Below are 144,179 nucleotides of genomic sequence, written 5' to 3'. Positions count from 1 at the left end.
TGGCGACTGGCAGTGTCTGGGCAGGTGTGTGTATCTTTGTGTGCTAGTGGCTTTAATCATCATCAAATAGAGCTGTGTGTATAGGTAATTAAGGTGGTGCCAAATCGACTCTCACTCACATGCACGAGTCAGGAACTCTCAACAACACCTCAGAGTTGCATCCCTTAGCAAGTGCTGCGGGCAGCTTTATTTCAGCTCTGCTGCAAGTTTTGACACAGTGGAACTTCCTCTCAAAGTCCATTACTCAGTGTCTGATATTCTTGTAAGCTCTAGATTACTTTTCCTCCCCACAAGCTGACCATAATACCAGGCTTGTGGAGCCAATGCGGCCTGCAGGGTTTGGTCTGTAACCACTCAGTGAGCACAAGGATCATGATTCCTGTTCGTACATCAAGGACAGCCGGCCCAACCCCACACACACATTTACACACCGCACCCTTCAACTCCTTCAGCATAGCCATGGTTTATAGCTACTAGGTCAATATACAGTATATACACAGTATTAGCTTTTCTTTCACCATTTATAGCGTAGCATTTCATACAAACATGAGTAACATGACAGACATTTCCATCACATGTGAAAAGGAATGTTGGGCTGCAATTATAATTAGTTATTAGTTAGTTTTTTTCATTTGCAACGGATCTCTTGATTAACAGAGTTTGTAGTTTAGTCTGTAAAATGTGAAAAAAACCCTTCTGTCACCAGGGAATGTTTGGTATTTTTGCCTGGTCAAGGTTTTTCTCAGCACTATTTGTATTCAATCTCCCATTGCGCCACTGATAATGCTGCTGATAACTGGTATAAGTGGGTAATTCCCATGTTGTTTAATCTCTGTTCTTCCCAGAAATGTCTTCTTTTTTTTTATTGTTCACTGTTCTGTCTCTCCTGTTCAGTCATTGGTCTTCGCTGTTTGGCACTTCACACACCACTACAGGGGATAGCTGTTTGGCAGGCATTTATGCGTGCATGTGTGAGTGCGTGTGTGTGTGTGTGTGTGTGTGTGTGTGTGTGTGTGTTCTGAGGTTTGGAATGATTTACACTGCCCCACACTCAATTAATTCCGGTATGACAGCACAAACTTGCCTGTGTGTACACATGTTGGTTTGAGGTATTAGGCTGACAGAGGCGCACAGATAGAACAGTGTTGACTTACTAATAGATGGAGGTCTCTCTCTCTCTTTTTTTTTTACAGACACACACACACACACACACACACACACACACACACACACACACACACACACACACACACACACACACACACACACACACACACACACACACACACACACACGTCATAATCATGTTTATTTTTCATATTGGGTCCATTTATTTGATCTAATGCCAATCTGTGCTCCAACTTAAACACCAGGACACAAGAAATCTCTGAATGTTGCATGACCCCAATGTACCAGAGTCGGCTAGTAGCAAACCATCCTAAATGTATCCATTATCAGTTTGTGTTTATAATAGTATGCAATGTAGACGTGAGAAACTTCTTTTAAACACTATATTCGTTATTTAAGGGGAAACAAAAAATGACTTGTAACCAAGCATTTAAAGGGGACATATTGTACTTATTTTCAGGTTTATAAATGTATTTTGGGTTTCAAAAGTCACATTATTTTCCTCATCCTGTGTCTGAATATAGCTAAACTGTATATAAAGATGGACCATCCATCTCCACTTCCTACCACTGTACATTAGTGAATCCAAAGTACCTCAGATACGGGCGCCACAGCAGTGTTTTGTCGATAATTAAGCCCAACCAGCAAGTGAGTCAATCACAGCTGTCAAACTTACGCATACATCAACATACATCAGTGTGATAAAAGCTACCTAAAAAGACAGAAACTATCTCTGGGAAAAATTGTGTCATATTCCATTCGTTAACATGGAGGGGGTGGGGGGTACTGCAACCATCCACCAGGGGCCGACTGGGATGTTTTGGCTTCACTTTCAGGGAGCTGTCAAACCATCCATCTTTTCATATTAAATTCACCCTCTATCTGAAACGCTTCGTTTTAGCGTCTGTCTCTTTCCTGGGATTGAATCTTTTTCAGCGTCAGACAAAAAAAAGTGAAACATGGCACATCTTGAGCTCTTCAAACAGCTTCACTGGTGCGATCAGATGAGGTGTTTCAGCCGAGGAGGCAAATATGGCTCTAAATCCAGAACACCCTTGATGGCTGCGCAAAAAGGTTTTCCAGGAGAGTGTCCAACAATATCAAAACAATCTCCAGACTGGATTTCCTCTTTGGCACTTAAACGCCACTGGAGAATGAGAATCTGGGTTGCATATGAGAAAATGAAGCACTGTAGGATGAAGACTCTAATCGGGAGACACTGCTCTGAAAAATGAGTCTGTCAGTTTAGAAAATTGTCCATAGACAAAAAGTCAGCAGGGGCCTCGAAAAAGCAATACATAACAGAAAAGCCAAGGATGCATTCATCATGCGTCCACATCTCCTGCCAACGCTATAGGCTCATAATTGTATGACGGTACATATCCAGTCATTCTGTCTCTCTTTAAAACCTCGAAGGTAATCTTCTCAAGAACTGCTTCGTGTCCTCCCCTCCTCAACCAGAACATTTTCCTTTATATATAAAAAAGAACATTTCCCTCCTCTCCTCACTGACATGCTGAAACAAAATCAACCTTTTTACCCTGACTCTCATTTGTTAAGCTAAAAAAAAATCTTGTACCGAACTTCACCATGAAGGGCACAAACACCTCTAATTGGGTTAAATGGTCTTGTACTTCTATAGCGCCTTTCTAGTCTTCTGACTACTCAAGACATTCCCACAGACATTCACACTGATGGCAGTGGACATCTACATACCATCTAATCTAACCATCCACACCACATACACAAACCCATGGGCAACATGGGGAGCAATTTGGGGTTCAGGGTCTTGCCCAAGGACACTTCGACATGTGGACCGGGGGATCTGGTGATCAAACCGTCGATCCCTCGAATGGAAGATGACCCACTCAACCACTGATCCACAGCCGCCCGCTGTGTTGACTTGTGGAAAGTACTCTTACTGGCTTTCTTGATGAAAGTTAAATAAGAAGATTGGTAGCACTCTCATGTCTGTATGATTATTATGAAGCTACAGCCAGCAGCTAGCCTGGCTCTATCCAATGGTAACAAATCTGCCTACCAGCACCTATTAAGCTCAATTACTAACTACTTAGCCTATATCTCATTTGGTAGTTTTATGGATGTATTGGGTAGATGCTAGGCCATAGCTTATCGACCGAATGAGTCACTGAAAAAAACTGGCATACCATGTAAGTGTAAGTGGCTAGCTAGCTGAAGGGTTACAGTTAGTGTTAGCTTGAAAGACAGGGTTTGCTTTGGTTTCTTATAAAGGTGGGTCAGATCATAATGAATTATACAGTAGATTATTTGCTTATAATTTATTCACTAAAACGTTGCATTGCAACAGTGTTCAGTGGGTTGACGCTTGCGCAGTGTATGCCTAACTATACTGTTTGTGGACTCTCTGCTGGTTGCCTAGCGAAGGATGACGACAAGACTCCACATTTTTATAAAGCAAACAAATAGTGTTCAAAGTGTACTTCCCAAATGTTAAACTATTTCTCTAAACTAATTATATGAATTCTACTGCATAAAATTTACTGTGGATAGTCGCATTTACTTTATGAAATATAGAGAGACAAAATACCCTGTTTTGCCTCCATAAAAGCATAGAATCAATGTTGCGTCCCATGGCAGGCAGTCGTCAATCCAAGCATACCGATCATCTCAGCTACTGCCTGACTTGACTCTCCCATGTGCTTCAAATGGCTGACCAATTAACAGCAGCTTAACTTCTGGGTCCAAACAACCCCCCCCCCCAAAAAAAAAAAAAAAAAAAAGAAAAAGAAAAGAAAACTGCAGACGTACAAACGCATTTCCTGGGCACCCAGTAGGCTACCCCACACAGACAAGGACACTCGCACAGATACATACTCATTAACAAAGGCTTAGCATTGCAGAGTGTATACCCCCAGCAAAGTGTAGCATAGTCTGGCTGACTGGCCTCCCACAGAGGGGGAATACACCTCAGTCACCTGATCCTCGGCTGCTCTCTCATCCTGGATCAGCAAACCACACAGCAGCTTGTCATTCAATTACAGAGACGAGGCCGGTATGAAAACAATACAAGGCCGAGCACTATCAGGAGTTACTTTAAAATATTCAAAATATAAAGATTTTGACTTCAAGGTACAGGTCAAATTGAAGTAATTGAAGTATCATGCTTTCTCCAGGTTTTAAGACTCAGATGATCAGAGCCTACTGCTCTCACTGCAACATCTTTACAGATCTCTCCCACCACTAGGTGCCACCACTGGCTTAAAACAGATCCCACTGCACTGAAAAGAAAAGTACATCATATGAATCATATTTAGTGTTTAATTTAATCAGTAATTTCTTTAAACTCTTCAAATATATTTTTAAACAATTTCAGAAAAAAGTCTCAGTACTGAAATCACATTGAAAAAATCTGGGTTAATACTCAAACGTTTTACACTGGTTTAAAAAGTATATTTAACTGTGAAGTATGATTAGATATGAAAAAATGCATTCTTTGGTCAGCTGCTCTGTTTGGCTGAAGTGATGTGGCTTCACTTTGTAATGTTTCTGCGGATTTTGGGCTGTGGTCTGTCAACACTGATGTGATATTTCTGCATGAAAAGACTGAGTGAGCTGGTGAAGACAAGACAGAAAAAGGACTAGACAAACCAAGAGGGACCACCTGAGTGACAAGCAACAGCTGAGTCCACACATCTGGAAACCAAAATGCAACCCTCTATTAAGTGCGTCTTTACGCACACACACTTTCCAAACTAAAATTCCCCAGCAGACTGAGCCACAGTTTCACTTTTTTCTCTCTCTCTCTCCTTCAGGGAAACTGTGTCACACAGAGCCTCAGCTATTTTCTTCTCGCTTTGGTGCGTCTGTCCATGAAGTAATGGAGACACAAATCATTTCCATCCCTTAATCTCGCTGGTACATGATAATTTCCAACACTCTCCAAAGTTGACTTGCACATGTTGTTTATGATCTACTGAAAACTCCTACATTCACACGCAACTATGTGCACTTACACAACAATGCTACGACACTTAGATAAGACATTATTGTTCAAATAACATAGTTCCGAGCCAAAAAAACTTGACACTCACCTCAGAAGAAACAGCCTGGCCCGGGATCGAGTGCGAATATTTCCGTTTATCAGAATAAAAGTCACGGCTCTGGAGGCATCCGGGCTGACTGCAAATCGACAGATACAACTCAGTGCCGTTTCGAGTCCAGAATCAGCTCAATGGATGTACTCTTTCAGTGCATGGTCGTGGAAAGAGAGGGAGAGAGAGAAGAGACGCTCACCAAGGGTTGAGCGCTGCGCTGCTCTGCTCTGGCACCAAGTTAAAGCGTCGAGAAATGACATTAGCGCTGCTCTGCGCCTATTGGCTCAAACATGAAGCTCCCCCCTTCCTCCACACACACACACACACACACAAACACACACACACACACACACACACACACACACACACACACACACACACACACACACACACACACACACACACACACACATACACACACACTTTCCTCTACCTCCATCTTACAAGCACACAGCATAGCCTACTGTAAACATCCATGACTTTATGGATATGTTTTGGAAGCAAAAGCAAATCCATATGATCTATTTTTTTTTATAAAGGTAAGAGATTGCCATTTGAATCTGTTTAATAAATAAAGTATAAGCACGATAAGGTCATTTGTAAACTCATTAGTGACTACCATAGAGACACTGCAAGGTTTACAAGGAATACTTGATTTGATGGACTGTATCCACGAGTCACTAGAACATTAAAAACACATTTCGACTATTACATGAGATTTATGATATGCTCACATGCTCATATGCATGCACCGAAAGAATCTTGAAACTCAAAACCGACACTTTGTCATGATGTGTAGACCACCGTGCAGTATGTTACACCAAGCCATGCCCGACATATGAAACCATGTATGTCCAGCATTTCAGCAATCCAGAAGCGGCTTCATTTACCTGAAGCCTGCTGCTTTCTTGGAAAGTGAGTGACAAACTGTTTTTTTAGTCCATCAGTGTTTAGCTCTTGAGGATGCTAAACCACTCTGTTCTCCAGAAGTTAGTGTAGGAAGTTGTTGCGATTGGCAACTCTCGTGGGAGTGTGTGAAAGTGAGTCAAGACAGCACTGAATGGTCTGCAAATCCTTGCCTTGGGCAGGTAAAGGTTAAAAACATGCTTTCACTGTTGTTCACAGTCTCACAAATTGTTTTGTGTCATCACTCTCTGTTCCCCTGTTCCGCTGGGACTTCTGCCAAACACCATCTGAACACACTGCTCACACTGCCATGACACAGACCTGAATCAAAAAGAGTAAAGTATCCCTTTTAAAAAGAACACCTCATATGGACAATGTCAACACCTTGAGAGGATCAAGAGCTAGATTTTGAAACCAAAGCAAAATAAATGCAAACAAGTTTTTTTTCAATAGAGGCTCAAAACCGACAGCATTGATGAAACCTATAATAAAGCTAAGTAACTGAGAAGAAAGAATCACCACAAGCCCCCACCACAGAGACTTCCTGGTTGATCCAATAAGGAAGTGCCAAAAATTGCAGTTCACTGAGTGGCAACTAGGGGCAGGTTTCATAATAGAGCAGTTTCTCATTGACCCCCATGTTTTCACAGCATAATTAAACCTATTTAAGGCCTGATACAATAAACCTTCTTGTCTGTATGTTTAAGACATATCTCCATGACAACACTCAGGGGGGTGATTGTTTTTGTACCAAGCTAGGTTTTATTTCATTGTAGGTTAAAGTTTATGAATAATTAGGGGCGCAGACTCTTGAGTGACAGCTTGCCGCCCAGATGGACGTATCTCCCTCCCCCCAATGTCACATCTATGCCCTTTTTTGGTAAGAGGAAGTGAGGCGGAGGCAAAGTCTGACAAAGATGGTGACTCCTGTAGACGAATATGATTGGATCAAGTTGAGAGAACAGACCTCGACGTAGAGGCTACGTCCATTTTTTAAACAGACTATGGTTTCCCTGCAACATAAACGAAAGGGGTCAAGAGAACAAAAAAAAGCTTTACCTTGTGCCACAGTATATAGTATAGTATTATAGTATATAGTAGTATACCAGAACAAAGAAACAGGTACAGGTACAGTAAATGAAGACTACCCAATGGCCAAGCATTATAAACAGCACCATGGATGTAAGCTGGACTCACTTAAAGCTGTAGAGACCACAGCCAATGTCTAAACGGGGAGGAGACAAACTCAAGCAACTACTGTAAATAAATACTTCTTAGATCTTCAAGCTAAAGGTTGAATAAGGAGAATGAGCAGAACACCGTCATCTAGTGTCTCAAGATCATATTCGCAACAACAAAAAATCATTAAAAGCACTCAGGTTGCCAGGTTGCCAGGTTTGTCAGACCTGGCCCAGTAGCCTACAGGAGACCGGAGTCTGTTTAGGCCTGTTTGAACCCATCCCCTCTTGCAAATCGCACCATAAAAACAAGCATTGCAGAGACAGTTACCAATAGCCGTTACAGCTAAGTAAACATGAAAGTTAGCTTACCCATCACCAAGAGAAACGTAGCTGTTTGGGCGTGTATTTTTAATGCCGTTAAACTCCTTTATCTCAGTCCATGGAGTGAATGCTTAGTCTATATTGACTCTTGTTTTTGCCCGTCTCCAGTCACTCAGCTGCTGGGACAAATAACGCAGCTGCAGGATTGGCAAACTCTATTTCACCCAGTGCCAGCTTACAGTAGCTGCACCGAACAACAGACAACCCTGGCAACCAGCAATGCCGGCCGTTATTGGCTGGTACAACATAAACAGAATGTGACCGAAAGTCATTGTCAAACCCGTCGAAAAAAAATTAAAACTATTAATTCTGACTAAATATATTTTTTTATGGAAAAGCAATAATTTTATTCTGTACCCCTCAAAACGCCCAGTGGGTGTATTATTATTTTACACATATAGCTCTCTCTTCTTTCTTTTTAGGGTATACACTTCAGTGAAGATAGGGAACCAGTTGCGAAGATAATATTGTACCATTTTGATAAATGTTTCTGATTAAATATGGGAATTCTTTTTTCTGCATGATTTTGAGCAATTCATTTTCTAAATATATCCATGTCTTGTTAGAAATTAACTTGCTCTGCACACAGTTGCTTTCTTGACTACACCTGTATTAATGTGTAGCCAGTGCTACTGTCTGGCAGCTGGCCCTTGTTGCCTTGATATACCTGTAAGCTGTCATTTTTCTTTACGTGCCCTGAAGAAGATTGTAAGTCGAAACATGTAGGCGATAAGCCCATTTATTAAAGGCTATTTTTGTAAAGCAGTGTGCCTTGGTATTTTTTTTATCGAGCACAAAGCCTAACTTGAACTCTCTTTTTTGATACCTGCATTAGTAAGTTACTGGCATTTGCTTTCTCTAAAATATATCCGCCATGTTTACTAAGATCGTCAGTTAAAAGTGCTAACTATTTAATAATAAGTATTCAACCTCAGCAGCCCTTGCCTGACATGGGAGGGTCATTAGCTTGATCTAGTTCACCTGGGCCTTCCAGGTCATAAAAGCTGCTCCATGCGCTCACCTTCTTTTGCACTTTCAACACCTCCACAGCAAATATGCCACACATCTGTGCGCTGCCTTTGTTACCCAATCCGTTGTTTGTCTTGTGTTAACTTTGGTGTAATAAATTATGTTTGTTTTAAATAAATCTCTTGCGCTCAGTCCTTGTCACATTCGCTGAGCCAGTTGCGCTCAATTTTGAGAGCACCCCAGAGCTACACTATCTCTATTGAAATATAATAAATATGTATTAGATTTTTTTTTTTTATTTGACCATCAGAAGCAAACACATGGCTTATTGTAAGGCCAGCATCGAAAGAAAAATGGAACTCCTATCAGCACAGAATGTACAAAACCCCCGCCATGGTTGTAAAAAACTAAATACATTTAAAAAAAGCTAACTCTTTTGGGCACTGATAAAGAGTAATGAGGAGTTTCAAAAGGCTGCAGATCCTGATTTGTGGAGCGATGCGTTTTTGGATTGAATTTTCCCCCTCAGCTGTGGAGTCAGGGGAGTGAAGAGAGCCGTTTGAATGTCCGTGAGCCTGGCAGTGGGATAGAAGACGGAGCGGGTCAAACAGTACGGCTTATTGTCCCCTGCCAGCCAGTCAGCCCACACAGCGAGGGACCCGCGGACGCCCTCGTTCACCCTGCTGGCTGCTGTTCTGACAGCATCTGACAGCTTGATTTACAACTTAAATTTACATTTCACATTTTGGCCTTTTAGCTCTTTTCCAGAGGGACTTACAATGAGTGCAGCAGTAGAATAAGCTTTAACTCGTAGGTCACTGAAAACAGGCGTGTGGTATGGTTGGATCCTGGCAACAAATGTGAACAAACATTTAATTTGTGCCTTTTATATGTGTGTCTTTAAACAAACGGTTTAAAGACACAGCTACACGCTTAAAACACACACATAGTTGCTGAACTTTTTAATGGGAAATCCGATCATCTTCTGTGGCCCTGATTGCTCTGTTTCCACCTGTTCTCTTGGACTCGACTGGCGAATAGAGCCTGCCTCTGTGCTCCCCCTCGGCTCTTTGTGCTTGCACACAGACATCTGTAACATTAAGCCTATTTACAGCAGACACAGAGAGAGGGAGAAGGGTATAAAAGGTAAGCTTATAGGCCTACACAAGCGGCCAGAGAGGAAGCGAGGATCAGCGCAGCGTGGAGAGCACAAAAGGGGCCTCTGGGTCAGTAAATCCTGCCCCTGTCACCTTCTGGTGTGTGGAAACAGCACGGTTGATGAAAGTGTCAGAGGCAGGCGCAGCACGTTGTTCATCTAAGATCCTGTCTTTTATCCCCCCCACCCCCCATCCCCTCTTCTCTTCTCTTTATGGAACACTGCTTTGAAAACAACCCAGATTGATGTGGGACTGCGTGCTTCGTGACGGCAGCTTGGATGTCATGAGCAATGAATGGCAAACTGCTGCATGAAGAGGTTATCTTCCTATCAGAGTTTCTGGTCGAGACAGACAAGGGCATCTAATGTGAACTACAGCAGGCTCATCTTTCACGCATTGTTAGTTATCCCAGATACTTGGCATATTTGTTTTGTGTGGGAAAATGCGGTTATGATTTTGCTTCTCGGCTCATGTTTGGTGATGAATATTTAAAGGCCCCATATTATGCTCATTTTCAGGTTCATACTTGTATTTTGGGTTTCCATGTTTGTTTATTTTTCTCATAGCGTCTGTCTGGATTTACCTGTTCTTACCCTCTGTCTGACACTTTAGCTATCTCTTTAAGCAAACTGAACAACCATACAGAAGTCCTGAAGGCTATTTTAAAGGCACATTTTCTGAATACGGGCTGTCAGTATTTCTACAGCACCTCAGCCTAATTTATTACCATAAAAGGACATGGAAATCTCACCTTTTTACAATATCGGACCTTTAAAAAATGGACATGTGAACTGGGTCCAGTACATGTAACAGCAGCATTGAAAGTGAAACTAAAAGTAGTGGCATATGATATCAGGACAGGTCTGAAAGGGGATATCTGGTCATTAAAAACACTGGATAACCACACACTGTGTCGTTAACATGACTAATGCATTTCTGCGTAAAAGTGACATTTAACCCTGTGAAACTATGTCAGTTAGATGAGATAACGACCAGCTGGGAAGACTACAAATAGCCACAAGCCAAGAGCTGTAAATCCATTTATTTAGCACTTGACGCTTTGGATACTAGGTAAAGTGAAAGTGGTGAAGGTAATTTGGAACCATCAAGAAATATGCACAAAAAAAGAAAAAAGAAACCGCCTTTCCTGGTTGTGGCCGACCTGTCCTCATCTTTCTGTGACCCTGTATAACCCAGCTCCAAAACTTCAACTCCAACACCAACCCCCCCCTTTTGTGAGACTGAGGTAAGTGGTTCCAGATTTGGCCCTAAAGGAAAACTGTCAATCAAGCTGTGGGAATCTCAGGCTGCGTAATGGTCTGATTGTCCCCAGAATATCATCTGGAGGAGACAGTAAACAGGAATGATGATGAATCATCCTCTGCCTTCGCCACTCTGACTGTCTCACTAAAAATAAACCCAGGATGATGCTTCTCTCTCCTTCAGATACAAAGCAGAAGAACATTTTTTTTTAAACTAATTCTACAAAAAGGACAAAACTTTGCATTTTTAAGGAGGATTTCCGCTCACTCGCTGTCACTCGTCACCTTTATCTAGCTGTAATATGTTGTCTCTCTCCCCTGTCATTAGTCTATCTGCCCGTGTCATCTCCTGTTGTTACCACAGGCAGAATGGGGGGTTAAGGGGGTGCACTGTTATCACTTAGCTGTCATCAGATGCGTCAGTTCACTCAAGTCAGGGAAGGTTCGGTTACACTTACTGGAAGCATCTACAGAGGACAGGACTCTGTCGTCAAAAACATTTTTTTCTGGGATGGAGAGAGGAATTTTGTATTTTGAACAGTCACAGTAGAGGTCCCATATTGTAGAAAAGGATATTTCCATGTCTTTTTTGTATTATTACAAAGCAGGTCGAGCTGCTATATACAGTAATTAGTATAAAAGTATCAAAGCGCTCAATCCATTGGTTACAATGTCACAATTAGAATAGGTAAAAAGTGCCGTTACAGTGCCGTTAGTTTCAGTCAATCCCCTGCTGCAATGAGTAGGCAGATCTTGTTATACACTGGTCTAACTTAGTAGAAAGAATATTTTACAGCGCTTCAGTTCAGACCATGGCTCAGACTACAAAGCCTCTTTATAAGTAGGCTACAGGTGCACCTCAAGGGCTTTTGTCTTCCTCAGTGCCGTAAAGTGAACCTGCACCCAGTGACACAATTGCACAGTGAAAGTGAGGCTTACAGTACAGGTAACCAATTAAGGCTAGGAGGTGTCACAGACATAACATTGTGCACTCAACAATTACTTCAATAATGATAAGTTTAAACAGAAAAGTGATTTATTGCCACTTTATCAAACAAAACCTGTATAAGTCCAAGTGTGACTGAGCACTGCACCTCACCCCTACTTGCATGCACAACATTAATCATTTTAAAGAAGAATGCATAATTAAGAATGGCAAGCGGACCTTCAAGGGTGAGATGTGGTATGACACAGATGAGGCTTAGCTAACTAATGCAACTAATTCTGGTATTTTTATGAGAGGAAAGGCTCAGAGCGGATGGAGTGGAACACAATCTTTCCTCATTTCTAGAATTCCTGCCACCTCTGAGTGGTAATTGTTGAATGAAGTAAATCAACAGTCGGTTCCCCTCCCTCCCCCCCTACAGGGCTCACTAACACACACGCACACACACACACACGCACACACACACACACACACACACGCACACACACCCACACACACACTCACGCACACACACAGGCGCACACACACAGGCGCACACAGTTTCCTGTCCTGGTGTGGTGTTTTTTTAGACAGGTGTGTGACAGAGAGTGAGTGCACTGGTTAAACGTTAATCCCATTAGGTAGATGTGCTGTACGATGCTTAAGGCACATTTGGTCCCTCCACACACACACACACACACACACACACACACACACCGCACAAAACAACTCCTATGGTGATACCTCCTAAACTGCCCTAATTAGGCAAAGGACACACATCACATCCGGCGTGCTACCTCCAACCTGCACAGGACCTCCAGCAGTTAAGCCACCATAGCTGGCATACCTGAACACTTTGTCAGGTACTTGAACCCCTGAGAGCCTGGCTGTTTAACTCTTGAGTCTTTGACCATATTAGGTTCGGTGGTCATTAAGCTCAACTCGAGTGGATGGAAGTCGCCACATCGCTGCCTGAGGCTTCCTGCCGAATCCTCACTCCTGAACACAATTACTGGACATGTCAGTCATTTCCTGGGCAAAAGACCCACACTTGACTTACATAATGGATTTTAATGGCAGCCCTTAACAAAGTTTGTGAATAGTGGATACGTGTCAAGTAAGTCTGTATCGCAAAAGTCTGCAACATTATAAAGTGAACATACATTTGGTTTTGTGGAATGGTCTTTTGGTTCTGTTGTGTCCATAACTAATGTCATAGTCTAGACATCTGGGTGATGCTTTTATTCATGGTGAATTATTTTCCTTTCCCCACAGTTTTTCTTTAGGATGGTGTTATTCCATGTCCAAATCAAGGGTTTAAATACTTTATGTTTTTTGTACAGACTTTAAAGTTATATGAGGCAAATTTGAATTGGGGCAATATAAATTTACTTGACATAAAAGTCAAAATGTATTGGGATCAAAACTTTCCATCCGAGCTGTCGGTTCTGCCATTATATAGTCCACATTTCTGCCCCTTCCACTGACGGTGTGCCATTTGATCCAGAATCCAGACATGTATGTAAATGCACAGAAGGTAAAGACGTAACCGTGCCTACAGAGAAACATCATCCGCAATAGAATAGCTGACAGTGTCTTTGGAGTAATGTTTTCCCCTGCAGGGCTCAACTATAAGGCAGTGAAATCCCAAACTCAGCAGTGGTGTTGGTCATCCTGTAACTCAAGAGTTAGGGTTTGAATCCTCCATGTTGTGTTAAAGGAGCGCTAATTTCCAATTCCATTTGCTTTCAATGAGGCTTAACTTCATCAAAAGTCTTAAACAGCATTAAATATGTTCCTTATTAATAATGTCATCATTTGTAAAGAAATCCTAAGGGTCAATAAATGAACTTAAATTCAAATATGAGTAAAATAAAGTACATTTATTATATATATATATATATATATATATATATATATATCTTATATTATATATTATATTAATCACACAAGAAGTCCACAATAGACTATCTGATATTTTTACATTTGTGTTTGCTGTTGCCTGGATCAAATCTGTGACCATATATAGGGCCACTTGTCTGCTTCTCCGTCTATAGATTTTAAAGTGATTACCTCACTGAGTTAATGGTAAACCTCTCCTATATGACACTGTCTAATCTTTAAGCCGCCACGGACCCGAAGACCACCATATATGATCAACTCCCCAAAGCAGTAAAACAAAGGATGGTCGTAACGTTGAGTGTATTTTAAAGGTGCAATCCATCTTTAATAATGGCAGATTCATCTTGTCTTGTTGAAGTTGAAAATACACTTACGGAGGTGATGAAGTTAGGTGAGGACAGGTCAGCTGGGACAGTTGAATATAATACCATTTATTAATTAAAACTATGATAGTTTTCATCAAAACTTTAAGTGAGCAATAAGGTTAATATTATATTATATTAAATAGATTAGAATGCAAAGTGACGTCTGTGACATTTATTTGTTTCAACACGAGAAGGAGCTGTGCATGTGTGTGTGTGTGTGTGTGTGTGTGTGTGTGTGTGTGTGTGTGCGTGTGTGCGTGGGGGGTTAAGCAAATGAGCCTTTTGGCTTGGTGCCTACTGAGGTGAGTTAAAAAGTAAACAGCAGACATTTAAGCAAGTTGAAAACACACATACAAGCACACCTAGTGGATAGAACAACTGTGTGTGTTTGTGTGTGTGTGTGTGTGTGTGTGTGTGTGTGTGTGTGTGTGTGAGAGAGAGGGGTGGGGGGGTGGTGTGGGGGTTCTGGTATGTTTCAGACTAATAAAGGAAGTAACCTGTCAACTCTGATATCACATCACCAACTAGCCTACTCAAGCTCACTGGAGGCTCTTGTTGAATTGTATTTGTGTTACGTATACACTGTACTGTACCTACTGTACCATAATTTTTAAAGTAGTGAGCAAACACCCCCCCCCACAAACACACACACACACACACCCTCCACCACCCCAAAACCCCTTTCTTAAGGCTCTGGCCTCGAAAAGGAAGTGTGTGACAGCACGTAGCTCCTGGCCCGTTACTGAAGAATGTCTCACGCAAACACATGTACACACAATCCAGTGCGATATGTCAGCCAAGGGCAAGACAGGAGATCAGAGGGAGAGAGAAAGAGAGTGAGAAAGGAGGGAACATAGAGAAAGGAAAGGAAAGGAGAAGAGAAGAGAGACCTCATACTGCACTCTCGCCTTGGGAGGCCAGGGAGAACAAATGTCTTCGACAGTCCAGAGATGAATTTTCCTGCCGTTGTTACAACTGTAGCCAAATACGTCAAAGCCTCCCTACGGTCCCCGGACCGCAGCACGTCAAAGAATGATGTAATATTGGGAAAATACTTGATTTGAGAAATCTTCGAAGGTTCCTTAACTGAGGTGTTCCACCGGAACTGTCTCGCAAATGAAGTGTTCAGTTCCAAACTGCTGTTTTTCATAATTCAGTATCCCCCTGGCAACAGTGTTGTAATCTTGTTCATCACAGCCTTATCAAGGGGTTCCACCTTATCATACTCTGACACAGTTTAGCCCTATGGTTTGATTTTGTCCGACATTTTGTGTAATTTGCTTCTTGTCTGCCTTGTGAGGCTCAAAACCACTCATGTCTGTGTGGTAAATATGAAGCTACAGAGAGTTAGCGTCACTTAGCTTAGCACAAACACTAGAAACAAGGGGAAAAGGCTAGCCAGATTCCAACCCCTATAAAACCACATGTTGTTTTTATGCGTTGGTTTAGTATGGATTAAACATTGTTAAAAAGTCAGATTTCCATGTGTTTTGTTTTTTATTATAAAGCATGTCGAGGTGCTATATAAATGATGTGAATGATGTGACCGCTCGCTTAAAGGCATAGTTTCTGAATGTGTCCATTTATCTGTGGATTGAGCCTTTTGATACTGACCAATCAGCGCAGTCTGGGCTTTTTCAGACTGGGTTCTCCTCTTTGCATTTGTACCATTGGAACAATCTATTTTCCAAACCTGTCTCATATCTCTCTTTGCACATAAACCCGGAGGCTTTAGAGGTGAGAACCTGGCTCAGATAGACAAATAAAACTCAACGACACCCAATGAGAAACACATGTTACACACACGGGCAGTCGCTCTGATGTAGGAAGGAGACCTCTCTGCCCGAGCACATTTGCTGAAATGCATAGCTGTGTTATGTTTCAGATGATGTATGCACATAATGTATATACACAGGTCGTAATCAGCGATCCCTTCCTCATAACATATAGGTTATGATATATACGGTGATGATGCAATGCTGTGTTTAATGCCTTCCTATCAAACTACACCCTGTGAAATGTGTTCTGTACAGCCTTAACTAATGCTCCCAGCCTCGTCCAGCAGAAAACCAGGCTCCTACAGGCACAGGAAAGAAAACAAGTGCAGATTTTGGCCAGATAATGTAGTCAGTATTTTGTTTGAGAAGAAACAAAACACATCCTGGCAACAAAAAAATGTGTCTGGCCCAAAGCCCTGCACCAAATCATATTGATTTAATATTAGTATAGTTTGAAGTTCAATGAGTTTCTTTGATGCATCTTTTTCTGCACTATGTCTGTCACTCACCGATTCTTTAAATGACTCCAGAAATTGTCATCTGTTCTACGTCTTTTGCATATTCAATATCATTTGCCTGATGACAGCAAACTTATTAACAGTTCAGAGCTTTCCAGGGGCTGAATGAGCTCAATGTTTTGAACCTCTAATGCTCAGAGTTGGTCCGTGTCCACTGCCAGAAAAGGCAAGACATAATCCAGAGAAAGCAGAAAAAAAAGACCCAAAGAATACCATTTTTCTCATCTGCACAATCATACTAACACAAGAGGACATCCACTCTCCAAGTTCCATTAATCATAAAAACATAAAAAGGTAGAAAAGAGCTCAAAAACAGATGTTTAAGCATTAGCTCGCTTCATTAAGGCTGCTTCAAACTTGGACGGGTTGAAAAGCTACTATGACTTTGTCAACACTCTGCAGAAAAATCCATCTCGGATGTGTTTCGGGACTCTGTTTACTGATTGGCTGGTATTCTCTTGCCCCACTTCACCAGTATAAGTTAAGAACTATGCCCAACTTTTAGTTTGGCCGTACTTTGCCACAGAATCAAACAGCTGCAGCTTTCCATAGACACTGCATGGCACTTTGCCGCTGCTTGGTGTGTTTTGGGCATAATGCTTCCCTCTGTTTTCAAAGAACTGGGATTACGTTTAATAACCAAAGATGTATTTGGAAATAAGACACAAGTGCTGAACCTTTTCTAAACCAGAATTGCATTCCATCAAGGCCCATTGATACCACTCTGATGACTGTATTCTGAATATCCAGCAGCCAGTTAGCTTAGCATAGCTAGCTTAGCATAGCATAAGTACTGGAAGAAGAAAATTATAATTTTTGTTGTCTGTAAGTTGTCATTTTATGGTCCAGCTTTTACACTGAGCTCAACTAATGGCCTGCTGGCTGGAGCTTCATATCAAATTACTCTTTGAGCACGCATTAGTCTCAATGGCACTGATACATATTAAGATACAAGACTGTATATCAGCAGCTCAATTATTTTCAAGGTAGTGGGAAAACGGGACATCATAGCAAGGCAGAAAAATTAATCTTACACTGTAAGATATGACTGGCTGAAGCCTTCACTGTATGTTCCATAACCATCTCCTCGGCCTAGGTGGGTACGGTACAGTTGAATTAATCCATCCAACATGTGTTCTGTGTATGGGTGTGCATGTGTGTGTTGGTGTGTGTCTAGAGACTCTGGAGGTTCATCTGCGAAACACTTGCCAGGGAAGTTCTGTCATCACCTCTTTGAGTAGTGGAGGAGAGAGGGAGAAGAGCGGTGAACAGGAAGGGAAGAGCGGAGACAGATGGAGGAATATCAGGGGAGAGGAGAGCTATAAAAAGAGAAGGAAAGAGGGGGAATATGGGTGGGATGTACAGAGTCTAGAGGAGGGGCTACTGTAGAAATCTCCAGGGGAGGATGTGAGAAAGCTCTCCCTGTTGGGTTTAACCCCTCTGACAGAAATCTTGGCTCGTGTCCACCGAACATGCCTCCTCTGTGGCTGGTCCATCTATCATTCTGTCTCTGACACATTCTCCCCCCTCTGTTACATCAACTCTCATCCATCTCTCGGAAGTTTTGAAAGCAGCGCTGAGCCAAGCCCTGACGCTCACATAATCAGAGTCTGAATCTCTTCACTTGCCAAGGGCAATAAATGGACAAGGATTTGTTTAAGTTGAATGAACGTTGGAGCGACACATCAACAAATAGTGAAGTAAAACAAGTAAACACTGGAACACTTGGCAGAGTGGCATCAGGATGGTGTAAGTATAACAGAAAGTGTTATATATATATTTCACTATAAATAAACATTCAAATTTCAAACACAGTTTTCATTTAGTCAGTATGCAGCTGCAGAGAGAATGGTGTTCCCCACTTCCACCACGAAGGAAAACTGTAGAGACGTACAGTATACTAAATATCTAGATTACATTTAATCATTTTCAGCGTAGGTTTTAACACAAGGAGAAGTTTAATACTGATACTGTTCATTGCCAAAGAAAATCCCAAAATTATACTCTTGTCAGGGTGGAAACGCCTGTAAAACATTATTTTAACCCTCTTGGATGAAATATTGTTCTATCTGTAAATTAAAAATGCAATTACCGTACATTACCAAATAGTTATATGGTTCAATCAATGCAGGCAGCCTGTAGCTGCAGTCAGCAATGATTCTTTATCACAATCTATACCACAGCTTAATATAAGTGATACATGATGTGTACATCTTCTAGTGTGGTGCTATTATATATACATTTTTATTAGCCTAATCATTTTGAATGTATATAATTTCCAACACCAAAGAAAGAACAAAATGTGAACAACAACATCACAAAAAGCTGCAAATCAACAGGGAGAGAATAAGAGAGAAAAATTATATATATATAAATTATTTTAAAAAATGTCTCTGTTTTAAAAATAGTTTCCATATTATATTCATGTGTTACTCACCAGCACTGTGCCAAACCGCTGAGGACCACCCACATTTACACCTCACCGGTCACATTTGCTATTGTATATTATAATAAAAGATATATATAGATTACCGTCGGATAAATTTGCTTTAATATTGAGTAAAGAACAATATTTCCTTCTAAAATGAAGCAGAGTTAGTATAAAGTAGCACAAAATGGAAATTCTCAAGAAAAGGTACCTCAAAATTGTACTTTCCACAGCTATAAATTGAAATTGTTGGATGGCACTGTTTCTACACATTTTTCTCTCTCTTTTTTTCAGTTATTTACAAGTTCAGCTGAAATTGAGATGGTATATTCAGCAGTATAATGTGCAAGGTCCCATGTTATGCTAATTTTTAGTTTCATAGTTGTATTTTGGTTGTTTAATTGTTAAAAAATACATTATTTTCCTCATACTGTCCGTCTGAAGATACCAGCTTTCAGCCACTGCCTGAATATGTTTTTACATACATTTTTAAAAATGGATGGATGGATCTCACTGTTACGAAAGGGACCTTGAACGCCCTCTATTCTCCAGCTTCCTGCGCAGAAAGCATTCCATATTATCATACCACAGTTTCACAAGTCAATAACACTCACAGCTCATCTTTCAGTGAAGTAATGACAACTCAGCAACCTGTAATTTGCAAGTAGAGAAGAACCAAGTTTAAGCTAATGAGTTGTAGCTCAAGTGTGTCAGTGAGGTAACACTACACCTGCAGAGTTCTCCTGGGACTGCTGCTTGGGTGTAGAATAACACCCACAAGTGGGCTCAGGTGTGTGTGCAAAGTAGATAAAGAGCGAGAGAGACAGAGAACTGTCAGAAATACTGTTTTTCGTTCACCCACAGTCCCACAGTGCATCATCCGTCAAACTATCTGTAAGTAAAGACGCCACCCTCGGGAACCCATATGTTGTTTACGACCTTGCCACTGAAGCAGAAGAGACCCAAAATGCTTGTTATAATGACTCCACATCTTGTCGGATCATTTCATCTCGCTCTATTTACATTTTTACTGCGGTTGCTCTGCAAACACTCTTGTTACAGTGATTTACAGTGGGTGAGATAGGTCAGAAAAGCTCTAACTGGAAGTGAGTATTTGGCTCATAATGGCAACAAAAGGGAAGCTGTATAGCTCGAAACTTGTGACCTGTATGTTACGGGAGTCTGTCGTTCAAATGCAGTTTAAAAACCTAATTAGTATTCAGATTTAGACAATAACCCGGTTGCTCAAACGCTATGTAAACACTGTACTGAGTTTCAGTAGTTTTCATACTCCGGTGAACAGACCTAGTAACTCCTTCAGTAATCGGAGTTCTCATGTCTGTAAACAGTGTACCCGGAGCCATACAGGGTTTTGCGTCTGCACACGTTCTGTAGGTTATAACTCCCCCTCCCCACTCAGCGGCAGTGGTTTTTGACCCGGAAATAGAACAAAAAAGGAAGCAACAGCGCCGAAAACAACATGAAAAAACTACAACAACACAAGCGTTCTCTCACACCGAGTTAGGACTTCGCCATAGCAAGTATCACTACCAAGAAGATCCGTTTCTGTCATAATTCTGTCCAAAAGTCATCTATTTTCCCCCCGCTTGGGAATTTGACAAAGGTGAACCGGAAAATAAAGCCGCGGAGTGCCACCTACTGTACCGGAGGTTGAGTTACTCCAGTCCTCTTCCCATTCTCCCCCGCTCATGTAAAGGAGGGGGAGGACTTCAATAATCTGATTATTCCCTTATCCGGGGAAAGACCATTTTCGGGCTACTGAGTGAATAGGTGAGCTAATAGTCGGAACAGCTCTAACTGAGAGTGAGTACTTGGCGCATAATGGCAACAAATGGGAAGCCGTAGAGCTCAAACTTGTTACCTGTATGTTTACAGGAGTCTGTGTGACTTGTTAATGTACATACATTATGATTTACCATTTGTTATTTGTGGTCAGCACAGTTGAAATGATGAATAGAGCATCTGAAAGGGTTTTAAACATGTCTATGGCCGTCAAATTTACTCCCCCCCAGCCTCATAATTTCCAAATGATGATTATCAGATTTTGTTCTGAAGTCCTCTACCTGTTCTGTGTTGCTGCTCACCACGCTACATCAGAGACCAATGAGGCATAAAGCCACCACAGCGGTGCCATGCAGATCTGCAGTAACCAGCTGCGCTCGCCTCAGCCGATGTTTACAGGTTCGCAAACTGAGAGAAGGAAAAAATCATTCATTCCTCCATCTAATCATGTCTCCAGATCATTATGGGGGCTTTTAATGCGATCGCAGTGTATGAATTATGACGTTTTCTGCAACCAAGCACGGCATCTATGGAGGAGTGTGCCAGCCAAAATGAAAAACAAATAAATAAATGAATAGATAAATAAATGAATATGCCATAAAATGTACCAAAAAGAAATAAAAAAAATTAAAGTAGGCTTTGATTAATTAATTGTTAAAATGTGACATTGAAATGTTTTGCTTTTATTAACTTATCTATACCTTTTATAATGATTCCCATTTATTTTTTAACTTTACCATTAAACTTCTTTTTATTAAAGTATTTGTTTTTAGGAATTTATTTGTAGTTCTTATTTTTTAAATGTATTTAATAATTTTTTAAGTAATTAATTTCTGTATTATTTTCTTCATACATTACTGATATTAACAGGTTAGCGAATCCAGAGGATTTGAAAAGTCATTGATTCCTGTGTCTAATCATGTCTCCAGATCAAAAATGGGGGCTTTCAGTGCAAACAAAGTCTAACGCTGACTTGTGCACGCAGGTTTGCAGACGTGAACACACACATTCATGCATGTGGCACACCACCATAGATTTATGCAACCAAGCACGGCATCTCCATCTCCTCAAGTATGTAAACAAAGTGATCAGCAGGAGGATTAATGCTGTATTTCTGCTGAGGTTATTTGCTTAGTTGAAAGATTGTGTTGTTTGATGGTGAGAAGGCCCGGTGTTTGAGTGGGTTGGAAATCATGTAACTTTGAAGTGAACACAGATGAAGAAGAAATATATACACACAGAGGAAGTATCCAAATAGACAGAGACTGAGTGATGGAGAGGGGAAACTCATCAGTTCAACATACTGATTCTAACTTGAATCAAAGAAATTGCTGCATCTGCACTGCACCTGGTTTCTACCCTGTGTGTATGTGTGTGTGTGTGTGCGTGTGTGTGCTTGTGTGTGTGTGTGTGTGTGTGTGTGTGTGCTGAGTGTGTGTGCATGTGTGTGTGTGTGCGCGTGTGTGGGTGTGTGTGTGTTTGCGTGTGTGTGTGTGTGTGTGTGTGTGTGTGTGTGTGTGTGTGTGTGTGTGTGTGTGTGTGTGTGTGTGCATGTGCGTGTGCATGTGTGTGTGTGTGCGTGTTTGCGTGTTGTAATGACTAGGTGCCATGCTTCTTACTGTGTTCTTGCTAGCTATGAATCACCGTCACTGCCACACCAGGCTGCTGTCTTGGCATCACACACACTCAGCCGCCATGGCAGCCAATTCCCACAGAGGGTGTGTATGTGAATGTGTGTGTGTGTGTGTGTGTGTGTGTGTGTGTGTGTGTGTGTGTGTGTGTGTGTGTGTGTGTGTGTGTGTGTGTGTCTGTGTTGAGAGAAAAAATAATTTACACAGAGAGAAAGGACCAGAACTGACAACAAAATTACATTCTGTAAAAGTACAAATTATTCACTCTCCTAGAGGTGCTTTTGATGAACCTTTTAAGCTGTTTTGAAGGAACATAACCATCTGCGTGCAGCAGCAGGGAAGACAGGAATTGAGATAAAACCTGCTGCTGAGATCAATGAGTCTCCGAGGACCAAAGCCATCAGAAGATGCCCCTGTGGATAAGCTCTTAATTTTATTCCAAAATGCAGCTCCATCTCCTGGAGCCTTTGGTTTATGTCTAATTTTGGTTAATTTCCTTGAGAGGTGTTTGAATGTTGTTTGGCTCACAGTGAGTGCAGATACACTAAAATCAGCTTTCCCTCCCTCTTTTTTTAAAACAAGCAACAGAAAGGAGGAATGAAAATGACATGAAACATAATATATCTTATTTTTACACTGGGTTTAGTATTATATAAAAGACCAGTTTGACATACAGCTTGAAAATACATAGAGGCCAAAGCTGGTTCAGTGCAGCAGCAGGACCTAATGATTAATTTACATACAGATGACAAGCCTACAGGATATACAAAGATTACATAAGGTTAGAGATCCCGATGTCTACACACACACACACACACACACACACACATTGAGAGACTCACAGTGTTAATGATGAACTGGTGCGCTCTGCAGTGGATTGGCTGCTTTGTACTGGCAAAGTGAGTTTTGTGCAGACTGTAGTTTCATCCACTGGCAGCAAAGCTGCTCGCCTGTGGGCAGAAAGCTTTTCTCATATTAAGACTTCAGTGTAATTGTGCTGCAAGAATTCACATTAAACAGAGTACATTTGGTAAAGAGGTCATTGGATTTTAATTCTTGAGGCAGAGTGGCAATAAAAATAAAAAAGTGAACAGGAGGGGCTATTTAAAGAAGTTAACACTTACTGATTACTACTACATTGCTCCCTTTGTGCTTTCTTTTTTTTTTTTACCTCAGCCTTGTTGTGTGCATCCTAGCTGGACCAAAAACATAAAGATTCACCCGTTATCCCTTTAACTATTCTTTGTAATTAAAGGTCTCATATTATGCTAATTTTCAGGTTCATACTTGAACATATTAACATGCATTTAAAAATATGTGTTATTTTTATTAATCTCTGTCTGAAACGCTCAGTTTTAGCGCCTGTCTCTTTAGGCCTCCTCCCATAAAAAATCCCAGTCTGCTGTGATTGGTAAGCATTTCCAGGTATTTCACATCAGCGCTCTCAGTGTCTCTGCACCATCATTGCAACGACAGTTTCTGAATAGGGGCTGTGTTCATGTCTCTGTGGATTGAGCATTTTAATACTTTTACAGTATTTATGTAGCACCAAGACCTGCTTTATAATTTAAAAAAAGACATGAAACCATTGTTACAATATGGGACCTTTAATTGGGGGGGGGCGTCGAGGCAGCTACATATTTCAAAATCCATATATAGATATATGTATATATATATATATATATATATATATATATTTTTTTTTTTACTTTGAGTATTTCCCACAGTCTTAATCATTTTAGCTGAATGCACAGATGATAACCACAAACTGGATAACACCCGGGAGCACTCACAGCAAATAAAGCATCTGTCAAATTAACTAACCACATTAATCAGATCCACCATGTAAAACACTATTGCTTCATACTGGTGCACAGTAGCACACTGTACTTTCTCAAGCTTCTTTTAAAGCCAGGTAAAATCATAAACCTTGTGTATGTAGTAATCTATGCATGGTATTTCACAACCAGCAACCTGTAACCATGAATCAGTGGGCTATAGCCTGAGTACATGAAAAATGTTAATACAGGTTCACATGGATAATAAATCAAATGGAAGAATTGGCGGGGAAACGGATACTGGTGGGAGAGAGACAGGTCATGTTGGGTGAGGAAAAGTCAAACTGGACAATGCAGTCAGCACTTATTTGAAGGTTTGGGAAGTGACAAACGAATGAGGGACGAGGAAAAGATAAAAAACAAATGTGCTACACTCGTACGCATGCTTGTTGCCAAGTACAGTAACCGTGGTGAGAAAGGGAGCCAAACAAAGCCAAATAAAAAAGGTACACAAGCATGCGTGCATATTCTCAACACAACACATACACATATACTTACTCACCTTGCACAACCAATCCTCCCAGATTCCTAATGAAAGCTTTAATTATGCGTATATGGCCACTACTTAGAGTGTCTCGCAGACTAATGATACCTATTTCCACCACTCTAAACTCTGACACCAAAGAGTCCCACCGTAAATCACTCGCTACTCATTGCACTAATTAATAAAACCGTGCCAGACATTGTGACTCTGGGGGAAATTTAATGATGTTCACAGGAAAACCTTCAAAGTCAATCTTGATTATCAAAACGAAGCAGCCTGGGAGTTTGTTTTTGGGGATTCAGCAGAGGGGAGCAAGAGCTCAGTAGGTATTTTGAATGTGTTTATGCTTGTAAATGTGTGTGTGTGCATCTGTTTGCCTGAGTGTGTGCATTTGCAGCCTTGGGGTTTCAGGCCTGCAACCTTCTCAGTGGGAATGCACCCTTGTAACTGCCGAGGTCAAAGCTTGGTGACCCCTCGGCTACGAAGGGGGGGGCCAAAGGTCATCCGTCCCCGGGGGAACCGTTGGCGACACCCTGGACCTACAGGCTTGACTCAACAGTGTGAACGCTACATCGAACTTGACACCCCAAACTTTACCCAGGCAACGTCCAAGGAAGGAAAAAATAATAATTTAATTCATCCTAACAGATTCCTTAATTGAATAAATTGCATCGTGTTGGACCATGTCTGCTGAATAATCAGCTCTGAGACCCTTCAGACAGACTCTTGCCCTCTTTGCAACTCGCCAGGCTCATTTAAGCCGCTATTAGCCTGAGGACACAACACAGAGTGACCTCAGTTCAACACAACCAAAACAAAGACATTCCCAAGGTCGCGTGTGTTATATTAAATGGTTCTGAAATGTCCACAGAAACTGAGGTGGCAGTTTCCTGTTTTCATGCTGTTTTCTAAGAAAAATATTTCTGATTTATTTCCAAAACTTTGAAATCCACTCTGGAAACTTTGGAATACTTATTGATGTGTATCTAAAAAGCCCAGAAAATATATTAATACAGCTTTTAGCCCCCCTCTATGGATGTCAGTGTTGGTCGGTCCACCACCTTGGTCCAGACTGAAATATCTCAACAACTACTGGATGGATTTTCATGACATTTTCTACATTCTTTCATGGTCACCAGAGGATGAATACCACTCACTTTGGTGATCTGCTGACTTTTCCTCTATGACCACCATGAGGTTGACATTTTTGTGTTTTAGTGAAATATCTCAGCAACTATTGGATCTATTACACTAAATTAGGTACAGACATTAATAGTCCCCAGAGGATACATTTTAACGCTTTGGTAATGCTGTAATTTTGCATCTAGCAACAACAGGTAGAAATTTCACTCTCCCTTTCTAAAACTTTGGTTTTATGACCCATTACCATCAGCCTGACGTGTACTTACTGTGTTTAGTGCTAATCTGCAAATGCTAGTATGCTAACATCCTAAAATAATATGGTAAACATGGTAAACATTACATCCACTAGAAATATTAGCATTATCATTGTGAGCATTGCCACTGCCCGATCCATACTGGAACCTGATTTGTTGTTTGAGGTTAGTCATAGGTATTTTCAGGGTCAGGATAGCCCAGTGGTCATACTGGGATATGACCTGAACAAATCAGGTTTCTGGGAGGGATCAGGTTGTGAAAAGTGTGTTAGCATTCTGATGCTAGCATTTCACACAAAACACCACTGTACATAACTACAGCCTAATAGAGCTGCCAACATGGCTGTAGATTCTTACCCTTTGTCAAGAATTTACTTCCATACCACATTTCCTTCTTTAAGTATCACTTAAACAAATAGTGGGTTGGGTTTTGGGGGAAAAAAACCTCCCTTTTTGACTTTTATTTTGAATGACCTTCAACTGCCAAAATGCAGAAACACAGAACAAGGCTAATTAATAAGATTTGTGTGCAAATTTGGTTTGGAAATGGTTTTGCAAAAGTTAATCAAATTAGGCACAACTCAAAGTGTTCCGTCAGAGACTAAATACGTTGGCTGTTGGTTTGATGGATGTGCATTTCCTGCCAACCAGCTCCCAATCTAACACGAGACCATACATCATGTTTGATTACTTTGTGTGCCCTACAACTCTGACACCTCCACTAGTTAAACTGATTGCTACCAAGAAGCGTCGCAATCATAAGTGTTCAGCTTTTAAAGTCACATTTCTGCGACGACCGACGGCCTGGTAATCACATCACAGCCTTCTAATGTCCTTACTGGGCTATCTCCAAATCCTTTTTTTAAGGCCACCTGAAACGAGTTTCCTGTTTTATGCATAGCTAATCTTGTCATTTTGAATAAAACGATAAGGTTTCGGTCAGTAATTCACTCCTGCTCCAGTCTGCACTTGAACCAAGACCACCTAGGTGATATTTTCAAGTAGATCCTTGCTGCAGCCATCTATGAGGAATAAAGACACCATTCATTGACTTACTGGCCCTATTATTGTTGACTTAGGCAGAGGGGGAAGAAAACACAAAAACATATGCTGATTTAGACAGCTTCAGAATCTCTGGCCCTGCCTGAATTCATTCAAATGTGAGCTTTGACTAAGCCGTGTAGCTCTGAGAACACAACTTGTGTGAACTATCCATTTCAAATGAATCAGATAAAGCACTAATGCATAAACCAGCAGTCCTTAACACTGGAAACACATACAAAAGAATGGCTTCTGGCTGACTCATAATAATCCGTTCTTTCTTGACCTCTCTACTGTATTGTATGATCTTTAAGTGTGTGCAAACCTCTCCAATCCTACGCAGTTTGTCCCTTACACCCTCTGATCCTTTGTTTACTGCAGATCATCTCTTAATGCTCAACTGTGTCCTGCAGGAAGCCCATGTTTGTTATTCACACCCCATTGACTCACAATGAAACCCAGCGTTGGCCCAAGCATGCAGTCCATATAGAAACACAGCCCCTGTCCCCAGGCCAAGAGGGGGGTAAGTTATGGAACGGGGGGAGGAATATGACCATTGTGTATAACATAAGGTATGGCCTGTATCCTTTTGCCCCCACAAGCTCCACATTACCATGTCCATTTCTGTCAGCTTGTTTTGCTTGGAAGCAGGAGGGAATAGAATATTGCTGGAGAGTGTGCTAAAAGTCACAGAAAATGACCCATGAGCTAAATTTAAAAGCAGAATAATACTCCTATTTTATTATATGGCAACACTAAGTGAGATTATTTTTCATCCTAGTCACACGGACATTTCATCATCAGTCCGCAATGATGTCCATCTAAAGCCACTAATTAGAACCCTCCCAACCATAACTAGGTATGGCAGGCCTTTCAAGCTTTGGATTTCATTACACATTGAAGTGGTGTACACAGGACAGTACTACCATAAATGCTGTGTTTAGATGGTCACTCGAGATTTGCGAAAACTGTCACGAGACTCGCTTCCTGACGACCTAAACTAACTCAAACCATTTGAGGTCAATGCCTATCCTGAACCATCTTGCAAGACGTTTGGAAATCTTGGATTACCATCTAGAGTTTGGATGTTTAAGTTCCCCCAAAACACAAGAGCAAATGTGTAAAGAATAAATGAACAACATGTTGCTGCAAGCGTTAGCATGATCCACTCGCTAACTTAGGAAAATTGACGAGCACCGAGGTGAGAAACCTGCCTTAGTCTCTGTCTGAAATCAAGGAGCCATTGTTTTTAAAATGACTAAGAATTTATGATAAATCTTCTCCTGTTACCACTGTAAACTGTAAGAACTACAGCTACAGTAAAGGGGTGGAGCTTGGCAAAAAAGTAAATTGTCCTTCATATGTAAAATGAATAAGGAAAAAAATAGGAGGATCAGATATAGGTGTAAACAAAGTGGTAGTGATGGCAAAGCAACAGCCCCACAGATCTATGAAGAAGGGGGCACTCACAATTACAGCACATGAAGGGGGGGCTGAATCACCCTAGCTTGATTAACCTCGTTTGCTTGAGTAACCACAAGTGTGTGTGTTTGTGTGTGTGTGTGTGTGTGTGTGTGTGTGTGTGTGTGTGTGTGTGTGTGTATGTACACAACTGCATGTGTTTTTCTCTTTGTGCGCTGCTTATGTATGCCTTCTTTTGAGTGCATACATGTGTGTGTTTATGTATGTGTGCGTACCTGAATGCTGTTGCAGTGGCGTTCATTAAAGCTGTACCAGTGGCGTGGCCCCCCCTGGAGCTAAAAAGCTTAATGTAAATATAAGGGCCAGGCAATAACAGGGCCATTTTACACTCAGAGCCTAAAGCTCTTCAGAAGTCAGCTGCGATGCATGAAGCTAACCGCACATCCATCACATCAAGCAATGTCAAATTTATTTATAAAGCATTTTTTTAAATAAACAGGTTAATTACAAGGTGGTGTGCAGAGCAACAGACGACATCACTCTGCAGCCTGGAGGGACTGTGCAGGCCATCATCGACCACATTAAGAGAGGCATTGTAAGTGATGTGGGCCACGTTTGGCACAGTCGTCAGCAAGCAGTAAAGTTTTGCACAGAAAGCTTATTAATACAAAGAGCTGCGTACATTAACAGGAGGCTCCAGATTCTGCAGAGTCACAGGATTAACCAGCCCTTTGTTTTATAAGCTGTGCAGTCAGGAAGTTTGGTTTTCATTATGTGGATTTACTGTTCATTGAGTGATTATTAGGAGGCGACAAAGACTTGAATTGTCATGTTATTATTATTCCTACAGCAAGCAGCAAACAAACGGCAATATATTTCACCACATGTGCGTTGCTTACATTGAAATGTGTTAATTTGATAACATTTCCAAATTACATATCCTGTGTTTGCGCACTACATTTAGTTACTTAAAGCTATGGTCTACATTTTGAAAATCAGTTGAGTCTCTGAGACAGATATGAAAAAATCCCCCCCCCCCCCCCCAGCTAAACCCCTCCCCTCGGTGTTCCACGACTCCTCCCCCTTGAGCTGATATCGCCCTCCCTTGCCTCCTACCTACACGCAGGGCCAGAAGCCAGCCAGCTAAAAACACATGGCTAACGTATGCTAACATGTGTTGACATAGCCATTCATCAGCCTGGGGACGTTCACAGTCATAAGCCAGTATTGGCACAGACTAATGGAGGGTATTTATGTAACATCTACCACAATAAAATGAAAAAATGACCTGTTCAACAAAAAGTCTGCTGTCTCAGCATCTGTTTTCAGCTCCAAATCCTGGCGTAGCCTTCTCTACCGGTCAAAGGAATCCCTGATGTTGACTCGTCTTTAGTTACTTTGTAGGTCACACGTCTGCCTTTTCCTTGCTCGACTTACGTTTTCTCTAACCTTCGCCGTTGGGGCGAGCAGAGGCCGCTTGCTGGTACTGGTCTTTTCCTTCTCCATGGTTATACAGAAGCTGTGGTAGCTGAGCTGCTAAGCTAATCACTCGCTGCTCAGAGTTAACAGAGAGGGAGGTGGAGTGGGAGGGGACGAGGTGGGATGATGCAGAGCAGGTGAGACAAGGTGAGATAAGGTGAGACGAGGGGAGACAATGGAAGACAAGAAGATTGGATGGAGGGTACGAGCCAAAAGGAGTCTTTTGGACCGGTTGGCTCTCTTTGGTTAATTTCTATGCAGGCCTATGGCTGATAGTCTGAATGGATTTTTTGGGTTCTTTTTGCTTTTCATATTGTGTAGATTGGACTACAGGACCGGAATCAGCATATAAACGATGTTAATAATAATCCCCAATATTTCAAATCGTAGACCATAGCTTTAAGTAACTGGGTTATTGTTGTATTCCTACGGTATCCTGGAAAGGGATTAAAGGGGACATATTATGCTCATTTTCAGGTTTATATTTGGGTTTCTATACTAAAACATGTTTTAATGTTCAAAAAACACATAATTTTTTGCATACCGTCTGAATATACCTGTATTCACCCTCTGTCTAAAAAACTACATAGAGTCTTTTCTCTTTAGGCCACCCTCTTGAAAAAGCCCAGTCTTCTCTGATTAGTCAGCGTTTCCAGGTCTTCTGCATGTGCGCTCTTGGCGTTTCTGTACCGTAACAGCAATGTAGTGGCTCTTTCTCCCTACAGTACGTATATATAGTTACATGAGTGACATCACAATATGGTCTGTGTGCATTTCTCTGTTGATTAAGCATTTTTGATATTTACACAGTATTTATATAGCACGTCGACTTGCTTTATAATAATAAAATAAAGACTTTTTTTTTTTTACAACAAAGGACCTTTAAGAGAAAGTTGACACTCCCATCCTTCTTTATTTGCTTGCTTCCAACAAGCTTCCACGTGCATGCAGAGGCTTTACATGTTGTACAAGTACCCATGTAGAATGCACCGTTGAGGACTTTCACATGGGCAGCAGTGTTTGTCAACATCAGAGGAATTCATCCAGTTACATGTTTGTTAAGAACAGAGAAGTCCATAGCATGTGTTAATCAATCAGCAACAGGTTGACTCTCTCTCTCTCTCTCTCTCTCTCTCTCTCTCTCTCTCTCTCTCTCTCTCTCTCTCTCTCTCTCTCTCTCTCTCTCTCTCTCTCTCTCTCTCTCTCTCTCTCTCTCTCTCTCTCTCTCTCTCACTCACACACAAACACACACACACACACACACACACACACACACACACACACACTGGCCAGACTGAGATCTGTGTGTTTGCGCTTGATACGCATTCATCATTTGTACTGTTTCCTCCACTACACACAGCTATTATAGGCACAGCAAGACCATGCCCATTAGCTGCTGTTATAAGATAATATTGATAATCACTTCTTGAATTGGCAAAATGTCAATGTCACGCCATTGTGTTTGCATTCCCAGCTCACCAGCTCAATCTAAATCTGGAGAAAATCTTTTGTTCAAAGCGACTTCCAATAAGTGCAAGTTATTAAGTAAGTGCGGTAGCTTCAAATATATGAGTGCTACATATAAGTGCTTTTTTTCTTTTTCTTTTAATCATCTTCTTAGCCAAGGTGCAAAAGAAAGAGATGCATCTTTAGCCTGCGGCGGAAGATTTGTAGATTTTCTGCCTTCTGAATTTCAATGGGGAGCTCGTTCCACCATTTGGGAGCCAGGAAGGAAAACAGTCGTGACTTAGGGCGTACTCACACTGTCCTTCTGGCCGGGGCCAAAACCTTTTTTTCAGCTAAAGCCTAGTACCTTTAAGCAGTGTGAGTGCACCCGATCCGCGCATAACTGCGGCCAGCGGGCCGCCCACGGCCCGCTTGAAATAGGTGGGCTTTAGCGGAGCCGTTTGCACATGTACGAGCACGAGCGTGCGCACGTGTACGAGCACGAGCACGAGCCCTACGGCAGTAGCGTTGTGTCCGCCTGTTCGGACATAGAAAATAGAAGGACGGACCATGCGCGGACATTTAACAACAACAACAATGGCGGAGAAAGGTTCACGTTGGTGTGATGCGGAGGTGGAGTGTTTACTGCAGATTTGGTCGGATGAAAATATTCAAAAACAGTCGACAAGACGCACAAAAACTCCGAGGTCTGTGGAAAGATTTGTAAACAAAGCCACACACACGCGATCAATGCGTGTGATGTGTTACGGCGTGATGGCATATGGACAGCAAGAAGCATTGGCCGAGGCCCTGGCAGTGTGAGTACAAACGGGGCTGGGGCGCGGGGGGAGAGGGAGGGGGGACAAGTACCCTAAAGCCCGGGTCGCGGTGCGGAAGGATAGTGTGAGTGACTCTGTGTTCCTCTCAGTGAGGGAGCGGCAAACTGATTTGCCGATGCAGAGTGGAGTGGATGGGCTGGGGTGTAAGTTTTAATCATTTCCTGGATCTAAGCTGGGCCCGATCAGAAGCAAGTGCTAGATTCTTGAAATGGATGCAAGCAGCTACAGGAAGCCAGTGAAGGGAGCGGAGGGTGAGAGAACTTAGGTAGGTTAAACACCAGTCGAGATCAAGAGATAATCAAGAGATATATTGTGTAAATTATTACATTTCAAAACAGTATGTGTCCAAAGAAAATGATGGTTATGTAATTCTTAAGACCTGAATAGACCAGCACATCTTATGAATAATTACATCCACTTTATATTCCACAGTTTGCTTCTAACCTTTTTTGGTTTTGATGACCTTAATGGCAGCTAAATGCCAAAATCCCCCCAATTTCAGTGCCATGCTCTACCCAGTGGGTTTAAAGCTTCACTTTCAGCAGTGACCTTTCTGGCTGACCCCGCTGGGATTCTCATATTATGCGGAAAGATGTTTCGCATCGATTACATGCCAGACGGATATAGAGAGACAGACTTTCAACTGTGTCTGAACTCTGAGTGACTTCTCGTTCGTCCTCAAGCAAAAGCCCATCCGTCTCAGCTTGTAACTGTCAAACTGCAGCTTTTCCTCAACCTATCAGACCTTCAAACACATGTGCACCTGTGGCAATGATAGTTTATTTAAACATACTTCACCCTGTGGCACAGTTTTACCCCACTAACTTCGGGCCATTTTTACAGCTTTACAGCAGAATTATGCTTTGCAGATATTATTTATGATTTGTGCTCAAAAACACACCTGCTGCTATGATTATTATGTGCAGGAAAGAGATTTTTTTCCCACACAGATGATATTTCCACTCTTATCCCCAATGGTTTATGATGCACCCATCATTGTTTCAAATAAGACCATTATTACTGCAAAAGCCATAAATAGATGGCCCTGGGGCTGACAGAATTGTATTCATAATGATGAAATTTGAAATTAAAAATTCAAATACATTTGCTGTTATTGAGCATGACCTGTTTTCTTTGAATAGACATCCTGCATTAGGATAATGACCCGTCTGACCCCGATGGCCTTTCTATAAATCATTTGTGATCAGCTTCACTGATTACTCATTTCATTATCATGTTATGTTTATTTAATTTCTAATATGTGGAATTTAGACAAAAATAACCGAATCTCACTTATTGGACATGACCTGAACCATGTTTCTGCAATATTCAAAAGAATTACACAATTATGACATAATCTGATAAGAAACCTGAGAACTCGATCAAAATCATTCAGGGCGATGACTCCTCATGTTCCATGTCGCCATGGAGACCAGTCAATTACGCATGTAACAGTGTGTGTTGGCATGCTACTGACACTGCGGCAGCATGACACGGGAGGAACCAGCCTGCGGCATGGATCAGGGATGTGAAAGCAATTATAGGTTTATGTAAACCACATTTACACAAGCCCAGCCCACACTTGAGCCTAATGTTCACACAACTCAGAATTCAACACAGAGACATGCAGGCATGTAAAGAGACAGAAAAGAACCTGCACACGAGAAATTCAAATGAGAACCTGATCTTTAACATAAGTGGTAAAGTCATCATAATCTACCAATGCCAGCTATGAGTCAAAGTCAGTTATTTTTATGAAAGAAAAGCTGCAGAGTTTTTGTACTTACGTTTTGCATATCCAATATGTTCAAATATTCCCATACCTAAAAAGTGAATAACTGAGTGTATTTTGTTCACATCAGGATGGGAAATCTTCCAAAGCAGGAATTAGACCATTTCTCAAAACTGTTTAAATGACAAAAAGGAATAAAGAAAATGAAATGTCATTACACAGTTTAAAGACATTTTTTGATGTGGCTGTGGTTAGAGGGAAACGCAAACCCCAACTCTGAGGAGAAACTGGATTATTCTTTGAGAGAACTGTAAACGTCTAAAAGGATAAACACTGCCGATACTAAAGAGCACAGTTGATACGACATTTGGGGGGGGGGGGCATTTAACACGCATTTCCTTTTTACATGCAAAGAGAAGATTCCTTATGACTCCCTGGAGATTTGCTGTCAGACACGATTGAAGCGCCTGTGGGTTGAAAGCCTCCACAGGACTTTGTCTGCTGGGCCTCACAAGTTTTTATTCTTACTTACAATAAAATAAAATAAATAACTAAATCCCACGTTTACAAAACTATAAATAGCCACTTGGATGTTTTAAAATTACCAAAATATGTCAAGAGTGAATACACCCTTTAGTCTAAATGTCATAATGGGCCACAAACAAGTGACTCACTTTATTCATTTGCAGTAACGGAGGTACTCTGTGTCCAATATACTGCAGCTTGTCATTAACACAGATTACACAAAGACAATACAAAGATAGTGAGCAAATAACTGCTCCAACCCCTGCTTCCACTGCCATGACACCCTTATACAATATTGTACTTGTGACCCCAGTACTGCATTATTCCCACTCCCCCCTGCTCATGATACCTTATGTGTGTGTTATGCTGAGTTGGCAAGTTTTCTCTGTACACCTCAAATTATATTCGTAGACATTGTCCAGATGTTTCCAAGTGTTATCTAAAATGACTTGCATAGTGGCCGATTACGAGGCCAACATTTTGTTCAAGGACACTTCTTTTGGATATATCACTAGACACCCCATCTTCATCCCTCCGTCATTATCTGCCTTCATTCTAATTATATACAGACTGAGCCTTAGCCTTAATTTGACCCCAGTCGCATCCCAACCCCCACCTCTGTCTGTATGTACAGATGATGCGGGACAGCTTGCGGAACAATGGAAAGAAGATTTCGAAGCCCTGTCTGCGCCGTTTCTTTGTTTACGCCCTCTTATTAATGAAGCACATCATAGATCGTATCTCGGTGTCAAGGCCACTGTCTGAGGTTTCACTCAAAAGTCTTAAAAGCCATGAATCAAATTGATGACGTGATAAAGTTAACTTTCAATTAAAGCAAATTAAAAAAAGCCATAGAAACCACATATTTAGGTCACTGACGTTTTGACCATTATTGCACATGTATTTAAACGTTTAAGCTATATTTTGCGAACTGGTTCTACTTTATAAGACATAAACAACACTAAATGTAAATAATTATCCTGTCATTGAGGGTTGTTTTTTTTTTACGTTTTAAGATAGAAACACTTTATAAGAATATTATTCTGTTCATCAATTTTCCTACATCCTACACGAAACACTGGATAACTACTATCCGTCTACTATTGTTCTGATCTACTCCAGGCTAAAGGTTGCTAACAAGTAGCATATATTATGTTAAGCATCTAACATAAGTTTAAAGCTGCTCTCATCAATATTTTGTATAAACAATGAATCAAATGTGTCATGTGAAAGGGGTCATTGTGTTGAACCCAAAGATAATTATCACCTCAACCCTATAGTTTCTCAGCACTATGGAACAATTTAGCTTGTGTCAGTTCTTTGTTTTGGTTTTGTTTCACTCTTACCGTTCTTATGAACCCCTTTTTCTATTGGCTACATGCAGCTGTTTTCAATCAAAAAGCTCTATAGAAAGAACAACTAAATGCAACCCAGACCATATGCCAGAAACACAAAGTTGGTGACTAGCTGGTGGACATAGTGGAACATTTAGCAACTCCAAATTAATGCTAATGTTGCTCTGGGACAGCTGGATATATAAATAATCAACTGTTAGCTAACATGTTTGCTACATCAACTTTATAAGCTAGCATTACAGCTTTTTGTGCCGCATTTAAGCAGCTACACAGGTTTAGTTTAGCAAATGTTATTTACTTAAGAGCTAACTACTCTACAAAAAAGCTAAATGGCACAGTAATACACTGCATTGCACTGTACTACTGTGCCATTTAGCTTTTTTGTAGAGTAGTTATTTATGCTATAGTTTAAAATCCCCAAACTTACCAGTTACCAATAAAGTTTCATAGCAGCTACAAGTTCACTTTTCAGAAACTATTCTAAACTATTCTTACTCAGTCTGAGTGAGTTATCTATGTCTTTGGTGCCTGTGTTCTCATCACTTAACTGGTATGCTGACCAACCTGAGCATATTTCTTTAACACAGACATGCATCTCTGCAGAGTAGAATCTCTGAGGACTGGAGATTAATGAGGAGAGAGGCTGAGTTTGAGAGGTTTTGGTCCGTCTCTCTTCTCGACCCCCTGGAGACTCACAAAACTCAAAAGGACCCCAGTCGGAAGCACACATGAAACAGGCATGCTATGTCAGGCACACACACACACACACACACACACACACACACACACACACACACACACACACACACACACACACACACACACACACACACACACGCACACACACACACACACACTCCTCTTGAGGCAAGTATATAAAGCATTTAATTGCAAGCTTTTCTATGCAGGGGATCATCCTTGAGTGTATCTGCCCAGCAGGGATATACTTTGTGGACAGCTGGAGGATGAATCACAGAGAAATAATAGGACAAGACAAAGAGTGGAAAAATGAAAGAACAAGCCAGACAGAGATACTGCACATTTAAAATTAGCAGTGTGCAACAGAAAATAATTGTAAATCGATAAAGAAGAGCAGCATGTTCTTGATGTCAGATGCTATTTAGAGCAGAGCACAGGAAAGACATACTTGACTGATTTGAGTCGGACTTAAGGCCACTTTGCTCAGACCGGTGTCTGTTTTGTTTTTCCAAGTAGAAATCAATGACAATGACTATGAATATTTGTATTCTAATCCCCCAAAGATACACTTTACAAATTTTGGAATTATGGTTTCAATTTATACTAGGACAGCTTTTGTGTCTTTGGCCTAGAAATGGTTGTCAATGGCAGGCAAATATAAAATTTGCGAAGCTCTAAACCAAGTCAGTATTGTATTTTGAAAATGTTTTTATATATTTTCTTTGCTTCATAGTCACTGTCAGTCAGTCCACCACTTTGGTTACGACTGAAATATCTTAACAACTTTATGATGGGTTGCCATGACATTTTGTACAGGCTTTCATTTTCCCCAGATGATGAGCGACTTTGGTGTTCCTCTGACTTTTCATTTCATCAGGTCAAAACGTCACAAAATGGACATTCTCATCAGCCTCAGCTGTACTTTGTGTCTTTTGCAAATTAGCATATACTATGGGGAGCATGGACCTATACTCCCTGGGTCCTATGTTCCCTGCTTTGCATGTGACCGGGTAACTGGGCAGCCTTTATTTAGAGGTCCGTTGTTTGCTGCTTTTCACAGTTATTTTTCCCCAAATCAATGTCAAGTTCCCAGGCAAATAGACTTATTTAGCCCCTAATCCTAGCCCCTAAACCCTGACCCTAACCATAACCGCTAACCCTAACAAAATTCTAAATAAATCAGCGGAGGCATGCAGTAGGCTTTTGCGACCGGGAAACATAGAACCCTTTTGGGGAAAAAGCGTCATCCCTTGTTCCCCTAGTATAGGACCCGGGGAACAAAAGGATGACCCCCTACCATGCTAGCATGCTAAAGTTAGACAGTGATGTTGGTAGTATACCTGTTAAACACCAGCATGTTGGCATTATCACTTTGAGCATGTTAGCATGCTGATGGTAGCTTTCGGCCCAAAGCATCACTGTGGCATGGCTGTAGCAGTGGCTACACAACAAGCTTACAACGTGTAGGGTGATTAAAGCACAACAATTACCAGCAACAACCAGTGTCCTGTTTGTCTTCTCCCAGAAATGGGCTTTTCTTTCTTTGTTGTGATAGTTTCAAGAACTATGAATGTTATGAAACTCTGCACTGCATCAGTGACAGCGATGACACTTTTTCTGAAAAGTTTAGGGATTTCCAGCTGAAAGTTCAGCACAAAAGTGGCTGAGTGCACGTCCAACACCTTTTCTGTAGAAAAGGTATTGCAGAAGCAGATTCACTAACAGTACTCAATGTACAGTGAACATGTTTACAAGCATGCAGATGTGTTTGCATTTGCATCAGCAGTTATATGTGTACATATGAATGGGTTTGTTCCTGTGTGTGTGTGCGTGTGTGTGTGTGCGTGTGTGCTTTAAGTAACTTGGATACAGAGAGAGGCTGTTCTCAGGACCCCGTCCCTCCCCATTCCTCTACAAGTCCACATGTGTTTTATTAGCAGGCAGGCCGGCTGGACTGTAAATTCCAACGGCGGGCTGGCCTCTGGATATGCACAGCCCGAGGTTGAGAAAGAAAGATCACAGACAGAAAGTTGACAGGCATGGGAGGAATCACCTTTTTTGTGCTCTCTTGATTTTTCTTGTGTTTTTATTCTTGCATGTCTCTCTACATAACTGCATGCAGATTCTCTTTCTGGTTTTCTTTTTTCTGTATCCATCTCTCATTGCCTAGTGTATCACTACGTTCTTGTTCTGCGAACCCAAAACCACAGCATTCCCACAACAGCAAACACTTATGAGACAAGAACTGTGGCTTAAACAATGGTTTCCGTTTGCCCCAGGACAAAATAACTCACTCTGCTCCTCGCCTACACACACACTCTCTCTCTCGATCTCACCCCCCCCCCACACACACACACCCACACAAACACTCAGACACACATTTCCACGGCCCAGTACCTATCATTAAAATTTATGTTAGCTTGCTAATTTTCCAGTCTCTTTCCTCTCCATCAACATGACAATCACAATTAGAGCGTGACATGGCAGGTCGTGACCTGCCCCCCTCTGATGCCCCCTGAACCCTAAAACCCTCCTTAGGGTGATTGGCTTACACACACACACACACACACACACACACACACACACACACACACACACACACACACACACACACACACACACACACACACACACACACACACACACACACACACACACAAAGAACAGCCTTGGGGTGCAAAACTGTGCCCTCACTTTGACTGTACCAGTTGTGTGTGTGGGAGAAAAGTGCAAGCGATAGGGTTTAACCCAACCATGTTCATCATTTAAATAAAGCTAATATGCATTTGAAAATTCAATTCAATTTCAATTCAATTTTATTTACAGTGCCAAATCACAACAAACGTTATCTCAGGACACTTGAGTAGGTAAAACAAGGGGAAAGTTTGGTTTGGTTGCAAATAAAGCGTATTGGATGCCGTTTTATTTCTCAGTATGCTGTTGAACAGTGAAGATAGCTTAGTTTAGCCTAATTATTAGTTCTCTGCTGAATTCAGTACTACTTCCACAGAGAGATAGCAGGATACACCTTGACACCTCTCCAAAGATGACTGATCTACCTAAGCTACACATTAAACATTTATAAAGTCAATAATCTCAATGCTGACATAGAAATTCCACATCAGATTGATTCGATCCACTCCCTGTGAACACACATTAACTGCCACTGCAGATATGTGTACTTACAATATAACCTTATTTTCCATTTTGAAATTTGTCATTTTCCACACCTTGAGAGAATGACATAAAAAAACACTTCTTACACTTCTGACAACTTTTAAAAATGCTATTTGGTACACATTAAAGTACATTTAAGTACAATACAATAAAGTACACTTTTTAAGCGTACACTGAAATACCACTTTAACTCTTGGATACCTAATAACATCTATTTTAAGTGTACTATATACTAAAGTATACTATTTTTTGACCTGGGATGACCTAAAAGATGCTAAAACACTCCACAGAGCTTAGGATAGCTGCAGTGGGTGGTAATCTCTGTGGGTTTGGCAATGGGGGCAAGCCTTTTCAAATTACACAAAGTCACTTGATCCTTCCTTTTTATTATTATCATAATATGGCTTAGTACAGATTGAATACTATCATGCAAAACATGAAAGATTAATACTGCTGCAGAAGCTGTTCTTTACCCATGAGCCTAGCTGCCACTTAAATTTCTACATAACTCTACTAGACATCCAATAATTGGGCTAAACTTGGCAAATATCTCAACCTTAGACATTCTGCTTCCACAAGTAAATTGCAAGCAGAGACATAGAAAACAACATCCATGAGTTTGTCTGGCTTTGAGTAATTTGGGAAATCAGTAACATTCACCAAAGACCAAAGTATTTTTTAATTCCTCTGTTGGCAGGCATTTTGTTGGCGGAACAATCTTAATTTTTCTGAAGAAAAACACTGATTGTTTATCATGAAATCTGAAATTCTTCCATGGGTTTCATTATGTTATGTTTTATGGCTTAGTGTAAATGGTAAGGTAAAGTATGTGCTATAATTTGCACATGATTATTTTGACATGCCAGAGTGATGTAAAGAAACAGCAAAAGTGGAGTACTGCCCCCTATTTCAGGGAAAATTAATCCTTATCCAGGGAGTTAGTGGGCATTGTGCTTATGTTTCCACATTACAGTTGATATTAAGCTAAATCCAGTCACCAAATTCAATGCACTCGCTTTTTTTTTTCTTTTCTTTTTTTTTTTTACAGATTTTGGATACACTGGAGTCGATAGGAAAAGAAGGAAGAGCTAGGAGGTAAAAACCTCTCTTGAAGAGTTTACGAGTGGTGACGCCATTGTGCTGTGCAGTTTAATTACCTCCCTACCACCAGGCCTGGTTCCCATTATGTCTGCTAACAGCCAGCTCTCCTCCCCGCTGCTCTCCTCCCCGCTGCCTTGTCCTCAGTTGGCATCTCTTTCCCCACAGCAAAATACTCATCTCAACAAGCTTTCGCTCCGACATTCAGACTTAGTTTGTTTTCACTGCAATAAGTGAGAATGTTATAAAGTTGCACTTCTTTAAATGAAGTACAGTTGGCTTGTAGAATATTCTAATGCTACATGTGGTATACTTGTGTAGAATGTCAGTCACGATGGGGTATCCGCATCTTGCTGTGCTATAAACAGCAATAAACATTGTGTTTTTTTTCCATATGACAAACTTGGCACTGGAACAGACCTCGCATGGTGTGGATGTGTTTGAAGCCTTTGGCATTTCACTGGCACCCAACCAAAATATGTTAAGATGGACAGTGTGTTAGAATGAACAGCATATTCATAGCCATGACTTCGAAGGCAGGATGTGGACGCAGTGTTATACCACTAAGCTAAAGACAAACAGCAATGAGGGGTAAAATCAAACTGAAAAGATTTAAAACACAAGCCTTTGCTGAGGCGAGGATGTGGTTGCAGCCTCCCGTCTCTGAAACCAAATAGTATTATACCATACAATAACTGAATGATGTATGTACTGGTGTTTGCAACACAAAATCTGGAAACAAAAGCATCCTGTTTCCAGAGTTTGGTCATTTGGGACAGTGAACATTTGTCTTACTTTTGAATGCATAGACCTATGTTGTCTCAGTATGAATTAGCGTGATGTAATGTGTTGAGAATGTCCAAGACATTGTCTTTCAGTTGTTCACCCAATCTGATCCAGACTGAAATAGCTCAACAACTATTGGATAGGTTGTCATGAAACTTAGACATCCATGGACCAAACAACCCAAGAATATTAATCCTTTAGACGTTCATGATGCCCTGATTTCTTCTGGTTGATGTTTGGGTTTTTGGATCGATAGTTTTGACAATTATTGGATAGATTGCATCGAAATTTGGTACAGATATTCATGGTCCCCAACTACCTCATACAGCAGGTGAGTTCTCATGATATTATGATCGTATGATAATTCATCTTGTTAGTGAGTTTGTGTCCGTGGCTCAGATGATTCAGAGGCTGTGGTTTAGGTGTGTGACGACACAGAGAGGCAACTGATCATTTAGAGAGGTCAACAAGAAGAACAAAGAATAGCACTGAAGGATGTTCTCGATGTTGTTACTCCTTTACCGACTGGCTTTGGCAAGAGTTTGATAGACAGATGGTTCATCCAATCACCTGCCTGGTGAAAGGCCCTGCTCTTTTCCAAACAAAGATGGTTCTTTGTAACAAACCTGGTTCTGTGCAACAAATCATCTGGCGCATCAGGCTCAAACCTTAGAGGATGAATCCCAATGACTTTGCTGAGCTCCTGACTTTTCATTTAGCCCCACCACCAAGTCAATATTAAGTGAAATCCCTTATCCCCTTGTCATCATGAGGTCAACATTTTGATTGTCCAGAACTTTTATATATGACTTATATATATATGTGTGTGTGTGTGTGTGTGTGTGTGTGTGTGTGTGTGTGTGTGTGTTAGTGTGTGTATTTGTGTGTGTGTGTGTGTGTGTGTGTGTGTGTGTGTGTGTGTGTGTGTGTGTGTGTGTGTGTGTGTGTGTGTGTGTGTGTGTGTGTGTTGTTTCATCCTCAGCTGTGCATTGTGTTTAGTTCTAATAAGCAAATTCTAACAATTTCAACCAAGATGATGACAATGGTAAACAATATATCTTCTAATCATCAGCCTGTTAGCATTGTCAGAACAAGTTAGCATGCTGACATTAGCATTTAGCTCAGACCAGGCTCACATGACTTGACTCTTTGTAGACTCTGTGATTCTAATTAATAGTGTTTCCATTTTCTCATAATTCTCTACCCACAGTCAAACTTGCCAATCAGTTCCAAACCGATCTCTTTCACATGACACTTACTGGATGCTCAGTACCTTTCTATTCAGGTGCTTGCAGGCACATTACAGTTGACAGTAATTTCAATTTGAGTATGCATTTGGGCTGCTGTCATTGGTGCCAACGCCTTATTTGTCTGCTTGCATGCTTGAATGCAAATCTGATTTAAATGATGTCCATTTAGTGTCTTGATTCTGCAGCTGAACACACATCTGAGTAAAGAGGTGAGGATGTGCAACTATAGCTAATTTGATGGCAGGTCATAAAATAATGCACAACTCTGTTTCTTATTACTCTCGGCTGGGGAGATAATCATGAAGCAAACAGTAAAATTGAGCGATTCCAAAACTTTCCCACAGGTTAATACACAGGTTAATGAACTGGAGGAGAGCCACACGTTAATACACTGCAATAAATTTGAAATCCTCCTGTAAAGCCTAAAAGGAAGGGATGTTTGCCAATGAATCTCACTTGCCCATGTCATCTCCTGCTGCCCCTTTAAGAGGTAACACCCCCCTACCCCCCACCCCCACACACCCCCATTCTCATTACCTGCAGGGCTTTAGGGTGAAGAGGATGTGGTCTACTTAACCAGGATTTACTAATGTTTTCCCCCCAACACAGTGTGCAGACTCCAGCTGTGGGCACAGACACGGAAGTTCATGAATTTCTACATGTAGGCACACACACAGACACGCACGATTAGTCTGAAACGGCCAATCAGGCACTGTGTGCCAAACACTGACCTCAAAGTTATGTGGAGGAGGTTTCAGGATGAAAAAGACAGATCATTTAAAAAAAAGATAAGTACTAAAGATTGACGGGGTAGAGCAAGAGGACAGTAGACGTGCTGGCCTTTGTCTATGAAGTTTTATCTCAAGTAATACACATGATCGTACATTGTTATTTAACTGTGAATGTGTCTCTATGGATTTGCATCTGTGCGCAGCCAGTAGTTGCTGTACCTTTTGCATTACAATAAGGTCATGGTGGGGTCAGCCAGCAGTGTGTGGGCAGACATAACTCATCTACCCACATGTGGGGCATTTACAGTGTGAACAGTTGGATTTACACTGTGAATGAGGGTGTCACAGAGCATTTCCTGGCTTTCATCTGAACTGAGAGAAGGAGAAAGACACAAGACACATGAAGGCAGTCAGAAGGGGGGGTAAAGGTGGAGGGTGAGGGCAGGAGAAAGGTGACTGAAGTAAGAGCGTAGGTTGTGAAAAATGGGACGGAGGAGTGTGGTGTGGGAAAGAAAGAAAGGGGGGGGGGGGAATATATGATTAGTGCTTAGCTCTCCTTGTAGCTTGTCCAGGCCGTCTCCTTATCTGGGTCGGTGCCACATTCCAGCCGAATGCAGCACTGTGTCTCCTCGCTGTCTTTGAGATGATGCTCAGTTAGCCATTATCTCTGTGATTTGGTGATAGGGGATGTCTATCAACACTCTTTCCAGTTAATTACAGGCTAGCTTGCCTCACCCAGGTCAGTGTAACTATGCTGTCTTATGAAAATGGTGCATCTGAAGAAAATTGGAATTGTCCAAATAAATTTTCAGTTCAAGTATGAAAAAGCAAGTCACAGACATTGCAGTTTTCACATGACAGCAAATAATCACTAGAAACTCCCTACACATGAATGATTAGCAGCAATTTGTATGAGTCACCAGAGATGTTGCCAAATTTTGAAAAAGGTCAGACATGTCTAATGTAAAATTTTGAAACAACCCAGAAGTGAGAGCTAAGTGGGATATACAGTATAGCCTCCGTGCAGGATTGTGATTACATTTGAGAGCTCATCACTCATCCCCAGGAGATGAAATGTAGCCGTAGGCAGAGGGACCATCTTGACCCTGTAGTTGTTTGAATAATTGTCTGAGTGAGAAATGTCTGGTTTTATACTCGGGATGGAGGAAGAAGGAAAAAAAGGAGAGAGACAAATGATCTATTGAATGCAGATTAATGTCAACAGAAACTGTGAGAAAGAAAGAATGAGATACAGAGAGATAATGGACTAATGGACTGGGATGGGCCCTAATAAGTCTGCAGGTAGGGCTGATACTATCTCTCTGGCAGGCATTTTCCTCACCACAGTAGAGAGCAAATAACTCACACTGACTCAGAAATGCCTTAGGGGCTCTTCCACAAATGCTACGGATCTTTAACATTTACCCACTGTATACTGTACAACACATGTACAGTTTAAGACCTATGCGAAATTTGAACAGCTGTTTTAAAATAAATGAAAAAATGAAGAGGGTAATTTGGCATTTTGGGAAATATGTATTTGCTTTCTTGCTCAGAGATAGATAGATTGATACAACTCATGTCTGCCTGCTAAATAAATAACTAAGATGGAACCAGGAAGTGATTAGCTTAACCTAGCATAATGACTAACAGGGAAACAGCTAGCCCGCCTTTCAAACTTTAGCCTCCCTCTAAAGCTCAGTAGGCCTAATTAACATGGTGAAGCTTATCTTAATTGTTAGCTTAAGCACTTAACGCAATTTTGTGTTTTGTATAGGGAGTCATGAGTGTAGCGATTAATTCCCCATAGCAGCAGTATTTATGGACAGCTAAGCTAATTGCAGGCTAGCTTGAGCTACTTAATGGGTATACAATCAGAGCGGTATCACTCTTCCATCTAACAAGAAAATCATTATTTACTCCTCAAATTGTTAAACTATTACTTGAATGAATTGTCTTCACATAAAGGTTTTTAATGTCAGCCATGTGGATCAAGGAAATCAAATGTTAGTCTGATTTTATATCGCATGCACACATTGAAAGAGTCAGTTTTAAGAGGAAAAATAGGCTGTGTAACTATATATATATATATATATATATATATATATATATATATATATATATATATGTGTGTGTGTGTGTGTGTGTGTGTGTGTGTGTCTGTGTGTGTGTGTATGTGTGTGTGTGTGTGACAATAACTGGTATCTGGCTAAAAGTTAACATGCCAACTGACACAGAGAAGATCTTAAAAAAAAAAAAAAAAGAACCAAATATTTTGAAAATGAGATTGGCTGTTTATGGGGGGTTGTCATCAAAAGTTGTATTTGTTCTTCTTCTTCTTCTTTCTTAAACAATCGTGTTAATCGTCCACACATTGGCTGAGTTACTCCCTGGTCACTCATCAGAAGGAAGTGAATGAACTTCTGCTGACTACAGATGGTGTTGCTTGGAGCGTGAACATGGAGCTTGGCCTTGTGTCCAGCAGGCACCTCGTTTTCTTTTCTTTTTTCTAGCTCACTGTGTTAAACGGATGCTCGTGGGAAGTGTAAGCCGTCATATCATACATTACTTAATTTTGTATGTGTTGTCAGGTGTCAAGATAATCCTGCCTCCTTTTATTCAAGAAAAGATGGAAAACTATAACATTGTATAAAGATTCCCATAGTAGTGTCACAGGTGTTGATCCCACCGCAGGATTCAGGCTCCAAACCACTTCTCATTGTAACACATAAGTGAATGAGGAGAGTTGGGTGACGAACATGTATGCATTTTTTCAGTCATGCATTTCAGTCATGCATTGCAAGAGTTGTGAAAAGTCTTTTCAAATTTGTTCCAGACCTCCTGCCGGTTTTCTGAGTAAGCGTGGAAAGGCTCATTGCAGAACACTTAGGAGGCCAGTATTTCTTACTTTCAGTTGACTGTGAACGCTAAACTTCTGCCCAGAAACTTTTAGCCTGTATGCAAAAAATAATTGAAAAAAGAAGGGGGGAGAATAACACTGAGGGAGGTGGATAAAGACAAGATAGATTTAGAGGAATAGAGGAGGGGAATAACATGTAAGAAAAAAAATGTTAGATAAAGAATAGTGGAAAATGTAAGAAACAAGACAGTGAACTTTTTTTATTGCTTTGATTTAAGAGGCGGTTATCCGTCCAATGGGAGGAGGATGTGGTTTTTATAAAGCAGAGCAGTAAAAGTGAGCTGGATACCTGAGAGCACTTTAAATCAATAAAGAGATGTTTGCACGGAGGAAGGAGGATGACAGCGCTGAGGACACTGACCTGCAAGATCATGAAGGTGCAGCCGAATGATATTAGATTAGAGTGAAAACATGCAAACTCTTATTTTACTTTGCACTCTGGATCATTTGGTCTGGTTTTACTTTTTTAACTACAACTCATCGAGTACCTCAACAAAGGCCAAAATGCACAGGAAAAAAAACATTGTATTGGGAATTAATGAGTCTTAAAAACAAAACATTGCAGGCTCATACAGAGTGATAGTAGTACCACAGGAAAAAAACCTCTGATAGATGCAGCATGTCTGGGTAAGACATACAATGTCAGCTGCGTCTTCTCTCTGCGTTGTTTAATAGCTTTACCATTCATCTTTCTATTCACACAACAACCATTTGTCTCTGTTATGTTGGAGGACGCCATAAATCTGACCACTGAGAGTGTGCGCATGCAATTATGTGTGTGTGTTTACATCTCTGATTTAAGTTACAAAACAGGAATGATATGACTTAATGTGTTTCCTCCCCTAGTCACATTATCCCTATCAATCAGTTACCTAGCAACACTTTTATTAATAAACAGCATTATGCTCATTCGCACATTCAAACACTGTTTTGTTTTAATGACTCAGAGGCCCATAATTGTTTTAAGATGCTCTTGTGCTTTCTGGCCATCTTGAGAGACTTAACAATTAATATCCTGCCAGCTTTAAGGAGCAAAGAGGGATTTGGGAAATGAGAATGGGGGAATTTTGTTAGAAATTAGAATGCAACCAAATAAACTGCCACAGAACAGATTTACTGGTGGCAGGAAATAGAGAGCTATGGTGCTTCATTAAAGAGTCTAGCAAAGTGGCAAGGTCCAATATTGTAAGAAGTGAGCTTTCCATGTCTTTTTTATTATAAAGCAGGCAGAAGTGCTATATAAATAGTGAAAGTATGAAAACACTCGATCCACAGAGAAATGCACACAGCCCTTATTCATAAACTGTCTTTGAACAAGCCATCAGGACTTCTGTACGGTTGTGATGTCACAACTTTTGCCGTTGCAGTCCTTCCCTGGCTGTAATGACAGTGAAGAGACACGAGAGCGCAGATGTGGAAGACCCGGAAACACTGAGAAATCCGAGCACTGTGGGCTTTTTTGGGGTGGGATTTTTTTATGTGTATGTTATTATGTACCCAGTCTACCCACTCTAGTCTCCATCTGTAACTCATTGTATTCATTGTCAACTCTTTGGTTCTCTCTCTCTCTCTCTCTCTCTCTCTCTCTCTCTCTCTCTCTCTCTCTCTCTCTCTCTCTCTCTCTAAATTTGATGTCAACACCAATACATTCCTTCCCATTTGCATATTTTTATTTAGAATTAATGTATAACAATGGCGTTTGCAGAGATCACACTGGTGACTTGCAAGTTAACGGACTTGTCTCTCTCTCACTCTCTTTTTCTCCTATTACCTCTCTCTCTCTCTCTCTCTCTCTCTCTCAGTCTGCGTGATCGTCTGGTATGGCAGGAATGTCACACATCACACACGCAGACGCAGCAGCCGTCACGGCGACCACACACTCTCGGGTTTACGGTCAGTTGACAAGTGGATTATCGGACCTTGAGATACAGGGACACCAGGCACGCACACATACACAGACATACACACACACACACACACACACACACAGACACACACACACACAAAATCACACACACACACTCACACATACACACACACACACACACACACACACACACATACACACACACACACACATACACACACATACACACACACACACACACACTCTATCTATTCAGAATATGGTTTCGAAAAACTTTAAATAATCAATGGCAACCTCAGCGGGAAAAAAAATGTTTTTGTGTACAGCATTCCAAGTATGCCTTTGCCATCCTTTACCTACACAGAAAAATGCAGACCAGCCAATCCATCCTCTAGACACTTCAAATGATAAGTATCTCACTCTTGGTGTGCTTGTTGGCTCACTGTTACACCCCAGACACACAACCCCTGGAGCAGGTCAGCAGACAGGGGTCAAAGGTCAGTCTGTGTAGTCTGAATGAGAGACGGAGACTGATGGAGTTACAACACATACAGAGTGAGATGATCTGTACTGGTATGACATTGAAGAAAAATATCTGAAACCTGGGCACAAAAGATATTTCTGATTTTTTCTTTTTCTCATGGTCAAAAAGGGCCACCCAGTTGGAAGACTGATGCACCCAGAACTAACCGTAGACCTCATAGAGCTGATCTTCAGATATGTTGATCTTGGATTCATCCAGAGGAAATGTCATAATGCTTACTTTAGACGTCAGTTCATTTGATGAGGTGCATATAGCCCTCACGCATTAGGTTAATATGATTTCAAGAACCCCTTTAATAACATGGGAGTGGACAGAATGGTTTCCAGAACTACAAGTGATACACGAAGATAAAAAAACACAGATGTTTATGAAGGGCGCTAAATTAAAAAGGGTAAGAAAGGAGATGATCATGAGGGAATAAGTGAAGACAAAAGACATGGGAAGTGGAAAAAGAAATTAAGTAGCAGAACCAAATTCAGAGAGGTATTCGCAAACTACAGAGGAATGACAAACTGCAGCTGAAGCCACAATGACATTTAGATGAGACCGAGAAAATGGTTTACTCATTTAATACTGCCTTTATGGCTTTGTCTGATATTGCATATTTCCTAATTGCCCGTCTCTTTTTCCACTGCAGACAAATGACTTAATGTTTTTCACATCAGACTTATTTCTTTAAGCCGTGGGAGCATCGTTCGCGATGCAGTGTTTCCATTGTTGCTCTGTAGATTCAAAGGAAAGGGACTGTAGTTGGACGAAGACGCACAGTTGCATCATCCTCTCCTTGGCAAAGTTCTCCACTGATGACTATACTAATTATAGCTACACAAGAAGTAAGTGCATAATGGCCGTGTGTGATTTGAGACAACACTACTCTGTCGAAATTGATGAACTACGCAAATAAGTACATAGTGTACACAGCGTACATGTAAGTGTACTACTGAGGTATCCAAATTGAGACACAGCATAAGACAGTGAGGATGGTACAATGCTATTTGCTAAACATTAGCATGTTAGCATTGTCACTGTTATTGTTTTTTTTTTTTACACTTGACAGTAAGATGGTAATTTGGCAGCCTTTTTTGCAGCCTGGTCCACGAATTCAGACAGATCGATTTATATTGCCGGTCTGATTTAGCACCGCAATGTGACGTTTCATACCATACACCTATAGGCTGCTCGATTTTTCATGTAAATACAGTCGATGTGGCTTGGCGACACATGCCTGACCTGGGCGAAAGTGATGATGACGTGAACTGGTAACAGCTGATCACAGAAACAAGAGACAGCAAAATATTGACCATCTTGAATAGCGACTGGAAAGCCTTTGAAATCTTTGAGATGCTGCCCATCACGGCAGAGAAAGTCCTGAATATCAGATCACAAGGCTAACTTCTTCCGCTGCATATATCGCTTTACGCCCAACTTTGTGCTTCACGTCAGGTCACATGTTTAAGCCTATCCCAGAAAGCCTGTAAGAGCCATTTTCAAGTATTGTGTGTGTTAGATGCCAACTGTCCACTAGGTATCACTGTTGTGTTGGGGGTCACGTATTTAGCTAGGAACCTTCAGACAGGTAACAGGTGTGTGTTGCTACTCGGAGGAGCATTTATATATTTTTGACTGCTGTCGAATGCATTTACATTAGCCAGCGCATCGCTGGCTAATGTACATGCTAAATGGACACTCATTAATTATTGCATGCGGTGAGAAATAAATGACCATAAAACTGCAGAGGACGAAGTTGGACTGTGTTGTTTCTTAACACCACGGGGAGCGGTGTAACTTCAGCTAAGTCATTACTATGTGTTTTGAGCCGGTCTAGCAGCCCCTCACTGGCTTTAAGTTTTAGTCTATGCCATTACACAGTCTTTTGGGTTTCATATAGACAGGTCGCCAAACTGTAGCCTTTGCCTGGCCGCAAATCTGACGCATTTTCTATCTATAAACCCCTTGTGATAGTTGGCTGATGTTAGCATTTAGCTCAAAGCACTGCTCTACTAAGTACCACGGCTTCACCTTGTTTTAAAAATGTATATTTTGTAGTCCAATAAAGACAAGGGCAGGATGGTGCAAAACTACTCTGCTCAGAATGAAAACATCAATAGAAAATATAGATGTTTTGCATTTGAATGGCATAAATGCATGTGTAAATGTGTTTGAGTTTTTGTATTTATGTATTTGTCTCCTTGGAAGTATTGAAATACAAGAACAAACACAATGTACACACCAAGTAAAAAGTCCGACTATTTCCTGATGTATTGCTAAGAACATTCCCATGTTGTTGAAAAGTAAAACATTTTCATTTTCCATTAGAGACATCAACGTTTATATAATTTATCAAACGCTATTAAAACGCAGTCATGCTGCGAGAAAGTTATTGTGTCTATTGCTGAAATAATGTTCAGTGTCTCCCTCCATGGCGGATTTATGACAGTGGAAAGAAATAGTTTTCTGGTTCACCCGGATACAAGATCATATACACACACACAAATATATATATATATATATATATATATATATATATATATACACACACTTGGGCCTCTTTTAGGGAGATCCCTCCCGTCTGTCTCTTATAGTGGAATGAGTTTAGATTGATGAAAGAGGAAGGGGAAAGTCACATTAGAGAGCTTGTCATTATATCACTACAGGAGTCACAGAAGAAAAGAAAAGAAGAGACAAGGCGTGGGGGGAAATGGTTAAAGGCATGGGGATGGGGGGGGCTGAAATAGCCTTGGGGCATTCCTCAAACATCTATCAAACAAGCAACATATGATTCACTGTATCGCCAAGAGTCTCTCCCACTTCAAACAACACCCCCAACAGCTGCCCAGGAAAGTCTCCCTCGGTCTGATGCGTGGAAGATTTCTACAGTCAGAAATTGGTTATGGAAAAAAAGAACAAGTGGCAGTTAACAACTGTACTGACAAGTTGACTGACAGGAAGAGAGGTCATGCAAATAGGGAGTGTCATGTAGAGGTTTACAGTTGAAATGACGACTGATGAGGTGCCAGAAAGACAGACGGAGAGGGTGCAAGAGGTGATAAACTTTCCTCTTTAGAATTATCATAATGTCAATCATGCAAAATACTGTGACATTATACTTTCTAAACATCGATATGTGTCGAATTCTACGTGATTATAGTATATTTTAAATTATTCTGATGGCAAAAGCTTGGAGAAAAAATCGTGGAGAAAATTGGTTCAGTGCCGCTGCTTTTAGTCATTGAGGGTTTTTCAATACTACCACTAGGTGCACCAAAGAGCAGAGTTTTCGCATTCAGTGTTTTTCATCATCTGAAATGACATTGACATCAACATTTGTGTGTCTGACAATTGTGTAAAATGCATTTCATCTTCATGAAACATTTGCAAAGTTGATGTTTATACGATTTTTGAAATCACCAACTGTAGAGTGGTAGTAAAGCCTAAACCGATGCCAGGATTTATATCGGGCATGCATGTGTTTCTGCACAAAACAATGTTACTCCATAGCACTACTACTGGTTTAAATCTCCAATATTGGAAAAGGTGAGATGTCTTTTTGATTATAAGGCATTTCAAGGTGCAAGAAATGCACACAGCCCATATTCAGAAATTGTGCTTTTAAACAAGCCGTCAGGACTTCCGTATGGTTGTGATGTCACAGCTATACTATATGATTTATATGATATATGTGTACAAAGTGCTGCTGTTACAGTCATCCCCTACTGCAATGACACAGAGTATAGATGCAGAAGACCTGGAATCCCTGACCAATCAGAGCAGACTGGATTTTCACAGGAGGCGGTCTTAAAGAGACAGGCACTAAAACAGAGCATTTCAGACAGAGGGTGATCACAGGTATATTCAGAAAGACAGTATGAGAAACAGAATGTGTTTTTTTTCTACAAGTATCAACCTAAAAAATAAGCACAATATGTCTCCTTTAAAGGATAAAAACTATATAAAAATGTTGGTAATAATAATTGGTTGAGAAAATAATAAATAACCATTGATATCCTATCAGAGACTAAATGCTAAAAGTGTCCTCTTCTTAAGATTCCTACACTTTTGACATAGGGCCCTTTAGATGTCAGCAGAGTTTGTCATGTTTTTTGCTTTACGTCATCTTTGGGTATACAGTTGTGCCACCACTAAAATTCTCTTTGCATTCTGTCTGAACAAACCTAGAGAAAAAAATCGTATGAACTCCTGCCAGTTTTTTCATTAGGCCCTACATCTCGTGCAATCTATTGCAACTTTGTATTCTTTGTATAAACATTTACATCTTAGGCGTCTCCCTGATGCTCTTATCCAAAGTGAGAGCAATAGAACAATTGAGGAAGCTTCATTTTTCAGATGACCAACTTTGCAGACAGCCAGAGAGCCAAAAGTACATCAAAGAAATATTCTGGTTCCCTGGAATAACCAGGCCAGTAATAGAATAGATGACAGTGGAATAAGAAACAATTTCAATATATTGTACATCTCTTGTTCTCCACCATTGATACACACCAGAAACAGGAGAAAAGTTCAAGCTTAGAGTGAAAGTGGTGCAGAACAAAAGAAAAGGAACAGAAGAGGAACAAAAGAAGGGAGTTAAGCCTGGCAAAGCCACAGTCAACACAACCATGTTGAAATGATCAGATAGACCTCTCGCAGACATCTTATCAATCAGGGACAGCAGACCACAGTGTGTGTGTGTGTGTGTGTGTGTGTGTGTGTGTGTGTGTGTGTGTGTGTGTGTGTGTGTGTGTGTGTGTGTGTGTGTGTGTGTGTGTGTGTGTGTGTGTGTGTGTGTGTGTGTGTGTGTGTGTTAAAGAAAAAAAGAGAGAGAGAGCATGTGATGTGATCTGCCAAAAGATGTTTGTCTTAAGGCTGAGCACAAAGAAATGCTAACAAATTCTGTGGCAGAGGTCCGAGTTGAGTACACACAGACTGGGATCCTACACACACAGACACATACAACACACTGAAGAGAAACTACACACACACACACACACATGTGCAATCACACTGAGAAATTGCTCTCTGTAGGTCTGCAAATTTGATAGAGATCTTGCAGATTTAGGGCACTTAGCCTTGGCAGCTGAACAGACAGAGTGAAGGCATCTGTGTGTGTGTGTGTGTGTGTGTGTGTGTGTCTGTGTCTGTCTGTGTGTGTGTGTGTGTGTGTGTGTGTGTGTGTGTGTGTGTGTGTGTGTGTGTGTGTGTGTGTGTGTGTGTGTGCGCGTGCGTATGAGTCTTCTTGCTGAAGAGAACAGGAAGAGACGATGAGAAGAAGAAAAAAAAGACGGATGCTTATAATGATCTCACAGCTGGAAACATGCACAAAGCCAAGGACAGGCCTTGTCCGTTAAACAACTCCGCATTCTTTTTCGCTGCCTCCTGACAAGTCTCGTGAAAGTGTCTTTAACTTCTTCCACTAAAAAATACTAAGACACATAACTTGGAGGTAAGCACACACAGAAAGAGTTTGTCATCCTCCACATTCTGCCAAATGCTCTCTACCACTTTGGGAATCAATCACTCTGACACAGCAAAAAGAGAGATATTTAATCCTGGGATTTGGGTTTTAACTCAAAATCCATGGCTTCAATTTATCGCAGTGTGGAGCCGCACTTGGCCGGCCTTTCAACAAGGAGTCCATTCTTTACGGAGGGGGAATATTTTAAGAGTGAAAGTCTGCAAATGCAATGCATGAAACCCTTCCACCTTAAAATCATCATTCAAATAAAGATTTTAAGATTAAAGAGTCATTATACAGTCAAAAATAAAGAAGAACTACTCTGGGGGAAAAAAGCACATACTCGGATGTCAGACACCTTATCTAAGCACACAGATTTTACAATTAAGATGTGGATCACAGTGTATGAAGGATCGTGTGTGTGATGAGAGGAAATGGCTGATCAGTGACTTTTTTGGTCTATTTTTTAAGCCAATCTGTTCTCATCCCTTATTGCTGCTTTGTCAGAAACCCTTGGTGTCACATGTATGTCAATGAACTTGGTAGCTCTGTGCATCAAACTGTCACGTTTCACTTTGGTCGCTGTTTTGAACACGTGAAATATGTGGTTAATGCTGTGAATTCAAACAAAACTACGTGGTTAGGTTTAGACAACAAAACCACTAAATCAGGGTTAGGAGAAGATTGTGGATGGGGTTAAAATAATACGTTTGTCTGAGAACAGTCCAAAACTCAAAGACATTCAGTTAACTTTCAATCTACCGTAGAAGAGTCAGGAAGAAGCAAACTCAGCAGTCACACTGGAAATTTGAACCAGTATTCTTGCCAAAAAAACAAAACAACCAAAAAAAATGAAGATGTATAAAACTATTAAGTGTTTTAAAACAATATTCCATATCACTTTTGTGTTGATCAAAGAATCTATTAATCAACAATTCGTCTCCACTCTTGATAAGATATTTTAGGAATACTCTTGTAAATCAAGTTACAGTGTTCTTTGCAAGACATTGTATGAATGTGAATAATTAATTCCCATAATAATTCATTCATTATTTCATAATTCAAACAATTCAGCCATAAAATAAGTCAAGTCTTTTTTTTCCCAGTATATTTGTGCCAAAAATATGTATATGCAGAAATGTACCTACACATTGTGTGTATTTGCACACATATTTGGGTCTTTTTCACAGCAAACATTTTGGCTTGTCATGGGAGGAAGCGCACAGGTGTTAATAATCAGTAAGCCAGCATGAAGAATATACCAGGATACCTGAAAATGAAGCAGACAGTCCAGCCATCATTAATTTTAATATTTACACCAGTGTTTTTCTTACCGTGCCATTTCTAAGTTTTATCTGAAAAAGGCTTTTTATCTATATTTCTATCCAGATTCCCTTGTAGGCCTTTTGACCTCACCCAGCCACTTATGGAGCCTTCACATCCTATGGAAAATATGGTAAATAGCAAAAGCCGACATGAAAATTGCACATGATCCCTCACGTTGTAATTTCCACTGGGGCGCTCATAGAATATTTTAATACACGAGTTGCCGAGATGAGACAACCTTTGACCTTTCAACATGTCGGAGCGCAACACACGAGCCGTGAGTGGGAAGCAATGCACGCTATTAAACTTTTCGTGCTGCTGTTAGCGGATAGTTTTAGTAGCCTATAAAATGTTGTGGCATAGACAATTTCAATATGAGTGTGTTAACACTTAGTGTCATTTTTATTTGTTATTGTTTACCAATCCAGGGCAGATGCTAGCAGGTCAGGATCTGTGGGTTCGCCGTGTTTCATTTCACTACGACAACAAAAGTACTTGAACGCAATGGTAATTTCCAGTTCACAAATGGAAAGGGACATCTTTTCCATAGCACGTGAAGCATGAACATGTTGATTATGTTAATTGTAAGTGTTTCAGCCTATTTAAGCCTCCTGAGGCACATGGCCTGTAAGCTGCGCTGGATAGTCTTCTGGCTGAAGCGCTTGGTTTCCTTAATTTTGTACACTTTGTTGTGTTTTGCATATGCTGCATTCTTTTTGAAGAGCTTCTTCCATTTTTCTGAAGTTGCTCAGACTATTTTTCTGTATGTGAAGAGACCGCTCACCTTAACTACGCACACCTTGTACTACTTTCTGATAACCTTGGAGTCAAAAATTTCCTCACTGAAAATGAGGTGAAACAGGCATGATTATAAGCTCTGAGCACTCCAACCTAAATTCATTTAAGTCAAGATTAAGAGGGTCTTAACATTTCACTCATGTCTGTATGAGTTAATGGGTATTTTTAATTTGCATAATCTCAGGTAGTGTGAAGGTTTTGCCCCGTCATCAAAAACAAATCAAATTTTCTATTAACTTCGATCACCTCGAGATTATTAGTTCCAGCGTTTGAGATGCCAAGCTAATCATTTTTTTCTTTCTCTCTGCATAGTTTGTCTGCGTGTCTGATCATGTCTTACCTGCTGCTACTGCTGCTGAGTTTTTGCTACATAGCCTGTCATCATGGCATCCATACTAAGTAGATGGACTTAATAGATTCCCAGATGGCCTCTGATATGTGGCTTATTATGGAGCAAGAAGCTATCGAGAAAGAATGTTTTTTTTTTAAACTAGACAACAAGGCAGACACATGTAGAATAAATATACCAAAAAATTAAAAGAAGAAGGAGTGCGGAGAATCCTGGACGTCTCAGACAAGGATGCCACAGTTTATTGAGGCCCGAGCTGTTGACACAATACAGGACTGTGATTCAACCATCTGCAGATCAGACTGTCATTATTTTCCAGCGCTCACGTGGACCCATTCTCCACACGGCTAAATGCACCCTCATGTTCCCCTGAAACAGGACCCTCACCCCCCCACCACCACCCCACCACATTGTCTGTCTCTCTCCCTCTCTGTCGCTCGTTCCTCTGTGTTTCGGAAATTGCAGCCATATGTCTGAGGGGGACCCAGGTTCAAACACACACCTTGAGAAACAACACTATTATCTACAATTGACTTTAAACTTCAAATGTATGAAGAGAGGGAGCAATCGTTCAGTGAAGGAGAGATGGAGAGATAAAAAAGAGAGACAGGCGAGGTTAAGAGGGGTGATCTGTGTGTGTGTGTGTGTGTGTGTGTGTGTGTGTGTGTGTGTGTGCGCCCCCCCACCCCCTGCAGTCGTCTAAATCCCGGAGAAGATTGATTGCCTTCCAAGGATAATCTGTCCCAGACACTTTAAAGTACCCGTACCCCCCCCCCCTTCTCCTCTCCACCTCCCATCCACTTCATATTCCTCTCCTCTCTGTCTCCCCTTTCTCACCCTTGTCTACCTTCCCTGCCCTTTTGCTTTCACAGTTGCCGTAACTTCTGAGCAGCCTCCTGCCCTCGCCTTTAGCACTTTTCTAACCTCCCACATGATATCTTTTTTTCATCCTTTAGACGCACACCTTTCCATAAGAAGAGGAGGAAGTGCAAAAAAGCATTGTCCAGAACTTACATCTCACCTTAAATCTTTATATGAAGCAGAGATTTACGTGACATTTCACATGTCTGAAGGGAATGTATCAAACTGTCATTTTTAAACTTCCACTGTCTCCTCTGCTGTCTGAGTGGAAAAATATCACACTCTTCCCATGGTTAGTGTCTTCAATAACCCTTTATTTCCTTCTCTCCATGCTAAAACCCAAACCTATGTCTCGAGAATTTATATGACAGGATGCGTAACAAACCTCTTCCATCTGGCTTTAGGATACTAAATGAATAAAACATCTGACAGACGGAGAGGCACCTTTTGGGCCCCCTTTTTTTGTCCTTTTCACCCTGGCACCAATAAAGTCAAGGTAGCAACTGAGGAGTACACAACACTAGGAATACAGCCAAGCTAGTGTCTCTGTGAGAATGTAGCCATGTAATGGTTAGCTAACATGCTAACCATGACATTGTTAAAGGAGATCTTTGTAGGTTTTTCTCCCGTCTTGAGGTACAAAAAAAACGCTGTTAGTCTTACCAGTGTCATGTAGTGCTTTATGTCCCTCTCTGCCATTCATAGTTTTTATAGACCTGAAGGACATGAGCTTACCCGTCCCCTGAAAATACAGATAAGAAATGATTTGCAAGGATAAGTGATATTGTTGAGGACTTATTCATGAATGAAGATGTTGATTTGAGGTAATAAAATACTTAAACACTACACAGAGTCCTTTTAACATGCTGATGTTTATGTTTACCATCTTGGTTTAGAATATAAACATTTGTTAATGCTACAAGGATGACATTTTGCAGAGTAGGCCAACCCGGAAGTTACCATCAGTGGGGTATTTACCGATATATTTTATGTCGTAGAACAAAATGTGAAATCTCTTAAAGTTGTAATCCATAGCAAACAAGACAGTTGTGTCTAGCCGCCGCTTTGGCCGTAAGATGTTATTGCAGGCGAGCCTCTGGGACCTCATGTCCCAGACACATAAGAGTGAGCCTGACTCAGACTGAAGAATCAGAATTCAGACTTGAACATTTCCTTTCTTTACACTTTTACGAGTCACAAGTGAAGGCATCAGAACAATTTAGCATACATTTTAGAATGCCAGAAAGATTTAGTATGTCCCAATACATATGTCAAGTGCAATTTGTCAGATTTCAGTATGTGAACCAGCATGCTTTTCTTGCTTACCCACAATCCAGTGTGCAGCATATGTGAGCAACAGGGTCAGAGTTCAAGGGGCAATGTTAAGAAGAAATGTTCCCCAATTGTATGAAACAGTACATAATTTTGTAAGAGCAGCTAAAATTTATACTAAAAGTAAATGAGAAAATGTCAACCTCATGGGGTTCATCACTGTCTGTAGAATTCATCGTCTGGGAACCATGAATAGCAGCACTAACTTCTGTGACCATGGCTGTATGTGCCGAATTCCATGGCAATCCATTCATTCAACAGTTGTTGAGCTAGTTCAGTCTGGACTTATGATGTGGAACAAACCGTCTGATATACCACGCCAGCAGTGTCTAAAAAAACCAAGATGATGAAAGCCCGTTTTCTATGCTTTAGTTGATTAAATATTCTCTCCCTACTGTCTGTAAGGGCGCACTCACACTGTCCATCCGTACCAGGCCCCGTGCTTTAGGGTACTTGTCCCCCCCTCCCTCTCTCCCCACGGCTCAGGCCAGTTTGTACTCAAACTACCTGGGCACCGCTTCGAATGCTTCTTGCCTGCCCATACGTCATCACGCCGTAACACGTCACACGAATTGATTGACGTCATCGTGATTTACAAAAGTGTGCAGCCTTTTGGCCAAATAATGAAAAGCAGCGCAGAAAACATGGTAATGTTTTTGGCTTTGTGGTTTTTTTGGAGTCATTATGATGCGGCACAACGTTGCAAGGTCCGTCCGTCCTTTTTTCTATGTCCAAACAGGAGCACATAAAATGACGTCAGAACCGCTGTAGGCTTTGGGCACGGTACCAATGGACAATGTGTGTGCGCCCTAAACATACTCTAAACACATGCAGACATGCAAGCACACCTGCCACCTGAAGCATAGTTTAGTCAAATAAAAGGGGAAATTAGAAAACAGGAACTGGTCAAACAAGCTCGGATCCAGCCTTTATAGATGATAAACACTGAGTTCAAAACCAAAGGCTTCAAATCATGGCAAAGGGCCTCAGTATTTACAGCAGGGCTAATTGTGAAAATGATGCCCTGCTTCCCTTGAACTCCTCCTGAACCTAACAGCTTTCAAATGATGCCCCTGTGTTTGTGTTTGTGTTTGACCCCTGCAAGGAAACAACCTCCCCAGTTATCTTTGGAAAATTGCAGGGTATGAGCGCAGCTAGCCCGGAGTGCACATGGCTATTGGCTGCTGAGGCGTCTGCAGGGAGAGAAAACACATTGTTGCCATTAGTGTGTGACTCTGCTCTTAACAAACGGCTGATCTGTTGTGACACGCTTTTCCTTTCCCCTGTGGATCTGTGACAGGGTTGTATGCAGAGATAGGCTGCCGTTGGCTCGGCTTTACGAGCCATAAACTGTGTCTCTGAGATTTTATTAAGGGGGAATTAAAGATAGGTTGATTACGTTTGAGCTTTAAAAATTGCAGCCACAAACTCTGCAATAAGCACTTTTTTTCAAGTGGAGGAAGAAGGGTTTTTTTTCTCCCTAAAAAATGTTGTGCCTTTTAGTCTGACATATTTTAAGTTTCACTTCATTAAACTCCACCTACCAGGTGTGCAGGATGAGCCACATGGAATAAATCTACTGTTGATTTTGCTTCTAAATTAAAAAAAATCCATCATTTAGAAAAAGAAAAAAAACAGCAACGACAGCTGCTCTGACAAAATGATTCACACTGAAGCAAAATGAAACCACGCCGAGGTTACTTAAGTAGAAGAAGCTGCAGGGGTATTTATAGGCTGATGATAAACCATTTGACAAAGATTTTCTTAACAGGACTGTTAATGTACACATGTGCTTTCAATCTTGAAGGACATTAACCTGAAATTTAAAAAATGCTGATTGATGTTTCCATCCTTATCTCGTGCGTCAAGTGTCTTCAACACGGATAACTAATTCCATTAGAGCAGTAACTACTTTAATGCCACAAAGTATTTTCAAGTGTTGTTGTCAATTGTCACATTGGAGGATATCTCGTGCTGGCATGGACCTGCATTTGGTCTAAAGCAGAAATGCTCAGGAGCTTTGAGGAGTCAGATCGCAAGATAAAGCTTTGTTTTGGCCTCAGTTTGGAAAGCTTGCAGTCAAGTTACACTGTTAAAAAAGTCAGTTTTTATGAGTTTTCAAATTGATTTCTATTAAGTTTTATTATTTCTTTTTTTTAAATGTGAAATGTGAAATTTTGGTTAAGGTAACATAATTTTACTGGTGGCCAATTCAAATCCAATATTTTTCTTGAGAAGAGGAACCGTCTTGAAACACTTACTTGTAAAGTACAGTCCCTGTAACTTAAATCCGCTATTCCTTCATTCATCTTCAACCGGGTCGCGGGGGGGCTTGAGCAGATCCCAGCTGACATCGGGCGTGAGGCGGGGTACACCCTGGACAGGACGCCAGTCTATCACAGGACACATAGAGACGAACAGACAGACAACCATTCACACCTAAGGGCAATTTTGTAGAGTCATCAATTAACCTAGTCTTTGGATTGTGGGAGGAAACCGGAGTACCCGGAGGACACCCACGCAGACTCCACACAGAATGGCCCCAGCCAGGATGCGAACCTGGAACCTTCTCACTGTGAGCACAGTGCTAACCACTACACCACCGTGCAGCCCTTAAAACTGCTATTGTTAAAAATGGAACAAATGTTTTGCAAGCTCACACTTAACAAGAGCTAGGTCAAAGTTCAGTTCACCCAGATTAAAATGAATTTGGTCACGTTTATAGTTCACAATTTCAACTAAGTTCATAACCCCCCAAAATTTGCCAGCTGACGTACATTTCTTAAGAAGCTGCTCTGTGCTATTTCTTTAGTAGAACCTCCCCCTGGATGCTTCAACTCGATGTGTCGTTCGCTGACGGTGTGGCTACTTGTTTTGTAACATTAATGATTTGTTTGACTGATTTGATATAGGTACTATTCATTAGTTGTCACCCTAAAGTTGTCACTTTAACATTGACTCCAAATCAATGTTAAAGTTGCTATATGTAGGATGTGTAAATAGTAACAGTATGCCAACACATTCACCATATGAAGTGTAAAGGTGATAAGTAACCAAAAAGCAGGTTTGGATTAAAATGCTTTGGTATAAATTTAAATCATAACTTATACTAAATACTAAAAGCATCACACAATAAAAAATGTTTTTTAACAGTGTAAGGCGGGTATACAGCAGTAAGCTTTTGCCCATCCCAATTCTCTAACACATGACGGAGCTTGGCAGTAAATTCTCCTATTACTCAACAATAACATCCATTAGTGACAGAACTATTAACCTGATCCAGTTTGTATTGGCTGGCTACAGCTTTCACATGGCCAAGGAAGGGGAAAAAAAGTCAGAGGCATTAAGGCACTATCACACGCTAATTTAGACGCATTTCACTAAATCCTGTCGTATGGAGTTTAGTCTGGGACATTGCTCAGGCTCTTTATGGAGATTAATCCAGGCTGAAGGTGATGGCCTGTGACACTAATAACCAGCCACCCAGTGACACGGACCACCACGACAAAATGTCCTTACACTTTTTCTTAAATTCAGACTGAATATCCAGCGAATGAGATCATTTCATTTGTTTCCCAATGACATTTGATATTTAAACAGCACTTTTCCTCAGTGGTCAAGAGGCTGTCAACAACCAAAGACCACCATCTAACTGCTCTAAATCGGATCCATGGGTGGAGGAGTGCAATCAGGGTAGTGGTCCCTTTGGGTTAAAAAGGGTCTTATGGCCAGAAATATGGAAATTATTGTTTTCCATTGAATATATCCCTTAATTCTTATTTAATATGGGGAATGTTTTCTTATAAGTTGGCGGAATAAGATGGATTCCATGCCTCAGGGCTACACAATTCAATCAGTGACATATCAGTAACATACAACCTAACCAGCTCCTTTACTCGATTCTCAACAAAAACCAAGGCCTTTGTGCTTTAACAACAGTTTCTGTCTTTTTTTTCTTACATCTTTCCTTTTGTTACAAGCAGATCTGTCCTTAATCAGCAGTGTGCTCTGAGGGGTGGTTCAACAGTACTTTTTATGATGAAACCGTATGCTCATTGGTAAAACCTCAAGCCAGAGACAATAAACATCACAAACACATGTTTGTTTACCCGCCAGCCAGCGCTGAACATGTGGATGTGGTGTTGTAAACCGGTGATATTGAGATGCAGAGACTGATGCTTGTGGGAAATGGATTAGTTACAGATTTAGTGAGTCCCTTTTTTTTTTTTTTACTTACTCGAAATTAAACACACACACAAGCTCACACACATTGTTTTAAAGAGCCACTTAAATCTTACCTCAAAAGCATGTGAAGCCATTCTTACCGACTGTAAAATGGCCGTTGTCAGTCCATTCACGTGACTTTGCTGAACTTTTACGTCCATTTCACATCCTCTGCTTGGTCGACCTGTGGAATATGAGTCCCATGGGGATGTTGTAAAAGCACAGGGAGGGTCGCAATGGGAGCATGAACATCACAGACACTTCACAAAACTCTAGGACCTCACAGCAGTGTGATCAGACATGTTGTCCATCACAGAGTGCTTACACTGTCTAAATGTATTTCCTTTCAAGGAATGTGCTTTTTCACTTTCTTCAAATTGTGTTCTGTTTTAGTCTTTATGCTAGGCTAAGCTGCTGCACATTTACTTAATTTAGCATGGTATTGATCTTTTCGTCTAAAAAAAGAGGCTATCCCCCAAAATGTCAAACTATTCTTTTTTCTTTTTTTTTAATCAAAGTCTCTTATCTCTATTCTCATGTCTTTAATGCTCTAAAAAAACTTTTTGGCCTTATTATCACATGGATCTGATAATAATCGTAATCTGGTTGACAGCCTGAGCTTGTCTCCATTCTTATCTCAGTGTTCATGTGTGCATGCTTTCTCATTTCTTGAGCACTATCCATGCTGCGTACTCTTACAGTTTGTACGGGCACAAGGGCAAGGACATCTTGAGGTGGATCATCTGCGTAGGTGTCTGCATCCCCTATCTACATGGGCCAGTTCAGACAGAGGCACGTGTGAAGCCAGATTGTGCCCACCCACCCCAACTCACCCATGCCTGACTGGGAGTGTGGGAATGTGTCATCCGATAGCATACCTCCAGCAGGACCTGTGAGGACAGGTCAGGCAATCCAGCAGGAGCAGGAGAGGGACGCGTCCTGATCCGATCATCACGGCAATGCAGATGGGAAGCTAAAGGAGTAATATTTTTACAGTGCACAACTGCGCCGTGTTTTGCTGCAGATGTAGGAACATGGACTACGTGTCAATTTAAATTCTTTAAAAAGGGGTAACAGCTGCTGAGGTGCTGCAACCTGCCTATTCCGCTGCAATGGAAACATGCTCTTGGCCGTCCCAGACCTCAACCCAAATCGATGTCACACACTTGAGACTGAATCAACGCCAAGTAGACTGGAGCTGTTATGGCAGTTTTTTAATATCCCAGCACTCCAATAAGGCTGTGTGTGTGTGTGTGTGTGTGTGTGTGTGTGTGTGTGTGTGTGTGTGTGTGTGTGTGTGTGTGTGTGTGTGTGTGTGTGTGTGTGTTTTCTTTAATTAAGGGATTTCCTTTCGTCCAAATCAGCGGGTCACACATATATTTTTCCAATATGGAAGTGTTGCACAGTCTTGATGTCTGTCTTTTGAAAATGTCAAACATCCTGTTCAAAGTGTAAGTGAGAAACACAACTTTTTCCCACTGCCACGTTAAGAAGTGAAGGTCTTCTACGCACAATGTAAAGGGTGTTATAAAAATCGTTTTATTCATAGTATATTTATTTTTTTAATCTGCCTTGGAGTCTCATTCCTTTTGACCCATGAGTCATCAGCATTGAATTTGTAGACTATTAAACCACCTTTAGTTGATTTATTGACCACTTGGGGGCAGCGTAATAAGCTTAAGTTGATATGGAAAACTGTTATCAAACAATTGCCTATTTACACATCTAGCAGTTGTATAGAAACAGTAGCATTCATTTGGAGTTGTGTTTCTGGTTACCTGATCAATACAAATCCAATATTCACCCCTCCTGAGTAAAATGAGTGTCTTTTTAGCTGCAAAATGTTCTGAACATTATCAGACTGTAATTTTAATGACCTTTAGAGCATTTTCACAGAGAAAAGGTGCCTTCTGTGGGCAAAAACAACACTGATGAGAATGTTGAGTGAATCAAAACAGTACAGTTGTGCGACCCCTATTGCATCACATCATCAATTCTTAAAATCAATAATGATATTGATAAGCGCAGCCTAAAGATTTGATTACATTTATATCAAAGCAAAGCAGATGGACAACACACGGGATGCAACCACTGAAAAGTTTATTTCCAAATCCAATTATTGCCTGAACACATCATACTGAATAAATACATGAAATCAATCTGTTGTTTGATCATTTAACAACTTAGCTCATTTATGGACTCATAATGAACTACAACATTTTGTCTTGAAGTAATACTAATAAGTTATACTACTCACTCTGTAGAAGCATAATGCAGAAGTGATCAAGCTAAGTCTGACCATCGCATACTCTCCAAACCGCAGAGGTCTGGCTTTCTTAAGAACCCATTTGAAGTCCGTTAAGTCAGTCAATTAGCGGAGGGGAGAGGAAAATAGGGAAAAAGGAATAGAAAAGACACAGAAAGACAAAGAACAGAGACAAACACTATCTGTTAGGGGTACAATTCATATATATGTATCACAGAGGAACTATATGCATTCATGGCATACAATAAGGGACAGTCTGAGGGAGTTTGGTGGAAACAATCTCTATCCAACTATTTCTTGATCCTTTGGTCCCTGTGAGGCCGTCAGCACTGCTAATCCCAATTGAGCTGTTCACAGGAGAGCACAGGAATTAAACAGAATTAAAGAGACAAGTTATGTAATTGCTCATAAGCACACTGTTTTCTTTTCCTAACCCTTATCAGCCACATCGTTTAGATAATGTTTCTTTTGCCATCAAGTCTAAATATATCCAAGTAGGGTAATTTCCCTTTCTCTCCTCCTCCATCTTTGTTCCCAGTGGAGCGACAAGAAAACATGTGAAAAAGGTTAATGCAATAACCCAGATGTGACAGATATGAGGTAACCTTGTATTATGCAATATGTACCACAACAGATGTTCAGATGTATTAAGTCAGAATCAGCCTGAATGTTTCTCGAATGCTGGATATTGTCACACAGTAACTTTCCTCGATCTGTTCTGACAGATTCTTACGATTTCTTAGATGTAGCAGATGACTCCTGTAGGAAAACAGCTATTCTAAGTCTACAGCCACTGAGCCCTTATCTCGATGTATCCAGAAGACTTCACATTAAAACTGAGCGTCAGAGTCAAGAGCTTCAGCCCTGAGTCATTCCTGAAACCTGGCTATGGCTGACACAATATGAACAGCTTATTTCCACTGCCATACACATTAATGTACAAAACATGTAGAATGGAACAGTGCTTTTGAAAAAGGGTGATACATTTCACACCCTGGTCTGTTGCCAGTGCCAAATATTGGATGCACGGTGGGAGTTAAACATAATAAGGACATCTTTCCACAATAGATGTACATGGGGCCATAATTCCTGTGTGACCTATCAATAGCGCTGATGCAATATTGCACCCCCCAATCCACCACATTTTTGCCTTGTCCAGAAAGTGCACCAAATCACAGACGGTGTGGTTCTCAAAGCTCTCGCCACTCATTTCTGCAGAGGTACACAAATTAAGAAAATATAGTGTCCCCCTCTGGCATTACTGGTCTGACTGAGTAGTTACTTAGCCACTTATTCGGAGTATAAGTTGTTACAATGGTCTCCAACCATTCTGACGACCGTACTCTGCTCCCGATGAGTGATTCTTTACGGCGACATGGGAATGCTTTCTAAAGTCTACAGTAACAAGCAATCAAATCGATCGGTTCCCCGACAGAGATCATTTCAACCTCCCTGTGTCCAGACATGATCCTATGGTCTACCTCAGCCCAGAAGTGATCATGGCAGAGCTCAGTGTCCCGTGGGAGGGAGTGATGGAGGCAGCGTTCGAGAGGAAAAAGGACAAGTGCACGGAGCTGGCAGCTGACAGAAGAGAAGCAGGGTGGTTGGCAGTACACTACCCTGTGGAAGTTGGGTGCAGAGGCTTTGTTGGAACATCCACCCAGCGCCGCCTGAGGAGTGTGGGAGTGACCAGTGCCAAGCTGAAGAAGGCTTTAAAGGGAATGGCAGGAGAGGCAGAGCGAGGGAGTTTCTGGCTTTGGCTAAGGAGGAAAGATAAAGGCATGATGAAGGCAAGGGTCCTAGGCTTAGCTGCAGGGGGCGTCAGGGAGACATCCCTTACGTTGCTCCACCACTGTGAGATGTTGTGGGATTAAAGCAGCTGGGATGAAAACATCAATAAAGGGTGGCTCCTGGCTGATGACCCTTCAAGTACCCAACTGGCACTGTCGGAGGTGTGTCAGGCAGAAATGCCCAGCAGGTAGCCCTTTACCTGTGCTTGCACCTTCATGGCAATACCTTGAATAGTTTTTGAGACAGTTCGCTCAAAAACCACAAATGACAAACCCATGGTGGCTCTAGAAAAGAAAAGTCAGGGCTCACCAAAGTCAACATGGATCATCTTCTGGGAACCATGAATGTCTGTACCTAATGTTGTGCCAATCTGTTGATAAGATGCTAAGATATTTTACTGAGCAGAGAGCTTTAACTTGATTGTGGTAAATAAAAAAAATCATGGTGAGCCATCCATTAGTTGAGATATTTTAGAAAGAAGTGGTGGCTTCTCCGATTTAACCTAGTTAACCTTATCTGCCCTTTCCTATCATACAAAATCTTTTAATGTCACTGTCTGGGGAAATGGGGGATGTGCAGTATAAATGGACTTAAGTGAGTTTGTATTAACACTGGAAACACGCTCTCTCTCAACAACAGTGAGTGAAAACCCCTCTGGCTGAGCAGCTCATCCAGACCACAAGGCATTTTATGTTTATTATTTAACTGTTTATAATGAGCATTTCTCAGACTTGAGAAGTGAAAGTTAACCTCCATTAAAACTGCATTTTTGTGTGTTTAATCTAACTAAAACATATAGTCAGAAGAGGACCCAGTGCCCTGTACAGGCTGTTCAATGAGACTTCTCTTGACATGTTAATCACATTGATGTTGGAAATGAATCCAAGTGGTTAATTGACTGCAACAGATGTTCTCATGTCTCAATGGGAATGTGTTGAACTCCTGTAGATCAGTGAAACGTGCAGGCGTTGTGCTCCTTCAAAGAACCATGTCAGCGAATAAAAAGAGGGCGCGGAGGTCCATTGAGTCTCTATTTACACAAATCAAAGCAAGGAGCTGATAACAGAGGGAAAAATGGCTGAGGTGTTTTGGATCAGTCATAGCAGTAGTGTCTATTATATAGCAATGGATTTATCATTTCAAACATCTACAAAAAGCAATATTAATATCTGTTTCTTCTTGTGTGGCCTAAACTACTTTATCCCCAAAGGAACCGCATATCATCCCATCTGGTGTGCCCATTTGTTTCCACTAAACAGATTTCCGTGTTTTCGTGTCCGTTTATGATGAATGATTTTTCTCTTGGTCTTTTTTTCTCCTCCCAACTACACCAAATCTGTTTCCTTTGCAGAACAACGTTTTTTTTTTTTTTTTTTTTTAAACACATGCTTAGATGCATGTAAGGTTTTTCCAGTTGCCCGGAAACAATGGATCCATTCTTGGCAAATTTCCCCTCATTCTAAATTTGAGTAGACACTGGACTGTTGCATCCTCTGTACTTTCTGTTCTTGTTTCACAACCCCTTTGATTTTGTCTTCTCTCCCTCTGTCTCTGTCCTATTCAACAGCAGTTAGTGTCATTTGGGTTTAAAGACCAGCCGAGTGACGCTCTGTTTCTCTGGAGTGAGCACATGTTTAGCTATATGACAGAGGCTATTTGTGATTTTCACAAACATGTGGGGGCTGCCAATGAAGAAAAGTATGGAGGCTTGAATGGAGTTTTAGCATTGTGGTTTGAGTCTGGTGGAACATCTCTGTACTGTTTTACATTATATGGTACATTCACAAGCCTGGATCGGGGTGCAGTGTCCTTGCAAATCGTTTACAAAAACATACCATCATTTTCAAAACTCATTTCCACCCTTCGGGAATTGTTTCCATTCATGACACTGGCTTAGAACAGACATCCATCACGATATTTCTTTTTCTTTTCTTTTTTATGTCACATACCAATGCAGCTGCAAGCACTGACTGGTTGTAATCACGCTTGCATCTCCAAATCCATCTTTATTGTGCATTTCATTTCTTGTGGGGAAAAGGGTTTTACAGCAACATTAATGCACTTTTAATAAAAAAAAAATAATAATAAATGAACAAAACATGAAACTTGTGTCATGCATAAATAATCTGCCCAGCCCATCAGGATTACAAGACTATTCCATTATTTTGTGGAGAAAAGAAAAAGTATAGCAGACTAGGAAAACAAAGACTTTAGGAAACAAAGCTATTGATTAGGAAAGGTCATGGATTAGCTTAAAAGACAGTTGTGGACAAATGTCTGTGACGTACATAGTTACGGTATGACTGTGTGATGTGGTTACTTGGGATAACTTCAAAACCCACCACCCCCACTTCCTTCTTTATGCTGATTTTTGCACTCTTCATAGGCCACCTGACTTCCTCCTATCATAATAACTATGGCCACTATAGGTCACCGCCTAACAACAAACATAAATAAGTGTTGTAATAAGCTGCTTGAACAATCAACCTTTTTTTATGAGGATGATCTGTAAGTGGATGTACCTTCTTTAAATCCAGATGTGCAGAAAACATGCTGTAAAGAAACTTTGATGTGTAAAATAAATGGAGTTCCCCTTTAAGGTTAGCAATATGTCATCATATCTTTTTCATTATCATAGCAAGTGAATCCAAATATTTTTGGCACCTGAACCTTTTCATGTCAAAGCATACTTGAATGCATTAACGTGCAAGAGCTGCCAACAGCCCCTGCTTGCACCTGGATTAACAGATGATTATTGGGATGGATTTCTGATCTCAAGGCAGCTAGTTTCAAATGGCATTTTCTCCATACACAGACTTTTTCAATTATTCCAAGAAACTGTACAAGTTTAAACTGTTTTTAAAGAAATAGCTCAGCTCAGTGGGTTTATGGAGAGAGTTAAATTTGTTAAAAAATGTATTTAAGATTTTGTATGATGCAGAATTAAAAGAAGTAGGATAAGAAAAGTGAGAGAAGAAGAGCAGAGATCAAAACTAAAAAGTAAGGGAGTGGACAAGCACAGGCTACTGAAGCTTGACTGTTTGTATAAACACAGAGAAAATAACAGCATTAAGTATGTGCCATATCCAGTTTTAGGAGACTATGTATGTCCCCTTACGTCTCTGATAAATAGTGCTTTTACTTTCCTCAACATGTTATCTAATAGTCTAAGCATGGCTGGATGTGAGATACTGTTTCGAGAATTTGTGTATGGAGATATCAGCCGGCCATATGTAAACATTATCTGTCATTCCTTTGTAAAGCAAGAGTGAGAGTGAGGGGGGGTAGGGGGCTTCGTAGCGAAGAGGGTGACTGACTGAGAAAGTGAAAAAGGTGAAGGGGGGATGAATGGAAGCTGGATATTTAAGAGCATCAGGAAATAACGATGGTCCCTCAGAGCTCCTAAATAACCTTTACCAGGACAGGAAGCGGCTCCATCAATCATCATGAGAACAGCTCGCTCGCTCTCTCTTTCTCTCTCTCTCTCTCTCTCTCTCTCTCCTCGGGCACTGAACCCAACAGACGCACCGGTGCAGCTGCTCCAAAGTGGCCAGCCTTCCATTTTCATTCCTATCTGTCTATGAACACACAAACACACACACACACACACACACACACACACACACAAACACACACACACACACACACACACACACACACACACACACACACACACACACACACACAGATTGCAAATGTGCACACACACAGCTGGGATTTAGTCAACAAGGTAATTACAGGACTACAGTTGGCCTCCAAACCAGCTACACCACTGAGACACTGATTGATGTAAAGGAGAAAGGTTGATGATAATAATACAAGATGGCAGCAGTGTGTGTGTGTGTGTGTGTGTGGGTGTGGGTGTGTGTGTGTGTGTGTGTGTGTGTGTGTGTGTCTGTCTGCTTCTCTGTCTGTCTGTCTGTCTGTCTGCAGCTAGAGCCAGGAGAAGAAAGTTAGCCTAGCTTAGCATGAGAGCATTTGAGACAGAGCATAGGGTGAATTTTAGAGCTGGTGCTTTTGCACACTAAGACAATAGAAAGACGTGACTGAGGCTGAGCTGCGATGCAAACACACACAAAGGCACACTTTCTAGCTAAAGTCTGTACACTTAGTAATTTAAAAACCTTGCTTTACCACACCTGTCTCTGAACTTGGCCTTCATTTAAATCACCACACACCTCTAACATTTCACGACTGTATCTTGCACGTTTGGGACACTATCGCTGTGACGAAATCTGTCTACAGACCGACATACACTTAGCGGGAAACACGGTTGTGAGTATTTTGCTAAATGTCTCCAGGGCCACATTTTGCTATAATGACACTCACACAGGCCCACAAGGTGAAAACAATAACAGCATCTCTGTCGCAACTGGTAATTAACATGATTTATTTTGTCAGTTGGAAACTACCCATGTTTTTGTTTGTTATATGATAGCGTGGGTGGGCATGCTTACCTACATTTTGACAAGATCTCAGCTTTGCAGTCTGTAGACAGTGAAGATGGTTCATCTCTCGCTCTCCTCTCTCTCTCAACTGGTGGAGAGATGCCATTAAAAATAATGAGCTTCCCTTCACCTCCCTGTGCTTTGCAGCCATTTAACAGATTCTTCCACTGGTACAGAGTGCTCACTGTACTAGGCAAATGTTTAATAGTATTTTTTCTCTTAACTGTTACATTCTCTTTATTTTTACAGTGTGAGGAAAAATTCCCAGCTGTAGTGGGTAACCCATTAGTGGCTCATGTGCAGGCAGATTACCAAGATTCGTGTTGTGCCTGAGTGTGTTAAAAGTTGGGTTGTTCATTGGGTCACAAGCAGGGCAGGAAATTAAGTTTTTCCACTGAGTGGACACAGTGAGTGGTCGTATATAAACATAGGCAGACACTTTTTATATTTTAGCAGCCAGATGTTTTATGTCTTTTGATTGTTAAAAATAACTGTGTTTTGAAAATGTGCTTCATTCGCTGCCAGAGATAGAATTTACCAGCATTTGGTTTCACTTTCTAACAAATTGCCTTGGTTGCAACCTCATTGCACAACATTTGCTAATTGAAAAAAAACAAACACATTTAAGTCAGTAATTAAGACACAAAATGTGGGGTACCCTTGAAACACTAATTGGGCTCAAGCACATCACATGTCATGTTATGGTTTCAAATGATGACCTTTCAAGAGCAGGTTGACTGACACTCACACCTGGCAGCTTTCAAGTGCCACTGTGGTTTTCTAACGCTGGCATCAGTTCTGCTTTATATATCTGCTACATTTTTTTAATATTTAATTTTTTGTCCTTGAATGGGTTGAATTTTAAAAAAAATTCTGTGTTTATATGACTTAGCCTATGGATCCAACTGCTCTACATGTGTGGGATCCAATCAATCTCATTTGTGCCCCCCACCCCCTCCCTTTTCCGCTTGTCAATAGCTCAGCTCCGGTTATCAGGTCAGTGCATTTTCCACATATAGGCCTCTCACATGTGGGACGCTGACTGGAGTAGGATAAATGGATAGAGAGAGATACAGAGCAGCCTCTGGGCAGCGCAGAAGACTAGCGCTTTTACTGTTGAACAGCACTGCCCCATAATGACAAGGTCACAAGTCAAATCTTGAAAATGACTCATGTGTCCAGCAAGCTTTACTTTTGTTCTTATTACACTCATTTTTAAGAAACCTCGCTGTATTTTAACTGTGTGCTAAAAGTGAATTTCATGTGGTAAAACCATGGCCAAATTATTCCAACGGTTCAATGGTTTTGACTTTTCCTTTCCAACAACTGCACCCTTGTTAGCTACAATCCTTGCAATCAAAGCACCAAAATCCAATCCAAGAGCCTTTGTGTGCCTACTCCAAGAATGTGACTTAAGTGCATCAGTTAAATAAATTACTTCAATAAATGCCAGCAATGTAAGCCCTTAGAGGTCCCTAAGAAAACAATGGAAATCCTAAAGACTAAAAAGAGGATATTTTCATTAATGTGGAAGGCACGGACTGTAAAAACAAGTCTACTACAGTGGGGGGATTTCTTTTCTGATGCAGAGATTAGTCAAAATGTATTTTGACAGTGTAACAACAGTATTTTTGTTAATCTTCCCATCCAATCTCTTGACTGTGCTCAGCCACCTTGTGTACACGGGTTGTCACGTCTGGACAATACTCCTGCAGTAACATGGTTGACAGGGGCCCAGAAAAAACACACTTTTCACACCCTTCACTGTCGCAGGCACAGACAAGCTCACAATCACACACACATACACATAAATGTTCAAAATTCCCACATGCACAGTCCCGTTTCAGAGTCTGCTCCAGTAAAAACATGGGGAACCACTTGCCAATCAACTGACTGGAGAACAAGCGGGTCAAAGGTCGCTGGAGTGTTTATATGTCTGATCATGAAGTGTGTGTGTGTGTGTGTGTGTGTGTGTGAGTGTGTGTGTGTGTGTGTGTGTGTGTGTGTGTGTGTGTGTGTGTGTGTGTGTGTGTGTGTGTGTGTGTGTGTGTGTGTGTGTGTGTGTGTGTGTGTGTGTGTGTGTGTGTGTGTGTGTTTGTGTGTGAAAAATTCACACAGCCCATATTCAGAAACTGTGCATTTAAACAAGCCATCAGGATGGTTGTGATGTCACAACTACACTAAATATAGGTTGATAGTGCCGCTACAGTGCCATTACTGTCATTCCCCAGCTGCAATGACAGAGGGCAATGCAGAAGATCTGGAAAAGCTGACCAATCAGAGCTAACTGGTGCTAACTTTGCAGGGCATTGAGCTTAAAGAGATAAGTGCTAAAACAGAGTGTTTCAGACAGAGGGTGAATATAGGTAAATCCAGACACACACTGAGAAAAAAATGATTTTATTGGACATTAAAGCATGTCAACATTTTCTGGTAGAATCCTAAAATACAAGTAGGAACTTGAATCCCATTAACTGCGAGTGTGGTTCGATCACTTTGATTGACATGGATGTCAAAACAAACCATTGACATCGGCTTTTGATTCCACAGAAATATGTGACATCAGCTTTTGCTGACTTAAGGCCCCTACACATGATATGCGGTAAAAATGCTTTGCGCCGGCTTTTCCATTCATTTCCTATGGAGGAGGCAGTAGCGCCCAAGGTAGCGCCGCGCACCGCTCAGATTTGCCTCTCTGCCGTTAGGCTCAAAGTTCACATCCAATGAAGAAGCAGACAGAAGCTCTGAGTGTGATTTTTACGTTTCCTAGGCAACCAGAAAGCGACATCAAGCCAGCTAGAAAGATGGAGGGAAAGCGTATTGTTTTTGTGAGTTTCCCGATCTATTTAACATTACATTAAAGTTACATTAAAGTTGTATCATGATCTCATGCTTGGAGGTTAATAAGCAATCACACCAGGTTTGTGAATAGGCAGTTTACGAATTGGTTTAGTTGAACGTTGATTTGGCCGTTTACTGGATCCCTGTGCCCAACCTCCCGGTGAGCAGCGCAAAAAGCTTACCGTGTGAAGGCCCCTTTAGCCCCACCCACTTTAAACCAGTGAGAAATCAGCCACAATAACAATCTCTAAACTAAAAACAAAAAACAAAAAAGGTTCAAATTTTGGCCAAACAATTTGTATTCATGTCGGACCCTTATTCTCATAGTAAGATGCTGATTGAGTAAATGTGTTTTTAGGGACTTTAAAGGGCTGCAAAAAAAAACTTGGCCAGAGAAAGCCATACTGCTCTGTGTCTTTCATAACCCTTGGCGTCCTCCTACTCCGTCTCTCTTGGCAAGGAGAAATATTTCACTGTACGTCCATGGTAAATGTCTTTCACAACCCTCGACTTCCTTCCCATTCTCGAACCTTCCCCTGCATTTCAACTTAGTGAGACGAGTAGTAAAGTTGTCATCTTTGCCACTGAAGTGGGTCAACATTTATCTAGAGACGGCTGGAACGGGATTCAGCCCGAGGATGTAGAGTCCCTCGCCCATTTCTGAATCATAGCTCAGCAAGACACAGTCCTGTTCTCTTTTATCAGACCAAATACTTTTCAACAGCAACCGGAGTAAAGAATCACCAATGGTGTGCCAGTAAAGTATATACAGTATTGAGGATGGATCATATTAACGTTTGTAGACGGGGACTTTTTAATTGAATTCCTCTACTTTTCAAAGAGGCACACCGTCCAAGTGAACAAGTGATTTTCTTCCTTAAAGTTTTATTTTTCAAGTGAAACAGTCATTGATACTTAATAATAATAAGTTTCCCATGTAGTTCCACTTGCTTTATACATTTTATAGAAAGGAAATCTAAAACCATAGTAGCCACATGATCAAATATCCTGCGACGACCATCATCAAAAAAGAGACTAAGACTTGATTCTTGTGTGGGTTTTTAAAAAAATGAATGGATAGATATAGAGTGCAGGGAGCTAGTCTTTGTCTGTGAATAGACAAAGGGTCTTGTCTTTATCTCTTATGGTTTTCTGTGATAAAAGGTATTGGTTGGTTGTCAAGGTTACATGAAAGGATTTAATGACACTGGAGAGTTTCACACTTAAATACGCAGCCCTTATGCCACCTTGAGGGATATGGGGATTCACCCAGCAAACAACTCTGAAGCCTCATTTTAATATAAAAATGTGAAAACAATGTTAAGGTCCCATGTTATTAAAAAGTGACATTTCTACCTTTTTTTATTGTAATGCATGTTGAGGTGCTATATAAATTATGTGAAACTTTCAAAATGTACAATCCAAAGAGAAATGCACACAGCCTGCATTCAGAAACTGTGCCTTTTGAAACGAGCCGTCAGGATTTCTCAGTCATTCACCGCCTGCAGTGACGATGCAGAGACATCAAGAGTGCAAATGCAGAAGACCCAGAAACACAGACCAATCAGAGTCGACTGGACTTTTTTAGGACGGGGTTTTAAAGAGACAGGCGCTAAAACAGAGTGTTTCAGACGGAGGGTGAATACAGGTAAAATCAGACAGGCAGTATGAGAAAAAACAATGTGTTTAATCCACAATAAAGCATGTAAACATGTTCTAATAGAAACCCAACATACAAGTATGAACCTGACGGATAATAATATGTCCTCTATTGAAAAAAAAGTATCACTTTATCGTTATGAGCGAGGAAGAATTTGCACGTTATCTGTCAAGATTGAGTTTAACTCCCAGAGCAAAAAAACATTACATAATATACAGTAGGATTCAAGTGTTTCAGCAAGGATTTCAATTATCCACTCTCCTTTCTGGTGGATAGTATATCAGTTTGTAACAAAACTCTGCGAATAGTGAAGAAAGTCATTACTGCTAATGCGTCTCCTTGGCAGACAGTTTAGCTTACAGCCAGGCACTTTATCAAACAGCGCTATAGGCTGATGACAGACTACATGTCAGAACCCACCTCCAACTAAAACATCCACACATTCATATTGCTTACAGTAATGGGTATTTAAAAAAAAAAAAGAAGCCCGGAGGTATATCGAATGTGAGATACTTAAGAGAGGTTTCATATGCTGCTGTCTTTACACATCCTCATGAAAATTGCATAAATTAGTCACAGGAGGAGAAGCTGGCTCAGTTTGAATAAAGATCAAATGCTTCCCCTCAGCAGCATAATTACATTTTTATGCTTCATTATTTTTGATATTGCTTCTGAAATGCACAGTTACGTGAGAACAGATCACGTCAACTGGCAGATGGATTTAGTCCCAGATTAGAAGTGTGATACACATAATAAGCCTTTCATCTGGTGCAGGTGCTGCTTTCTCTCAGATAAAGAACTCAATATTCTGCCAACATGACGGAATAGCATTAGGTGGACAATTAAGAAATCAAACAATTACTTTCACAAATAAGTTTAAACTATATCTTTACATTACATTTAGGACTAGGTGTGCCTGTGACTGACTATGATTGTATGTTGTCTCCATCTAGTGGTGGCTAGTGGTCAATACAATATCCAAAAATTAGAAATGTCCATAAGTGCATGCAGTGTTCATAATGTAAAGTGTCAAAATTACATCTACTGATGCACTCTACAACTTCTTTATTATAGTCTTGATAAAGGTAGGGTTTTTTTTTTTGCAAGACTTCACCCACAATGCACAAAGGAAAACTAATTGTGGGTAGCGCAACACTTTCAGAAAGCAACCAGAAAGCCAAATACAGTGTTATTTAAGAGATTGCATGTTAAAGAAGAGACGGAAGCATGACTGTATCTGTATTTTAGAGAACAGAAGAATGTATAATATTAAGATGACCTATTTAGCAAAGAAATGTCTGTGTCTTGGAAGACATTTAGGTTAGACCGAGAACCACACTTTACACTTTACAGAACTTAACTCTGGAAAAGCATTACTGAAGATTTTGTGGGCCCATGTTTCATATTTGTACAACTTTCAGTTGTGAGTAGTTGCAGATTCATTAAATTGTAAAAGGGGATGCAAATATGAAGTGTTTTGAGTGGGGGGAAAAATGTAAAATAAGATTGTTGCTTTACAAAGAAAGTAAAGAAATGTATTTTTTAGTTCTAAAAGTTTTATTCATGGCACAAAACACAAACACTGCTTATACGGTTTTACATTTAGATTTGTTCATTTGTTTGATCAATAGCACATTAAGCATTTGTTCTATTTATAAACACAGTCATATGCTCATTACTCATAACAACAAACAAAAAAGGGCTACTGATAATGTATCACAATGATGGGTTACAAAAACTCAAATGTAGAAATACAACAGGAACAATGTCCCCTGACCTCTAGGGGTCACACTTCATGATCTCTCTGAGGCAGATAGTAGCATAGCAGGAGGTGTCCAGATCAAAGTTTAAAGTTAAAGTGAGTGAGTCCTGCTTCCCTTCTATTGTTGTTCCGTTTAGCTGCCGGTCACTATTTCTACTGCTGTTTCCTGTCACCTCTCCTCCCTCCACATTGGCTGCTCTCTGCAGATGGTAGCTGATGTTGCGCGGTAAGGCCAGTAGGGGGCGGTAGCAGCCAGGCAAATTTAGTTTGAGGCTGCTGACTCTGAAGCGACAGTCGTCCAGTCCATCTCTGGCCAGTCTCTCCTGGAACCAAGTCCCCATGGTGTTTTCCGGATACTTCACAGTGTTCCCCGGCATCGGTAGTAACACCTGACAGGATAATTGAAAAAAAACACAGCAGCAACAGTTGTGAGAGAAGGAGAATCAGTGGCATTTAAAGTAGAGGTATTTCCCTAAACTACATACATGTTCCAGTGCGTACACTCCTTCTTGCTCTTCTTGGTCCGTCACCACATGGATCTGGAAAAAAAAAAAAGAAAAAAAAGGAAAGGTCAGTAGCGCTAACATGGTGTTTGCAAAATGGCATGGTGTCCTGACATTTAGAGAGTGTCGTGCAATCAGAGGTCATAAGTACAATCCTTAAAAAAAAAAGGTGCCCTTTACTGCTAAAATGTCCCTGGGGTATTTTTTTGGCTAGCAAGATTAGTATGCAAGATACTGTTGTTATTTAAGAGACCCACCAAGACCACAGGATCGTCTTCTTCCCCCTAAGGGAGAGTTTTTTTTCCCCCGACAGACTTGACAATTCATGAGCCTTCACTGGCCAATTTCCCCTAGTTGTTTTTTTTTTTTTAAACTTTAGTTCCTGATTCTGCAAAACATAAAATTCGATATTTTACTTTACAATGTTCTGCTTTTGAGATGTTGCCTGCACACTAATTTAAACCCAGACACTATATATTCCTATATATAGTCCAAGCTTTCACCACGTCAGGAAGAGACTGACCCGTATAAGCAATAGCCTGGAGGGCGTAAACGTCACAGGCGTATGAAGTCACATACTTAATCTGGCTCAAAACAGTGTTTGCTCCAGGGTAGCAGGTTAAAAAGCCTGCTTTACATGCTACATATTGAATTTCTTTTTTCTCTCTCTTTTCTATACTAGCCTTAAAAAAAAAGATTATCGCCTCTTACCTGAGCGGAGCTGCTCTCTCCAGTGTCCACCTGCATCCACACCAGGTCTCCTTGCCTGGCGCAGTGGCCCAGAGTAGTCAGCCTGTGTGCCACGGCCTCGTTCCACACTCTGACAGCCACAAACAGATAGCACACTTATCACTAAAAGAATAAACCAGTGGGCTTTGATTCCCCAAACTGATTATTTCCAGAATCGTTCAAGATTTATTTTTTAAAAGTCAGATTCTAGCTCTGGGACTCAAATGATAATAATGCATAGAATGGCCCAAACTGGGGTGAGGTTAAACCCTGAAACTGAATGGGCCAATCTAGCTGTGGGATGCAAAGATATAATGTTGTCTCCTTTTTTTTTAACAATCTCTGTACGTTGTCCTTATCTCCCAGTTGCTGCAATGGAGCATAAGTTGCAAATATATTGGCCCCATAAAAAGGGGGTGTTTCGGATTTTTTTCCTTGCAGCTGACCTGCTACAGTAGGCGTGTGGGTAGAAGACTCTCATGCTGTGTGGCAGGCTGAGCCAGGCTTGGGTACAGCCATCCGGACCTGTACCGTAGCGGTTCAGGGCCCGAAGCATCAGTCGCTCCCTGGCCTTCGACAACGGCATCAGCGCCAAAGACTCCTTTGCGTTATCTGGTTTGGAGAAGCGTGAGAACACTTAATACATATTGCTCATGCTCAAAGTTTCTGCAAACTAAATTGACAAGTTTTTGGAAAGCAATTTTGACATCATCTTTGGCCACGGAGTGTCCTAGCTCTAACCTGTTTGGAGGAAGTGTCTCTTCGCTTGGCTCTGAGGATCATTGCCGTCCTCTGGAGTGAAGAAGAGACGAACGGCGCCCACCTAACGAACACACACATCACAGCATACACTAACAACACAGTACCGATGAGTCTGATAGCAAATAAGTGTGAATTATTTGACCGAGATGACACTCTTCCTTCTGTTTCAAGCTCCATGCAGTCAGTGATGCGCCTCGTTTCACAGCATGAAGGGTACAAACATCTGGCCGTGTGCATAACTGCAACACTTACCATGTCTTCTTTGAGTAAAGCTAGTCCCACACAGTCAGACTGAACGCTTTGCACGCTCCCAAACCTCTGTGGTCCATAGTAGTTGACAAAACCTTGGCCCTGCAAAGAGCAACACACCAGGTGAACTTGGCAGCGGCTGTCTTTCTGTAGCACAGCTATTTTGAAAAATCACTAGCATCATTACTGATGCAGTATTACTGAATAGCAGTGACACAGAAACAACAGGCATCCATAATTTAAGCATGAGACTGGTAATGCTCAGTTGTTATTTTAATGTAAACAAATATCATAGACAGCAACAAACTGTCTGTCAGTAAGGGAAATCTGTCTTTCCTGCCCTGTCCGTGGCAATAAGCGCCAAGTCCATAGGGTCCTACTGAAGACTTAAATCTTCAAAAACCTGTCACACATTTGATTGGATTTTTCAAAAAACAGCTATGTAGAATAGACTACATCAAACATAGCCGAGGTAGCTCAATTTGTGTCTTATTTTGATCTTTAACTGTCTGCAAAAATGCTGTATGAATGGCTTAATCACTCCTACAAGACACAACATTTGGATCAAATGTGCCAAGATTTTTCTTCTGCACATGAATAAAACCGTACAATATATTTTGCTTTAAAATCATTTTAAATGTTGATGTGACATCTACATAGAATTGAAGATTGAAGTGGATAGTTTGTGGTTCATGTGCAACAATTATACTGCGTATCTAGATATGATTGGGACAAGATTTGTAACAGTAACTGAATGCATGTGACAATATTCACTGTTGTAAGCCTTCATCGTGCTGAAAAATACACAGAACGCTAATGTTTGATGTCACAAACATCAACCGTATTACTGATTCAATTAGATAATAAATGTAATGATACCTTGACATTCTCCACTGCTTCTTTAACCAGTGCTGCTAGGCGAGTGTGTGTGTCTGCACCAGAGGAGTGGGCGTCATTGGCCCCGTGTGGTCTCAGGTCGCGGACAACCAGGTCAAAGTGGTTTCCCCGCAGTTGTCCAAGTCTGAGAGGCTCGTTGACGGAGCGGATCTGAGACAGACACATCCCTCGCTTCTCAAACTCAGCCGTCTTCTCTTTCAACCTTGTGATGAATCACAATAAATAAATAAATAAGTCGGTTCTTAATCTCTGGCATTTATTTCAAGGCTTATAAGGGAACTCCCACAAAAATAAAGAACCTTAACATCCTACAATTATTGCAGCTTTTCATCTCGCAAAGGGAAAAATGAATTCCAAACGAAAGAAAGAAACACAGATCTACCGTTGAGTTGAGACTTTCTTCACCACCATGGACTGGTAGGTGATGGCTCTCTTATCTTTTATCCCAGCATAGGTGAAATCTGACGGGAGGACCCCGAGAGCAGCTGCCATGTAGCTGATGGCCTCCAGAGTCTCCAGGTTCTCCTTACGCAGAGTGAAAGCTGTGGGAGAGGGCACACACATAAGTGTCGCTTATGTGGAATCAGATTAGAACATGTCATTATTTCTACTACATCTACATTATTTCAATTTGAAATGCCCTTACTTCCCCTCCCTATTACATTGTTTGGATGTTTAAAGATACAGATTGGCGTGTGACTTTTCAACGGAAGTTGCAGGAACTTCTAAGTCCCTTGAAAAACAATAACAACTGCTTTGTTCCTTCAGCACATTTTTTTTCTGTGTTTTGACCGCATAATCCGCCGGTGTATGAAAAACCAACATGACGGGACAAGGGCTGTTAATGGTCGCAGGCAAACACACTGCATTCTGTGTGCCTGTCGTTCTATCTAAGAACATGTTAAAAAAAAATGTACTTTTTTGTCTCACTTGAATGAACTGCAGAGGAGGAGAATAAAAATCAAAGAGCATTTGTCTCGTTACTGCGGTGAAACAATCAGAAAATAACGTTTTATTTCTCTCATTCACAGCACTGTGCCGTTAGGTTCTGAACTGCTTATTGGACAAAATCTAAAATTTGAAGATGTCTCCCTTGGACTATTAAGAATATTATAATTAAAAAGTTGCTATTCTACCCCTTACCGGTGTAAACGTCTTCTTCTTTACGTTCCTCTGCGGTTCGTTTCTTTGGCCTCCCTTGCTCTCTCAGCCTGACCGAGATCGCTGTGGTCCCCTGGTCAGTGAAGCTTTTAGTCTCCACCAGTTTGCCAAACCTTCGGCTCAGGAAGTGGTGGACCACCGTCCTGTGATCCTTATCGTCATCAGGCCCAAACGTATAGGATGAGCCTCGCACTTTGGCATCTATGAACCTGAAGAAGTCCTCTGCTTCGTCCTCTGTAACCAGCTGGGAAAGTTCTCTGTAGTCTGGGTCTTCCCTTACCCTGATCTCAGGCTGAATGGTGACGGTCATGAGAAAGGGGAATCGGTGTCTGACGGCCCGGTGGACGTTAGCTCTGTGGTGTTTGTCGGCAAAGGATCCCAGAGATAGATCCTGCTTGGACGGCTTTTCTTTGAGAGTTAACACAAACTGCTCGAGCTCTTCGCTGACAGACTGGCCTAAAATCACACTTAAATCAAAACTGCCTGGACTAGGTATGGTGACATCTAGTCCGCAATCAGCTGAAACATCAGTGTCCTGTGAGGAATAATTATTCCACTTAAATTCTGCACTGGTTTCATTACTTTCATCTGAGGAGGCACAGTCTGGTGTCTGCGTGGCCGCAGCTGTGTTAACACGCTGTCCAGTGGTGTCAATCTCAGTCACCACAAAGTCTTTGATAAAGTTTTTGATGCTTCCACGAAAACCTTCATGGTTCGATATGAAGCACGCAGGGACGTTCACAGCATCACTGTCCTGCTTCATGGTCACTTCATCCAAATACTGGCGTTTTCACTTTATTCCTGTTGCTGAAAAGGGCACAAATAACATTTTAAGAGAAGAAAATCCTTTATTAGTCCCACAGTGGTTACATTTTACATTAGTGCAAATAACAAAAGCAACAATAACAGATGCAAATAGCATAATATTAATAGTCTATGTTAATATTAAAAAAAAGCTAATTGAAAAAGGAACGGTATAACACAAAAAAAGATAAATAAACAGACTGATCAACTGTGTGTGTGTTTGTGTGTGTGTGTGTTCAATATTAACAAGATTTGTAAGCAGGTACTGAAGGCAATGTATACACAAGGCATGCCATCGTGCTTTTCATGTGTTTAAGAGAAAATAGGCTTTAAGTGAGAGAATCTAAAAGATAATGTTGACATTTATACAAAATCAGATACAATAGAGAAGATAAAATCATTAGACGGCAGCAGAGAATAATAGGGGTTTAAGCCTGTCTTTTAAAATAGCAAGAGTTAGGGCACACCTTCAAAAATAAAGTTAGGAGGTTTGCAAAGATGTTAGGTGCTTTATTTCTGCTTAAGACTATGTTATACATGCGAATTAGCCCGTCTATGTACAGTGATATCCGTATCCTCCACATAAATCCTCCCTCGACTGAGCTGACAGAGAGCTGTACCTGCTACAACAAAGAAAGCGAAGCGCATGCGTGTATTTACGACGAGAATATGCACTAATTGTGAAGAAAGAACCGTCACTTAACTGTTTGTTTACTCAACTAACCTGCACGCGGTGCGTAAACGAGGAGCTGTTGATGTAAACACAACAACGCTGAAACAATTCAGTTTACTTCCGCGTCATGTGACCGTCATGTGACCTTTCTTAAAGGGCCCGACACCAGTGATACGCTCGACGGTGGTATGTTTTTTAGTTAACACAGAACTAAAATGACATGGAGGAGGGTGGTATGATGATGTACGTAAATGTTCAACATTGCCAATAATTGTATTAGTGCTGCAAGTGCTAAGTGGAATTAAAACATAACAAATAATAATTATTACACAACAACGATATATATAACAAAGTAAGATCAACTTAAAGATGATGATGATGATGATGATGATGATGATGATGATGATGATGATGATGATGATGGTGATGATACATATTAGACATAAATGCAATAAACATTACAAATGCATACATGAATGAATAGACTTTATGTCAATTCAGTCAATATTTTCATGTATTTTAAAGACACTCAAATAAAGAATGATTATGATTATGTAAATTGTAGAAACCACCAATAAAAAAGCAGTGTATTTATAATAACAATAGGTGTCATAATCAAAATGAATGAAACAAATGTCACATTGGGGAAACTAAGTGCGTGCAGTTAACACGGCAATTGAAAGATACTGCAGTTCATAGTTGCTGTTTTTTTTCCCCCATAGCACTCATTCTCTGGAAAAAACTGGAGTAACTGATTTGTTGGAAGTTTTGACTAACATAGGGAGGAATGTACTGTAACATTCTCCAAGATCAACACATACACTAGCAATCAGTGGATTAAACTGTGCCATTGCTCAGCCCTCGGGATTACAGAAGAATGCAATAGGTCATCAGCAACATGTACAAAAGAAAAACAACAGCCAGAGTCGTGACTGGAATGAAAAAGAGTGACTGCATATTTCTACATAGTGAGGATCCCTTTCCTGGTTGTTGAAATCTAGGCTTCATTTTAAGGTAGTATCCAGATCAGTTTCATAACTTCCTGCAAACCTTGGCTCCAAACTGCACAATGATCACATTTAAGCTATAGAGATATGTTTCTAATACTGGTGCTGCTTTGGACCACGGCCCTGACATTGTCTCCCCTGGAGTGGGGGAGGCATTACATCTGCTGAGGATTTGAAGGAAAAGTTTAAAACAGATGTTACCTGCTTCATAAACTTGTGCTGTTGCGTAAGTGTAAATATTAATTTGACTGTTGAAGAATCCCTCAGAGTAAACACACAGCTGGAGTATCGGCAGTGTTAATGTGCCACAGGAACAAAAGTATTCAAAAACAATGGTTGGCGAAAAACGTGTATCCCCTCATCAAGAATGACAGCCCATATAAATACTTAAGCTCAAAATGTGCAGTATGAAACTTAACACTTACATATCACATACACATATGGAAATGTTATGGGACAATTGGATGAGAGGGTTTATGTCCCATGTATGATGCATATGAAGCTATACAGCCAAACACTGGTTAGCTTAGCTTAAAATACTGGAAACAGGGTGGAAACCAGTCTCTATTTAAAGGAAACAAAATCCATCTACCACCTTTAAAGCTCACTGTTATATCTCATTTGTTTGACTATAATTGTTGGAAAATACCAACTGAAAGAACCAAAAAGGAGTTTTTGATGATTTTATTTCTTTTTACACGGAGGGGATAACCGAGGAGGTAGGGAAGTCTCCTGAAACAATGTGAGGCTGATTGGATATTGACCCTAAATCATTGCAGCTAAGGAGTGTGAATTTATGAACTTCCTCTCAAGTAAATGCAGTAGAATTTTTTTGTTGCATGTTATTGTTAAAAGGGGACTCTTTACAAAGTTCTCCAGAGCTATAGAAGACATTATTCAACTGTTTTCACATGTTTAAAATGGATTGAATGCCCTTTTGACCGATGCTAAGACCCTGTGATGAGTTAGCTGGACTAATGAACTATTTGTTATCTCCTATCTTGAAATTACTGACTGTCATGAGTGATTATAGCCACTATGGCGTCCAGTATCTCAGTCTGCTTGGTACAAAAAATCATCACCATCAAGTCATCATTTGACCGTATACAAACAGGAACAGGAGATGTATTTGTTCAGGGAACTATACAGAGAAGTGAAAAAGAGGGTTATACACAGAATTTTAACTGGTAAACCACTAAGTTACATGCATAATACGGTTAATTTTCAGTGATTACTATGACTTTAGACACTTTATATTCACATGGAAAGATGGGCGTTTTAGAGTTTACTGAGTCAAACGCAGTAATGTTTTTTCTGGACACCGGCGAAGAGAGGTCAGTGTTCACATTTATGATAGTGTGAAGTCAAGAGACGCAGTGCATCAGGAAATAAGTGTTCAACATTAAACAATCACAAGTCGGCATCAAAAACGTTAACAGTTGAATGTTATGAGTGTGAATATGAATTGAAACATTATACATTATAATGGTGTCTTATTATAGATTCCCATTGCTCATTTTCAGGTCCATAATAGTATTTTGGTTTTCTACTAGAACATGTTTACATTCTTTAATCTTCAAAAACACATTATTTTTAACCTACAGTACTGTCTGTCTGAATGTACTGTACCTTCAAACTCTGTCTGAAACGCTCCATAGGGCCTGTCTCTTTTAGACCCCTCCTGAAATAGCCCAGTCTGCTCTGATTGGTCAGCATTTCCAGGTCTTCCGCATCTGCATTATTGAAGGGCGCACTCACACTGTCCGTCCGTACCGTGCCCCGTGCTTTAGGGTACTTGTCCCCCCCTCCCTCTCCTCCCGCGGGCCAGGGCCGTTTGTACTCACACTGCCTGGGCCTCGCGCAAATGCTTCTTGCTGTCCATACGCCATCACGCCGTAACACGTCACACGCATTGATTGACGTCACCGCGATGCGTCGCTTTGTTTACAAATCTTTCCATAGACCTCTGAGTTTTTGTACGTCTTGTCCGACTGTTTTTGAATATTTTCATCCGACCAAATCTGCAGTAAACACTCCACCTCCGCATCACACCAACGTGAACCTTTCGCCGCCATTTTTTTAAATGTCCGCGCATGGTCCGTCCTTCTATTTCTTTCTCTTTATTCTATGTCCGAACAGGCACACATAAAATGACGTCAGAGCCGCTGGAGGCCTCGTGCTCGTGCTCCTACACGTGCGCACGCTCGTGCTCGTACATGTGTAAACGCGCTTCCAAAAGCCCATCTCTCCCAAACGGTTGGTGGCCGGCAAGCTGGCCGGCAAGCTGGCCGCAGCTAGGCGCGGTGCGGTTGCACTCACACTGGTCAAGCGAACTAGGCTTTACCTGTGGAACCTGTTAGGGCACGGTACGGATGGACAGTGTGAGTGCGCCCGAAGTCGCTGCACCATCACTGCAGCCGGGGAATGACTGTAACAGCACTCTGGCAGCCCTTTCCACCTCTTCTAGGTATAGTTATAGCCCAAACAAGTCGATTACCGAATGCACTGGAGTTCAGTTCTATTGAAGTTCAATAGTTTTGGATGGTTCAAAATCACGTTTTCCAATTTGGGACATTTATGGATCATCTGCAGTGTAAGCCTTATCTCGTAACATTCAACAATCCTCTTTCCTGACGGTTCATTCATACAGCACTCTTATATTTCTTCAAGTATTACAACATATTCTCAAAATGTTGCTGCAACAGAATCAAACTGTGCAACATGGATCTCTAGAGAACAGAACTGGTCCGCAAGCGTCTCCAGTCAAACAAAGGCTTTTTGGCCCATTGCTTCCTTCCACCCACCAACATCCTCTGCGCCCAGAATGTCTCAGCGCATTCACGTCCAATACAGATGTGATATGTGCGTGCCAATGTACACATGCGTGTGTACCAGAGATTTTGTGGATGTGTGCTGGGGAACTTTACTGAAGCGTTGGGACACTAAGAAAGCTTTACATGTGTGGATACATATCCCTGCATTAGTGTGTGTGTGTATGTGTGTGTGTGTGTGTGTGTGTGTGTGTGTGTGTGTGTGTGTGTGTGTGTGTGTGTGTGTGTGTGTGTGTGTGTGTGTGTGTGTGTGTGTGTGCGTGTGCGTGTGTTCGGTGCGTGTGCGTGTGTGTGTTTGTGCCTGTGTGTGTTCATCATGCTTTCCGGATGTTTCGGGAAATGCTCCACTCAGGATCTGCTTTTACAATTTTCAGGAACTCCAGGGACCGATAATGTTGCAGCAATGTGCATCTGAGTCCATGTGTAGGTGAGTAAGTGGCAGATAGATAGATAGATAGATAGATAGATAGATAGATAGATAGATGGATAGATGGATAGATGGAGAGAATGGGTCTCCGATGGGAGGTCATGTGATGCAGCCTTTCACTAGTTCCTTTGTTCATCCAAGACAACAGCAGACAAAAAGTGCTTTATGGGAGACCCAGTTGAAGGCAAGTTCACGCACAAACTCAAATGCACACGACTTTCGACCATTTCAGCTCCTTTTTTAGAGCTTTAGAGCTTCATGATCCGTCTTCAGATCAGTCTAGTTCCCTCTCTGGTCTGTAACATTATCAGGTTTGTCCTTTTCACTGTCTGTCTGTACTTACAGGTGCACTCCCAAGCTTTCTCTCTCTGGCCCGACCCCGACACACAATGAAATCAGCCAGTATTATAAACTATAAAAAAAAAGGCTCATCCAAAGTGATATTATCCTGTTAAATTGGGGGGGGGAAATTGTGTGTCTGAGCGAAAATAGCCCAGACACCATTTACAATATCTATGATTGTGTTCTCTTCTGCAGCTGATGATTCATATACAGATTAACTTTATTATCCCCACAGGGAGATGGCGTACTGCTCTAGATACCAATCCACAATGTGTTAAGGCGCGGCCACACATAAGCACATGCAGGCGTCAGACCGCCGCCTGCGGAGGCGATGTTACACAGTGGTCAAAGTTGAACGCCATGCAAATTTGCTTCGCTCCTTTGCTGAAGTGAATGGGAGACAAGTGTTTATCTTGTGTTTCTGACAGTGCCTTAGGACTACATAGCTGTAACAATCACATTTAGACCATCTCTTAATTTGACCTGCGGCTTTTTCTGCTTATTATCTGATCCATAATAATTCTCAGTATCCTATGTGTTGCATTTCAATCTCAAAGCATTACACATACTGTATAGCCTAGCCTATATGTGCGGTAAAATTTAGGCCTATCTAAGCTATTGTCGATTAGTTTTGTATATTGATAGGTATTGTATAGTTTTTTACACATCATTTTTGTCTTTTTTGCCAATCTGCTTTAAAACAGAGATGGAGACTTGAACTCGAGTCACACTTGCACACACAGTGACTTAAGATAACCTTAGACTTGTCCTCAAAAGACTTGAGACTTGATTTGGATCCCTGATTTAGGACTTGTGTACAGTCTTTATTTAATCGTTTTATTATATTTTTGCCTTGAATATCATTCTCTTCTTTATCATCATAAGTATAGGCTAACCCTGTGCATCTGGTGCACGCACCACAGGTGACTGTAAGCTGCAGCAGCAACAAGGTGGTGAGCACACCTGCAGCTGCTGTGCCATTAGTCATAACCTTTAGCTATGACAACTTCATACAAGGCCCAAACAAAAAGAATCGCTGAGTTCAACATCGGCGGTGTCAAATTAAAGGATGCTGGCTTGCTCAAGAGACTTGAGACTTGACTTGGTCTTGTGACCAAAGATACTTGACTTGGGATCAAATCGTCCAAAACACATATAAGCACAAGCCCTAGATGTTATCTTTAAAATCTCAAGAACAATGTGTACTTAAAACCAACTTCATAAAGGTTTCAGCAGCCCAGAGGCGCAAGGTGCCCTCAATACAGAAGAAAAGATTCACTTTTTTCAACCCTTTCCTGAACACTGAACAATCTGTTTCCCTGAATTATATTAATGGTGCATACACTTCTCCAACTCCGCACACACACACACACACACACACACACACACACACACACACACACACACACACACACACACACACACACACGCACACACACACACACACACACGCACACGCACACACAGACACACGCTCACACACGCTCGCACGCACGCACACACACACACACACCCCAAGCCTCTCCAGATGGGGAGGGACTTTCACCAGAACAACATGGGGGCTTCCTCCCCCCTCTACGCCCACGGACACACACAGCAAGTTGCTGTATGCGACAAGAAGTCTTTCTTTCTCTGTATTTAAATCAGGGTCAGGCCTCCCTTGATACCGTGGATTGTCTGTCAGAGCCACAGGGGAACTTTTTGACCGCGAGTTTAAAGTCAACGAAATGGGGAAAGTGAACGTCTGTTTGAAACGGAGTTACATTATCGTGATAAGTTTGATCGCGGTAAGTGTGTTTTTTCGCCTTCTTTTTCTGCCTCTGCTGCTGCTTGTGCCCTGAGAAAGTAGAGCCCAATCCAACCAGAGACCCTTGGGTTTGTTAATGCAGATTATTCCTCGTGTTATCCGTGAAACTGTGCATAAAGCAGCTGTCTACAAATCGATTCAAGACAGTTGTTTTCAACTTCTTAAAAAAATAAATGTGATGCCTTATTTCACCTAATTTTTTTTGCGCATTTTAGGTCCTTAATTAAGAAAACGCGACCCTTTAATTTAAAAGATATATATAGGCTATATTATATATATATATGTATAAATATGTTTGCATATACATTAAGGGGAGAGAGTGAACCTCCAGTGGGTGAAAGGTGAATGCAGGCCTGCGTGATGGTGCTTTCCATAACAAAACACAATTCTCCAGATGATGATGAGCAGAACAATTCGTATTTTTAAGAATTAACACAACACCCCTTTGATAACATTTGATCATATGGTGGATGTGCCTGCACTGTATTGTAATGGTCTATTGTTATTTGACAGCATATTAATAAGCATTTCTGTAAATATGCCAGATTTAGCCTGTAGATTTTGATCTACAGTCCCTGGCCAGATGTTACAATAGGCTTCCTAAACAGAAGGGCTGAGAAAAACATTCATAAACTTCTTAATTTAATGTTCAAAGTTGTTCACAGCAAGCCTGAAACAAATATTGGTTGATTCATTGTTTGGTGTATTATAAAATGTCAATAAAAGGGAAAATGACTATTATGTATTCTTAAAATAAAGAAAAGGGAAAAAATGAAGGGCATTCTCAAAATGTATAAATATGCTGGAATATTTAAAATATTCATGGATCATTAAAATATTATCTGGATTACTTTGCTGTTTGTTGCGGTCATCTTCATTTTTTTCTCCGATTATATGTCAACAACAGTAATAACCGTAACAAAACACTGAACATAAAAGACTCTGCATGTGTCCAAACCTATAATCAAGTGTGTCTGTCTATTCTGTCTCAACATGTTACAGTAGCCTGGGAAACTGGATTGTGTTTTTTTTTTATGCTTTGTTGTTTGTGTGTCCCAACAGCTTCTTTTATAACCCGCAATGTTGTTATGCATGGCCGGCAGTTGCCTCCCTGTAGTATTTATAGATTCATAATTCGATTCAACACACCACGAGCAACATGCTGCTCTTCATCATCATTTCAGCTGTTGGTTGGATTCGTTTGACCTCGCTTTGGGATGTAGAACCAATTTTCTGGCTTACATGATGAATCGGTTACACACATGTAACCTCTTAACCTGATTGCTGTTTATGGCCCTAAATGTAGTGAATAATGAAGTGTGTTGTTGTTGTTGCAGATCGTCAGTGCCCTGCTGCTGGCAGTCACTCTCTTTAGCCACGGATACTTCCATGAAGATGAAGAGGTAACACACTTATATATGTAGTTCTCGTCCTTTGAGGGATCATAGAAGTCGTTTTGTATACTTAAGCTCACCACAATACATGGTGGTTAACCAGCATCAGCCATGTTAGATGACAAAGCTACCCTATTTTAGACATTCTTATGTCTTCATGGTTTCAAAGCATCACTTCTAATCCACTTCAAACTCCTTGTTTTTGATTATTTTAAAGATTATTTTATTTTATTTGTATTATTTTATTGTATTACTATTCTCCATATCATTGTTGTATCTTATATATTTATTGAAATATAATATTGTGTGTGTGTGTGTGTGTGTGTGTGTGTGTGTGTGTGTGTGTGTGTGTGTGTGTGTGTGTGTGTGTGCGTGTCCTGCAATGAGTTTCACTGTATTTCTTTTATTATACTCTGTATAATGTGTATAATTTTGTGGAAGGACTCCTTCGACAATGAGATGATTCATCTTAAGGGGCTATCCTGAATGCTGTAAATAAATTCAAACTTCAAATTCCAGGCATCCAACAAGCAAATCTGTACAGATAAGCCCTCTGTCTTTATAGAAAATCTTTCAGACATGTAAATACTGCAGGGGACAAATGATCGATAGAATTCCAGGTTATCCAGGAAATCTTGCAAAATTCCCTCGCTGAAGTTACACATATTATATAATACCTGAAAGTGGCAATTGTGCTGGCTTCAACTAAATAATGTTTTGAACTTTGAACAGTAACAGTGCTGGAATAATACGTCTCTGTGTATAGAGAAACCTTGACATTCAGAATATTATGTATATAGTAGCAATTTTTGTAGAAACTCTCGAGATTGTCCTCAGGAACTAAAGGCAACAATTGGGATACTTCAGCAGTGTACACGCACTAGTGCTGCCACAGGGCATTGAACTCAAGCTTTGTCCTTGTTGAGTTTGCAGACCTGGTTCTCTGTTTGTTTTCTCCGCAGATAGAGAAGATGCTTGCAGGCCTTCATGCCATGTATATTATTTCCATCATTACCCTTGTCTTGACCATCATTGGTGTGTATGGTGCCTGCAAAGAGAGGAAATGGGCCCTTATAGTGGTGGGTATAATACATATAGCATTATTAAAAGTATAAGTTTCCCAGAATCTGATTGCTCATGAGTGTGTGTGTGTGTGTGTGTGTGTGTGTGTGTGTGTGTGTGTGTGTGTGTGTGTGTGTGTGTGTGTGTGTGTGTGTGTGTGTGTGTGTGTGTGTGTCACAGTTTGTAGTCGGAATGATCCTGAGCAGTCTGTTCATGATTGCATGTGAAATTCAAGGACTGGCCATGCGACCAAAGGTATTTACAAAGTTGCCTTTGAAATGTGTTGTTCTTTTGCAACATTTCTTATAGACTCAGTACAAACGTCCATATACACGACCATACGTATAAGACTATCATCGACTGAAAAAAACAGATGCCCGGGGGAGAGGGAGGACAAACTAACTGGTTCAACTCATCCAAGTTGGGCTACAGCCACACTACTACGTTTTCAGTTAAAAATGCAGATCTTGCTTCGTTTACACATCTGCTTTACAAATGCTGCTGAGCCTGTTTTAGTTTGAAAAGTCCAGGGTTTGGTTTTAGTCTGGATGGGTAGAAACCGAGAGTAGAGCCGACAAAACCGATATATGGGTCTGCAGATGGGTATCGGAGTATACGTTTTCCAATACGCGCTGATATGAAAAGCTTTTTTACCTGGAGCGATTTTGAAATCGGGAAATACCAGCCAGCCATTTCGGTAATCTTTGATTGTTTTTTCCCTCTAAAATCGGTAACATATTAATAGTCCCATATTAGTTGTGCCCCAACGGAGACCTTTGAAATGAAGACGCAGACTCCCATTTCAGTCAGTCAGTTTTATCAGTTAGATAGGCCGGTAGTGATTTCATCACTCTTGTTGACGCTCCTTTCCCTTTGCCAGGGCTTCCTCTGGCAATGGATAATGCGTCCGGTACGGATTCAGTATGTTGCCATATTTGCCATAGTTTTACACTGCCATTGCCGCCCTATACTGGTGTTATTTTCAGTAACAGTTTCACCTCGTCGATCCAAATCTCTCGTCTTACTTTTCACAAGTACTTGATGTGTTTCCAACTTATATATCCATGATTTTCAACCGCAGAGTAATGTCAGACATTATGCTTCCTGTTTAAACTGGCATGCCCAGTGTAGTAAATAAAAGGTGTAGTAAAGAAAATGTGTAATGCATTTTCAGGCATGTCAATATGGATTGGGATTATTTCTGATACAGAGTTTTTTGTGAATCACAAGTAAATAAAAAAAATGCTAGTTGTTTAACTTTTCTATGACTTTGTTTTGTTCCGCAGGAGGCAGAAGAACTGAAGATGCAATACCTAAGTATGCTGCCGCTGAGTAATGCTAGTGACAGTATCACAGACCACTTCAAGGATGTACAGATTGAAGTAGGTGACCTCGTGTGGGTGTGAGCTTGTGTATGTGTATGTGTATATTGTATATTGTATATTGTGTTTAAGTATATTTTTGTCTTAGTTTAGAAAACACACCGTATAAGATCCAAGTGCTTTAGAAAGGGATAAACCAACTTAGAACACAAACTGACAGCACAGAAAGCATAAATAGACACACCTAGGTGAATTAGGCTTTTAACTCCGAAGGTTTTTTAGTTGCAACAATCAAACACAGCATGGAAAAAAAAAGTTGAATAGATTATTACTAGGAGGAATCAGAAGGTGGGGTTACAAAGTCTCTCTATGTATTCTAATTTTCTCCTCTTCCTTCTGTCTTCCTTGTCAGTTGCAGTGTTGTGGACTGGATCAGGGCTATCTGGATTGGGGCTACAACATCCCAACGTCCTGCCTGTGCACTGAGGAATCCAGTAATCCATGTGTGAGGGTGACAGCTGCTCAATGTCTATACCAAGCTCTTGTGTACAAGGACCCATTGATGTATAGTATTCATTGGTTCCGCTCAAAGAAGATTGTAGATCAATTAAGGTTTAACATGGTGTGAAAGTATTTTTTTTTATTCACGGCCACTATGAGGCTAATATCTGCAGTTCAGAGTACAAAATGTCTTTGAATGAATTGCCATGAAATCTAGTACACACATTAATGTGCCCATCAGGAGGAATTGTAACAAAGCTGTTGATTGTTGATTCATGTCTGTGTATTCTAGGTGGCAGCTCCCAGAGACAGCAGTCTGTTTGAGCACACGGTCGATGACGAGCCCATCATGATTTATAACGAGGTAATAAGCACATTCAAATTAAAATGTTATTTGTAATGTAATCAAATTTTTACACTTGGTTGATGTGCATATACTTACGCTATGTGTACATAAAACAACCATACGTATGTTGAATTTCATAAGTTCCCTATTAAAAAAAGAAGATTTGGATTTCTTTATGTCTAGTTGAACACTGTTTTGGAGCGCTACATGAAAAATAAAGCAAATCACATTTATCGTGAGCAAAAAACTGAAAAACCTACATATATTCATATGTAATAATAATTTGACATAATGCAGCATTTATACTTTGCAGAATTGGTTTGTTTTTCCAAGTCATCAGGTCTAGTGAAGCACTGTTCTGTATTGCTGCATGGGTCTGTATTTATAAAGCCTCCTAACAGAAATGCTTATAAAGGCCTAAGAAATTCTAAGAATTCACAAAATATTGTTTCTGTTGTCTGGATTAGAACTGTGGTTTTCCAGCCTTTTTCTCTCCTGATCCCTTAAAATGAAGTAATGTAAACTGTAAACTGAAAAGTTCCATTGATTGATCTGCTCTCCTGTTTCAGTCATGCCTGCCGTACTTGATAGCGCATGAGATGATGGCCATTAATGCTGCACTGGGGGTAATGCTGGGAATAACATTATTCTGGGTACGTACTGTCTTCATATTGATCTACTCAAACTTCACTATCACATGGTCGTTGTTCATTTATCCACCAGCACTGCGCTTTAATAATTCACAGCTATTGACAACATCTCATCTGAAGTAGCTCTTTTGGAGCTTTGCATTTGTTTGCCCAGTTGGAGGTTCAAAGTTCATTATTGAGCTCAGAAACTGCAACTAACAAAACAATCTCACCCCAAGGTCCATTTAGCAGCAAATCCGGAGTCTTCACAGTAAATTCTCAGTTTTTCTGTTTCCTTAAGGGACTAGGTGAAAATGTATTTGGGCGGGGAGTGCACCTGAAAAACAACCTCCCCACTAATATTTAAAAAAAGTGGTGAATATGACAGCTCATTGCATCATACAAACGTAAGATTCATTAAGAATATTAAATGGTGTGCTTTTTTAAACTTTATATGTAAATGGAAAAAAAAAATGATCACATCGACCAAATTTGACACTTATTTCTCCCTGGGATGGGAGGAATAGTCTATTTCAGGCTGATTTTCAAACTAAAACATCTCTGCTCATCCTTCTTTTACTGACAAGCTGCCGAAATCCAGATATAAGCTAATATAAATGTTTAAACAGTCATCTCAGTGTCAGTCAATCATTACTGTGCGTTTAGAGCAAGAAGCTTAACAGGCAGCAGCAAGTTTAGTTTAGTTTATTAAAATCCCCATTAGCTGCAGCAAATGCTACCGCTCTTCTTCCTGGAGTCAGACACATTCATACTATTATAATAATGCGTCATTAGAATAAGAATACATTTATAGAATAGAAATAGAATTAAAAAACATACAAAAACAAAACAAAAAACATCTCGACAGTACAGTTATTTTCGCTATGCAAATTATATAAATGGACCTTCAGAATGATATTATACTGTAAGCCATGTTATAATTCACCGTACATATGTGATAAAATCCTACCGTATCAATAACAAACTCTCAATATCACATAATTATACTATATATCATATTAATGTCAATATCACAACCATATAGGTTATGGTTGTGATATTGACATTAATATTATATATAGTATAATTATGCCATATATATAATATATTCCATATTGAGGTCAGTAACTGGCAATCATACTATATATCACATCAATATCAATATCACAAAATCATACTATATATCACATCAATATCAATATCACACAATCATACTATATATCACGTCAATTTCAATATCACAAAATCATACTATATATCACATTAATATCAATATCACATAATCATACTTTACGTATATCATCAATATCATACTACATATGAGGAGCTCTTTTCCAAAACGCTATAAATCCATTTTAATAGTTTTCAAAATGGTTTATTGGCTCAGTCTGAACATGTTGAACGGACGGATGAAACAAAAAACTCTCCCGCTACAGAGCGCCGCCATGTTGGATCGCATAGCACGCTCACTGAATTCTGATTGGTCGAGAGGACGTATCGCATATAGGCTAAAAATAGGTTTGGCGCTGGTCGCGGTTTGGAAAGGAACTGCATCTTGAGGACCATTTTAAACAAGGAAATATAGCAATTTGGCATGAAACATTGATGATGCAGTGAAAAGGTTCTGTATTTTTTTTAAATTTGGCTTTTATCTCGTTTTGGAAAAGAGCTCTTCATATTATGTTAATATAATCATACTATATACCATATTCATATCAATATCTGATAATCTATTCCATATTGATATCAATATCACACAATCTTACTATATGCTATATTAATATCAATGGTGCTGTGAAACAAATAGAAAAAATAAGAAATAAATCTGAGGGACATCTGCTCACTCAAAAATGTCTGCTGAACATCCATTCAGCCAAAAGAACACACACCCCTCTCCCCTCCTAATCATTTACATCCGGTCCCTAAATCAGATCAAAACTGTCTCAGGAATTTCTATTTCAATTGAAACTAACTAACATGTCAATCTGTCTTTTTCACAGCAGACATTTTGACTCGTGATAGCAGGAAAGCAACATTTGTTTCAGCATTAATGACTGCTCTGTTGCTAAATGGAATTCAACTGTCATTTGTGCTTTCCTGTCAACATGTCTTCAGTGAAAGACGCATGTCGTTCAATGCGTTTTCTTTCTTTTCTGCCCCCCTTAGTCTCTTTCTAAAATTAAAGCTCTATTTAAAACAACTATATTTATATACAGTAGGATGAAACCAAAAAATATGAATGGGAAGTAAAGAACCGTCTGTTTCTCTGTCCTTTTTAGATACTGTCGGTGGTGTTGTGTATTTTCATCCTGTGTCGGCTCAGTAAGAAGGAAGATCTCCCTGTGGTGGTCTACAGTCCAGAGGCAAAAGCAGGCAACTACACTGCTCTCGCAGACGCTGCAGAGTACACTTGATTGGGACGCGATGCAAGGATACGTAGTGTTTTTGTGATGTTTGAATTTCTCAGACGTTGCCTCCAGTGAAGTGACGTGGCATAGAAAATGTACATTTTTGTTCATTTTTTAAATGTAATTGTTTGGGTAGTATGTATTTGTTTTATTTCCCTTCAAACCATTTTATCCTAATCCCCGTTCTTACAGTGGGAAAATTGTGGGCGATAAAAATGGCCGGAAGCAGCTCATACTGGGAAAGAGTATGTTCTTTGTTGTAATCAAAGAACTGTCAGTGAATACATCTTAACTTTCTTCTGATGTTTTCATCCCAGATTAGAAGAGTCATTTAACACATTAATCCAAAATGTACTTGCAGGCAGGAAACTGATGTGCATCGTAAGATATGGAAATAGTATGAATAATTGTGGATGGTTAAAGAAAATGTGGTTTGAAAAAAAAACACAGATAAAGATACGACTAATTGAAATTATAGATGTATTCAAGCTTTAATGAGAATGTCCGTATTTTGTGGTTTTGTAGCTTTCTGTATCGTATTCTGCCAAACTCTATTCTTCTCAGCGTTTGCGTTACATTTTTGAGTAAATACGCTACTGGAGCACATGCAAGGCCTTATAGTATAGTGCTTTATATCATTCTGTGTCACTGATAGGTATTGGTACTGTGTGACAGAGTATTTCCAGGATCAGATGCTTTGGTTTAGGGCAGGAGGAGATAGGACCAGATAACAGGGAAGGGGCCAGTAATAAGCTGTATTTTTACATATTTTAGGTGCCAAAGAAGCAAATCCAAAGCTGCGTCAAAGCCTCCAATCACTCCTCTATCCTCTGCATAAAAAGGAGAATGTACAGAAAAGTCGGTTTCCCCCACTTCCGAATCATAAATTGACAGTGTAGAAAACAAAGCAGCCGCAGTGTTTCTGTTGATTTTTGTCTGTTTGTTTCCTGGTTTGCATCAAGGCTATGGAAGGAGGTAAGAACACCAATCAAAGATGGCGGTGCTTTGAGGTATGACACATGCGCAGTAAAATCTAGTCTGCAGTTGCCTTGAGGCTCCATACACACTAGAAACAGAAGAAAAAACGGGCCATCCCAACAGCACCTGAGCAGAAACCATCACTTTAATCGTAGCACCATCTGCTGGAACCACAGCTCCAGTTCCACTGCGCATGTGTCATGCTCCCAAAGAGCCGCTATCTTTGATTGTTGTCCTTGCCTCTTTCCATAGCCTTGGCTTGCATTCGTGGAGACAGGTGTCAGTTTGTAATGTGTGACCTCAAAGGTAAGCATCACTACATTGTGTGTGGCTTTGTATGTCGTCCACAAAAGGACATGTTGAGTGATATCCATTGTCTGTTTTAAGAGGAAAGGGTGTGTAACTTCAAATTAAAATGGGTAATGCTGAAATCCCATTGGGAGACTCCTCCATTTCTTCCGCACTGGCAGCTACTGGGTTTCTTTTCTGATGATCATTGATTGATGATGATTCAGTCTCACGGATGAAATGAAAACAAACTATCCAACAAGTTATTTTCTCAGAGAAACTGAGCAGTGGCGGAAGAATTCACAAAATTTAAATGTCAAAATACTTTGTTATGAATTATATTATTATGTTATTTTATTGTTTTATGTTATTTGTCTAAAATGTGGTGGAGTGAAGGTCTGCAGCTAAAAATGGAAATACTTAAGGTCCCATATTGTAAAAAAAGAAGTGAGATTTCCCTACCTTCCATGCTGAAAGACAGTCAATATTGCTCTACTCAGTATTCAGTGTTAAAGTGATTCTAAAATGCTCTGGACATGATCTCCTGCTTCATGCTGGTGTAAACGGTAACAGTGAACACAGCAGACGTGTGTGTGTGTGGCTCTTGTTAATTCTCTATGGGTATACCACCTCTTTACCTTACAAGACTACAAACTGGGCTTTTTTTGGGAGGGGGTCTTAAAGAGACAGGCGCTAAAACACAGGTATATTCAGATAGACAGTATGAGAAAAAGAATGTTTTTTTTTTTACATTCAAGCATGTAAAAGTGTTCTAGTAGAAACCCAAAATACAAATGTGAATCTGAAAATGAGCATAATATGGAACCTTTAAGTACAAGTACCACAGTACTTACTGGAGTAGATGTAAGTTTTTCAGCTCAATTTCAAAATAAAAACATCAAAAGGAACAAGAATCACATATTTTATTCCTGCTATTTACAAAATATTACATACGTTCATTCCATAAATTTAAAACAGTGTATGACAGAAATAAAAATACCATACTTTGCAAGAACATATTGTATATTAGGCATTAATGGTTAAAGTGCACAGGTAGACATTGGATCTGCTGTTTCAGATGAAATTCATGTGACAATATATTAGTCAAGACTGAGATTTCAACCACAGGCAGCTCATGCAGCAAGTCATATTAGGGGTGATGTGGCGTAAAGGCTTCTCTGGTGAGAGTGGCATCAGTTGGGACATTGCAGTCTCTACACGAATATTGGTGACGCGTTTTCCTATAAGAGCCTCTCACAATCTGTCTGTGGTGGTCTTGCCAAAATGTCTCCAAACCTTGAAATTCAATTTTGGAGGCAAGATATTTGAGGATTTACTGCATGTCTACTGAATGTGCTACCAAGTAGAATTGCCTCTCCTCCTAGTGGGTTTCGTTTTCCCACTAAATGTGCTTTAATAACGACTGAATGGAGTGATAAAGTTTTAAATATTCATTGTGCATAACAAGGGCATCGAGACATTCCGTTGCCCCGATGACGGCTGCGGCTCATTCCGTTGTCCAACCTGATTATTTACCCAAGAAAATACATTGCTTGATAATAAATAAATGATTATATTTCAATCAAAGCGCTTTGTAAACACTGTTTAAGAAAGGTGCTACATTAGGGTTATTAATATGATTATTATCAAAGATTATTGGTTGCTCTAATGCTGTAAATTCAATAAGTGAGCTTAAGACAAGTACGAATATTTAAATATTTGTTTAAAAGAAGTTGGTCCAGTCGACAAAATTAAAGCCAATAATTGATAAATGATTCAACTTTTAGCTACAGTAGACGCTATTAGATTAATATCTGTCTTTTCAAAGACTCAGTGATGCATCCAGGTAAATAAAAATGATCAGAATACTATCCAGATAAGACGACACTTACTGTCAATAACAAAATGCCTGGATCGGATCCAGCTGTTCAAAGAAAACTGATGGCAGATTTATGCTTGGTAAGATATTCAAAAAAATTCCAAGATTCGCAAAAGCTTTTTGAAAGTGTGCTGATTATTAAAGATTTCATTCAATTGCAATGTTTTGTTTTTACAGCAGTAAGGCAAAGGAAATTGTTCTACGCATGAAGATTACCTTTTAATATCAGTTACGTGCATTAACAGAAAATGATAATGTCAACATATGTTGCTATAGCACAGGATAGCCAGGTTATGGTATACAGCATAATGTGTTTACAGGTGCAAATACAAATAAGGTAGGCTTGATTATAATTTAAAGTGTGTATCAAAACATACAAGGTGACTAGAAGGCGCCAGGGACATATCTGTTTGATTGGAGAAGAGCCATGAACTCCTGTTTCCTTTTTATCTGGCCCATCAGCTTGATGCTCATAACGAGTAGAACCAACTGGGAAGGGAAGCACAAGAGTTACAGGCATGATGTGGTGTTGACACATGATTTTCTGCTGATCTGGGATCCAATCTGACCACCAGATCCCCTGTGAAATACGTCTATTTCATGACAGGAAATATTTATTTGTATGTATTTTAGGGGTGTAAGTATGATAATAACACATATCGTATTGCCAGATTCTTGCCAATACAGAGCCATGAAGTATTTGTATGAGCACAGATAAGATCAAGGTATTGATTCAATATACTTGGTGAATTAATATGTGTGAAATCCTACGACACGTATAAATGTGTAAAAAAGACAAACACGTACCCAAAATATTCCACTTCCAAATTGTACACCCATCGCCAATGAGAATGCAATCTTCAGTTCAGAGACATAAATTGGTAGGCAAGGCTGTGGGGGGGAACAGTGTACGTTTTTAAGTATGCATTAAATGACTTGCATGCAAAGACTTGTGGTAGACAGTGGTTAATTTTTTTTCTGTTTCAACCCCAACCACTAGATAGCAGTGTTGTAACGTATCTTCAGCCATTTCATTTTTCCTCTCCAATGTAAGAGCGTATTCATATGGTGATGTGTTCTTGTACTGTGACAGTTCCCCGAAAAATAAGATTTCTAAAAAATTGCAATATATCACCTTGTTCCCAGAATCTCCAAATATCTCAATACATTGAATCGTAACCCCTGTATCATGACACATATCGTATTGCCACATTTTTGTCAATAAACAGCCCCAATTGGGAACCACTGCTGTTGTTCTACATTAATTTAGAGAGAAAATAACAGTTCACTGAACCTTTATTCAAAAATAATAGTAAGATTTCTTTTACCTCTTGATAAACATACTGGTTCTTTGGAGCCCCGAGTGTGGCGATGCCCCGTAGTCGAATCTAGTGAGGAGTACAAAATTCCATCATTCAATAGGACAAAAATGAGCTTCGTTGTACCAGGCTAGTTTTTATTTTGTTGGAGATTAAAGTTTATGAATAATTAGGGGCGCGGCATCTTCAGTGACAGCTTGCCGCTGGCCCTCACTTCGCCTCGGAGGTATACGTCAGCCAGATGAACGTATCTCCCTCCCCCCAACGTCACATCAAAGCCCTTTTTTGGTAAGAGGAAGCAGAGTCAAAGTCTGACAAGATGGCGACTCCCATAGGGGAGTACGCTTCGATCAAGCTGATGGAACGTAAAGGCTACGTCCATTTTTTTTTTTGGTCTATGGTTTGTATATAGTACCGGTATTATTGACATGCATGACAGACTTGTGACTCCCAGGTGAAGCCAGATTATATTAAAGTCTGTTTTCATATATTATATATATATATAAAGCTGTTTTTTACACTGCTGCATGTCTATCGCCCTGACAACTGCCCTGTTTTTTTCTGATTAACATTTTATTGAACTTCAGCAAAACATAGGAATATAAACAGACATGAAACAAGGACAGTAAAAGACATTAGACCCACATATAACCTAAAAAGTATTTTGCCTGTTCAGCACGGTGAAATCTTGGCACACTCACATGTGCATGTTGGCAACCACTTCATACCCCTGCCGCCTGACCCTCATTCAAATGACTGGAGGGGACAAGTTACCGAGCAGCGCTTTGAAAGCAGCTTGAAGTATACTGGATTCTTTTCAGTTCTATTGCAGTACTACGGTCAAATACATACACAAAACCTAGGTAACTAAGAAAAAAAAAACTCTCTACGGTGTCTATAAAGGGAGATACTCACACATTTTCCTGGATATTGACAGTTACAGGAGGCAGGGATGGAAGCGCCCCAGTCTTTATAGCCTTCAATAAGACCACAGCACTCAAACTGGAGATGATAAACACACACACACACACACACACACAGGCAAAGTAAGAAGTAGGTATATACCTCTTTAAGATAAGACACACCTGCTTGCCCGGCCACGCCCTAAGGACTACATATACAGCTGGTGTGGCTTCGTTCATGTTTAATGCCATCTGAGTGCTGTGTGTGATTTGTTTGTGTGTGTTGGGGGGGGGTTGGTAAAATCAAATGTGTTGAAGACTGGATGGCTGACTGGGAGTGTGGGAGCTGGTATCTTTCTGCCTATGACATGCCAGCAGTGGTGATTTTGTGTGGTTTTGATACAATTAAGGGTGTGTGTTGTGTTGGAGGTATTTGAGCTATGTGACACGCCTCAGCCAGGGCAGCTGTTCTCTTGATTCATAACTTAGTAAAATCTGGACACAGAGACGATACGCAAATTTTACACATCATGATGATATCAGTATCTTTGATGTTCCTTGTGAATACGTCTATAAATCAGCTTAGAAATCATAGAAAAATGATGCTCCAGAACTTGCCTGAGAGTAATAACATTTTCAAGTTTTCTTCACTATCAAAGTTATCTCGTGATGGTTTTCAAACAGGGACTGCTAATAGATCATTTGGCATACTTTTAATGGTGCCAACAACAAATTGGCAAACAAAGAAGGCGGGCTTAAGTTGTAGGCCCCAGCTAACTGGCAACATTATGCTTCCTGTTTACATGCGCCAAAACATTATATGAAGGGTAATTTGGAGCACACTTATCCCCCAATTTGAAGAAAGACAAATAATAATATTAGCAGAAATTATAAGACTAATATCAGTGCCAACATATTTTTTGAGCTATATAAGCTTTTACAGAGGGACAAATGGGACACATTTCATAGTGCAGTGGACTAAATATTAGTTTTGTTTATTTATTTATTTATTTATTTTCTACCTCCACAGCACTTTGAAGGACGAAGAATGCATGATCTGTAGTGTATTTATAATACAACTTGGCACAATGGACATGCAGTAAGAGGTAAAATAATATTAATAGCAGCTTACTTCTTGTTGAATGCTATACAGCAGTGTCCTGTTGGCCTTGCTGGTTGTAGTAAGTGGCATCATGGACAGCAACTTGGACTCCTCCCGGACCACACGTTTCTGAGGAGGGAGAAATCGCATCGAACACTGTAAAATTGCTTCTATAATACCGTAAATCATAGATTATAGATAGAAAAAAATCTGAATTTGCTCGTAAAAGCAGAGCATTCAAGTATTATACCTCATAAACATCTTGGTAACTTAACGCCGTTCTAACAATTATTGTTTGACTGGCCGCTGCCATCCCAGTTGCATACTGCACACACACACACACACACACACACACACACACACACACACACACACACACACACACACAACACACATAAACAATAGTAAGTGAAAGAGAAACAGAATTTGGAGAAAACACTTTTGATCACATACTGTACATTTTTATATGTTTTGTTTTTTTTACCAGAATCAAACACCATCTCTTTCCTTTACAGGCTCCAACCACACCGATCACTGAGAGCAGCAGGCAGCCGATCTCTACCACGTACATTATCACTACTGAAACACTGGACACCAGCTGAGGAGAAAAATAACACTGGCGTTAAAGGAATACATTGACTGGCAAATTCTCTGACCCAACAATTATCACTGTATGTATGTTAATATTGATATTGTTTTGTTGTCACAGATGTGTTTCCAAGATAGCATCGCCACAAAAAAGGTCATAAGTCAGGGTCAGCTACAGCACCTGATGATAATTCACTGTCTTGCTCAAGGACACTTCAACTGGCAGATGCGGGCCAACATGAACTCAGGTCGTCCTGAGCGAAACAATATAACAAGGTGCTGCTGTGGTGTGTTCAGGCAATATTGACGATGGAAGATGAGGTAAACACACACATTAATAGTTCCCTAATTGACAAGATGGGAGTTACTTCCTCTCGTAAATAATATTTTCTGCTTAGGAAATTATTTTCATCCTGTTAGAAGAACATCCGAAGACAGTCTTACTTTGCCAGTTTGTATGAGGTCTCTATGCCAAGCCACTGTCATCGTCAACATGAAGAAGCACAGAGCCTGTGGAGAAAGGAGCATAAAAGGGTGTTAAGTTTGCAAATGAAGAGGCCAAGAAAGGTGCAGAAATCCATACACAAAATTAAGAGAGTAAGTATTTTTGTTCTACAATGTCAGTGTTTTTACAGTTCATTTTACTGCTATGGAAGGTACAGCTATACAGGATTAGCCGACACCTAGGGCAGCGGTATGACTATATAAATGGTCAAAACGATATATAACAATGTCAATTGTATATATTTTTCTATATCGTTTCGTAAAATAACATCACAGACAGTATTTTACATCATTTGGATGACGCTTTACGTTGGTGATCCCTGCCCCGTATGTTCATTGTGCACTAAGGTTCTTAATCAAATAAGAAAATACTCAGCACATATTTATCAAGTATTTAATTCACACAGGAGTATACAAAAATAGCATTTACCATGTGGTTACTGCATATGGACTATATTTATTTAATCACCAAAACACAGTGTATCATGATAGAGGATATGAGATATATGACATGACCTATATAAGGATGATTTTGACCATCACCCAGCCCAACCTACATTTAAGATCCTTCACAGGAAAGTATTATTACAGAGAAACTCAGACCTATACTCCACATGACTCATATACTCAGCTGGGAAATAAAAACATAATGTAAACACAGCAGCATTATGAGGACATTAGCCTACAAATATTATTTAGGGCGAGAGGTCGGTGGGATATCCTTAGTAAATGCAAGTTATACACATTGTTATTGCATTTTTATACACTTATTCATAAAACCCATTCAACAGCATTATTATTAATATCATTTATAATCACTTAGTTATTATTTATAGTTACATATTGTAGTATAGCTATTTTTTATGTCTTTATTTTCTTTTTTCTTTGTGCTGTGAAATCTTATATTGAAGCTTAATGTTGGCTACTTATTTCCTATTTTTCTTATCATTTCTCTATGTGTATATATATTTCTACTGTAATGTAACCCAATGTTCCCCCTGGGATCAATAAAGTAATTCTGATTCTGATCATAACCATGACGTCTTTTTGATATCGCTACCAGTGATTTCTTTTCTCATCACTTTCTTTGAGCACAACCTAAAACAGTTTTGGCATATAATGTAGACTACTGTAGGCATTGCCACATTGAAGCCTACATAATAATGTTGATGGAGGAGATTCACTGCAGCCTGCACACACATAGCAATAGCACAGTGTTATTTGGCTTTATTATAGGCTGACAGATGATTTGAGATCAAAATAACAGCAAGCGAATCTAATATAATCTCTAATCTATAATCTAAAACGGGCTATGAAAGACATTCAAATGGGCCTCTTGGCTTAAATGCCATTCAGAAGCGGTGAAATATACCTACCATATGCACAGCGTTTGCAAAAATAAACGGCCTTTTCAGGCTCGTTTTATCCGCCACCACGACCACTGCGCTCCGCTGCATGCTGCTGCTTCTCTCCCGGGCTTTAAAACAACCCTTTTACATAAAACAAATATTAGAGGATGGCTATAGACCTAAGATTAGAGCTGTAAGGGCATCTATGTGTCCGCACAGGACGTCACTGTGATGTACTGGGCGAGAGGGTCTGTGCCGCTTTCGCGTGCAGTCGGAAATATCGGAATCAAGAGGATTAGTGCATGAGAATGGTGTTCAGCCATGAATTTAAGAGTGTCAGGTGCAAATGGGTGTGTGCAGGGCCGTAGAAATACTGAGCTACCACCCATAGCACCCTCAGGAACTCTAAATCCCAAAACAGTGTCTAAAGTCACATTGTTTCACTTATTTTGATTTAATGTATACAGTCAACTGCTTAAAATGCTGTTCCACAGTCTCTTTAGGGTTTGCAGAGCTCACACATTTATATAGACCTTTTCAATGGAATGCCATTGCTAGCCAACAGCCTTGGTCCATGTTAACTTCCTGTCAGTGTATGTCATTCACATTCACTGCAAAAGCAAATAAACTAGGGCACATTTAAAATGTATAAATAGTTTATGTTTACATCTTTGAAAGGGTCTTTACACTGTTGGAATATTTTTGTTTTCAGACACATTTCTCCTGGTCTACTAATTTTCACACTAAAACCAAACATTTTGCTTATACTGTATGACATTAGTCATAATTTCCCTGGTATTTGAGTCCACTATGACAACCAAGAGTGCAAAGTAGCTTCTTTCTTCTAAGTTTGGCTAAGCATTGTTCAAACGTGGCTTTTTAAATTCTATTAGAGATCTCAAAGATTTTTAAAGCATCCCAAAATGAGTCCTCGGTGTAAATGACTGCATTTCCCAGGATGCTACAGCCATAATGGGGCTGGGCTACTTCCCTTAAACAGGTAGTGCAGGTTTCTATTGTTTCCACAGGTGCTATGGAGAGAGAGAGAGAGAGAGAGAGAGAGAGAGAGAGAGAGAGAGAGAGAGAGAGAGAGAGAGAGAGAGAGAGAGAGAGAGAGAGAGAGAGAGAGAGAGAGAGAGAGAGAGAGATACTATAAGTGAGAGGGAACAGGAAAAACTGATGACAGAGGCAGAGATAAAGGGAGGCAGACAAGTCGGTGGAGGAAAGAAAAAGTGACACGTGTGTGAAAGAACGACAGGTGGATTGGACAGGAACACGGCGTACAGACAAGGGTCTTTTAAAATTCTTTTTTTTTTAAAGGAGGCTCCCTTTCCCTTTCCCTTTGACGGACGGTTAACCAGAGCCTGTGCAGGACAAAAAGGATGGGATGTGCGTTCATGCTTTCTTTTGCTGTTGGCCACAAAGTGGGTCAACACCTGAGAAGGAGCTGAAAGAAGCAGCAGGGACTGAGACAGTTTTGTCCTACTGAAGAAGCAAAAGAGGGGAGAGACAGACTGAATTGGCTGGAGAGACAATACAGAGACAATGCAGGATTATAAAGAGAACACCTTTTAAGTTTTTAGCCACTGAAAACAGAGGGTGCTAATGTGCCTTGTACTTCACAACGTGTGCACTCTAAATTGCTCAAACCCTTAGAGCATTTTTTCTGAAAATACTGGTGAGAGGTAAATGTATTGTCAGTTGCTTTCTAACCTTTGAGCAGCAGCATTTTACATCTTGCCAAACAAACTTTAAACCCTAAACTGGTTTTACAGGCTGCATGTGGACCAATGTAGCTAAATTTTCCCTGCTACTGGCAATCTAGCCTGGTGAGCTTTCATTGGATGGAGGAACAATAGAAACTCCTCAACATAAATGCATTTTGGAATCTGTTTTTTCCCCCTATGACTCTATCTTTATTCAAGCGTAAAGATAACCCAGCATCTCTTGGTCTGAAAGTCCAAACATTCCTGCTGATCTTCACTATAAGGGGAAGCATTTCCTCAATTTGCACACATTCACATCCACTGTGAAATAGACTCTACTGTACCTCCACCATGCAGACCCCAGGACCCGAGCATGATGACTCTTTTGATTTCCTGTTTAAGATCATCCTGATCGGAGACTCTAACGTAGGGAAGACCTGCGTGGTTCAGAATTTCAAGTCAGGGATTTTCCCAGAGAGACAGCAGAACACCATCGGAGTGGATTTCACTGTACGGACCATGGATATCGAGGGGAGGAAAGTTAAGGTTAGCACTGTGTCCGATGTGTTTGACTGTGCTGAGGGATGTTGAGGGACTTATGCATGTGGAGTCTTTTGGGGGGCATGTGTATACAGAGGTGGTGATAACAATATTAAGTGTAGAACATCAAAAATGCAGAGGTTTCTGTGCAACCGACCAGTGATTCAGGAAGTCATTTTCAAAATACAGTAACTGCCGTAGTCACTGTAGCCATTAACTTCCCCCCCAAAATTGGGCCTACCAGCATGTGACTGCCGATAAAGTCAAGGTAGGACAAACTATATTCAGGGCATGGACCTTCAAGTATTACAGTAGTAGTACAGTATTAAAAAGTCGTAAATGATAGAGGCAGTAATGTTAGATATAGAAACACTTGCATGTAAACAAAATGATCATTTTTAATTAGTTGACTCATCCATCCATTTTATGTGCCTTGTGTCAATTCAATTAAATCATTAGAATTAATTGTATACTAAGTATGAAACAGAATATGACATAATAACAACTGTTTTCCATCATATTTTCATACTTTGGCCTTGTATGAATCTGAAAAAAAGGTATTTAATTGAAATTCTATGTGGTATTAAAAGGTCTTAAATGTAACACAGTCAACCCTACAGAAACCCTGAATATGCTAAAGCAATGCCTGCTAAATGCCTTGATCCTTATCGTGGGTGTTGTAGAGTCAGCTGACTGTGACAGTGACAGGCTGCACAGCATGGCTACAGTCATTTTGGTAAAACATTTCATAAAAATTACAGCTTTAATCAAAAAGTGCAACTCTTGTCTGATGTGATGGACTTTTCTATGTTTAGGGCTAAATGAAACCAGGCGTCCGTTGGTTACAGTATCAGAATAGACTCAGTCCAAAAACCAGTCAGACCAGCTTCTCACATGAAGGACCTGTCCTTCAGGTTGCTCTGCTCAAGCTTATTGTGCGGATAAAAATACACCTGGCATGACCTCTCTGTGCCAACTTTAAGATAGAAAAGGAACTAAATGATTTAGGTAGAAAGTGATTGGTTCCGCTTGCATCTAAAGTCTGTATGCTACCCATCAGTTCAGCATTCATGTGTAGTGATCATTGATCATTAATACTGTGGCTAAGGATGTCCAGAATGATCAAATAAAGTCACTGATATATCTAAATTTACAGCCTTTTTTATGTTTCTGTTTGTATCTAGGTCACCAGTTTTATCTGTATTTCTCATCGCAAGGGGGAAGAGACAGTCTGTCACACACCTACACTAACTGTATTTTTCCGTTGACGATGCAGTTAGATGGTGCAGGATTAAAAATCAGTATCACTGACAGTGTTTACAGGCAGGACATCAGCATTTGATAGTCTATTTATTCTGTCTGTCTGTTTTATGACTCAGTGAATCACAGTATAAGATCCCCATAAGGCTGAAAAGCTAACACCATAAACTGTATTGCTTAGGAATAATAGAGAGTTAAGGGTTCAAATGAGTCCCAACAATGACAGCTGGGGTGAGGCTGAAGTGAGCCACTTGATATTGAACACTTTTTTACGTTTCTGTGTATCTTGCGGCTATAGCTGCTGTTTTAATATCACATTTCTGTATATAGTGATGATATTTTCTGTTTATTGCTCAGTGTGTATTTTTTATATTCAGAATATAAAACGTGGCAAAAGTAGACATGGTTCAAACCCTCAACACTGAAAAAAATAGTTGAGCCGGTGAGTTTAGATTGGTTGCTATGACAGCTGTTACCGTGTTAACGTGGTCTGTCAGATGCTCAGGAGCATTCTACAGAGAGACTCTGGGGAAATCTAGCATGATGTTTCCTGTGTGTGTGCGTGCTTGTGTGTGTGTGTGTGTGTATGTATGTGTGTGTGTGTGTGTGTGTGTGTGTGTGCGTGTGTGCGTGTGTGTGTGTGTGTGTGTGTGTGTGTGTGTGTGTGGTGTGTGTGTGTGTGTGTGTGTGTGTGTGTATTTGCTCATCAGCCATACATCCAGTTATAAAGTCTTAAGGCTGATTCCTTCTTCTTGTTTATGTGTGTGTTTGTTTGTAACAGATACAGGTGTGGGACACAGCAGGTCAGGAGAGGTTTCGTACGATCACCCAAAGCTACTACCGCAGCGCTCACGGCGCCATCATCGCCTATGACATCACACGACGCATGACCTTTGATTCAGTGGCTCACTGGATCAAAGAGGTGGAGACCTATGGGGCGACCAACGTAGTGCTGGTTCTCATAGGTGGGTGAGATTGTGACTTTTTGGCATGTGAGGTGTGTATTTGATGTGATTTGTATAAGGGGATGGACAAAATAACAATATGCAGCGTCAAGTGAGTGAAGTGAATGGTTGAATGTTAAAACGTTTGAACGTGAAGTCAAATTAATTCTCCCTGTTTAAGGTCAATAAGTGACGAATGAGCATTTTGATACTTTGATACCCGACACGAAAATCTCACTTTTCACACTATGGGACCTTTGAGGTAATCTTTAGGTATTGTGTCTGCATCTCTCACCTCCCTGATTGTCTCCATGTAGGTAACAAATGTGACCTGGAGCAGGAACGTCAGGTAAAGTTCGAGGAAGCCTGCAATCTGGCAAACGAGAGAGAGATACTCGCCGCTCTAGAAACATCTGCAAAGGTAATGAGCGGTACACACACATGTAAAACACAGAGGAGTCGGTTAAAATTGATATCTAAAGTTCTCTATCTCCTTTCTCTGTGTCTAGGAGAGTCAGAATGTGGAAGAAGCCTTTATCATGATGGCCAAAGAGCTGCTGTCTCGTAATGGCCTTAATGTCCAGCAGGGGGACTCGGAGAGCAGCAACACGCCTCGAGTTCTCCTCCGGGCCAACTCTCGGCCGGTTAATGACACCGTAGCTGCCTACAGTCCACCGGAGAAGAAATGTTGCTGATCAACATGTGGATAGGACAGGGAAGAGGAAGAAGCAGAAGCAGGCGTCAACATCGATGCTGCAACTTCATCCATGTTGTCCAATCTAGCAAATATTTCTTCTTTAAAAGAACACCAGAGAACGGCTCTGAAGGCTTTTGTTTGGTGGAAACTATGTTTTCGCCCTTCTCCCAACCAGGATTGGATTTTCCCTGCGTCGCTCTCATCAGTGTCACGGGTTGGTTTCGATGTGAGTGGTTGAAGTAGCACGTCAATAAAGATGAGGGACAAGTGGTTTATCCAATCATATGCAATGATTTTTGATAAGGCCCAGCCTCCTAAAATCACTTTACTATGGACGATCCCAGATGGATGAGTGAAGCAAAGTGGAACGAAATTCATCTGGCTAGTGTCAGGCTTAGTGACCTAAGCCAGTCTCATTTATATCAACCTACCTGGATTGCTTGACTGTTACTATTCCAAGTGTGCACTGCCAAAATTAATCGAAATCTGAATGTAAAAACTAAGATATACAAAATAATAATACAAAATATAAGCATTTCCAAGCATCCCCAACACCTGCTGGCCTCAACCATCCTTAACATGACAATGTTCTTTGTGTTGCATTTTGTAAAAATGCTGTCTTCATGCTTTAATCTTTCTGTAAAACTTCTGAAAACCGTATGGGAAGGAATGGATCAGATGTTATGATAGCTCATACGACCCCAGTGACCCCTTGGTCCCACTATGGCAAGCTGTGATCCCACATTGCTGCGCTCTGGATGAAACATCCTGGAGAACCTGCTGCAAGCCAAAAGACTGTGGATTATAAATATTTGTTTGGCTAAATAATGATGTATTACATTGTCATAAATGTATATAATAGGCAGTGACTGTCTTCTTTGAATCATTCTGTGGACCACTCAATTGTGAACACTAGAGGGAACCATGCTGTTACGCATAACCTGCAGGTTGGTTGCTCATTGCTTTAGACAATAAATACCAATGTGATTTAAAACATCTGTGAAACAGTTAACTATGTTTACACACAACCCAGTAAACAGGAAACCACTTTTTAAATCACCTTTGAGGCTGAACTTTGCCAGAATCACTTCCTGCAAACACAACAGTGAAGCTAAAGTAACTGAGCTGACGAGGCTCAGGGTATAATCTGTCTTTGTGTCCAATGCCAAGTTGGCAGGCCTTTTTTAAACACCAATCTGGAAGACTTGCACTGATTACTTCTTTTTTTTTTACACTGATACAGTTAATCTGCCTTAATGTTTATTGATTTAGTTATGAGTGGAATAAAACAACTATCCAGGTGTAGCCTTGACCTTTATCAGCAATCTGACAAGCAATAAATGATCAGTCTACAGCTATAAAACCATTTATTCATCTTCAGTTACTTGTTTTACTGCAGCGACAAAAAGCCCTGCTGAATTGCAATCTGCTCTGATTTTTTTAGTGCTTCACTGACAACAGGAGATAAATTTCCGTGGGGCACAAAACATGACTCATAAGGAGGAAAGGGAATCTGCATGATTTTTATGAAGAAAGAAGCTGGCGTTGTGCGTTGGTTTCCTGCACACTGGGTGGTGCTAGTTGACAATCAATGAAGACTGTGTCTCCAAACTTTGGCTTTTTAAAATTTCTTTCTTAGGCCCATATTAACCTTTTGAATGCTGAAATATAATTTGTGAGCAGTTTCAGGAGTAGGTTACTTGATTCAGATGCCACAAGTTAAAAAAAGAAAAGTCATGGTTTCCATATCGTAGCAGTTAAAGGTGCCATATTATGTTCATTTTCAGGTTTATACGTATTTTGGGTTTTCTAAGAGGAAACGTTTACATGCTTTAATGTTAAAAAACACACTGTATGTCTCCTGTATAGCACCTGCGCTCTGATTGGTCGGCGGTTCCAGGTTTCTGCGTCTCTGCACGGTCACTGCAGCCGGGGAATGACTGTAATGGTATTGTAGCTGCACTTTCTACCTGTATATGGCATAGTTGTGACATCACAATCGTACAGAAGTCCTGACGGCTCGTTTAAAAACACAGTTTCTGAATATGGACTGTGTGCATTTCTTTTTGGAGAGAGTGTTTTGATACTGTCACAATATTTATGTAGTACCCCGATGTATGTTTTATAATAAAGACATGGAAATCTCACTTTTTATGCTTTTTAAACCTTTAAGGTCTAAGGCCATTATTATAATTTAGCATGATGCACTTGGTATTTTCCCAGTAAAGTGTATGTGGAATCTTACATGAACTCTGTTAAACAGTGAGTTACTGTACGACATATGAGATAGTTAGTATGTCAACATACATGTTTGACTTCCATCATTTCAAACACATTTTCAGAAAAAATAAACCCAACTTTATTTCCAGAAAACAGGTAGACAACGTAGTACATGAATTAATACAAAAACGGACCCAAAACTTTTTAGGGGGAAAAAGTATATCCTCAACTAAAATGACTGAAAAGGAAAAGAGAGAGAGAGAGAGAGAGAGAGAGAGAGAGAGAGAGAGAGAGAGAGAGAGAGAGAGAGAGTGCACCTAGAGTTGATTGTGTGGGAAATTCAAAGAGACGTCTTGGCTGGGGTTATTAGACCTGATACAGACTGAATGATGATCACTAAAAACACAATGGATTTTATCCCAAAATTGTACTTTTACACGTCACATGTTTTTATTTATACATCAAATCGCTGAGTCTACCTTTATTAATCCATTCTTCATCCTCTCCACAGACCTGCATTTTAATCCAACTCTCCTTTGATCTCCACTCTAAACCGCACCAGTCCGCCGAGCCACCACCTTTCTAACTCAGCCTGATGATCTCAAACTTTTTGGGCTTCTTCTTTTGCAGGGGCCGAGGCAGACGCTCATCCTGCCCCTCACCCGTCTCCCCCACCGACTCCTGTGCCTCATTGTCCGCCCCCCCTTGTCCTCCCTGCCCCGTATCCATCCCTCCAGTTTGTCTATCCTTGGGACATTCCCCATTGTAGGTCTTGACATAATCCTCGACGCGCCAGCCCCTGAACTCCTGTGGCTCGGAGCAGATCAGGCCAGTGTAGAAGACGCCGGGGTGGTGCTTGAGCCAGTAGATCAGGTAGTGGATGTTGTAGTCGCAAATCCAAGGGTTGTTCTCCAACGAGAGCTTCCGTAGGAAGTAAAGGTCCTCCAGTACACCATATTGGAAGTAATGGAGGCTGTTGTTGGACAGGTCCAGCTCACGGAGATACAGCAGGCCTGCGAATGCAGCTGGTAGGGCAAGAAAAGTTAAACAAAATCAGTTGGCATCTTATACTTCTGCCTGAATGCAAAATTGTCCATCCTGTCTCCCTGGACACTTCCTGTTTTTTTAACAGACAGTTGCTTATTTACATATTCTGCAGACACAGAGCAACATGGGCATTCACTTGAAATAGTGTCCCTAGCCGTCAGCCAAATATTCATTTTTCCTCCAACTGCTGAAGGCCTATTCGGATGGGATTAGTTTGACGTGTGGATGGGGTAAAATAGTTTTGACCGTTCTACAAAAGGTGAAAATGGCTGTAATTTTGACTGACATTCTTAGGAATAATTACTGACTGCAATCGGACGGGACGAAAACCGCTGGTTAAAATGACCTTACCCCATGTCCTCACATGAAACTATTCCTGTCCGAATAGGGCTTTACACTCCTAAATGCTCAACTTTCTTCTCAAGGTAGTTGATAACTTTGTCTGTCTACTGTATTGTGCTTGGTAGGTAGAGTACAGTTGATTTATCAGAGCTTGTTTGCTGAACTGCTGCCTACTGTGTCAGGAAACTGTGCTGATGAGAGCTGTGGGAGTCAACTTTTTAAAAATCGTGGGTCACCAACCAAAACAATGAACTGAAAGATGCCAAAATACTCCATAGAGCTGACAGGAACTGCAGAGTTAGATGATTTCAAACTCTTTACATTACTCATTACAATAAAGAGAAAAGATGACAACCACTATGTGGAGGTGAGCCCGGTTGGCTCTCAGCTGCAGGAGAGAGAGGTGTGCGGTAGGCTCAGGAGAGCAGTGCCAGGTGAGATGATGAGCTCAGCTGACACTTGACTAATTACACTCCTTTAAATTAAGTAGCGTGGTGGACCTCTGATGAGTGGTAAGATGTTGTTTATTGAGTAGAAAACTGTGAGCAACTGGATCATGTGCCAGAGAAGCTGGGAAAACAGTGGTGCATGGTGGAACAGTTATGTTGTATATTTATGTTAAAAGCCTGGAGCAGCAGGGTGGCAGCGACACTTGCTACATACCAAAATTGTAGTTTCAGGGTCAACATATGGTCATGGCATGTGTTCGCACAGAAATTTAACCAAAACTTGTGCTGTCTGAAGTGTGTTGAAAATGACACACTTACTGTGCTTAAATATTACAGGAAGTTGCATTTCCTTAAAGTATTACATGTATATATTATTTAGCAGGGGTACTGAAAACCACTTGACTTTAACTGTCATCATTTTTAGAATAAGAGGTTATTATTTCTAGTTGTCCCTTATACTATACATCTCCACTTGAAAATCCAAAGTGACTTTGATCTGGGCATAACTCGACTTAAAAAGGTGACGCTGGTGTCCTTAAAAGCTTCCAGACACTATTATCAGTCTGTGTAAAGGGACAGTGGAGACTGTTTCACGCTGTCCTCTAGCCTTAGGGCCGAGCTTTGATCTTACAAAAGTGGAAAAGACAGGAGGGGAGGGAAATGGGAGGATGAAGACATCACTGAGAAATGAAAGAAAAAATACTATAATCCTTCTGAATTCAATTTTCACTGTAACAGATAAGTTACTGTGACTGCAGTCTCATCGCCCCACCATAAAGAAGACTCTCTCACACTAGAGGAAACTATAGGAGCGTAATAAGGAGGGATGAGGGAGGGCCCCTTCCGTGTCTTATCTCTCTGCTCATGAGACTCATGACTCTCCCAAAGGAGCCTCTGTTAATGAGCTTTTTTTTTTAACCACTATGACCAGAGGATCCTTATCTCACTGTCCTTTGAGACTACTGTCCACTTTTTATCATGAAAAAAAATGCAAGCAAAGAGCCCTGCATAACACCCTACTGTAAAGTATTTTAATCAGCATTCCACCCAGGACTGCAGAGCCATACAACATCATTTGTTCCAGCGTTAATGCACATGCAACGGTATTTGAGTTAACAAAGAACTAGGCAGAATGGCATGGAAACACAATCCTTATCCAACTTCAGCTGAGGCGATAAATTAGGGTTTTTACCCCCCAGGCTTGCCCCGCTCTGGGCTGATTTTGGCAACATGTCTCCATAACAAATAAACACAATTCCAAAGTCTCTGGTTACCATAACTACAGATATCACTGTTACATAAGTCCCACCATTACATAATTTTCTGCTGCTTCGTTGTTGCATGAAGAGCATAAAGAAATATATGTTTGGAGTTCCAGATGGGTGGTTCCCCTACATTGTGACAATTCCTAAAATGTCAAGCTATTAGTCATAGGAAAGTGCACTAAATTGACCTTCAAATAAACTGTGCTCTCCTGTGACTGTCCAAATTATTGCCTTGTTTCCAGCAAGGAAAAGCCACTGCAATCCGGCACAAACATCAGCTAAAATCAGCTATGGAAGACAAATGCAAACAATTGTGCATTTCTTCGTAAAAGCCCTAGAGTGCCAGATTTTTTATGCATTTCATGTGGAGGGTGACCAGAGCGGGAAAGAAGCATGAATGAAAAGACAACCTGTTTTTATTTTACTCCAAATGTAAACATGTTTGGAAGGAGAAACCATGATTGAGGCCATATGTCACTGGCTATCAAACGCTCTCAGAATTACACAGAATTTCTTTTTCACTTTCCAAATAATCTTGGGCACGCTGCGGCAGGCTGTAGTAGATTGTTTACATGTGTTGCAAAGTAATGAAGAAAACTACAAGGTTTTGTATAGATTTCCCTCCTGGGCAGGAAGACATGAGCCCAGACATCATTAGCTTGGAGAGAGTAATGAGTCTGCACTGTCTTTAATGATGCTAGTGCTTAGGCAGAATTTCTATTCAGAGCAGATATTCTGATTCAGTAAGATTAATCTTTTGAGCACTAAACTGTCTTATTTTCCTGATGAGGTTATTTGTGTTTTTAAATGGGCCACTTGTGTTAGTTGTGCCAGTATTGTTTATCATTTCAACATCTTTGTCATCCATGTTTAAGCTTGTAGTCGTTTAACCCAATGGTTCCCAACCTTTTTGTCTAGAGACTGAGAAGTCTATATGCAGTAGTAATGTTAAAGTGGTGTGATCAGTTTAACCAAAGAGTGATTTTTTTAAAAACTTTTTTTAATTAGAACACTTTTAGAGGCATGGTGATGTAAAATGAGTCTGTATTTCTTGAGAAAAAAACAAAGATGAGTAGTTACTGCACTTAGGCTTTGCAGGGCAGGATTGTGGCTATCATTTCATATGTCAGATTTATCTTGCAACCCATTGGGGGAGAACCTTTTAAATCTTCAAAATACACATTATTTTTCTCATGTCGTCCGTCTGAATAAACCTCTATTCACTCTGTCTAAAGCCCAGTCTGCTCTGATTGGTCAGTGTTTAACAGCACTGAAGCAGCCCTTTCTGCCTATACAGTATAGAGAGTATACTGTAGTTGTGACATCACAACCTTACAGAAGTCCTGGCGGCTCATTTGATGAAAAAAAAATACGGTCTGTGTGAATTTCAGAATCAGAATCAGAAATACTTTAATAATCCCAGGGGGAAATTATTTAAAATGTCTCTTTGGTTTGAGCATTTTGATACTTTCACAGTATTTATATAACATCTCCTGCTTTAAAATCTAAAATAAAATTTTTGAATCTAAACAATAGGGGACCTTTAACTTTTGACAGGAGCCGTGTCTGTTGAACTTTACTTTAAGTCACACATATCTTTGTGGCCATGGCATTACACATTGAAGTGGCCCGATGTGTATGAGCGGTATCGGGGGCTGGGGCAGTGGTTACCTGTGTCTATATTGTGCAGGCTGTTGCTGCTAAGGTTGAGCAGCTTGAGGTCTTTGGACAGCAGGAACTGTTTGGGCCTGAGATGTTTGATGATGTTTCTGGAGAGATCCATCTTCACTATGTCAGATGGCAGGTCAGACGGGATGTTGTTCAAATCTGCAAAGAAGGTAAAAGACAAAGAAACATGAGTTCTTCAACTGCGATAGCAGCTGGAACGACAGATTATGTTTTTGCAAAGTTTTAAACTTTACCACAACAAATAAAGATTTTTCCTGTATCCCTGCTGATAGGTTTACAGGATTGAAGCAGATGTGCAAATCAAATGAATACAAAGTGCAAAGCATCAGAAACAGCAGGAGAGCTGGAAATCCAATCATTCTGTATCTTTATACATTTTCAAGATGTTTCGTGGGTTGTGTGTAACATTTAACTTTTTCAAGATGGAGTCGAGTGTGACAGCATGTATAACAATATTTCACTTCTGTGCCAGGGGGGGGTGTTTCCACTCTCCTCCAGTGTTTCCAGACTCACAGAGTAAGAGAAGCTTTGGTAAGACTCTAATGTATGAAACAGTTTCCCACATATTCTCATCACTGTGACAGATCTTTTCTGGAGTTATAAATCAAGGTCCCATGTGGAGCATTTTTCATAAATCTCACAGTTAGATTTGTCACTGTCAATACGTTTTGTCCCGAAATCTAGAAACAACAGAGCTGAAGCTTGGATCAATAAATAAACTAAATCACAACTACAAGAATTTGTGATTACTTTTGTACAATACAAAAAGTTCCATTTTAAGTTCTGCAGATTAGTACATTAATGTTTAGTATTTCTACCTATTGAAGAACACTATTTAATAGTGTATGTTATACACTTTGAATTAAGTATAAAATTATACTTGTAATATCTTTTGTATACTTATATTTCAAAAATACTCCTTTTTGACCTCAGAGTGTCTGTAAGAATATGCAAATCATCTCAATTGGAGGACATATCTGCCCTGAAAATCATGGTGCAGATCTGTTTAGAATTGAGTAGGTGGTCCCAGCAACCTGTATGATTAATATGAACATGAGTGATTGTTTTTGAAGCAGTTTGCAAAGAGTTTGCAGATGAGAAGAAACAGGAGTACGTCTAGGGAGCGAATACTGACTGAGATATAATCAAACAATGTTTATTTTTATATAAAATCGCTTTATTTTGTATTTAAGAAAATATTGCGTACGATGTGTGTCAGCATTCATGCACACACGCATCTTGAGTAGTTTCCTATATGTATTTATTTATATGGACTGCATAATTTGCTTAGAAGAATGCTTATAGACCCTTTTATAGAGCAGATGTCACAGTCTTTACTGCCACAGATGTCTTAGATCTTAGTTATCATGGTGCCGTAAATCATTACTGACTCTAAGAATATATAACACACACACACACAGGACATACAGCATGTGCACAGATGTAGCCAATTAACTAAAGGAAGGGTAATTATAATGATGTGATGCAGCGATGGCCGACGAGTGTGCGGCAGCAGGCAGATATATTTACCAAAGAAAGAACCGACTTTGGATGCACGTTTTCAGCTTTCTGCAGGGAGTGCTTGAAGTCTAAAGGGAATCTTGCCATAGGTGTACATGTGTCTGCAACTTTGTCCAAGATTAGAAAAAAAAGGAGGAAAAAAATGCTGGAAATCTTACATCAGACTCCAATTCCCAGGCTCCCTTGTGAGAAATGAAACTTCAAACCTTTAGAGCCAAAAACAGATGGTCTCTGTCCAAGTGAGATCCACTGTGGCCTTCTGTGTTTTACAGTAAACGTGGATAATCTCCAACACTGTGTATTCAGTAGTGACAATGTCTGTGGCCAGTAGGACCTATTTTCTTGAAGCTGAGCCAAAGATGGAAAGATAATCTTGCTTATCTTGATTTACTATGTTGCTTATCTCTCGCTCATTGCTTCCTGGAACTAAACGTGTGTTCAGGAAGTCCAATAATTTATCAGGAGGAGCCTTTGGGGTATCTTGGGTTTTTTTTGAGCAAATCCTTTAGATAAAGTGTTATGCTCTCTCCCACTTTAACATCTGTGCCCCTGCAGAGCAGACTGCTGAATGAATAAACACACATACTGTAGAGAGAAGGAGAGAACATGTCAGGAAAAATGAAAGTCATACATTCATTTGGTTGTTTTTTTTTGTTTTGTTTTTTTACTGAATCTGCTGAAGTCATTATGTCGGTGCACATGTGAACATCTGTCCCTCCTGGACTTTTCTGGCCAAAAAAGTGATTTGTACTACCTGAGAAACCCTCTGTGTGTTTCGTCTGATGACACCTCTGCTATAAATTTAGTTTGGACCATTGGCTATTACATTTCAACTGTAGCACCTGCTTTATGTCAAAGTGCAAGGTTTGAATTACTTTCTGCAGCAATTTAGTCAGATAATTGCCAAAACATCCAGTGTTCCAGTGTTAGTTATAGGCCATACTTTAGTGCACACAATTAATGTACAGCAGTATTAACAAATGTTTGAAGAGACAGAGTTAAACTTTAGCACAATTTAGTACAAGTAAGTAAGTAAGAACATTAATCTATGGGTTAGCACTGCTGATGAATTACATGTACACAAAGTTTTACAAACAAATCTGCTGTCAGTCTCTTTTTCACCATATATTCTATACAATGAAATAAACAGTTTGAAAAAGGTGTAATACAGCCACTGTATGTATGCAGGATTTATTTACTTGTTGCATTGAGACTTATTCCATTTGGAGCAGATTGTAAAATATGTTTTATACTGTTTAGACGGTAAAAAGGGAAGCAGTTATTTTTTTACAAAGTTGACATGATTACATTGTGGTCAACTGTACATAGCGCAGTGAACGTTTGTGGTTTGGATAGAGGGAATTACTTCTTGATGTGTTTCCTTAACATATTTTGGCACTAGATGTGCTGTGTTGTAGCATTAGGAAGCAGTGAAAAGGTTTCTATTTCATATGTTTAACAGTTTTCATGTGAGGTGCACCTCAGCTGCTTATATGTTATATGAACCAAGACAGTATAAAGCTAGGAGAGGAAATATATATAGTATAGTTATTTGTCTAACATGAGGGTTAATGTTGACTATGCCTTAGGAAAAGCTACACTACTAATCCAGACTGAAGTAAAAAATCTGGACTGAGTTGGGATCTTTTCCATCATTAACATTTAATGTGAATGGTGCACTTAACTGTCAGCATCCTCCATAATTACCACCTGTGTTTTCCTGGGCTCTGGATTTTGCATGTTGTGTTTTGGCTTTATGTAATACTCATAACTCTGTCACCATTGGGACAAAATATATAGACAGATTAGTGCCAGTAGTCACATCCTACCTTACAATGATTGTATTGAGAGTCATGCTAAGTTTTTAGAGGTTATTGCCTTAAAGCGTTAATTCACATTGACAGAATACAACAGAATAAGTTTCCACATTAGACTGACTTCCTCTCCAAATTGGGCTGCATTAAAGCTACTTTTACTTTTCTTCAGTATTATATGTCAAAACGTGACGCCTGCATTACCCACAATGCAAACTGTTGCACAGAAGGCGGAGCGGTTGTGCTTTAAACCAGCTTAAACTAAAGCTGCCCACTGCTCCTTAGGATGGGTTAAGAGCAGAAGTCAAATTTCACTACATAGAACTAGAACAATTGTATGTAACCACTGATCAAAACATTTTTTAAGTAGATCACCAACAGTTTGGTCACAGATTCAGGTGTGTCATGCAGGGTCATCCCTATGTTTCATGGCTCCTATGTTCCCCGGTCGCATAAGCCTATGCCTTCGCTGATTTAATTCAGGTCGGGATTAGGGTCAGGGTTAAGGGGTAGGGTTAGGGTCTACTTAAGCCTATTTGCTGTTTGCCATTTAGAATTCGGCACTGATTGTGAAAAAAATAACAGATCGGGGAACAATTCCCCATTCACATATAAAGATAGGACCTTTTTCGGAAAAAGCGGGAAACAGCTGGCCTTTTTTTTAATCCCATGGTCTGTTCTCATGCTCTGTTCTCTGTGTTTCGTTGCCCTTTCCACCTCAGCGTGACAAATTTCTTGAACCCACAGAAGTTCAGTTCCACAACACCTCTACAGTTTCCATTGTCAAAAGGACCTTCAAACTACTGCAGTTTGGCCTTCTGGTGGCTGGCGGAGTCTGCAGCTAAATCCTGTTGTTAGTAGAGAGTGCCGTTTTAATATCGTCCTCTTTCTCATTCATGCTCTCTGTTTCTCGCTCAAAACACATTATGGAGAATTCAATTCAGTCTGCTGACTAACTGCCCGGTGTCTGTGATTCAACAGGTCCAGGGAGAGCCTGACATAATATCGTGTGCGTGGGCTTTTGTGTGACTGGGAATCAGCCAACTCACCGTATACATGAGTCACTTCATTGCTGCCTACTCTAATGTTTATATGGAGGATTTATGTTACTTCTGAAACCAATGATTTCTTCACCCCATAAGCAGAGCCTTGAAGGCAGAATGCCAAAACAATCACTACCACCCTATAGGTGGGTTTCTGGTTAACATCATGAGATGTGTATGATAAAAACAACGTGGAATGACTTAATGCTTAAGGAGGCTAATAAGAAAAGCTGGCTTTGTACTAATTTTTAATTTAATGTGCCACATACTGTCTTACTAATACAGAAAACGGAGATTCAGTCATTTAATACATGCTAATATGACTTTTTAATGCCAATGTTTCTTTTTAAAGTTAGTGATGCTTTATTTATGATACACTTTTGTAGTTATCTTAAAGCTAATTTTCTCTAACATGCCAACATTCTGGCCAACTTCAATGTGTTTGAAAGAATTCTTTGTAACATAGTTCAACATGTTCACCTGACACTGTTACTGTAGACTTCGCAAATACATATTAGTCTGGAACCTCTGCCAGACTCAAAGGTACAGACCAAAATGCCTCTGGATGCAGTTACATCGACCTAAAACCAGAGCAACGTAGCGTGAACTAAAACCAATCACAGCAACAAAATGCTGCAGCGCTGTGCGACACATACATGAGGGTGTTTGGTCTGTTTTGTAGCAGGACTGGGTTACAAACTTTTGAAATTGCAGCAAAAATGCGTTTCTCACAACGTTTTGGTTATGAGTGGCGTGCCCAGGATCTTGCAGAGGATGAGCTTGCAGATTTGTCGGGCTCCAAGGCTATCAACAGGACTCACAGGACTCTGTTTACTGATGGCTGCAGGTTTTCCTGGTTACACTTTGCTGCCAAAAGCTAAACCATCCCCGACATTTGGTTCCGCAGCTCAAAATCGCAGCTTCCCATGGACATTTCATGGAAGCTTAACTTAAGGCTTCGTACGTTCCCTACGGATTAATAAAAAAGTCTAATAAATACAATTGTTTACAGCTAGTTCTAGGTAAAGCACAAGAGTTTACCAAAGTGTTGTACAGCCACATAACAAAATAACATGGAAACATGAAAAAGCAGATTACACACATAGTGTCATCCCATGCACAAATAAATAAATAATGGAACAGATGGAATATATAAAACGCAGAAGTGTAGAAACGGACACTTAAAGGCCTGAGAGAACATGTGGGTCTTGAGTTTGGCCTAGAAAGTGTCCATAGTGGGGGAACACTTAATTGAAAATGGTAAGCTGTTCCACAGCTTTGGGCCGCCTACTGCAAAGGCCCGATCGCTCTTAGCCCTTTGCCTCGAATGAGGGACAGCCAGGAGCAGTTGGTCTGACGATTTAAATGATCGGGGATTGGAGAGGCGGCACAGGAGATCAGAGATGTACTGAGGCACCAGACCTTGTTAAAGTAGGCTTTAAAACAAATAATAGAACCTTAAATTCTCTCCTGTCCTCCGGTAGCCAATGAAGGGCCAGAGGAATGCGGTAAGTTTACAAAAAAAACAAAACCGTATAACCGTATTAGAGATGACACCAAGATGTCTGGCATATGCATGAATGTTAGGTGGCATGGGCAGTAAGTGTTCAGCTATACCCCCAGTGGAGTTGGAGAGACCAAATAGGGTCACTTCAGTTTTACTGTCACTTAAGTGAAGTTTTTTGCCTTCCAATATTTCACATCCTGAAGGCAGTCAATGAGGGAGCGTACTAGGATACTGTTTTTATCAGGTATAGTTGAGTGTCGTCCATGAACAATGATTGAAAAATAACACCTAAATCAAGCATCTTAAAACCAGGGGAAAGTATATTATTATTAGTAATATTCACATTTCACCCTGGTGGATTATAACCGGGTTTTAAGTAGAGCTTCAAAATGCAAAAAGAAGAAACAGGAGCAAGAGAAAAAAATATAAGGTAGGTTATTTATTGAAAACTGCATTTAAACAGCCTGTTCATCAGCATATCAAAAGTTTAAGAACATTAGCCCTAAAGTGTCAAAAAGGACTAAGTAATGAGTAGCCCCTACTGTTCTTGTTAATCACTCCAGAAAATTAGTTTAGGCATGCTTAGGGAACGTTGCTCCATTTGGTGAAGAAGGCTTCACAAATGGGAATACAGGGTCTGGGACTAATATCCATTTTGGTAAACTTCCATTGCCACCCATCCCCAAATGTTCTCAATGGGATTTATGGGACACACAGGATGGTCCCAAAGAACAACGTTATTATCCTGGGAAAAAAAACCTTTGAGGGAGTGAACTGTAGTTACAATCCACCACTGCGAAATGCGAATATTTGTAATTTTCCCCTGGTCTTAAGATTTTGTTTAGGAGTGTATAAAGCAAATAAAATTGGCCCCAAGACGGCGCCTTGAAACACCACAGTTTAATAATGTATCCACTGTATAACAGGGGTTTAAACAGAAGTTACATTTTGATCTTACCACAGAGTAAGTCCACGTCCCATCTCAAGTCCACGTCCCATCTCTGAGAAACACAGCCATAAAAACTCTGACCACTCTGTGCAGCATTGATCTACAGTGAGAATGATGTGGAGCCTGAAATCTGCTGTGGTTCACCTCAGAGAGAAAGCCTTCAAACCAGAGTGAGGGAGGCATGGAGACCAGGGTAGAAAAACAGGGAGAAAGCCATAGATGAGGGGAAAATGTAGGGTTTGGAGACAGAGAGATCGGAATATGTTTCCACTCTTGCTCTGGGTTTCCTAATTTTTGCTCCCCACATGCTTTCCAGTCCAAAGTGAAAGAGAAACCATGTTTGTAGCACCTCTATAGGTAATCAACTGTTAAAGCTGACAGTCTTGCAATGAAACTGGACAAAATGGGTCAATATTATCAGCACATTTTGTGGCCATGTCTTGCTGCCTGTGTCAAAATCGGATTTTACAGGCTTTATTATTTTAGTTATGTTCTGGCCACGTAATGCATAGTCCATATAATAAAGCCGTATTTAATCAAATTACCAGAAACTTACAAAAAATATTAAAGGTTCCCTGTTGAGTTTTTGACCCCTAGCATTTTCAATTCAATTTTCAATTTCTTTAATTGAGAAAATGGACACTACATTAATTAACGTTTTTAATGTACCCGAGCTAACTTAAAGGCTAGTTTTCATTCCATTTTAGAACAATAGGCCTCAAGCAGGAAGCTAAATACTCTTATTTCTGTACACAACCACAATTTTGTTGGTTGTTTTATTTTCTTATTATATTTTTTTCTCTTAGGTAAGTACGGAAGCTGATTTTCCTTTAATGCCAGTAGTGGCTTATCGGATGTACAGTATGAGTATAAAGTCTCTAATCTGTTTTACAAGGGTACCATTGCTGCATCCAGGGTTTACAGTAGCGTCACCGAAGACGATTGTGATTGCTTAAAAGCAGTACAAACAGCCAACATCGTTTTTCCCCCTATACCAGAATGGTAACTTGTGCAGCCAGACCAAACTGCAGCGCTGGAGTATGGTCTGGTGATGCAAGACCAGAACTGACACTCTGGAAAATCACATGTTTAATTTATTTATAATAATATACCTGTGATTATATTTGACAGCTAATACAGCTAATGCAACCAGTAAAAACATTGGTGCTGGAATGCAGCACAGGGAAAACAAGAAAAAGACTCCAAACTTCTTGCATCAGCTAAGAGTACAACTGTATGTGCATCCTCCCAAATCAAAAGCACAGACACCACACTGAATGTCATGCAGCTGTAGTATAATAACCAACATTCACACATCACATATTGCTTTGATGGTGGGGCATGGTTTAGGAGGCAGGATGTGGAGAGTTATTATCAAGCCTGTGAGAAAAAACAGAGAAACCTTATAGTGGTTCAGATAAAGAATCAATTCAAAAGTTTTTTTCTGTAGACAAATTAGGAAAATACGTTGAAGCTTCCTCCAGCATTTACAAAACACAGATGCTGCATTGTGTGGTTTTGGCTTCTCAGTGCTCTGTGAAAGATTTCTCTCTGTGAAAGGCATAAGCCCCTCCATTTATAGAAGCATTCAATTGCTCATTTTATTCTAGGAGCTCACTCGGTCCGAAATATGGACTCAGACAATCTTTCAGTTGAGTATGTTGACAGGATGATTTGGGCATCAGAGAAAGAAGGCGACAGAGAGAAAATGGATAAAAGGGAGAAGATGAGAGAGCTACCAAGAATAAAGAGCCCACATGAAGGTCTGCACAAATTCAGAAAGTGTCTGCCTTCAGCGTGTCTTTGGAAAACAACAGTGACAAAGTTTTTATGGAGCACTAGAGAAGTTACAACCTAGCCATAGCAGCCTCATAGTGGCATTTTACACAGAGAGAATCAGATGTGAGAACTGGAAAAGCTGAAAGAAGCTCTCTTTTATTTTTGACTCATGTCTGCCTGTTTCAGTTTTTTTCTGCTGCCTTCAAACCATGCTGAGGTTGAGTTGCTGATGGTAACTGCAGCATTCTTAAATGTACACAAGTTTGCAGAAAGTTAATGAATGCATGATTCTAATCAGAATACAATACAATAGTGATTGTGCTGTGCTTGTTTGCTAAACACCCCACAAGATTACAGACACATTGCAACTCATCAAATAGATGGGATATACAATGGGATATAACAGAGCCATTTGTCATGGTTATTTGAATAGTTAAATACAAAGTGGCGATTCTTGTTAGTTGTCACGGTGTGACACACACCAGTTGGGCCGTAAAGTGTTTCACAGCTTGCCGCGAGGAAAGCACTAGTCGGCGGGTACGAGCTAGCATCTTCCGACAGTGGACGCACCACTAGAACCAGCGCTGCCGTTGGTCACCTGCCTGCTGTTCAGCTCATCGTCTGTAACCACTTCAGCATAAAAGCACAGCAGCACTAGCAAGAATACCAGCGAACAGCTGGCTAGCTAGCTTGTTAATGCGCCTGTGCCCCCATTCCGGTTCGGTTACAGAAAACAAGGCAAACAAAGTTGTCACTGATCTGTCGATAACAATGTGCTTTCCTACACAGTGACAAGAGTGTGAGGATGAATCTGTAAGTTGGTCATTGTTGTTCATCGTTACTCACTCATAACAGGTTTCTTTACGCTACTACTTCACTGCTCGTGACTGCAAAACCTCTCCTCAGTTTACTCCACCATCCTACTACGATGATTTAAATGAGAAGGTTCTTTTTACTCATTTCCTTTCTACTAGCATAACAATGCATCACAATCATGGCAGGTAACCTAAAATTTAGTTTGAAAGAACAGCCTATGACCAGCCCAGAGCCTGCTCCTGCACCTCCCTATGTGGAAAACATAATAAAACAAACACATCTCTGCTCCTCAGCCTCATTGTAACAAAATCATTTGTCAGCAAACTACTTCTCATGCCCAATTTTACTGTAGAAGCCATCAGAACTCTAAACTGGAGAGTGCTGAGCAAGCCAAACAAATGGGCCTTTTGTTACTCATGACGTTGACATAGCCTTTTTGACAGTTTAATTCTTTAATCACACATGAGAACCATCAAATAAGTAGAGAAGCTTCAGCTTCACCACACAGTGATGCTGCTTGATTTCACATGGCTGCAAATGAGAAGTTTTTTAATGCGTCTGATGAGTTATTCCTTGTGTGAGATTATTCCATCCTTCATATTCAGTTTGTCTTTTTCTGTGAACACAGTAGGCCAACACGTGTTTTTCTCTGTTATATTCAACCAACAACATTTTGACTGGTCTCGGACTAATTCAGCTTAATTCAGTTTATAATAATTATAAACATGACATCACACAAGATATTAAAGTTACAGAAAAAACAGAACTTGAGTCTCACCTTTGCTGCTGCAGTCCAGCAGAGGTTTGGGGAACATGTAGGTGTGGCACATGGAAGTGGCCTCTGTCTTCACCTTGGTTGGAGGCCCCGGCCGCCCCCCCTCTCCACCCCCCGGCCTCCTGTCCACCTGGTTGTCATCCGCGCACAACGAGTCCACGTTCAGCTTCCTCAGCTTCTGGCCCTTCAGTGACTGGGGCTCCGCACACTTGCCGTAGTTGCCAAGGTTGCGGTTGCTAGGCACCTGCAGGGTCCTGATCAGGCTGTCCAATGAGCATCGGCAGCTCCAGGGGTTGTCATAGAGACGGAGGTAGGTGAGACGGGGCAGAGGGAGCAGGACCTCCTCGGTGGCTGTTTTCAGTCTGTTGTGTTGGAGGAGCAGGGTGGTGAGCTGGGAGAGGCCGCTGAACGCTCCATCCTCCACCATGGAGATGTCGTTTTGCTGAAGGTCCAGGCTCTTCAGCTGGGAGAACTGGGAGAACATGTTGTCCCTCAAAACCTAAGGGGGGAGATGTAAACGTGTTTTTCTGTACATAAACCTCAGCTCAATTAATATTATGTCTGTCTAAAACAAAAACGTTATTTTCAGACATATAGTCAGCGTTTAACACAATAGTTTGCTCCATGTGCTCCATCACAAAGCTCAAGGACCTGGGATTAAACACCTCATCCACTCTCATCCTGTGCTCTCAAGCAAATTGCAAGATATAGCTTTAATAATATTTTTTTTTATATATATACACAGTTTTTAATGAATATATTTTCAATGTTTTTATAATTCTATGCACAATCCAACAGGGCCAAAGAACCAGCTAAGATTAAAAGAAAAATCCACTTTGTTCATTCTTTCCCTCACTGCTCATTCAATCAAGAACCCAACTCTTTGAACTTCAAAATAAAGCTCAATTACACTCATTTTTCAACGTGTGTTTGTAAGTAATTTGTCCTTCTTTTTTCGCTCACTGGCTGAGCATTTTTGTTTTGTTCCTCTCAACACCTGTGGCACACATCCTGTGCGCTCATTCAGACGTGCAGAAACCTACACGCACACATACAAAGCAGGAAAAATCGTACTTTGATCCTAACTCCAAATAAATGGTGCACAGATGCTCATGGTATCAACAAGCTGGCTGGGTTTAGGGTCAGGGTATGAAGCTTAACAAACAGAAAATTGATGCGTTTGTTACACAAAACTGTATGAGACATTCTCAGAACCTATTCATTATTGTTAGTTGTGTCTGAAACCACCTGCTACAGCCCATTTTTTTTATGTCTTACCACTTATTTGTACAGTGCACATGTAAATACCTGAATCTTATTTCTTGCCAGCAGCAGATGGTGAATATCTTTGGGCCAATCCTGCATCACAGTGGTCAGCTGCCTGTCCTGGCAGTCCAGGTACTTCTCTCCTGCCTCCATGTATTCCTTACACTCCTGAGTTTGACGTTTCATGACTCCGGCCCTGCCTCTGCCCCGTACGCGGACCCCAGCATCCCTCTCCGCAGCCCCTGACCGAGGGCCTCTCCGGGGCTCAGCTGACCGGAGGAGCAGCAAGAGGAGGAGGGTGGCGATGAGACGCATGATGGGATAGAAGAGGAGAGGTAAGGAGGCCTCTCTGTAATTAGGTCAACCTTGGAAGACTGTTGTTGGAAGATCGGTGTGACGGGACACGGGAGGCCAGTCACAGCTGTGCGTACAAAGAGGTAAAACAGAGGAAGAGAGAGAGGTAAATTTCACTGGCCACTTCACACAATCTGACTCACAGTTTCGCCATTAAGCTGACACTTGAATAACTGCTGGTGAGTTGTTTGATACAGTCTCTGGCTATCAGTAAATTACACCCTAATTTGCTGATTCTCCTTAGACAGAATTATAAGGGTGCTTAAAGACGCATTAGAGAAAAAAAAAAGCACCTTATTAATCCAGCAATCCACCATTGTTGTTACACACGTAAATGCCCAGAATACTCAAAATACACACAGGACCCATAGGCATGCATTTAGAATTAAAAACTTCTGACACCTTCCTTTGTTTTTATGTCACTGGTCGTTCCAGCATTGCCTCACTTTTGTGGTGATTCGCCTGTAATCCATAGAAAAATGAATAAAGGTACACTTTACTTTACTTTGAAGTATCATGCTGTGTTCAGTCCAGTGTCAGGACAAATACAAACATCACCAACAGCTAAAAGACTTAGCTTGGGTGAATGAAGAGTTAAATTAGTCGAAGCTCTGAATTATTTTTTACCAAAACCACCTGGCAAAGTAAAGGTGGTGCAGTAGTGAGCCAGAAAGTTCACTCTTTACTCAGTTTAATCTGTAATTGTAGTTTTTGGAATCCATTTTTTGAATGTCCCTTGCCACTAAGATTACAGATTACAACAGAAACTATATCTTGCAACGGGATCACACCTGCTGTGCCAAATCCAGCTGGGGGGGCGTAAAATTTCCCTACTTCCTACCGCCCTGCTTTCAGCGTCCTTGCTCAGACCCACACCCATCTTAGAACTCTGTGACGCTATCGCAGTGATCAAATCTGGCAAAATACTCAAAACCGCCTCTGGTAGTTCCTGCTACAGTCGGTGTCTCCAGAACCACATTTTTCCATGATGACACACACACGCGCAATGTCATCAAATATTATCAGTTAATCTAGAATCAGTAAGTAGCACAAGGGTAAAGCGAACTTAAAATCCACAAAGGACCATGTAAATGTGTGTGGGACAGAAAACATAACTTTTTCAATGTTTTACACATTCTGAAGGAGAGATTATTAAAAAGTTCATAGCTAAAGAGAAGCAGTAAAAAAGTTATTCACACGTACAATCAAATGTATCGGGATTTGTCGTAGTGGCATGCCGAGACATGCTGACAAATAAAATGGTAACACTTCGCATGTTGAAAGAATTAGTGGAGAGAGCGAGAGGAAACAGGAAAAGGGGTTTCAAGGAAAAGAAAGAGACATTTGTTACGTGTTAACATGTTATGGGTTAAAATGTGGTTGCAGTAAAGTGGTGCTTTCTTTCAGGGATATCCCATAAATGCTGTCTTCCTTAAGCTAAACAGACCTGGATGTTTTTCACTCCATCTCTTCCAGACAATTTTTTTCTAAACATGCCCTGACTCTCTGCCTTTTGTGTCTTATGTCCCATCTCTGACATCCATGTTTTCATGTTGGTGTCTTCCTATTGATGATTTGCAGGATGTTTATCCCTTGCAATAAAGTATATCTTTTGCATTAATATATAAAATGTGTCAGATCCATATGTGCCTTTTATCTGAATTTAAACAGTATGACCGTTCTAATAACGACTCAAAGGAGTGCTGCCTGATCGGATTAGGCAACTACAAAACTTGCTTAGTCAAAGGGATAGTTTGGCATTATACTTGTCTTATAGTCTCCCTGAGGTTTCCAGGAAACCATCCCCTCTTATTATGACTAAAAGAGATTTTAGGTGTAGGGATGATGTGGAAGCCCTCAAAGGCAAGGTGAAAAAAAAGAAAACTTTCAGGCACTGTTGGCCAACGCCTAAGTTTATCTTCCAGATACTATCTCCTATATAAGAGATAGACAACGTCCGAAAAATATAATTTCACCTTGCCTTTCAGGTCTTCCATAGGGGGAACCCTTTTAGTTAAAAAAAAAAAGAATCCATTTTTGGACTGATTATTCACATGACCACAAAAGGTTGTCTTTAAACTTATTGGAAGGAAATATATACATTTGAATTCTTGGGAAATTGACGTATTTGCTTTCTGACAAAGAGTTAGATTAAAGGGTCTACACCACTCTCATGTCTGTGTGCTAAACACAAAGCTACAACCAAAAGCTGGTTGCTTTGCTCAGCCTGTCGACTGTAAATAGAGTGAAACAGCCAGCCAGGAAAGAGGAACTTCCTGTCTTGTCACCTGGAAAACTAGTCCCATCCAAGTAGTAGTCTTAGTCTTACTGCTTTTGCGTATTCCTTGCTGTCTAACTCTCTGTACTGCCAAACAGTGACATTATTTTCAGACAGAAATATGAAAACTCCAAGACATGGACTGGAAAAATTTCAATATTTATGGCTTAATAATGATGCCGATTGTCATATTTCGCCACAGAGACATTTCTTTTGGACTTACTACTTGCTGGGTCCCTTGTGTGATCAGGGGCAAAAAGGCAAGACCCACAGTTCTGCCAAGATACTGTACACACACACACACACGCACACACACACACACACACATAGGCTTACGCGCACGCTCCGTCCAACTCAGTCCAACTGTACCAAACCTCAGCCCCCTTCCAGTCTTCCAGTCTCTCACACAGTGGAACAAGCCTGTCAATGCAGATGGTGTCGTTCCATTGTGAATAACAGACCGGGCATGTCAGACAACAGCTGAGAATGTACCAGGGGAGGCACTTTCCAGTCCACTGAGTGCTCTTTGTCTGTCAAAATATCAATCGTCTCAAATGAAGCAAACATGAAAGTTCGATTTCCTTCACTGCAGCCAACGCATGCAATAATAGACTTCTAGTGAGCCGTCGCTCCAAACCCAACAGAAACTAAATGAATTAGTTATTCTCAGCTGCCAGTTGTCTGTGTGTGTGTGTGTGTGTGTGTGTGTGTGTGTGTGTGTGTGTGTGTGTGTGTGTGTGTGTGTGTGTGTGTGTGTGTGTGTGTGTGTGTGTGTGTGTGTGTGTGAGAGAGAAACTGAGAAATTGAGTCCTGTCTTTTTTCACTTTAATTTATATACAAGCAGGATTTGTATGTACATGTGCATGGGTCCTATATCGACTGCAAGCCCATGTTTGTGTGTCTGTGCAGGTGATGAGAGACATGTTTCAACACAAGGTGGTCTTGTGCCAGTCCAAACACAAGACTAGACGAGACTCGGGTGGAAAGCATGGAGAGGGGTCTTGAGTGGATCCAGACACATCCATCTCCCTGTATAACGGCTGTTAAGTTAGGTCATTTGGTCTGGTAAAGGTTGTTTATGTGTATGATGCAAGTAGTCCTGCATCTCCACGCGTAAAGCATGGAACTAACCAGCTGTTGAAACTTAACTTTTATTGCAAAATAAAAGAAGGAGCATGTCTCTCTATTTCCCTCTGTAGTCAATGAACCATCCTAAAACCATTTTTGACCGGTAGCTGGTGCTGCTCAGATCTTAACCACATCACAGCTGTTGACCAGGAAAAGACCAGCCCTTTCTTAGAAATCTAGCTACAGTCAGCCCGTAATATCCATGACACATTCCAGCTGGGACCATAACAAGCCCACTCAGGCCAAACCTGTCCCTGTGGTTCACCTCATGCCCATACAAGCCCAAATTAGCCCCTCCAGTCTAGTAACCTATTATTTCCCGCCCTAACTCCTTCTGGTCAGTCTGCGCCAACTCAAAGAAAAAACATCTCCTTCTGTCAATAAACCTCCAGCAGAATGCCCTGAGGGTTTCAGTCCTCAGGGTCATTGCTCTAAATACAAGAATAAAGTTTGGTCTGGACATAAATGTGGTAGCAATATGTCTCTCATTTTTGGATCATGCAAAAATAAGCCTGGGGGAAGAACCTGAGGCTTTTTTTGAATAAAAAGGTGGTCAGCTATTTGTCCACCCTGAAAGTGCATGTGCGGACGTTATCACGTAGCTAAAAGTACCTCTGTCAGTCAGCTACAGCCTCATTGAGCTGCTAGCATGGCAACTTTTGTTCAAATACTACAAAGCTGCCAATGCTATCTGACATTTCAACATATTCACTGACCAGTTTCATAATTTAAGTTCCTATTTGTTATTATAAGCGAGTTAAGCAGATTGAGGCGCTATATAAATACTGTGAAAGTACTGTTTTGCCACGGCTGCAATGACGGTGCGGAGATTCGGAGAGCACAAATGTGAAAGACCCGGATATGCCGTCCAATCAGAGCAGACTTGGCTTTTTCAGGAGGGGGGCTTAAAGAGACAGGATTGTTTCTAACAGAGGATGAATACAGGTATATTCAGACAGACAGTATGAGAATTTTTTTTTTTTTTCAAACATTAAAGAATGTAAACATGTTCTAGGAGAAACCCATAAAACAAGGATGGACCCAAGGATGAGTATAATATAGGGCCTTTAAAAGTATTTCGATAAAGGTAGGTGATTCTCATAATATGTGACATGGTGTTTCTTTCTCAAATCCAAATGAAACAGACCCCTAGACTGAAAAAGTGAGTTACCTCTGCATGTCAAATGGATTATCTCATCAATCATATTCTAGCCCTCAGCACATGTAGTGCTGTATTTTGTCTGACAGTTTTATCAGTCTGCTCACAGTTTAGTGAAGGTCTGGCATGTTAAGAGTGTAGTTTAAAGGCCTTAGGGTCATTCTGTTAACAGAATGTTGTTTGTTTTTTTATAATGGGTACTAATTATTTGAAATTTTACGTTGTGTTAACATTCCTTGCTCAATTTTCGATATTTTCACATTCCAAACACATTAGGTGGATTTCACAGGCAGAGACAGAATGAGCTGTCAGTAAACCTGTCAAATAAATTCACTTGAAACAAAATGAAATTGAAATGAGAGAATTATTATGGCATCCTCTATGATAGAGATTCAGTTACCAGTGTATACTGAACAGACACTTTACTGTATTATTGTGTCTAAAACTGCTGAGCCAGTGGAATAATCGTTATTTTGGAATTTGAGTTAAATCTTTCTAATAGCTTTTTAAACCAAAACAGTTTACGAGTCAGTCTTCTAGACAAGTATAGGACAGTACTCAGCACAAGTGCTTGCAATCGAAACAAACCACTGGATAAATGCTTAAGTCTGTGGTGTTTCTCAGTCTGGATTTTGTTTTGGGGAACAGTGTGCGGGGAGTGTAGACTTATAACAGCTTAACATCACCCTGCTGTATTAGCTTAAATAAACATAATATGTCTCATTTGAGTTACATTACATACATTAAACATACATACTTATAATGCAGGATAGTGTTGCATAATGAAGTGGAAAGTATAATATAACTAGGTGGCTTGGCAGGACTTCAGTGGTGGCATTAGCTAGGGTGAGGGGAAGTTACACCGCTCTGCCAATGAACCAAAGGTCAAAGTGCATTTAATGTGCGTTAATAAGGGCGGGGGAAACCTCCGTCTGGCACACACATGTTAATGCATAAAACTGCATAACAGTATATGTATGCAGATGTACACAAAGAGAGACATGAGTACAAGAGACTGTGGGCTCAGATGGGTCATTTGGCCTCAGCAGACCAGAGGAAACAGAGACAGGTTGGCCACCTACATCAGGAAGACGTGGTGAGAGAGGAGACATGACATTAAGAGAAATACAGATGGAGGAAGCACACATATTTGAAAACCACAATGTTTGAGACTGAAAATAACCCCAGGGGGAGAAAGTGAGAGACAGAGGGAAAGTCCTAAGGACACGATTAATGTCAGAAGCTGAACTTGTGTGGGACATTAAATATCATGATGTCAGCTAAAGGGAAATTCCCCTTGGCAAAGGGATTTGTTTGGTTTCAGGTGATACTGCTCTGCTTCTGTTAAGCCGAGAACACACAAGAAGTTTTTAGTTTTTTTAATCATCTGGGGAAAGAGCCAACATCACACATTAGCTAACGTTTGGTATTTCTCAAACCTTAGATTACATTTGTGGGTAAAAATACAAAACCCCTTTCAGAATTGTCCAGATCCCAGTCATAAAAGTCAAACATGCATGCACACGCATGTAACACCATTTCCACATGTGCAGAAACTCAATTCCAAACGAATGCTGGATGTGTAAATAAGAGCGTTTTTGCTAACACATTAGCCATATCCACTTTTTTATGGTGATATAATACGTCAGGTTTGTTCTGTTGCCCCCAAGTGGCCAAAAATGTTGCCCCTAATAATGAAAGTTTGTAAATTCAACCAGGCTGAGGAATATGCAAGTCATAAAACTACAAAAAAATCTTGCTGCACCTTTTGAAAACACAATTTCACAGCCTCTGACCCACAAAAGGTTGAGGTTGCACAGTCTCTACCTGCAGAGGCTCCCTGTGCTCCAATAACACTGGTCTGGCCACTGGGGATGGAAAGAGTTCAGACCTCCAGAAGAAACAGTTCAGAAACACAAGGGGCCACTGTGTTGCAGAGAGAAAGCGAGAACAAGCAGGGGAAGCTGCGAAAACAAGAACAAGCCTTTTCTCCTTAACCACTTGTAGAAATTCAGATGATAATGGAGGGGCAAGCAGAACGGCAGTCAGTCAGGTAGTTAATTACAGAAGTGACAGAGAGTTGGAGGGCAACAAGGATCAAGCGTAAAGGTGAGTGTTATTTCTTCATTGAGCCAACCGCCCAGCAAGCTGACCTTTGTTTCCTTTGGGCTGAATTCCCTTAATGTGTGGCTTGTTACCATGTAACAGACCTGCCATCCAGCTATAACAAAGAGACAGAGAGGAACATGGGGAAATAATGACAGTACAGATGAGAATGTAAAGAGAAGAAGAGGGAAAATAAAGTCCAACCACAAGCCCTGAATCTCTAAACCAGAGGACGAGACAGCAACACAGACAGACACATACTGTAGTGTGTTTGTTGGGAGAGCAAGCGACAGAGAGAACCCCCTTACACACCCCTGAGAGCCTAATTGAAACCAGACATTTCTGCGGAAAAGGAGGAGAGGCCAGAGGGGGGGTTAAGAAACAGAAAATGACACGTTTTTCAGAGAGGGTCAGAGGTGGTGAACTCAGCAAAACAAACATCAGAAGGAGTGTGTTCCTTATACACATAAGAAATATTCCATTCTCTAGCGTCCAAACCACATGAATAGCGACTACAACACTCACAAAAGGTTGCTGTCCCATGCACATTTTTTTTTTAGTTCATGCAGCTCCTGTGCGCGGGTGTCTGTGTGTTTGTGTTTGCGACAACCATGCAGCTTTCATTTGACGTTACACAGGCATCAGTGTGGTCCCCCTGCTTCTTGGCTGCATCTAATCATGCTCCGAAACTGCTAACTAAGAAACACTCAACTAGGTTATAAAAACACGATTGCACGCCAAAATGTCTCAGGTTTATAAATTCAAGGCCACATTTACTACCTTCATTTTTCTTTTGCAGTTTTCTATTCTATTCTTTTCTGTCAAAAATATTAAGTGTCTTGCAAAATGCTTCATCAGAATCGAGGGAGTTGAAAAACTTGAGATGTTGAGCTCTCACACGCACACACAATGTCTCTCCCCCCACTAACCAGCTATGTTCGTTGCTTTGTATTGGCGCCAGACACATCTGCACCTTAAACACACATGCACCAGGCACAGCGCACACTCAAACTTCAAGCACAACTCTCCCACTCCCACTCCCTCTCTCTTCTTACTACAGAGTGTTCCACTCAAACCTAACTGTGGCAAGCTGAAACGGCAGAAATTGAAGTAAAAGGGGCTCTCCTGCTTTGTAATCAGGGGAAACTTGCAAGTCAAGCTTTTTCTCTATCTCTCCCACCCCCCCTTTTCTTTTTTTTGGTGCAGGATTCCAGAGGGACAACACACACTGCTCCGCTCTGCGCTTCATGAGTCTGGAATTTTACTGAAACTTAGGGGGTATGTAACTCCATGTGCAGATGTATATAGCTGTGCTCACATGATTACATGATTTAATGTTAAAAAAACAAGTCTGCTCTGATCGGTCAGCGTTTCCGGGTCATCCGCATTTGCAATCTCTTCGGAGTCTCTGCACCATCATGGCAGCTGGGGAATGACTGTAACTACACTGTAGTGGCACTTTATACCTGTATATAGATGTGTCATCACAAGAGTAAGGAACTCCTGACACAGATTAAGCGTTTTGATAATTCCACAGTATTATTTATATAACACATCCACCTGCTTTGTAATTAAAAATAAACATGGAAATCTCACTTTTTACAAGATAGGACCTGCAAGTATCCACACAAACTGTCCAGGAAGCTCTGCAGAATTTCTGGCTTCTTCTTTGGTAATCTTACCCACAAATTTGGGAAATCGCTCAAAAAAGAGCTGTCTGACGAATATCCTGAATCACATCCAAAGTCTCTCAATTCAACTCTCATTCATTTGCTAACAGGATAAAGAGTTGGCTATGCATTCATTGAACATGAGTCATTAGGGGGGCATGACTGTCCAGAGTTTCCTACAGTACAGAGAGGGTCCAAGTGGGTAAATGAACCCCTCATTCTGGCAGAAGTGCTGCTTAGCTCTTTCTGTTGAGCTACACAGGGAACTGAATGTCTAATCACAGCAGTATGAGTGCTTTTATTTCATGGTGCATGCCCACCGGCCAGTTTCACAACAAAAGCAACAAGAGGGCATCTACATTTAGCAATTTAATGTTTTCTTTGCTGCAGACTTTATCTACAATTTATCAATGCCTGGGTGCAACGACCCTCATGAACTTGGCACAACTTCGACAACTCCACATTACAGTTTTGTAGTAGAAGAAGACAGTTCTTCAGAAATTCCTCAAATACTGAGCTGGAACAAGGTGCAACTTAAATGCGATGAATGCAATAATTCATTGCTTGTTTGGAGTTTTATCGATGGATTGTTGCCCATTCATATCTTCACATTGCAATTGCATCATTTGTGCGAGAGAGAGCTAAGCTGTATACTGAATCAATGTCTGACACTGAGCACATGTTCTCATGTACAGTTAATAGACTAGCTGTGACTTATCTTTGAATTACTTATCATGAAGCGCTTAGTAAGCTCTCTATTCATTCTTTCTATGCATACACTATCAGTGCATGCTTATAATGAAACAATAAGAAAGCAGAAACTGGGGGATAAGAAAAAGGAAAAGTCACACTTCATGTAAAAGATAATAATCCTTTGTTCGGACTCTATTACACACTCTGAAACCTAATGACCATTTCACATCAAGATAGTATAATATGCTGTGCTCTTTTCCAAGCCTTCAGGGGATCCGATTTTGTAACCAAGAACTAAACATTGGTGCCAAACATTACTTGCCAAAACAATCCTCTTTGGTACTGAATATTGCATCAGGGAGGATTGGGGCTTTGCTCTTGCTTTCAGCTGAATAATATTTTATAGATAGACAGATCTGATGCACTCTGGTACAATATGAAGGTTTCAGTCCTACCTGTGCAGGAAGAGTATCTGGCCCGGGCTCGTCCACTAGGACCTGCAGATCTCCGGTTGGTCCCGCGTCCCCGGCTCCTAATCCTGTCATGAGCGCTGAGTCTTAGCCAAGAAAATCTGCCTGGCTGCCTATAAACTTAGAGCCTGGAGTGAGGGACGAGCGACTGTCTGCTTCTCCAATCTTTCTCTCTCTCTCTCTCTCTCTCTCTCTCTGGCCCTGTGATTGACTACTGCCTTCCCCTCTCTCTCTCCCTCCCTCCCTCCCTCTCTCTCTTTCTCTCACTCCTTGCTTTTCACCCACTCAGCTGCATTGCACAGAGAATGTGAGGAGAGAAAGAGAGAGAGACTGTGAGCAAAGTAAAGCGGATTCTCTCTGAAAGGAGCCCCCAGGCTGTGTCTGGTTTAGCATTACACTCACAAACACACACTTGTAGGCTGCAACCCTGCACTGCCAGACCCCCCCCCCCCCCCCCTCTCCCTGATAAGCCGGCAACTGAGTGAGAGACAGAGAAATTGGGCATCTGGGTGGCAAAACACTCACCCAGCTGGTTGTGCGCGGTGTCATGAACCCTGCCTCAGAGATGTGTACAGCTTTGTTCCATAGCTTCGGTCCACATCCAACATCTGCCTTTGATTGCTGCTTGCTCCAGTGGAAGATCTCACCAGGCATAAATTATGTTACCGTGCATGTTGCAGGCAACACAAGGTTTTGTGAAAAGTTTGCCACCCATCATCTGGACTGTATCACTCCACAGTAGTCAAACCGACTGCTTATACAGCAATGTATTCTGTCCTTCTACGTTTCAGCCGCGCTAGTGGTGAGGTCACCCACTTTGGTCCAGACTAAAATATCTCAATAACTATGATAAGAATAACCATGCCATTTTGTACAATCATTCATGGTCTCCAGAGGATGGATCTCAAATGAACTCCGGACAATATCCGACAGTTTCCCTTTCTCACAGCAGCACACAACGGGAGATTGTCCATGTTAGACCGCTGTAACGCTCCATTCCTGATATGTCAGTAAAGAAAGAAGAAAAAAGTATTTTTCTTACATGGACAATGTCCGCAGATTACGTCTGGACATTGTTCGAAGTTTCCCATTTACACATATAGCACACAAGAGGAGATTGTCTGTCAGATGCGTTCTCACTTACTGGCAATTCTCTGTTTGGTTTAGGCGATGGGTGCTGCCTGGGTAGAGAGTGCAGGACTTGATGCGAATTACATCACAGTCACGTAGACGGATTGTGAATTGGTCATGAAAAACATCTTGCTGAATTTATTTGACAATGTTGATGACAGAAGTTCCCAAATCTTCGCTTAGATATTTTTGGTGCTCTCGTTCTGTAAATCACCCTTTTTCTTCACATTGAGATGCTTTCTTATGGTTTAGCGCCTACCGCATAATGCCCACTTGCTTGTTGTTAATCCTCCCGAATAAGCTGTCTATTCACACATGGGCTCAATCAGACATTACATAGACTTTGTTCTAGGGAGCTGGCAGTGTAAAATCTGTTTGTCTTATCCAACTGATTCAGACTTTTGCATTCTGAATGTCTCGTAATATCAAGATAAATTAAAGTTTGCAGTTCATGTGTGAAAGGGGCTTTGATGACTTTGTTGCCCCCCTGACTTCATCTTGTAGCAGCACCTTTGTTTTTTCATTGACTGTAGTGTCATCTTGCAGTTCTTTAATTTGGTTTATGAGCAAATACTCGTGCTGTCTCTTTGGCATTTCTGTGATGAATCATGTTTGATTCTGTGTAATTGTTTTTACACTGCAGCACGTCTGTATATTTGCTTATGAAGCAGTAGAGGGTTTCTGCAGTGGCAGCACACTCTCCTCCACTTATTGCTAACATGAACCAGTTGGCCTCTCTGACACAAAACAGCTCCCACAAGAATGGTTCCATCTACTAGTAAGGGGCATTCTGCTTAACTCTATGGAGCAGGAGGATAGTATTCCGGGCTAATCAACATACTGCTGCTTTCTCTTGTCCTCTCCTCTTCTCTGGATCAACACTGAGTGAAAGAGCTCCATATAAGGGAGATAATTCTGCACTGGTTGAAATGGATTGTTTACTGCCAAACACTTCAGAAAGCTTGAGGGCACTTACACCAGAAAACTGTTTTAAGTAAGTGGGAGGAGCTGAGATGGAGATTTGGTGACCTGGGGGGGCTTTTCTGCAAAGGTTGTTAAACAGACAACCTGTTAGTTTAGCAGCAAACGTCAGACATACGGTAGTACCCTCCCCCTCAAACATGTGGACACCTGCTCTACACACATATCTGTAAAAGCATGCAGAATATCATCCAACTAAGCTGCAACATTATCTCTATCATACCTAATTTTATGCATGTGTGCGTGTGTTTGTGTGTATATTTATGCCCAGGGATGTCTGTTCGTGTGCCAGGCCAGCTGCGGTGCCAGTGGGGAGATGAGGGATGAGCGCCTTGTTAAAATGCTTCAAACACATTCTTCAAAGAGCCAGGTCAACTCTTGAACCCAATGCATCCCTTGTAGACATTTTTATAGCCTCTGTGTACTATATAAATGTCTTAATAAATATTTGATGAATGCACAATGTGTGAACATGTCTAATTTTGTCAGGTGGAAGTTTCAAGGCAAGTTGTTTCTTTTATGTATCGTTAAAAATCCACTATCCGTGCTAGATAACATTAAAAAAAACAAGTCAAATCTGAAGTAAGTTTCCAGTCAGTACAAGTTACTACGTGGAAATAATTGGAAAAGCAATGGCATCCTGGGAGGTAAGCAATCCATTTAAATGGCATTATAATTCATTTTAATTGTATGCTTTGGAGACTGGTTGGCATTTATGTAATGTAAACATGAAAACTGCCCTCTAATTAGGCGAAAGCTGCATTTCCTCCAGTCCCGGCTTTCATCACAGGGAAAAACATGTTGTGAATGGTGGCTGCGGTGCTCTCCAGCCCCAAGAGTAAAAGAAGAGCTCCCTCAATCCTGTCAGAAGCAAAAAGTCACACTTCTTCTTTCCTTTAGTCTAAAGTGTTCAGACCAAGTGTTAAATTTTGAATTCAGAAGGGACACGGTGTCCAGACCCAGACTAAGAAGTTTGAAAATCTGAAAAAATAAATCGGGTGTAGAGCTACAAAGAAGTGAGCATGCCAGAACCCTGTAGCCCTCCCTTCATTTCTACCTGAGGCTATCAACCTGAAGCTACATTACATTACCAACTACATTACCAACACATCTGAATCTCCCACTATCACAAACTGATTTGCATTATGGGTAATGTAGGCGCCAGGAAAGAATGCATGGAATAAAAAAAGCAGATATCTCTTGTTCTTCTGCATCGATTTTGATCTGCTTTTTTTGTCCATTGTGAGTCCTACATTGTTATATGTGCAACACTAAATGAATTAAGAATGATCTGCTTTTCTGGGTGTAGATGAGAGGTTTTCATTTATTATATCAGCTTTGGGACACCAGTAGATCCTACGCATATTACATGTTTTGTCAATTAACTCTGTCTCCTTTGTCTCCTAAATTCTTTCCCGTCTTTGTTTGAGAGAGAAAGTTAGCCAGACAGACATGGAGAAATGTTCCCACTCTGTATGTCCCATGCTTCTCTACCTGGCCACAATCCACAACAGACTGGAAAAGCATTGGAACAACACATGTACACACAAATGCAGCCGTACTGATGCAACTATTTAGACAAACCAGATGACCCCATATCTCCATCTGCTGTGGCTATAAACTCAAATCCTATTTGATCAAAGGACCAAACACCGGATCCCTCCTAT

General features: G+C 40.7%; 6 protein-coding genes across 7 annotated transcripts in view; 2 read left to right on the top strand and 4 right to left on the bottom strand.

The window, feature by feature from the left end:
- The window catches only part of LOC310962581 (prickle-like protein 1), a 31,010-nt gene extending 25,625 nt beyond the window's left edge, over positions 1 to 5,385 (bottom strand). Inside the window, exon 1 of the mRNA XM_083935085.1 lies at positions 5,202 to 5,385. The gene's annotated coding sequence lies outside the window, so the exon portion shown is untranslated. The remainder of the gene's footprint in view (positions 1 to 5,201) is intronic.
- A 72,782-nt stretch (positions 5,386 to 78,167) lies between these two features.
- On the bottom strand, positions 78,168 to 84,057 carry pus7l (pseudouridine synthase 7 like; the record flags this gene model as incomplete). 2 transcript variants are annotated; one of them, XM_083935424.1, is made up of 10 exons in its annotated part: positions 83,980 to 84,057; positions 82,434 to 83,258; positions 81,673 to 81,832; positions 81,273 to 81,492; positions 80,397 to 80,495; positions 80,124 to 80,205; positions 79,829 to 79,994; positions 79,365 to 79,473; positions 78,636 to 78,689; positions 78,168 to 78,539 (listed from the first exon to the last, which is right to left on the bottom strand). In XM_083935424.1, exons 2-10 carry the CDS (start codon positions 83,212 to 83,214, stop codon positions 78,168 to 78,170), a joined length of 2,043 nt encoding a protein of 680 aa, XP_083791550.1. In that variant the 5' UTR covers positions 83,215 to 83,258; positions 83,980 to 84,057. The 2 variants fall into 2 exon arrangements, with proteins under 2 accessions (XP_083791550.1, XP_083791549.1); XM_083935423.1 differs by having other exon boundaries at positions 83,960 to 84,005.
- A 6,098-nt stretch (positions 84,058 to 90,155) lies between these two features.
- LOC310962876 (tetraspanin-8-like) lies at positions 90,156 to 99,418 on the top strand. The gene is made up of 9 exons (XM_083935483.1): positions 90,156 to 90,322; positions 91,680 to 91,745; positions 92,699 to 92,815; positions 92,979 to 93,053; positions 94,085 to 94,180; positions 94,533 to 94,625; positions 94,914 to 94,985; positions 95,537 to 95,620; positions 97,876 to 99,418. The coding sequence occupies exons 1-9, from the start codon at positions 90,263 to 90,265 to the stop codon at positions 98,008 to 98,010; spliced, it is 798 nt and encodes a 265-aa protein (XP_083791609.1). The 5' UTR covers positions 90,156 to 90,262; the 3' UTR covers positions 98,011 to 99,418.
- A 1,933-nt stretch (positions 99,419 to 101,351) lies between these two features.
- Positions 101,352 to 107,024, bottom strand: LOC310962649 (tetraspanin-8-like). The gene is made up of 9 exons (XM_083935161.1): positions 106,941 to 107,024; positions 105,505 to 105,570; positions 104,957 to 105,070; positions 104,723 to 104,797; positions 104,503 to 104,601; positions 103,384 to 103,470; positions 102,478 to 102,537; positions 101,957 to 102,040; positions 101,352 to 101,638 (listed from the first exon to the last, which is right to left on the bottom strand). Exons 1-9 carry the CDS (start codon positions 107,019 to 107,021, stop codon positions 101,534 to 101,536), a joined length of 771 nt encoding a protein of 256 aa, XP_083791287.1. The 5' UTR covers positions 107,022 to 107,024; the 3' UTR covers positions 101,352 to 101,533.
- A 1,088-nt stretch (positions 107,025 to 108,112) lies between these two features.
- LOC310962782 (ras-related protein Rab-19-like) lies at positions 108,113 to 114,071 on the top strand. The gene is made up of 4 exons (XM_083935355.1): positions 108,113 to 109,165; positions 111,201 to 111,384; positions 111,681 to 111,784; positions 111,873 to 114,071. Exons 1-4 carry the CDS (start codon positions 108,971 to 108,973, stop codon positions 112,056 to 112,058), a joined length of 669 nt encoding a protein of 222 aa, XP_083791481.1. The 5' UTR covers positions 108,113 to 108,970; the 3' UTR covers positions 112,059 to 114,071.
- A 330-nt stretch (positions 114,072 to 114,401) lies between these two features.
- On the bottom strand, positions 114,402 to 140,619 carry lrrc17 (leucine rich repeat containing 17). Its single transcript, XM_083935617.1, has 5 exons — positions 140,386 to 140,619; positions 130,585 to 130,963; positions 129,280 to 129,775; positions 119,055 to 119,210; positions 114,402 to 115,305 (listed from the first exon to the last, which is right to left on the bottom strand). Exons 2-5 carry the CDS (start codon positions 130,855 to 130,857, stop codon positions 114,863 to 114,865), a joined length of 1,368 nt encoding a protein of 455 aa, XP_083791743.1. The 5' UTR covers positions 130,858 to 130,963; positions 140,386 to 140,619; the 3' UTR covers positions 114,402 to 114,862.
- Between the last annotated feature and the right edge of the window lie 3,560 nt (positions 140,620 to 144,179).

Source organism: Echiichthys vipera (assembly GCF_963691815.1).
Source record: "Echiichthys vipera genome assembly, chromosome: 20".
NCBI lineage: Eukaryota > Metazoa > Chordata > Actinopteri > Perciformes > Trachinidae > Echiichthys > Echiichthys vipera.
The sequence above is the reverse complement of the archived record's forward strand: the minus strand, read 5'-3'. Positions and strand labels throughout refer to the sequence as shown.

What these genes read in the sequence shown, in the direction of transcription:
- lrrc17 (XM_083935617.1), bottom strand. Translation starts at nt 130,857, where the DNA reads ATGCGTCTCATCGCCACCCTCCTCCTCTTGCTGCTCCTCCGGTCAGCT. An exon ending in GCTGGACTGCAGCAGCAAAG is followed by an intron (nt 119,211 to 129,279) that starts GTGAGACTCAAG and finishes CCTTCTTTGCAG; the next exon opens with ATTTGAACAACATCCCGTCT. An exon ending in CCTGCACAATATAGACACAG is followed by an intron (nt 115,306 to 119,054) that starts GTAACCACTGCC and finishes TTGCCCTACCAG; the next exon opens with CTGCATTCGCAGGCCTGCTG.
- LOC310962649 (XM_083935161.1), bottom strand. Translation starts at nt 107,021, where the DNA reads ATGCAGCGGAGCGCAGTGGTCGTGGTGGCGGATAAAACGAGCCTGAAA. An exon ending in TTGCAAACGCTGTGCATATG is followed by an intron (nt 105,571 to 106,940) that starts GTAGGTATATTT and finishes CTTTCTCCACAG; the next exon opens with GCTCTGTGCTTCTTCATGTT. An exon ending in AGAGATGGTGTTTGATTCTG is followed by an intron (nt 104,798 to 104,956) that starts GTAAAAAAAACA and finishes GTGTGTGTGCAG; the next exon opens with TATGCAACTGGGATGGCAGC.
- LOC310962782 (XM_083935355.1), top strand. Translation starts at nt 108,971, where the DNA reads ATGCAGACCCCAGGACCCGAGCATGATGACTCTTTTGATTTCCTGTTT. An exon ending in CGTAGTGCTGGTTCTCATAG is followed by an intron (nt 111,385 to 111,680) that starts GTGGGTGAGATT and finishes GTCTCCATGTAG; the next exon opens with GTAACAAATGTGACCTGGAG. An exon ending in CTCTAGAAACATCTGCAAAG is followed by an intron (nt 111,785 to 111,872) that starts GTAATGAGCGGT and finishes CTCTGTGTCTAG; the next exon opens with GAGAGTCAGAATGTGGAAGA.
- LOC310962876 (XM_083935483.1), top strand. Translation starts at nt 90,263, where the DNA reads ATGGGGAAAGTGAACGTCTGTTTGAAACGGAGTTACATTATCGTGATA. An exon ending in GGAAATGGGCCCTTATAGTG is followed by an intron (nt 92,816 to 92,978) that starts GTGGGTATAATA and finishes TGTGTGTCACAG; the next exon opens with TTTGTAGTCGGAATGATCCT. An exon ending in TCAAGGATGTACAGATTGAA is followed by an intron (nt 94,181 to 94,532) that starts GTAGGTGACCTC and finishes CTTCCTTGTCAG; the next exon opens with TTGCAGTGTTGTGGACTGGA.